Raw genomic sequence first — 142,477 nt, 5'->3', positions numbered from 1 at the left:
GAGAGTGTTTTGATGGGACAGTGTAGATGGGCTTTTTTTTAATTTTTTACCCCATGTTCAAATAGAGGACTGAAACTCTTAGCCAGGACTGGCAGAGAATAAAGGATTAGGGAATCAATGTTGGCTGAAAGTGAGGTGAGGCCTTGATGGGAGCAGCCTGGTCCTGAGTTACGGCTGTAAGTGAACTGGAGAGACTCGGTGTGTTTCAGGCCATGCAGGAAGAAGTCTCTGATTTGAAACGGCAGCTCCAGCGTGCTGAGACCGAGGCGCTCACTTTCCGCGAAGAGTTGACCAAACTACAGGCCTCTGGGGGAGCGCTGGACATGAATTGGCTTCAAGAGAAAGTAGAACTTCAACAGCAAGTAAGAAACTGATTGAGGTGTTGTATGTGAGCCGGTGACAGCCCCGTGTGGTGCACAGTTCCCAGTGCAGGGACTAGGTTCAGCGTAGAAGGGCGGGGGGGGGGGGGGGGGAAGGAAATTATTTTTTAAAATATATTTATTCTTTCTCTGGATGTGGGCGTCACTAGTAAGGCTGGCATTTCTGGTCGAACCCTAGTCAGACAACTGAGTGTCTTGCTGGGCCACTTCAGGGGGCAGCTAAGAGTCACCACATTGCTGTGAGTCTGGAGTCACACGTTGGCCCAGACTGGGTAAAGACGGCAGGTATCCTTCCCGAAAGGACAATTAGTGAACCAGATGGATTTTTACGACAATCCAACAACTTCGTGCTCACTTTTACTGACGCCAGCTTTTTATTTCCAGATTTTATTAAACTGAATTCCAAATTCTCAAATGGCTCGGACTGGTTGGGCCGAATGGCCTGTTTGTGCCGTATATCCTATGTAATGTTCCCTTTAATTTTTTGGGGGTTAGTTGGCCCCTTTTAAGGGGCTGCGTAGCCCATTCAAAATTACACGCAGACGCGGTTTTGACCATTTAAAAAGCCGGCTGCGCGGGTGCTCCAGAGCGCTGCATGACTGCGCAGTTTAAAGGGAACATTGGCCATGGTGGGATTTGAACTCGCATTCTCTGGATATCTATCCAGTAATGTAACCACTGCACCCCATTGAATCCTCTGCAGTCACTGTGACTGTTGCTCCTTTGGGTCAGTGATGTGGAGAAGCCACTGCCGGTGTTTTATAGTTTAGCCCGGCTGTGTCATACCAGCCAAGCCGGCTCACTGTTAGACCCTGTCTGCCGCGACCCACCAGCAAGTGAAACGTGGCCTGTATATACGTCCCTCGCCAGGTTAGCGTGGCGTGTGTCTGCACCCAACACGGAGCGGTGGGTCTGTAGAGTCTCCTCAAGACTGGAACTTGATCATTGTGCCAGGAATTGGTACTTGCTAGAGCACAGAAGGATCCAATTTGGATTAATGGAGGGTTTAATCTGTTCTGCTTTGTACCCTGATCGCCCAGCCCCGTCCTATTTTCTGAATGAGGTACTGTCCCACAATGGCCAGTGCCCGTCACTCATCGTAAGAGTTTCAGAGGGCGGCTGGGCCAGCTGACTAAAAACCACCGTGTGGGGGAGCAGGACCTCCGAACCCCAGTGCAGACAGCACCGTCTCTGCTGGTCTCAGGCAGCCCCTTCACTTCATCATTAGAAGCAGGGTAGTGAGTGAGCTCACTGAGGTTTATTTCTGTAATTTAAGGTGAGGAAGCTGCGTGAGGCTGATTTACAGAAGGGGAATGACATCCAGGAACTGAAGGTGAAAATGATCAGACACGTGAGTAACCGCTTGCTGAATTATGTGGCTCACCAGGTGCAGCCTGCGTCTCGGACTCCCACTGACTCTCTCTCACTTCCTGTCTCTCTCTCTCTTTCTCTCATCCATACTACTATGGTCAGTGCTCCTGCGTTTTCTCCTTGTGTTCCTCCCAAGTTCTAAATATTCCATCCTACCCCATTCCACCTCCCTGTACCCTTTGTATTCAAATCCAGCCCCAGTGCACCAGCACCTTCTCTGAACTCCTCCTTTCCCGCGACCTTCAAACTGGAACTCCTTTGGTCTTCGCCATCTCCCAAAGCCTTTTAAACCCCAAGCTTGGGGTCAGCAGTTCCCAGTTTATCTCCCCTCTCTCCTGTTCTCTTCAGCTTGGCAATGTCCTGCATTCTGAACCCTACTCCTTTCCCCAGGTTTCTCAATCGTTCTAATATATTACATTTGCCATGGTTGTCTCCCCCACCTCCTTTTTTGGGTATCACTGTGTGTGACACATGGTCACACCTGCAGTCGCACACTTCTACCAGTAGATGGAGCTCCACGGGCTCCTGGAGGTGCTGATCCCCATTCGCCCCCAGCATCACTAGCCCGCTCTGAGGGGGCTTTGATTCGTCCTGTCTGTCTGTGGAAGATCTACCAGTGCTGATAAGAATCTGTAATGCCTCTTGAGCATCCCCGGTTCCCATCGTTCCACCATTGGTGGCCGTGTCTTCTGCTGCCTGGGTCCTGAGCTCTGGAATTCCCTCCCAAAACCTCTCCGCCTCTCTCCTCCTTTAACACACTCCTTAAAACTGACCTCTTTGACCAAGCTCCTGTCCTAATATCTCCTTATACGGCTCGGTGTCAAACTTTTTTTTATTCATTGATGGGATGTGGGCGTCGCTGGCTAGGCCTGCATTTAGTGCCCATCCCTAATTGCCCTTGAGAAGATGGTGGTGAGCCGCCGCCTTGAACCGCTGCAGTCCATATGGTGTAGGTACACCCACAATGCTGTTAGGAAGGGAGTTCCAGGATTTTGGCCCAGCGACAGTGAAGGAACGGCGATACAGGTCCAAGTCAGGATGGTGTGTGGCTTGGAGGGGAACTTGTAGGTGGTGATGTTCCCATGCGTCTGCTGCCCTTGTCCTTCTAAGTGGTAGAGGTCGCGGGTTTGGAAGGTGCTGTTGAAGGAGCTTTGGCGAGTTGCTGCAGTGCATCTTGTAGATGGTACACAGTGCGCCGGTGGTGGAGGGAGTGAATGTTGAAGGTGGTGGATGGAGTGCCAATCAAGCGGGCTGCTTTATCCTGAATGGTGTCGAGCTTCTTGAGTGTTGTTGGAGCTGCGCTCATCCAGGCAAGTGGAGAGTATTCCATCACACTCCTGACTTGTGCCTTGTAGATGGTGGAAAGGCTTTGGGGAGTCAGGAGGTGAGACACTCGCCGCAGAATTCCCAGCCTCTGGCCTGCTCTTGTAGCCACAGTATTTATATGGCTGGTCCAGTTCAGTTTCTGATCAATGGTAACCCCCAGGATGTTGATAGTGGGGGATTCAGCGATGGTAATGCCATTGAATGTCAAGGGGAGATGGTTAGAGTCTCGCTTGTTGGAGATGGTCATTGCCTGGCACTTGTGTGGTGCGAATGTTACTTGCCACTTGTCAGCCCAAGTCTGAATGTTGTCCAGGTCTTGCTGCATATGGACACGGACTGCGTCAGTATCTGACGAGTCTCGAATGGTGCTGAATAGTGTGCAATCATCAGCGAACATCCCCACTTCTGACCTTCTGATGGAGGGAAGGTCATTGATGAAACAGCTGAAGATGGTTGGGCCTAGGACACTGCCCTGAGGAACTCCTGCAGTGATGTCATGTGATTGAGATGAATGACCTCCAACAACCACAGCCAACTTCCTTTGTGCTAGGTATGATTCCAACCAATGGAGAGTTTTCCCCTTGATTCCCATTGACTTCAGTTTTGCTAGGGCTCCTTGATGCCACACTCGATCAAATGCTGCCTTGATGTCAAGGGCAGTCACTCTCACCTCACCTCTTGAGTTCAGCTCTTTTGTCCATGTTTGGACCAAGGCTGTAATGAGGTCAGGAGCTGAGTGGCCCTGGCGGAACCCAAACTGGGCGTCAGTTAGCAGGTTATTGCTGAGTAAGTGCCGCTTGATAGCACTGTCGACGACACCTTCCATCACTTTGCTGATGATTGAGAGTAGACTGATGGGACGGTAATTGGCCGGGTCGGATTTGTCCTGCTTTTTGTAGACAGGACATATTTGGGCAATTTTCCGCATTGCCGGGTAGATGCCAGTGTTGTAGCTGTACTGGAACAGCTTGGCTAGGGGCACAGCTAGTTCTGGAGCACAAGTCTTCAGTACTATTGCCGGAATGTTTTCAGGGCCCATAGCCTTTGCAGTATCCAGTGTCTTCAGCCGTTTCTTGACATCACGTGGAGTGAATTGAATGGGCTGAAGACTGGCATCTGTGATGCTGGGGACCTCAGGAGGAGGCCGAGATGGATCATCCACTCGGCACTTCTGGCTGAAGATAGTTGCAAATGCTTCAGCCTTGTCTTTTGCACTCACGTGCTGGGCTCCACCATCATTGAGGATGGGGATATTTTTGGAGCCTCCTCCTCCTGTTAGCTGTTTAATTGTCCACCACCACTCACGACTGGATGTGGCAGGACTGCAGAGCTTTGATTTGATCCGATGGCTGTGAGATCGCTTAGCTCTGTCTATCGCATGTTGCTTCCGTTGTTTGGCATGCAAGTAGTCCTGTGTTGTAGCCTCACCAGGTTGACACCTCATTTTTCGGTATGCCTGGTGCTGTTCCCGGCATGCTCTCCTGCACTCTTCGTTAAACCAGGGTTGATCTCCCGGCTTGATGGTAATGGTAGAGTGAGGGATATGCCGGGCCATGAGGTTACAGATTGTGGTTGAATACAATGCTGCTGCTGATGGCCCACAGCGCCTCATGGATGCCCAGTGATCGCTCCTGTGAAACGCCTTGGGGCGTTTTACTATGTTAAAGGTGCTATATAAATGCAAGTTGTTGTTGTAACTTGTTCCTTAGCCCAGACTGGGCAGGTGGAAGAATTTAACGTTTTAACAGTTCCTGACTGGGAGTGATGATTGGTTTGGTGATCCTACCACTGAGGGAGCTGTTTTCCTGACCTGCCGGGCAGTATAATTCGCTGTGCTGGAGATGGTCATTAACCCAGAGGCCTTCACCGTGGTTCCTCAATTTAACCGGATCTGTACATTGTTCAAAATCAGACAGATGGATGTATGCGATGTCAGTAACATCTCCTCCCTTTCTCCCCATTTCTAGAGAGTCATCCTGGACCAGAATAATCAGAAAGCGGAGGCAGAGCTGGCCAAACTCGACAACCTGATTGAGCATGTCCGAATAGTAAGTCTTTGCGGGGAGGGTGGGGGGGAATCGATGGCGGCTATGCTCAGTTTTGAAGGAGGTGGGCGTGTGCAGCGGTCAAGAGGGTTAAGGGGCCTTTCGATCCATCGTCGGTCCCAAAAAATACCCCAGCCAAGTGATTTATCTCTCTCCGCGTCTCCGGTCATGTTTGCTGACGGGACCCATCTTGTGCTGGAAGCATTCACTGTGGTTAAGGAGGAGCCTGTAGCTGATGCATAGATGCGGAGGTTTCAACTAGTCCAGAAGATGAAAGAACTTAAGGTTATACAGCGCCCTCGGGACATCCGACAGCGCTTCGCAGCCAATGACATTACTTTTGAAATGAAGTCGCTGTTGTAGGCTAGTGTAGCAGCCACCCTGCGCACAGCTAGATCCCACAAACATCAATGAGGTAAACGACCAGTTAATCTGATTTATGATTAGGAATATCGCAGAGATATGTAAATCTCCTCTGCACCCTCTCCAGGGCCTTCACATCCTTCCTATAAAGTATGGGATCTTGGGCTTCATATATAGAGGTATTGAGTACAAAAGTAGAGAAGTTATGCTGAACCTTTATAAAGCGCTGGTTAGGCCACAACTGGAGTATTGCATCCAGTTCTGGTCACCACACTTTAGGAAGGATGTGAAGGCCCTTGAGAGGGTGCAGAGGAGATTTACCAGAACGGTTCCGGGGATGGGGGATCTTAGCTACAAGGACAGGTTGGAGAAGCTGGATTTGTTTTCATTAGAGCAAAGGAGGTTGAGGGGTGATTTGATCGAGGTGTACAAGATTATGACGGGTTTGGATAGGCTAGACGGGGAAAGGCTGTTCCCACTAGTTGATGGTACAAGGACCAGGGGACACAGATTTAAGGTGTTGGGCAAGAGATACAGGAGGTATATGAAGATAAATCTTTTTTACGCAGCGAGTGGTGATGACCTGGAATTCGCTGCCGACGGAAGTGGTGGAAGCGGAGACACTCAATGTTTTCAAGGGGAGACTGGATAGGCACTTGAGGGAAATAAACTTGCAGGGCTACGGGGATAGAGTGGGGGAACGGGACTGACTGGATTGCTCTACAGAGAGACGGCACAGACTCGATGGGTTGAATGGCCTCCTTCTGTGCCATTATGACTCTGATTAGGGACCAAAAAGGAGACCTATGCATGGAGACAGAGGGTATGGCTGAGGCACTAAACGAGTACTTTGCATCTGTCTTCACCAAGGAAGAGGATGCTGCCATAGACATAGTGAAGGAGGAGATAGTAGAGACACTTAATAGGATTAAAAATTGATAGAGGTATTCGAAAGGCTGGCTGTACTTAAAGTAGATAAATCACCAGGAGTGGATGGGATGCACCCTAGGATGCGGAGGGAATTGAGGGCGGAAATTGTGGAGGTACTGGCCATAATATTCCAATCCTCCATTGATACGGGGGTGGTGCCAGAGGACTGGAGAATTGCAAATGTTACACCATTGTTCAAAAAAGGGTGTAAAGATAAACCCAGCAACTTCAGGCCAGTCAGTTTAACCTCAGTAGTGGGGAAGCTTTTAGAAACAGTAATCAGGGACAAAATCAACAGTCACTTGATTAAGGGGTGGATTAATTAAGGAAAGCCAGCATGGATTTGTTAAAGGCAAATCGTGTTTAACCAACTTGATCGAGGTTTTTTAATGAGGTAGCAGAGAGAGTTGATGAGAGCAATGCGGTTGATGTGGTGTACATGAATTTCCAAAAGGCATTCGACAAAGTGCCACATAATAGGCTTGCCAACAAAATTGAAGCCCATTTAATAAAAGGGACAGTGGCAGCATGGATACGAAATTGGCTAAGTGACAGGAAACAGAGTAGTGGTGAACGGTTCCCCAGGCCCGAATGAAATGTATCCCAGGCTGTTAAGCGAAGCAAAAGAGGAAATAGCAGAGGCCCTGACCATAATTTTTCAATCCTTTCTGTCTTCAGGTGTGGTGCTGGAGGACTGCTAATGTGGTACCCTTGTTTAAAAAGGGAGAAAAAGATAGACCGTGTAATTACAGGCCAGTCAGCCTAACCTTGGTGGTGGGAAAATTATTGGAAAGAATTCTGAAGGACAGGATAAATCTTCATTTAGAAAGACACGGACACAACATTCAAGAAGCATTTAGATGAGCACTTGAAACGCCATAGCATACAAGGCTACGGGCCAAGTGCTGGAAAATGGGATTAGAATAGATGGGGCTTGATGGCTGGTGCAGACACGATGGGCCGAAGGGCCTCTTTCTGTGCTGTATAACTCTATAATCAAGGATAGTTAGCACGGATTTGTTAAGGGATGGTCGTGTCTGACATACTTGATTGAATTTTTTGAGGAGGTAACAAGGAGGGTAGATGAGGGTAGTGCATTTGATGTAGTGTATATGGACTTTAGCAAGGCTTTTGATAAGGTTCCACATGGCAGACTGGTCACGAAGTTAAAAGCCCATGGGATCCAGGGCAAAGTGTCAAGTTGGATTCAAAACTGGCTCGGAGACAGGAAGCAGAGGGTAATGGTTGATGGGTGTTTTTGTGACTGGAAGGCTGTTTCCAGTGGGGTTCTGCAGGGCTCAGTACTAGGTCCCTTGCTTTTTGGGGTATATATCAACGATCTTGACTTGAATATAGGGGGTATGATTAAGAAGTTTGCAGATGACACTAAAATCGGCTGTGTGGTTGATACTGAAGAAGGAAGCTGTAGACTGCAGGAAGATATCAATAAATTGGTCAGGTGGGCAGAACAGTGGCAAATGGAATTCAATCCGGAGAAGTGTGAGGTAATGCATTTGGGGAGGGCTAAAAAGGAAAGGGAATACACATTAAATGGTAGGACACTGAGTAGTGTAGAGGAACAAAGGGACCTTGGAGTACACGTCTACAGATCCCTAAAGGTAGCAGGCCAGGTAGATAAGGTGGTTAAGAAGGCATAAGGAATGCTTGCCTTTATTAGCCGTGGCATAGAATACAAGAGCAGGGGGGTTATGCTTCAACTGTATAAAACGCTAGTTAGGCCTCAGCTAGAGTACTGCGTGCAGTTCTGGTCACCACATTACAGGAAAGATGTGATTGCACTAGAGAGGGTACAGAGGAGATTTACAAGGATGTTGCCAGGAGTAGAGAATCTTGGCTATGAGGAAAGACTGGATAGGCTGGGTCTGTTTTCCTTGGAACAGAGGAGGCTGAGGGGAGACCTTATTGAGGTGTATAAAACATAGAAGATAGGAGCAGGAGTAGGCCATTCGACCCCTCGAGCCTGCTCCGCCATTCAATGAGATATTGGCTGATCATCCAAATTCGGTACCCGGTCCCTGCTTTCTTTCCATACCCCTTGATCCCTTTAGCCAAATATATCCAACTCCTTCTTGAATATATTTAATGAATTGGCCTCTACTGCCTTCTGTGGTAGAGAATTCCACAGGTTCACCACTCTCTGGGTGAAGAAATTCCTCCTCATTTCTGTCCTAAATGGCCTACCCCTTATCCTTAGACTGTGACCCCTGGTTCTGGACTCCCTGACCATCGGGAACATCCTTCCTGCATCTCATCTGTCCAGTCCTGTCAGAATTTTATAAGTTTCAATGAGATCACCTCTCATTCTTCTAAACTCCAGCGAGTACAAGCCCAATCGACCCAATCTCTCCTCATACGTCATTCCTGCCATCCCAGGCATCAGCCTCATGAATTTTCACTGAACTCCTTCCATGGCAAGAGCATCCTTCCTCAGATAAGGCGACCAAAACTGCACACAATACTCAAGATGTGGTCTCACCAAGGCCCTGTACAACTGCAGCAAGACATCCTTGTTCCTGTACTCAAACCTTCTCACTACAAAGGCCAACATACCATTTGCCTTCTTAACCGCCTGCTGCACTTGCATGCTTACCTTCAGCGACTGGTGCACAAGGACGCCCAGGTCTCGTTGCATTTCCCCTTCTCCCAATCTATTGCCATTCAGATAATCTGCCTTCCTGTTTTTGCCACCAAAGTGGATAACCTCACATTTATCCACGTTATATTGCATCTGCCATGCTTCTGCCCAATCACCCAACCTGTCCAAATCATCCTGGAGTTTCTCAGCATCCTCCTCACCGCACACACGCCCACCCAGCTTTGTGTCGTCTGCAAATTTGGAGATATTACATCTAGTTCCCTTGTCTAGATCATTAATATATATTGTGAATAGCTGGGGTCCAAGGACCGATCCCTGTGGTACCCCACTAGTCACTGCCTGCCACTCGGAAAAAGACCCATTTATTCCAACTCTTTGCTTTCTGTCTGCCAACCAGTTCTCTATCCAAGTCAATACCTTGCCCCCAATCCCATGTGCCTTAACTTTACACGCTAATCTCTTATGCGGGACCTTATCGAAAGCCTTCTGAAAGTCCAAATACACCACATCGACTGGTTCTCCCTTATCTATTTTACCAGTTACATCCTCAAAAAAAATTCCAGTAGATTAGTCAAGCACAATTTACCTTTTGTAAATCCATGTTGACTTTGTCCGATCCTGTCACTGTTTGTTTTCCAAGTGCTCTGCTATTACATCTTTTATAATGGACTCTAGCATTTTCCCCACTACCGATGTCAGGCTTACCGGTCTGTCATAGAGTTATACAGCACAGAAAGAGGCCCTTCGGCCCATCGCGTCCGCGCCGGCCATCAAGCCCTGTCTAATCTAATCCCATTTTCCAGCATTTGGTCCGTAGCCTTGTATGCTATGGCATTTCAAGTGCTCATCCAAATGCTTCTTGAATGTTGTGAGGGTTCCTGCCTCTACCACCCTTTCAGGCAGTGAGTTCCAGACTCCAACCACCCTCTGGGTGAAAAAGTTTTTCTTCAAATCCCCTCTAAACCTCCTGCCCCTTACCTTGAATCTATGCCCCCTTGTTATTGACCCCTCTACTAAGGGGAAAAGTTCCTTACTATCTACCCTATCTATGCCCCTCATAATTTTGTACACCTCAATCAGGTCCCCCCTCAGCCTTCTCTGCTCCAAGGAAAACAACCCCAGCCTGTCCAGTCTTTCTTCATAGCTGAAGCGCTCCAGCCCAGGTAACATCCTGGTAAATCTCCTCTGCACCCTCTCCAAAGCAATCACATCCTTCCTATAGTGTGGCGACCAGAACTGCACACAGTACTCCAGCTGTGGCCTTACCAGCGTTTTGTACAGCTCCATCATAACCTCCCTGCTCTTGCCTTCATTAGCCGAGGCATAGAATATAAGTATCCCATATGCCTTTTTAACTACCTTATCCACCTGTTCTGCTGCCTTCAGGGATCTATGTACATGCACACCAAGGTCCCTCTGATCCTCTGTCTTTCCTAGGGTCTTACCATTCATTGTGTATTCCCTTGCCTTGTTAGTCCGTCCAAAATGCATCACCTCACACTTTTCAGGGTTAAATTCTATTTGCCACTGTTCCGCCCATCTGACCAACCCATCTATTTCGTCCTGTAGCCTGAGGCTTCCCTCCTCGCTATTTACCACCCCACCAATTTTCATGTCATCTGCAAACTTACTGATCATACCCTTTACATTCACATCCAAACCACAAACAGCAAGGGACCCAGCACCGATCCCTGTGGTACCCCACTGGACACAGGCTTCCAGTCACAGAAACAACCTTCCGCCATCACCACCTGCCACTAAGCCAATTTTGGATCCAATGTGCCAAGGCACCCTGGATCCCATGGGCTCTTAACCTTCCTGACCAGTCTCCTATGCAGGACTTTATCAAAAGCCTTACTGAAATCCATGTAAACCACATCCACTGCACTACCCTCATCCACACACCTAGTCACCCCCTCGAAAAATTCAATCAAATTGGTTAGACATGATCTCCCCCTGACACAGCCATGCTGACTATCCTTGATTAATCCTTGCCTCTCCAAGCGGAGACTAATTCTGTCCCTCAGAATTTTTTCCAATAATTTCCCTACCACTGATGTTAGGCTCACTGGCCTGTAATTCCCTGGTTTATCCCTACTACCCTTCTTGAATAATGGTACTACATTAGCTGTTCTCCAGTCCTCTGGCACATCCCCTGTGGCCAGAGAGGTTCTGAAAATTTGTGTCAGAGCCCCTGCAATCTCCTCCTTTGCCTCACATAGTAGCCTGGGATACATCTCGTCCGGGCCTGGGGATTTATCCACTTTTCAGCCCGCTAAAACCGCTAGTACCTCCTCCCCCTCGATGCTAATATGTTCAAGTATATCACAGTCCCCCTGCCCGATTTCTATGTCTACATCGTCCTTCTCCATAATGAACACAGATGCAAAAAATTCCCCGTTTTCTCTCTACCACCTTTTTTTGAATAGTGGGGTAACATTAGCTACCCTCCAATCCATGGGTACTGTTCCAGATTCCATCGAATGTTGGAAGATGATCAGCAAAGCATCAACTATTTCTAGGGCCACTTCCTTAAGTACCCTAGGATGTAGATTATCAGGCCCTGGGGATTTATCGGCCTTCAATCCCATCAATTTCCCTGACACCATTTCCCTACAAATACTGATTTCTTTCAGTTCCTCTCTTTCATCAGACCCTATGTTCCCTGACATCTGTGGGAGGTTATTTGTGTCCTCCTTTGTGAAGACAGAACCAAAATATGTATTTAATTGGTCTGCCATTTCTTTGTTCCCCATTATAAATTCCCCTGATTCTGACCACAAGGGACCTACGCTTGACTTCACCAATCTTTTTCTCTTCACATATCTATAAAAGCTTTTACAGTCAGTTTTTATGTTCCCTGTAAGCTTACACTCGTATTCTATTTTCCCCTTCTTAATTAATCCCTTTGTCCTCCTTTGTTGAATCCTAAACTGCTCCCAATCCTCAAGTTTACTGCTTTTTCTGGCCAATTTATATGTCATGCCCTTGGATCTTATGCTATCCCTAATTTCCCTTGTTAGCCACGGTTGAGTCACCTTTTTTGTTTTATTTTGATGCCAAACTGGGATGAACAAATTCTGTAGTTCATCCATGCGGTCTTTGAATGTTTGCCATTGCCTATCCACCGTCAACCCTTTGAGTGACATTCCCCAATCAATCCTACCCAACTCGCGCCTCAGACCATCGTAGTTTCCTTTATTTAAATTCAGGACCCTAGTCTCTGAGTCAACAACTTCATTCTCCATCTTAATGAAGAATTCGATCATATTATGATCACTCTGACCCAAGGGGCCTCGTACAACAAGATTGCTAATTAATCCTTTCTCATTACATAATACTCAGTCTAAGATGACCTGATCTCTGGTTGGTTCCTTGACATATTGGTCCAGGAAAATTATGAGGGGCATAAAGTGGATAGAAAAAATCTATTTCCCTTAGCAGAGGGGTCAAAAACCAGGGGGCACAGATTTAAAGTAATTGGTGGAAGGTTTAGAGGGGATTTGAGGGGAAATTTCTTCACCGAGAGTTGTGGTGGTCTGGAACTCGCTGCCTGAAAGGGTGGTAGAGGCAGGAACCCTAACCACATTTTAAAAAGTACAGGAAACTTTCTGATATCCGGCACTGATGGGACCGAGCTGGTGCCGTAACATCAAAAGTGCCGGACATACCAGAGTTGATGTTTAAACATACAGAACTGAGAAGCTCCGTGTGAATCAACAAACCCTGTTGCTTAGCAACAGCTTCAAAACAGGCAGCTGCAAGTGTCTGTAGCTGAAGCTGTTGCTATAGCTACAGACCTTGCAGTGCTTGACTGGGGGGGGAAAAAAAGCAACGAGAACTAAAAAAACATAGAAAACGGCTCCTGATTTTTGCCGTTAGATCGAGTATTCCGGACATATAACCTCCGGATAAACCAGTTTCCTGTACTTGGATGTGCACTTGGGATGCTCTAACCTGCAGGGCTACGGACCAAGAGCTGGGAAGTGGGATTAGGCTGGATAGCTCTTTGTTGGCCGGCGCGGACACAATGGACCAAAATGGCCTCCTTCCGCGCTGTAACTTTCTATGATTCTATGGTTGTTTTTTGGACTGGAGGAAGTTCTACAGTGGTGTTCCCCAGGGGTCGGTTCTAGGACCACTGCTTTTCTTGATATATATTAATGACTTGGATGTGGTGTACAGGGCACAATTTCAAAATTTGCAGATGACACAAAACTTGGAAGTATAGTGAGCAGTGAGAAGGAGAGTGATAGACTTCAGGAAGACGTAGACAGTCTGGTGAAATGGGCAGACACGTGGCAGATGAAATTTAACGCAGAAAAATGTGATGTGATATATTTTGGTAGAAAGAACGAGAGGAAATATAAACTAAAGGGTAGAATCCTAAAGGGGGTGCACGAACAGAGAGACCTGGGGGTATGTGTGCATAAATCGTTGAAGGTGGCAGGGCAGGTTGAGAAAGCAGTTAAAAAGGCTTACGGGATCCTGGGCTTCATAAATAGAGGCATAGAGTACAAAAGTGTGGAAATTATGATGAACCTTTATAAAACACTGGTTCGGCCCCAACTGGAGTATTGCGTCCAATTCTGGGCACCACACTTTAGGAAGGATGTGAAGGCCTTGGAGAAGGTGCAGAAAAGATTTACGAGAATGATTCCAGGAATGAGGGACTTCAGTTACGTTGATAGACTGGAGAAGCTGGGGTTGTTCTCCTTGGAGCAGAGAAGATTGAGAGGAGATTTGATCGAGGTGTTCAAAATCATGAGGGGTCTGGACAGAGTAGATAGAGAGAAACTGTTCCCATTGGCGGAAGGGTTGAGAACCAGAGAACACAGATTTAAGGCAATTGGCAAAAGAACCAAAGGTGACATAAAAAACTTTTTTACACAGCGAGTGGTTAAGACCTGGAATGCACTGCCTGAAAGGGTGGTGGAGGCAGACTCAATCGTGGCTTTCAAAAGGGAGTTGGATAAATATCTGAAGGGGAAAAAAATTGCAGGGCTGCGGGGAGTGGGACGAACTGAGAGTCGGCACAGGCTCGACAGGCCGCCTTCCGTGCTGTAACCATTCTATGAACTGGGGGCATTGCCTCAGGATAAGGGGTCAGCCATTTAGGACTGAGATGAGGAGAAATTTCTTCACTCAGGGTGGTGAATCTTTAGCATTCTCTACCCCAGGTGGCTGTGGATGCTCAGTTCTGGAGTATATTCAGAGATAAATAGATTTTTGGACTCTAGGGGAATCAGGGAATTGGACGAGAAAGTGGAGTGAGATAGAAGTTCAGCCATGATCTTATTGAATGGCGGAGCAGGCTCGAGGGGCCATATGGCCGACGACTCCTAATTCATATGTTCTCCCTAACGTAAGCCCACTGCCCAAAACAGGCAAAAAAGATTTCATATCTTTTAACTTTGAGTATATTCAAGACTGAGATCGATAGATTGTTGGACACTTGAATCAAGGGATACGAGGATCGGGCAGCAAAGTGGAGTTGAGGTCGATGATCAGCCATGATCTTATTGAATGGTGGAGCAGGCTTGAGGGGCTGTGTGGCCAACTCCTGCTCCTATTTCTTATGTAACACAGCTTAGATTATATGCTCAGCTCTCGGGAGTGGGGCTTAAACCCACGATCTCCTGACTTCAAGGGGAATCCAGCTGTTAGCTGCAACCAGCTCAGCCCCAGTGCTGATACAGGTGAGTAAGGCTGGGCCGGAGAGAGGGGCTGAAAGCCTTTAATCTCTCTGTCCTGTTGGGGTTTGGTGACCTAGTGAAATTTACAAGATATTATAAAGCACGGTGGGTCATGAGGAGCCAGGGAGAATTGGGAGTTCCCAGGATAATGATCTGATTACCTACTTTACAGAGAAAAAGCCTGAAATTAGAATTCAATTAAAATGGTAACTTCTGCAGGCAGACAGTCTGAGATTCCTGTCCCAACGGGGCCAGAGGTTGTCAAGTCTCCTCCCAGCACTAAAATCAAAAGGATGCGAAGGGATCTAATGCCAGGGTTCCGCCTGAAATCCAAACCTCTAGTTTTTTCTCCAAGACACTAATTAACCTGCTCTGGCATTTTGTGTTCATTTGCTTTCCAGCATTTGTGCAGGTTTTGCTTATTTTATTTTGCTTTTGCTTTCTGTGTTTCAGGTTCTCCTGTCAGTGCCGGATGTCGTCGTGAGCTCGACGGAGCTGAGGGGTCTCCTGCACTATCTTGGAGAAGATGCAGGAGAATAGAGCATGTCTCTCGGTGGCTGCTGTTTCACCCACTGTTCACTGGGGTGTGAGTCACTGTGTGCAGGGCAGGGAAGGAACAAACAACGGTTGTAGCCAGGAGTGAGGGGTGGGGCGAAATGGCAGCTCCACTTTCCCATTCCTTCTCCCGTTTGTGATTTGATTCAGCGACAATTCCCTGCCCTGAAATTTTAAAAGCCTAGCCTTTATCTGGGCCCAGGGTTTTCATTCTTTTTTTTTTTTAAACTTGAAAATGATGGAATGAGTCCATCTGATGCTCTTTATTCAGAGGTGGTCGGCCCTTGATGCTGGAGTGACTATTGGTCTTCATTGTGTATCCCTGACCCAGTTCATGCTGCGCTGAGACCCGCAAACTGTAAATGTTGTGCAAAGTACTTATATTTATAAATATATATACACCTATAAAATTTGTACTTCTGCTTGATGTGTTTAATTACTGTTTATACTTCATACTATTTTGCTACAATTCACCATCCAGCACCTCCGGTTCGGATTAGGTCTCCTCTTTTCCTCACCTCCCCGGTAATCTCTCCCTGCGGCTTTCTGTCTCTCGGTTGGAGGAGCATTTTGTTTTTCAGCATAAAATAAAACGAATTCACAAATCCACATGCTTAACGTGTTATTTATTGCGCTCGTTAATGATTGAGGGGAGTGCGCCGTACAATATCGGCTGTGATGGACCGAATGGCCTTTTCTTACTGCAGTTCTTCTACCAGATTCACATTTAAATTGGAAGTGTGTGTTTATCCTGATGCAGCCTGTCCCTTTCTGAGGGATTGCTGATGGGAAATTACTGTATTAACGGTCCCTGCTTCATTTCCCCATGTCCTGCTGGTGACATTGGTGAGAGTTGAGCAATATCCACATATTTAAAGAATCATTCTTCTGACATCATTCTCTCTGGGGTACGGGTTCCACAGACACTGACTCTCACTGGGGTACGGGTTCCACAGACACTGGCTCTCACTGGGGTACGGGTTCCACAGACACTGGCTCTCACTGGGGTACGGGTTCCACAGACACTGACTCTCTCTGGGGTACGGGTTCCACAGACACTGACTCTCTGGGGTACGGGTTCCACAGACACTGACTCTCACTGGGGTACGGGTTCCACAGACACTGACTCTCACTGGGGTACGGGTTCCACAGACACTGACTCTCACTGGGGTACGGGTTCCACAGACACTGACTCTCTCTGGGGTACGGGTTCCACAGACACTGACTCTCTCTGGGGTACGGGTTCCACAGACACTGACTCTCACTGGGGTACGGGTTCCACAGACACTGACTCTCACTGGGGTACGGGTTCCACAGACATTGACTCTCTCTGGGGTACGGGTTCCACAGACACTGACTCTCTCTGGGGTACGGGTTCCACAGACACTGACTCTCTCTGGGGTACGGGTTCCACAGACACTGACTCTCACTGGGGTACGGGTTCCACAGACACTGACTCTCACTGGGGTACGGGTTCCACAGACATTGACTCTCTCTGGGGTACGGGTTCCACAGACACTGACTCTCACTGGGGTACGGGTTCCACAGACACTGACTCCCACTGGGGTACGGGTTCCACAGACACTGACTCTCACTGGGGTACGGGTTCCACACACACTGAATCTCACTGGGGTACGGGTTCCACAGACACTGACTCTCACTGGGGTACGGGTTCCACAGACACTGACTCTCACTGGGGTACGGGTTCCACAGACACTGACCCTCACTGTTCCCACAAGGTGCCTTTACATACTGAGCCAGCTGAGTTTCTCTCCCCACTTTACCAACATTAATCTAGGCTGAATTTGGGCCTCGTCTGTCACTCTCGAAGATTTCTGTTTCCACTTGACACCAGCGAAATCCACTGTAATCTTTAATGGCTGAAAGTGACAGGAAAATGATACTCTAAGCCGCTACAAATGACTGCGGCCCAGATTGTAAGAACATAAAGTCCAGTGTCAGTATAGGCCCATCACCCCCAGTCGTTCCAGAGGCCAAATCCCTTTATTCCATTGTGGATTCCTTCTGCTGATCTCTGACTTTAAAGTGTTTTTACCCTGATCTGCACTGGGGGGTGAAGGGAAGTCGAGCAGTGCTGTTAATCTCTTGTCAGCCTCAATCCGACTTGTTCAAACGTCAATCTGACTCTTCACAAAGCTACAATTGACCCCAATTCATCAATAATCAGACCAGTGTGATGTGATGATGAGCTGCAGACGATGGACCATCTAATCCGCTGCTAGCTCCTGGCCGAGTCCTTGCCAAATACAATAATACCAAGCGTAGCCTTGTGACGGACACGCGTGGAGGTAGCAAAAGAACTTGCATTTATATAGCGCCTTTCACGTTCTCAGGATGTCCCAAAGCGCTTTACAGCCAATGAAATACTTTTTGAAGTGTAGTCACTGTTGTAATGTAGGAAATGCAGCAGCCAATTTGCGCACAGCAAGCTCCCACAACAGCAATGTGATAATGACCAGATAATCTGTTTTAGTGATGTTGGTTGAGAGATAAATATTGTCCAGGACACCGGGGAGAACTCCCCTGCTCTTCTTCGAAATAGTGGCCACGGGATCTTTTACGTCCACCTGAGAGAGCAGACAAAGTCTCGATTTAACCCCACCCCACCCTGTTGCCATTACGTCAATACTTTCTAAGTTTAAACTCTGGAATTCCCTCCCTGAACCTCTAACTCTCGCTCTTCCTTTAAGATGCTCCTTAAAATCTACCTCTTTGACCAAGCTGTCCTAATATGTCCTTAGGTGGCTTGGTGTCAAATTTTATCTGATAATCACTCCTGTGAAGCACCTTGGACATTTTCTATGTTAAAGGCGCTATATAAATACAAATTGATGTTACGGAGCTGCTGTTAACTCCAAGGGGGAAAAATTCGGTTCGTTAGCGCCTCCGCGGAGGCACTAACCAACCTCCAGGGGGCGCTAGGAACTTAGTGGGCGCTTCCTGCCTTTTCTTGTCAGCAAAATTTTTGGTTTTAACGCTGTTCTAAGGAGTTTTGGCCCTCGGCACCACTTTTGAGGTTCCTAAGCGCCGAGCTCTTTCCCTGGGCCTATCCATTAGTGCTTCCAACACAATTGCGTTTGAGGTCTCTCCAGGCCCAGATTCAAAGGCTGCAATGAGCAGGGAGTGGCTGGCCAGCAAGATGGCCCCTCCCCTTTAAGAACTGGACGGCGCCAGTCTGGCTTCCATGGTAACGGACATCGCCTGAGCTTCGGTAGTGTTCTGAGGTAGCGCCTCGCTCCCTGAAGTTAGCGCCTTGAGAGAGGTCTGTCTTGCCTAATTTAGCACTCAAATCATCTCCAGGGGTGATAGAGGCGAATTTTGCAGTCGGAGGCGATAATTAGAGCCAGGCGCTAAACTTTGCGCCCGGCCAATGTTAGCGCCCCAAAATGGGCAATACCAAATTTCACCCCCCCCCAAACTTCCAGACTTTGAAACGATTGTTAATGTATGATCACCGCTCAGCATTGTCTTGGTACACTTTCAAGATGAAACATTGCATGTGAACAAGGTGGTTAACGCTGTGAAGTCCCCATATTTTAGAAGAGTGAAAGAACTTCCATTAATACAGCACCTTTCAAGGCCTCAGGATGTCCCTAAGCACTTCCCTGCCACCCATTTCGGAGACTTCTGGCAGATCAGCAAACTAGCAACTGCAGCCCGAGCTGTGATTTGTGCCATGGACTGTCTCTCATATTACAACCATTTCTTTTCAAATAATCAGACAGAGTTAAATAGGTTTTACACCAGTTGTGAGGCAAGGTATTAATCTCTGGATATTGCTATTTCCCTTAAATGGAGTTTTGCCCCCTATAATAAGCTCCCTTAAGGGCTCCATGTTGTGAGAGAATAGTGTCATCTACACCACTGACAATCTACAGACATCAACATTTTGAATAAGCAGTGGCAGCCACCAAAGGAACTTTGACTTAATTGGTTTCTGAACACAGGCATTCACTCATTTCCCAGACATATTGCCACCTGTGCCCTCTATTTTAAAATGTGCTGACAAAGGACATGTTCCATTTAACTCGAACTATTTTAAAAACTATATCAAATGAAAACAGAAATGTCACTATATCACACTCCTTACCTCCCACAGTTTCTCTTCCTCCTGTTTTTAAAACCCAGGTTGCTCTGCCCACTAACTTGTCGTCTCTCCTGGGTGCACCATCGGCAGCCTCTGCTTCCCACTTGAGTTTCTCAAAAATATGAAGGAAAGAACTTACAATTCTACAGCACCTTTCACAACGTCCCAGAGTGCTGTACAGCCAATGAAATACTTTTGAACTGTAGTCGTTGCTGTAATGTGGCAGCCAATTTGCGCACAGCAAGCTCCCACAAACAGCAATATGATAATGACCAGATCATCTGTTTTTAGTGATTTTGGTTGAGGGATAAATATTGGCCAGGACACCAGGGAGAACTCTCCTGCTCTTCTTCAAAATAGTGCCGGGGATCTTTTACAGCAACCTGAGAGAACAGACAGGACCTTGATTTAATGTCTCATCTGAAAGACGGCACCTCTGACAGTGCAGCGCTCCCTCAGTACCGCCTCTCCGACAGTGCGGCACTCCCTCAGTACTGCCCCTCCGACAGTGCAGCGATCCCTCAGTACTGCTCCTCTGACAGTGCGGCGCTCCCTCAGTACTGCCCCTCCAACAGTGCAGCGCTGCCTCAGTACTGCCCCTCCGACAGTGCGGTGCTCTCTCAGTACTGCCCCTCTGACAGTACAGCGATCCCTCAGTACTGCTCCTCTGACAGTGCGGCGCTCCCTCAGTACTGCCCCTCCAACAGTGCAGCGCTGCCTCAGTACTGCCCCTCCGACAGTGCAGCGCTCCCTCAGTACTGCCCCTCTGACAGTGCACCCTCAGTACTGTCCCTCCAACAGTGCAGCGCTGCCTCAGTACTGCCCCTCCGACAGTGCAGCGCTCCCTCAGTACTGCCCCTCCGATAGTGCAGCGCTTCCCTCAGTACTGCCCCTCCGACAGTGCGGCACTCCCTCAGTACTGGCCCTCCGACAGTGCGGCACTCCCTCAGTACTGCCCCTCCGACAGTGCGGCGCTCCCTCAGTACTGCCCCTCCGACAGTGCGGCGCTCCCTCAGTACTGGCCCTCCGACAGTGCGGCGTTCCTCAGTACTGCCCCTCCGACAGTGCGGCGCTCCCTCAGTACTGCCCCTCCGACAGTGCGGCGCTCCCTCAGTACTGCCCCTCCGACAGTGCGGCGCTCCCTCAGTACTGCCCCTCCGACAGTGCGGCGCTCCCTCAGTACTTCCCCTCCGACAGTGCGGCGCTCCCTCAGTACTGCCCCTCCGACAGTGCGGCGCTCCCTCAGTACTGGCCCTCCGACAGTGCGGCGCTCCCTCAGTACTGCCCCTCCGACAGTGCGGCGCTCCCTCAGTACTGTACTGGGAATGTCAGCCTGGACTTTGTGCTCAAATCTCTGGAGTGGGGCTTGAACCCACAACCTTCTGATTCAGAGGCGAGGGTGATACACAATGAAGGGCAGTACTGAGGGAGCGCTGCACTGTCAGAGGTGCCGTCTTTCAGATGAGACATTAAATCAAGGTCCTGTCTGTTCTCTCAGGTTGATGTAAAAGATCCCTGGCACTATTTTGAAGAAGAGCCAATAAAACCTTTAGTGTATACAGGAATATCATATGAACACAAGAAGTTATCACCCACCATTATCACCGCAATAATTTCTAGCCTTCAGTTTCTTATGAGGAGTGGAGAGTCTTGAGTCACTCCCCTCTCCTCCTCGCCGTGCCCTCTCCATCCCCATTCCCCCAATCTCACCCGCCCCATCTTGCCCCGCCAGGCTGTTCCAGTGGTGTCTGACCCCAAGAACTCGCACTATCCTGAATATGTTACTGACAGGACCGTGTCACAGTGACTGGTGGACTGTTCCACTGCGAACCTTTAGCTCAAGCCTCTGGGGATTTGGCACTACAGTAGATCTCTAATCCGGGAGCTCTCTTCACCCTATTGGCTGCAGAGGGGTCAGGGTGAGTGGGGGGTATACCCCCATTTAAAAATCAATCTACGCACTTCTGCCTGGTGAAATTAATATATTTTTAAATTGTGTCGTAAGATTTTTCTTTTTTGCTGCAGAATATCGGGGGCTCCATTTAATACTGTACCTTTCTTCTCCAATCACATTTACTATTTTTAGCACCAATATGTGTTATCTTGAATAGCTCAATAAGAAATTCCACTTACAATTCACCCGCCCACTTACTAAGTCTCTGTAGGTATCTCGCAAGTTCATCCGTCTCCCTGAACATCCCACTCCCCCATCTAATTTGGTTTAATCCACAAGCTCAATCTAATTGAATACTTTAATAAACATTGGGAACAGTAGACAGCCCTGGGGCAGTGCGTTGAATCACAAGTTATAGAATAAGTTGGGACAAAATATGTGAGTGGGCAGGACAATGGCCGATGGAACATAATGCAGCCAAACGTAAAGTACTGCATGCGGGAAGAAAAAGTAGTTCAACACAAGGACTCCATGAGTGATGTGGAAATAGCAAAGGATAAGTTTGAAAGAGACCTAGGAGTCTTAGTAGAGTCAACACTCGACATGCCCAACCAATGCTGAGCAGCGATCGACAAAGCCAATAGGATGTTCAACGCCAAAGTCAAAACAGTAGAGTACAAGTCAGACCCACCTTGAGCACTGTGTCCAGTTCTGGTCAGACCCACCTTGAGCACTGTGTCCAGTTCTGGTCAGACCCACCTTGAGCACAGTGTCCAGTTCTGGTCAGACCCACCTTGGGCTCTGTGTCCAGTTCTGGTCAAACCCACCTTGAGCACTGTGTCCAGTTCTGGTCAGACCCACCTTGAGCACAGTGTCCAGTTCTGGTCAGACCTACCTTGAGTACTCTGTATCTAACCCGTGCTGTACCTGCCCTGGGAGTGTTTGATGGGACAGTGTCGAGGGAGCTATACTCTGTATCTAACCCGTGCTGTACCTGCCCTGGGAGTGTTTGATGGGACAGTGTCAAGGGAGCTTTACTCTGTGTCTAACCCGCGCTGTACCTGCCCTGGGTGTGTTTGATGGGACAGTGTCGAGGGAGCTTTACTCTGTATCTAACGCGTGCTGTACCTGCCCTGGTAGTGTTTGATGGGACAGTGTCGAGGGAGCTTTACTCTGTATCTAACCCGTGCTGTACCTGCCCTGGGAGTGTTTGATGGGATCGTGTCGAGGAAGCTTTACTCTGTATCTAACCCGCGCTGTACCTGCCCTGGGAGTGTTTGATGGGACAGTGTAGAGTGAGCTTTACTCTGTATCTAACTCGTGCTGTACCTGCCCTGGGAGTGTTTGATGGGACAGTGTCGAGGGAGCTTTACTCTGTATCTAACCCGTGCTGTACCTGCCCTGGGAGTGTTTGATGGGACAGTGTAGAGGGAGCTTTACTCTGTATCTAACCCGTGCTGTACCTGCCCTGGGAGTGTTTGATGGGACAGTGTAGAGGGAGCTTTACTCTGTAGATTGTTTGGGGTGTAGAGTTTATCCTCTTCAAGTATTGGATAGTTTGGGGGGGGGGGGTTATGCCTGTATTGGATGGTCCCCTTCCAAGTCCTGTTCACCCATCACCCCTGTGCTCGCTGACCTACATTGGCTCCCGGTCCGGCAACTCCTCAATTTTAAAATTCTCATCCTTGTGTTCAAATGCCTCCATGGCCTCACCCCTCCCTATCTCTGTAACCTCCTCCAGCCCTACAACCCTCCAAGATCTCTGTGCTCCTCCAATTCTGGCCTCATGAGCATCCACAATTTTAATTGCTCCACCACTGGCGGCCGTGCCTTCAGCTGCCGAGGCCCTAAGCTCTGGACTTCCCTCCCTAAACCACACCACCTCTCTCTGCTCCTTTAAGATGTTCCTTAAAATCTACCTCTTTGACCAAGCAGTTGGTCATCTGCCCTAATATCTCCTTATGTGGCTCGGTGTCAATTTTTTTAATGATGCCCCTATGAAGCGCCTTTTATGTTTTACTACATTAAAGGCGCTATATAAATGCAAGTTGTTGTTGGGGTGTAGAGTTTATCCTCTTCAACTGTTGGGTGGTTTGGGGTGGGTTTATTGAGGTGTGAATCGAGGGTTTAACTGTGTGTGTTGGGTGGTCTGGGGGTGGGTGTCTGGGTGTTGGGGGGTCTGGGGGTGGGTGTTGGGGTGTCTGGGGGTGGGTGTCTGGGTGTTGGGGGGTCTGGAGGTGGGTGATGGGGGTGTCTGGGGGTGGGTTTATGAGTGTTGGGGGGTCTAGGGGTGGATGTTGGGGGTCTGGGGTGGGTATATGGGTGGTCTGGGGGTGGGTGTCTGGGTGTTGGGGGTGGGTGTCTGGGTTTATGGGGGGTGGGTGTCTGGGTGTGGGTTTATGGGTGTTGGGGTGGGTTTCTGGGTGTTGGAGTGGGTTTCTGGGGTGGGTTAATGGGGGTGTGTGTCTGGGTGTGGGTGTTGGGGGCTGCCTGGGGGTGGGTTTATGGGTGTTGGGGGGTCTAGGGGTGGATGTTGGGGGTCTGGGGTGGGTTTATGGGTGGTCTGGGGGTGGGTGTCTGGGTGTTGGGGGTGGGTGTCTGGGTGTGGGTTTATGGGTGTTGGGGTGGGTTTCTGGGTGTTGGGGGCTGTCTGGGGTGGGTTAATGGGGGTGTGTGTCTGGGTGTGGGTTTATGGGGGGCTGTCTGGGGGTGGGTTTATGGGTGTTGGGGGTGTGGGTTTATGGGGGTGGGTGTCTGGGTGTTGGGGGCTGTCTGGGGGTGGGTTTATGGGTGTTGGGGGTGTGGGTTTATGGGTGTGGGTTTATGGGGGTGGGTTTATGGGTGCTGGGGGCTGTCTGGGGGTGGGTTTATGGGTGTTGGGGGTGTGGGTTTATGGGGGTGGGTTTATGGGTGCTGGGGGCTGTCTGGGTGTGGGTTTATGGGTGTTGGGGGTGTGGGTTTATGGGGGTGGGTGTCTAGGGGGTGGGTTTATGGGTGCTGTCTGGGTGTGGGTTTATGGGGGTGTCTGGGGTGGGTTTATGGGGGAGGGGTGTCTGGGTGTGGGTTTATGGGTGTGTCTGGGTGTGGGTTTATGGGTGTTGGGGTGGGTTTATGGGGGTGGGTGTCTGGGGGGTGGGTTTATGGGTGCTGGGGGTGTCTGGGGGGTGGGTTTATGGGTGATGGGGGTGTCTGGGTGTGGGTTTATGGGTGTTGGGGGTGGGTGTCTGGGGTGGGTTTATGGGTGTTGGGGGTGTCTGGGTGTGGGTATATGGGTGTTGGGGGTGGGTTTATGGGGGTGGGTTTATGGGTGCTGTCTGGGTGTGGGTTTATGGGTGGGTGTCTGGGGTGGGTTTATGGGGGGGTTGTCTAGGTGTGGGTTTATGGGGAGGGGCGTCTGGGTTTATGGGGGGTTGTCTAGGTGTGGGTTTATGTGGCGGGGTGTCTGGGTTTATGGGGGGGTTGTCTGGGTGTGGGTTTATGGGGGAGGGGTGTCTGGGGGTGGGTTTATGGGGAGGGGTGTCTGGGTGTGGGTTTATGGGGGAGGGGTGTCTGGGTTTATGGGGGGATTGTCTAGGTGTGGGTTTATGGGGAGGGGTGTCTGGGTTTATGGGGGGGTTGTCTGGGTGTGGGTTTATGGGGAGGCGTGTCTGGGTGTGGGTTTATGGGGGAGGGGTGTCTGGGGGTGGGTTTATGGGGGGTTGTCTGGGTGTGGGTTTATGGGGGTGGGTTTGTGGGGGTGTCTGGGTTTATGGGGGGGTTGTCTGGGTGTGGGTTTATGGGGGAGGGGTGTCTGGGTGTGGGTTTATGGGGGGGTTGTCTGGGTGTGTTTATGGGGGGTGTCTGGGTTTAGGGGGGGGTTGTCTGGGGTGGGTTTATGGGGGGGGTGTGTCTTGTCTCCCTCTCCTCTCCGCCGCGGCTCTGGGCGGAGTTAGCCACAGTCACGTATCTCTGCGGCATCACAATGGCTTTATTAAAGCAGGGGCGGAGCGTAGAAAACCGCATTCAGGGCTAATCCGGCTGGGGACTCGGAGCAGACCCGGAGCGAGCGAGAGAGAGAGAGACGGAGCAGCGTGTGGTGAGAGGGGAGGGCCGGGGGATGGAGCCGGGAGGGAGAGACTGGATCGGGGCTCCTGTTCCAGGGCGTTTGTTGTTGAATTAATACTGGCTTCAGTCCGGAGTGCTTTCGATGGTTGTTTAATTTATTGTTGGTGCAGGAGGGGTGACTTTAAATTCGGTAATCTCTGGTTAGTGGTTTAATGCAATGTAATACTTAATTAACGTATTAATTTATTGCTTGCGAATCCTGGCTTTAAAGAATAAGGGTGAAACAGTCAGCCATCAGAGAGAGACAGACTGCTGAGCACATCACCCACACTGAAATCTCCACTCCTGCAGAACACTCTCCAGACCTTCCCGCAACATCCTCATTAGAAACTAGCAGTCAATCGAACACAATAAACAGTAATGCTGAGTATTTCCAGCATTCTCTGTTTTTACTTCAGATTCCAGCATCCGTAGTATTTTGCTATTACAATAAACTCAGGCCATTGCACAGGCTACTGGTGGCCCATTGATGCGTGTGATGTCCCTGTACTGGAGCCAGATCATTCTCACGTACAGAGTCTTGGTAGGGACATGATTAAGAAGTTTGCAGATGATACAAAAATTGGCTGTGTGGTTGATAGTGAGGCAGAAAGCTGTTCGACTGCACTGGTCTGGTGGGCAGAAAAGTGGCAAATGGAATTCAATCCAGAGAAGTGAGGTAATGCATTTGGGGAGGGCTAACAAGGCAAGGGAATACACATTAAATGGTAAGACACTGAGAAGTGCAGAGGGACCTTGGAGTGCATGTCTCACAGATCCCTGAAGGTAGCAGGACAAGTAGATAAGATGGTAAAGGAAAGTAAGGACCTATTTCCCTTAGCAGAGAGGTCAATAACTAGGGGGCATAGATTTAAAGTAATTGGTAGAAGGATTAGAGGGGATTTGAGGAGAAATGTTTTCACCCAGAGGGTGGTGGGGGTCTGGAACCCACTGCCTGAAAGGGCGGTAGAGGCAGAAATTCACATCGCATTTAAGAAGTACTTTGATATGCACTTGAAGTGCCGTAACCTACAGAACTATGGACCAAGAGCTGGAAAGTGGGATTAGGCTGGATAGCTCTTTATCGGCTGGCGGGGGCATGATGTGCCAAATGACCTCCTTCTGTGCCATAAATTTCTATGATCACACACTCCTGAGGCAGGTACAGCACGGGTTAGATACAGAGTAAAGCTCCCTCTACACTGCCCCATCAAACACTCCCAGGGCAGGTACAGCACGGGGTAGATACAGAGTAAAGCTCCCTCTACAGTGTCTCGTATTAGTTGTATTACCCCCAACCCCAGAGTGTGCCCCCTACTGCCCCAGACTGACGGTTCAATTTCCCAAGCTGTATGTCCTTGTGCCTGCCTGAGCGTGATTAGACTGTGGATTGAGGGATTGTTAATGTTTCATCGTCTATATTGGATGTGGAGAGGACCTGAATGAGAATCTTGTGCAAATCTATTCTGTAGTCCTCAGTAACTATTATCTTTGCCCTTACTTTGTTGATGGGCACAAGTTCCAAACGCCCAGACAGAATGTTGCTGATTTCACTCCATGACCTTGAGAGTCAGTGAAAGTGACGTGCATGAGGAGGACATCAGCAGTGGTTAAGTCGCGCGTCAGCACTTCTGGCATCTGAGCCACAAGGATATCTGCAGTCAATACAAAAGCAAAATACTGCGACTGCTGGAAATCTAAAATAAAAACAGAAAATGCTGCAAATACTCAGCACGTCAGACAGCATCTGTAGAGAGTGAGAGTGTTAAAATGTTTCAAGTCGATGATCTTTCATCAGAACTGGAAAAAGTTAAGAGATGTAACAGGTTTTAAGCAAATGCAGAGTCAGGGAAAGGGGGGGGAGGAAAAGTGGAGAGAACAAAGGTCTGAGATTCCACCCTTTCGCAGACCTTCCCTTTTGTTCTGTCCTCCCCACCCCCACCCACCATTTTCCCTGTCTCCACTCAAATATCTGCAGTCACCTGAGGTGGGGGAGGGGAGGGAGAGGCGAGGTTCTGGCAGATGAGACAAGTTTAATGCAGTCATAGGATCTCTGAAGTTGAATAGTTTTGAGGTATTTGCACTGTGTACTTTGCCCACATTCCTGTGTGATAACAGGCCATGTACAAGAAAGAGACCATCACAGGCTGTCTGGCCCGTCCTGCAGTTGTTAAAATACCATACACTATCACTCACTCCTCAATTGTTTTCACTGCCAAATATCCATCCCGTTACCTCGCGAGTTTGTCAGCACGATCAATTTGGCGGCATGGATAATCTGTCCCATTTGCTCGCCACCCACTGTGTAAAGTGGTTAAATATAATTGGTCTTTCCATGGCTGCCTCGTAGAGATTATGTCCAACCTATTCTTGCACTTCAGGTTATCTGGACGCAGTAGAATCTCAAATACCTTGAAGTCTTGGATATTCGTACGGTAGTAGGGTAACAAACTGTCCATAGTCCTTCAGGAGGAACTGGACCAGGCCTTGTACAGGCGTAGGCTCTCTCCCTCTGGCTACCCAAATAACAAAAGAAATAGGAGCAGGAATAGGCCACTTGGCCCCTCGAGCCTGCTCCGCCATTCAATAAGATCATGGCTGATCTTGGGCTCAAAGCCTCTTCCCCGCCTGCTCCCCATAACCCTTCACTCCCTTATCTTGCAAAAATCTGTCTATCTCCACCTTATTTATTTAATGACCCAGCCTCCACGGCTCTCTGGGGCAGAGAATTCCACAAATTTACGACCCTCTGAGAAGAAATTCCTCCTCATCTCAATTCTAAAAGGGCGACCCTTTATTCTGAGACTGTGCCCCCGAGTTCTAGATTTCCCCATGAAGGGAAACATCCTCTCTGCATCTACCCTGTCGAGCCCGCTCAGGAACTTATATGTTTCGATAAGATCGCCTCTCATTCTTCTAAATTCCAATGAGTATAGGCCTAGCCTGCTTGCTTGCCCCTTTGCTACTGCTGCACATTGTGCGGATGGTTTTAGTGAGTTATCCAGTAGTACTAGCTGGTCCCTGGGCTGTATTGATGTCAGCTGTGGCTCAATGGGTAGCAGGCTCACTGCTGAGTCAGAAGGTTGTGGGTTCAAGATCCACTCCAGAGACTTGAGCACAAAATCTAGGCTGACACTCCCTGTGCAGTACTGAGGGAGTGCTGCACTGTCGGAGGGGCAGTGCTGAGGGAGCGCCGCACTGTCGGAGGGGCAGTGCTGAGGGAGCGCCGCACTGTTGGAGGGGCAATGCTGAGGGAGCGCCGCACTGTCGGAGGGGCAGCGCTGAGGGAGCGCTGCACTGTTGGAGGGGCAGTACTGAGGGAGTGCCGCACTGTTGGAGGGGCAGTGCTGAGGGAGCGCCGCACTGTCGGAGGGGCAATGCTGAGGGAGCGCTGCACTGTTGGAGGGGCAGTACTGAGGGAGTGCCACACTGTTGGAGGGGCAGTGCTGAGGGAGCGCCGCACTGTCGGAGGGGCCATCCTACAGATGAGATGTTAAACCAAGGTGGACGTAAAAGATCACTATTCAAAGAGCAGTGTCGTTCTCCCCAGTATCCTGGCCAATATTTATATCTCAACCAACGGCTAAAACAGATTATCTGGTCAATATTGTATTGCTGATTGTGGGATCAATTGGCTGCTGCGTTTCCTACATTACAATAGTGATTACACTTCAGAAGTACGTCATTGGTTATAAACACTGAGATGTCCTGAGGTCGTGAAGGGCACTATAGAAGGGCAAGTCTTTTTCTGCACCCTGTGATGTTTAGCTTATATTTCCGTTGGTTATTTCCCTGTCACATCAGTTTGTAATTATTTGTTTAAACAATGTCTGCCATTTGTCAGACCCAACTTCTTAATCCCATAGTATTTTGTCTAGTTGTTCCATGGTATTTGCAATACTCCTTCCCTTCCCCTCCACAGGTTCGGTTTTGGCAAACTCAGCCAATTTTCCAAGCACTTATGTACACTAAATAACAATGGACAAGAGCTGATTTTCCCTGAGGGTCCCCATGCCCACTAGCCACCTCACTGCATGCTGATACAGCTCCCTGTACACATGCCCCTCGGCTCATCTAATTCATTCTTTCTCTCAGTCCCTATTTTTTTCCTTTCCCACCCACCCCCACCCCTACCCCTCCTGACTTTGTAGAACGATGTGGCTTTGCTCAAATCTAACGTTGGGTTTGGAGAGCGTTCTGAGCTGTGTAACCCTGGGGTGAATTCCTGGTGGGTACAGATCTATTGCCGGTGGTGAGGCTGAATTGAGGGAATGATTGCTGGGATTGGTTAACTCGATCTGAGCTGTTAGATGCTCTCAGCCAGTGTTACAATTGGCATGTTGTCCTAGGCTAACGAAGGGGACAAACACCAGTCACTGTTTCTGCTTCTGGTGGGCTCAGCTGTGATGTTCTCTTTTTTCCCCCCCCCCGCCCCAGTCAAATAGCCTGCTGATACTCACTGTTTTGACTCTCCAGTACTTTGGCCACTGGGCTAGGTACAAGGGGACACTTGGATTGTATCTCAGAAAAGCCTTTGGAAAAAGAAAATTAGGAGGGGTGCAGAAAAGAGGAAATGCAAACTGTCTCTGTTTACTTGGTGTCTTCTTTCTTTCCCTAATGTTCCCTCCTGCCCTAGCCCTGAACTCTCATCTTTCTCCAGTTTCTCTCCCATCTCCCCTCATGCCCTCTCTGAGCTCATCTTGTCCACGAGACCCACCTCCTGCTCCCTCTACCCTATTCCCACCAAGCTGCTGACCACCCAACTTGCTTTCTGGCCCCATGTTGGCTGATATTGTTAATGGTTCTCTCTCCTTGGGTACGGTCCCCCTCCCCTTTAAATCTGCCATCATCACCTCGCTCCTCAAAAACCCACCCTTGACCCCTCTGTCCTTGCAAACTATCGCCCCATCTTCAACTTCCCTTTCGTCTCAAGTCCTTGAACGTGTTGTCGCCTCCCAAATCCATGCCCATTTTCCCTGCAACTCCATGATTGAATCCCTCCAATCAGGTTTCTGTCCCTGCCACAGTACTAAAATGGCCTTTATCAAAGTCACAAATGACGTCCTATGTGACTGTGACCATGGTAAACTATCCCTCGACCAGTCTGCAGCCTTTGACACAGCTGACCACACCATCCTCCTCCAATGCCTCTCCTCCGTCATCTGACTGGGTGGTTCCATTCTTATCTATTCAGTCATAGCCAGAGAATCACCTGCAATGGCTTCTCTTCCTGCTCAGACACCATTACCTCTGGCGTCTCCCAAGGATCTATCCTCGGCCCCCTCCTATTTCTCATCTACATGCTGCCTCTTGGCGACATCATCTGAAAACATGTCAGGTTCCACATGTACGCTGCTGACACCCAGCTCTATCTCACCACCACCACCTCTCTCGACCTCTCCACTGTCTCTAATTTGTCATACTGCTTGTCCGACATCCAGTTCTGGATGAGCTGAAATTTCTTCCAACTAAATATTGGGAAGACCGAAGCCATTGTCTTCAGTCCCCACCACAAACTCCATTCCCTAGCCACCGACTCCATCCCTCTCCCTGGCAACTGTCTGAGGCTTAATCAGACCGTTCACAACCTTGGTGTCACATTTGACGCCGAGATGAGCTTCCAACCGCATATCTGCTCCATCACCAAGACCGTACTTCCACCTCCATAACATTGCCCGAGTCCATCCCTGCCTCGGCTCACCTGCTGCTAAAACCCTCGTCCATACCTTTTTTACCTCTAGACTTGACTATTCCAACACTGTCCTCGCTGGCTTCCCACATTCCACCCTCCATAAACTTGAGCTCATCCAAAACCCTGTGCTCGCTGCCCGTGTCCTAACTCGCACCAAGTCCCGTTCACCCATCACCCCTGTGCTCGCTGACCCGTGTCCTAACTCGCACCAAGTCCCGTTCACCCATCACCCCTGTGCCCACTGACCTACACTGGCTCCCGGTCCGACAAAGCCTCAATTTAAAAGTTCTCATCCTTGTTTTTAAATCCCTCCATGGCCTCGCCCCTCCCTATCTCTCTAACCTCCTCCAGCTCTACAGTCCTTGGATCTCTGCGCTCCTCCAATTCTGGCCTCCTGTGCATCCCCGATTTTAATCGCTTCACCATTGGTGGCCGTGCCTTCAGCTGCCTGGGCCCTAAGCTCTGGAATTCATTCTTAAACCTCTCCACTTCTCTCTCCTGCTTCAAGACACTTCTTAAAACCTCCCTTCTTTGACCAAGCTTTTGGTCATTAGTCCTAATATCACCTTATGTGTCTCACTGTCAAATTTTGTTTGATAATGCTCATGTGAAATGCCTTGATGTTTTACTACATTGCAAGGTGTTGTTGAGCTGTTAGTGTCGTGACTTGTGGCAACTCACACTTGACCCTGGTAGATCCCCTTTTACTCTCCTCCCTCTCCCGCCCCCCCCCCACCACGGACTATTTTGCCCTGCGGTTTCCCCTAGGCTGTTGGGTCACTTCACTTCTATCTGCTTGTGAGACTGAGCGCTGTGGTTCAGGAGAGTTTTGCTGATCAGAGGAGATCGGTACAACATTACTCCTCTTCGCTTCAGTAAACACAGCAGAATTCCAGAAACAGCGGCAAACCTAATTCATACTGGAGAAAGGTAAAATGTCTGCCTGTGCATCTGAGAGAAAATGGTGGACTGTGCATGCTGGCTGCTTGCTGGGAGTGGGTAATCCTTTATTAATGAGGGAGATTTTGGTTACACAGTTTAATGCCAAGATTGCGGTGACTGGGAGGGGGAAGGGAACCAGAGACAATAAATTTAAACAACGGTGATGGGTACAGAGAAAATACCATTGTCCAGGGGCTGTGAGAATTGCAACAGCATTCAAGCCCCACAGCCAGGATATAAATAAATTAGAACCTGCGCTAACATCAGCACCTTCCAGATCCTTGTACTCTATTTTAATTTAGGGCTGAGACAATCTTTTTTTGTGTTTAAACACTCGGGTGGAGGGGAGGAAAGGAAGCTTTTTAATTTTCTCTATTTTTAAATTAACTTTCTCCTCTCCATTTTTCTGGAGGATGGTGAAAGGAAGCTTTTAATTTTCTCTTTTTTAAAAAAAAATGAATTTTCTCCTCTCCATCTCTCCGGAGGATGGTGATTCTATATTGGGCCACGGTTCCACGGGCACCGGCTGCCCCCTGGGACCCAGGCCACGGCTGCCCTCTGTTACATTGTCTAACCAGGGTAGGTGATACTTCAAAAACAAAATCAGAAAACTGGAAACATTCAGCAGGTCAGGCAGAATCCATTGAGAAATTATAAGTCGACAATTTGGGTGTGGAACCCTTATTCAGAACGGAAAAATATTACAGATGAGCAGCACGTAAAAAGGAATGGAACAAGGGGAGGGTGAGACAAAAGAGGGTGAGAACAGGAAATGGTTAAATGGTCAGTGATAAGAATGTGAGAATAGCTAAAGGAGGATAGGTAATCCCTCCATGACCTCGCCCCTCCCTATCTCCGTAACCTCCTCCAGCCCTACAACCCTCCGAGATCTCTGCGTTCCTCTAAATCTGACCTCTTGCATATCTCCGATTTTAATCACTCCACCATTGGTGACCTTCAGCTGCCTAGGTCCTATGTTCTGGAACCTCTCTGCCTTGCTACACCTCTCTCTCCTCCTTTTAAGGTGCTCCTTAAAACCTACCTCTGACCAAGCTTTTGGTCATCTGTCCTAATATCTCCTTTTGTGGCTCGGTGTCAAATTTTGTTAGCTAACACTCCTGTGAAGCGCCTTGTGACATTTTTCTACGTTAAAGGCGCTATATAAATGCAAGTTGTTACAAGTAGAATGGGAAGCATGAAAAACTGGCAAAATGGAGCAGGCTCCAGTGGTTTGAGTCTGGAAGGAAGAAAAGGTCACAATGATTGTTTATGGATGATTGCAGAGTGGTAGCAGGTTATTGATCCATGGAGGACATCACAACCGAGCCTGATCCTGTCGTCGACCAATATTCACATGCATGCAATTTCCAATGAACATTCCTGAATAGTGATCAGGAGCATAGCATCAGGAGGAGGCCGTTCAGCCCCTCGAGCCTGTTCCGCCATTTAATTAGATCATGGCTGATCTTTACCTTAACTCCATTTACCTGCCTTGATCCATATCCTTCAATACCTTTTACCTAATAAAAATCTGTCAATCTCCATCTTGAAAATTTCAACTGACCCCCAGCATCCGGTCTTTTGGCGGGAGAGAGTTCCAGATTTTCACTACCCTTTGTGTGAAGTGGTGCTTTCTGATTTCACTCCTGCCGTTTTGTCCTGAATTCCCCGTCAGAGGAAATAGTTTCTCTGTATCTACTCTACCGAATCCTTTTTATCATTTTAAACACCTGGGTTAGATCACCCCTCAAACTTTTAAATGCTGGAATACAACCCACGTTTATGCAACCTGGCCTCATAATTTAAACCTCTAAGCCGTGGTATCGTTCTGGTGAATCTGCGCTGCCCCCTCTCCAAGGTCAATATCTCCTTCCTGCGGTGCGGTGCCCAGGACTGAACGCAGTTACTGCAGGTGGGGTCTGACCAAGGCTCTGTGCAACTGAAGCATCACTTCCTGCACTTTGTATTCCAGCCCCCTCGAGATAAAGGCTAACATTCCATTAACCTTTTGATTTCTGTTTGTACCTGTGCAAAAAGGTAAATTTACCAGGAAACGCACTTGTGAATTTGTAAGCTTGGGAATCTATTTCACTGCAGTGGAGGGAATAAATCAGCACTCTGAGCCCCATCACCCCCCCCAACTCCAACTGCAAATACCAGTCTAAACTGCCTGCATTCCTGCTGGCAGCATTAGAATAGGTTTTGGTTGTCATGAGAACGTTAAATGTCTCCCAGCAGTTGCAGTAAATGTATAAGTGCCAAGTGGGCTAAATTCAGTTTGTTTTTAAAGTTATGCAATGGTGCTGTTTGGGATGGGGTGTGTGGAGAATGCTGAGGACTGTGTCGATTTACCAATATGCTGATTTGGGAGTGACCTGTGGTTTTAACATTTCTTTCTTGCAGCTTTGGCCACACACACACACACCGTTAGAAGATGACGCACCAATTTCCTGCACTCGCCCCAGACCAGAAGAAGGAGCTGTCTGATATTGCCCTGCAGATCATCTCCCCTGGCAAGGGCATCCTAGCTGCAGATGAGTCTGTGGGTTAGTGTCTGCTGCCTTTCGGTTTCCTGCTCATGAGTTATTGGTGGGGGAGGGGGTAAGAGGAGCACAATGCAACAGAATTGGCCTCGAGTTCCCATCTCTTTTACAGGTGCACTGATGCCTGCTTCAATGCCAGCTTCAGTGAGTGTGTAAGCAGGCTGCACATTTAAACCGATTGCCCACTGAATCCAGGCGCCTGAGAAAACAAGGCTGGCAAATTTAGTGGATGGAGCTACCGAGTAGAGCAGCGATGCGAAAGCCACCCTCATCAGTCGCAATCTCATAGTATAAAACAAAGACCACCCCACCCCATAGTCTCTGTCTGGTATCAAGGAAGTCCCTCCCTCATGATCCATAAGTATGTTAAGCAGTGTGTATCTAAAGTGCCAGTCCAGACAAAACATTCAACAACATGCACCCCTTCGCCAGCACTGAATCCAGACGCCTGGGCCTCATGTCCTTGGCTGAGCTGTCACTTGGGTTTAGCAACACATCACTGCATTGATGAAGTGCAGTTTTTGAGTTAAAAGATATGACTTTTTCTGCCTGTTTTTGGGCAGTGGGCTGACTTAAGGGAGAACATGAGACTTAGGAGGAGTAGGCCGTACGACCCCTCGAGCCTGCTCCGCCATTCAATAAGATCATGGCTGAACTTCTATCTCAACTCCACTTTCCCACCCTAACCCTTGATTCCCCCAGAGTCTCAAAATCTATCTATCTCAGCCTTCAATATACTCAATGACTGAGCATCCACAGCCCTCTGGGGTAGAGAATCCGAAGATTCACAACCTACTGAGTGAAGAAATTCCTCATCTCAGTCCTAAATGGCTGACCCCTTATTCTGAGGCAATGCCCCCTAGTTCCAGACTCTCCAGCCAGGGGAAACAACCTCTCCGCATCTACCCTGTCAACCCCCCTCAGAATCTTATGTTTCAATGAGATCACCTCTCATTCTTCTAAACTCCAGAGAATATAGGCTCAATCTCTCCTCATAGGACAACCCTCTCATCCCAGGAATCAATCTAGTGAACCTTTGTTGCACTTCCTCTAAGGCAAGTATGTCCTTCCTCAGATAAGGAGGCCAAAAGAGTCGTGAAGCCATTGGAACCTGTGAAGATCTGCGCAGTTAATGGGGATGTGCTTTTAATCCAAATATTCTCCAGTACTTTGACCTGATGGCTGTTGGTTTGGGGAGATTGGCTGTGTACCCTGCTCACCTGTGTAAATTCTCACCCAGTGCCGTTCTCCACCAGGGGAATGTAGAAGTGGAACCAGTGTATCTAGCGATAGTTCACAAAACCCACGATAATGTGGGTTTCTGCTCCTCCTCGAACACCGTAAGTCAGGAGTTTGCATTTCTAACTGCAGCTAAAGGCGAGAGAGCCCTCCATTGACCATTGGCTTAAGTTTTGAAACATAAAAACTTAACATTCAATTAATGGCAGAGGAATCGTGGTTCTGGAAAAGTGTACATTCAACTGGGGTGTGCATTTCCAATCGATAGAACCAAGCCATTATTTGGTACCTACAATTGTGTCTGTGCTCTTGAGCATTTGAGATGGAGGGTATCTGTATTTGTTGTTTCTCATCTCTTGCTCTCCCTGCTTCTCCTGAAACTGTTGCCTCATTGCTGGGCTATGGCCCCACGTTGATACCTTGTCCATTTGTCATTTGTGAGCCTAGACGGTGAGTTTTGGCAGGCAATTTAACTATGGGAGGTATTGTAGCAGAGCCCTCACCTGATGTGCACTTACCAGTGGAGGATATAATTGTGGATGGGAGCCTCTTTTCCTCTCTCTTTCTTTATATCAGGGTACTGAGGCCAATTGGCTCTCACCATTGCTCTGGTTGAGATCAGCCAACTCTGCACAGGCCAGGAATGGACCGCAGACCCGTGTGTGTGTGTATAGCCTAGTACTACAGCACACTGCATGTGTCCACCATACCATCACAGAGCCTGTACATTTATTTTTTTAATAAGTAGCTTTGTGTTCCTTTTCCTAGGGAGCATGGCCAAGCGTCTGAACCAGATTGGTGTGGAGAACACTGAGGAAAACCGACGTATCTACCGGCAGATACTGTTAACCGCTGATGACCGGGTCAAAAATTTTATCGGAGGCGTCATCTTCTTCCACGAGACTCTGTACCAGAGCACCGACGATGGGACGCCCTTTGTAAACCTAGTCAAAGACAGGAACATTGTCGTGGGGATCAAGGTAAACAGTCAGGATTTGTGTTCATCCCCTTGAACACTTCAAAGGACCGGGGCGGTACCAGACCACTCACTGGGGAGTGGCAAAAGTGAACAGCCCCTTCCCTGGAGGGAGGGGCTGGGGTGGGGCGGGGCAAGGGGGACCTGGACTCGCAACTAGCGAGTGCTGCCCAAGTGGCTTTCAAATTGCTGCTTACGGCTGATGCTAAAGATTTTCAAACATTCCTCTTCTCCCGAAGCATTTGGTGGACTCTCTGTCTCACCACAGAGAAGTAGCGGCAAACCAGCATGACTTCCACTGGGAATGTTTGTGAAGTCGGACTTTAAATGTTCTCTTTGGCCAAGGTGCAACGAGCCCTGAGCCTACTGTCCTGAAGTCTGCTGGGACACTGATTTCTCTTCGATTCTGAGAGTAACACTGGAGAAGGTTATAGAATCTTGCAGCACAGGAGGCCACTCCTGCAGAGTTGTGCCAGGCGCTTCTCCGTGTGAAAGGACAGAAAATCAAAGGGTGAGCCATACTTGGCTGCACTCGTATTGATGAGCAGTCCTAATTTTGTTTGGAGCAAACTGATTTTTTCCCCAGCCCAAGCCCGCCTTCGCCTGTGCTTCATGTGTGCAGAATTTTTATATTTTGATCTGACTTGTGCTGAAGTCTCTAAACCGAACTACTGAGAGATATCTCTGCATTGTGTTTGCCTGATCTGGAATGCAGTGTGTCCTGTAGGGATACTTAAACCCAGAGAATGTAGATGTAGCTTTGCAGAACCAAGACTTGGGAATCTTCAAGTGTTCACAGGATTACTGCTGGAGGTTAAGCAGCTAAAATGGCGTACTTTACCAGCAGAGCATTGGTAAGCTTTCTGCTACTTGTCCAAGTAGGGCCAGTACTCGTGGGTACTGGGGTGTCAAATAATTCAAATTTGAAGTGCATTTTCTCTCTCTCTCTCTCCCCCGTCTACTTCGATGTGCATATATCTCTCTCGTGAAAGGTAAGCAGTTAGTTGCCACTGTCTTATCTGTCCCTGCAGTTACCCCTACCTGTCCACATATCTATCTACTGCTCCTGGTGTTTACACTAAATGCAGCTCCCTTATCTCGAAGTTAAACTCCTAGAACCAGTTTTTAATGTGTCTGTAATTCTGCTGCTGAGATACGTGAGACAGATTTAGTGGTGTAAACACTGGAAGCCAGTTCACTGATCCAATCGTCCTGAATCCGAACGAAAACGGGTGATCTGAAAGTGGTTTACATGTGGACTTGCCTAAGGAACAGGAGCAGGCCATTCAGGCCCTCGGGCCTGTTCTGCCATTCTGTTAGATCATGGTTGACTGGTACATCAACTCACATTCTTGCCTTTGCTCAATATCCCTTGATACCCATGCCCAACAAAAATCTATCAATCTAAGATTCTGGTTCATGAGCTGCAGTCTTTGTTGTAGTTTAGGGATGAGGGTGATCCCTTCTGCGGGTTCTATGTATCTGAGAAAATATATAGTCCTGTGTCACACAAGCAATAATCTACCATTCACCCGTCCTGAGGTTTGGCTAGTAAAAGATCTTTGAACGAGGTATGTGCAAGTCAAAGGGAGGAATACTTTTTTAAATAAGAGCTGAAATATCTCCATCAAAATGGTGTACTCAATCAAACAATGCAGCGGGGCACAGAATCCTTCCAAATAAAACTAGCAAACATCTTGTGTTAAGTGATTCAGATGTTTCTTTGAATGTTTTATACAAATTATAAAATGTCAATATTGTATTTGAATCCCAAGACTTATCTGACTAAGAGCTGTCCTGTATTTCCAGGTTGATAAAGGTGTTGTCCCCTTGGCTGGAACCAATGGAGAAACCACCACTCAAGGTAGAGGATCTGAGCGATGTGATCAGGGAGGGTAGAGGATTTGTGCGGTGTGGTTAGAGAGGCGCAGGATCTGTAAAGTGCGTTGGGGGGAAAGAGTAGGATAAGTGTTGCATGGGGTGGTCATTAGAGTGTCTGCAGTGTGGATGCACTGCAGGGATGGATGGTTGTGTTATGTTCAAGCAGTTACTGTTCTTTTGTGAATGAACAGTTTGGAATTCTAGCTATTGATCACTGTTTTCAAATAGACTCCCACCCTTTCCCATTCACTTGTAAACTCTGGGATCCTAATCAAGCCCAGTACCAATCCTGATCAAAGTCTCCTCTGTCCCGTTGAAATTCTCAATTCACAGGTTTGCCTCCCAGTACCATTCCTGGCTGCACTTTCCCTGAAACATTGAAAAACACATTCTGCATGCCAGTAACTCTAATCCGTGCGCTGCCAGTCTGATAGAGGAGTTGATTGTGGCCTTGTTTTGTTCTCCGTGGGTTGGTGTGGATCTAAATGGGCTGCTCCCAAACTCTTTCTTTCCCATGCTCAAATGGAGCAACCATGAGGTGGGGGAAGAGTTCTGACTCCTGAAGGTCTTCAGTTCTCATCCCAACACATCGCTAAGCGTGACTTACTGTCAGCTGGAAGCAATGGCTTCCCTTTTGGCTCACAAGAAATGCCCCACCCAGTGTGGCCCAGGTCCACAGCGACTAGGAGAGTCTCTGAATTCCGATCTGGGCTGAATTAGCTGAACTCAACCAGGGTGAAGCTACGTTGGTCTCGGAGCCTCGGGTCTAGGAAGTGTTTGGGGGGAAGAGAACAACCACGATTCCTGCTGTGGGTCACTATTTGCTTGTTTGAGGTACCACAGGGCATATGGTGCCCACAGAGCTGTATGTAAACATGTGCCAGCACCTTCAGAGCCTGGGGCTGGAGGGAAAATTAAGTGGGAGGGGAGGGTCAACTCTGGACCCAGTGCTGGAATGAGTTTTCATAGCTGTGTCCAGTGGTATGTCTCACTCGAGGTGGCAGATGTTGCAGTTCAGGTTTTTCCAACACTTTTGCCTTGTTTTCATGGTAAAAGGGCAGTTTGCATCAGTACACTGAGTCTATGAACTGAAAGCTGTGTCCTTGTACATGCTATATATGGGTTAGTGCATTTCCGTCAAAGAATGAACCCCTAATTGTGGAATATTGTTCTCTGGGTGTAAATACATAGAAGCTAAATGACACAGCATGATATTTTATCAGAATAATACTTAAACACTAGAATCTGTCTACAAAGGGTTCTATGACCACCTGACTGAGAATGCAAGCACCTGAGCCAAGCTGACTGTTTAATGAATGGTCAGACTTGTCCTCTTGGTGGCACTTTCAGAGGTGATGCTTCAGCCAGCTGTGAATCCCAGTTCATGAACTCCGGCTAGAGCTGTAAACTTTTTCATTTAAATCTTTCCCTTGACATAAACAGACTGAGGGTTTAACCTTTTGCTACCTGCTGAGGTGTTAATAGTTCAGTGTTAACCATTTCCTCCATATATTTCCCTTAGTGGCTCTGCAATTTAGGAGGTTCCAATTTTCTCTTCCACTGTCAATCCACATGTTAACATTACTAAATAAAGCACTCCAGCCACCATTTATAGCTTCAATGGAATTTCTTATTTCACTTCAACACACTTGTTCAGAAACAAATGAAGACAGATAAATAAAAAGATTCGCATTTCTATAGCGCCGCTCACGACCTCCGGACATCCCAAAGTACTTCACAGCCAATGAAGTACATATGAATTCCAGTTATTGTTGCCATATAGGGATCCCACAAACAGCAATGAAATAATGACCAGATAATGTGTTTTAGTGATGTTGGTTTGAGGGATAAATATTGGCCAGGACACTGGGGAGAACTCCCCTGCTCTTCTTCGGAATAGTGCCCTGGGATCTTTTATGTCCACCTGAGAGAGCAGACGGGGCCTCGGTTTAACGTCTCGTCCAAAGGACAGCACCTCTGACAGTGCAGCGGAGCTCCCTCAGTACTGGATTATGTGCTCCAGTTTCTGGAGTGGGACTTGAACCCACAACCTTCTGACTCCGAGACGAGAGTGCTACCCACTGTGCCACGGCTGACGCGTAATAAAGTATTCCAGCCACCTAGCAACATTTTTATTGCTTAAATAGATTTTATTTCATTTCAATGCCCTTGTTCAGAAACTAATGAATGTCTCCGTTGAAATATGCTGAAGTCTGATTTTGTATTAGTCGCTGTTGGAACAGAAGAATGGGTTCCTTCCAGAGACACAGCTGGCTGAAGCCAATTTCTAATATCCAAATTATCCGGTTCTGCATTACAGAATTAAAATACAGAACACTCCTATTTTTAAAAGAAATACTTGTGTTTATATTTTTGTTGCTGCGGGTATCTGTGCCTGAAGTGGGCAGTGCTTAATGGCTGAAGGTGGTGTGTGTTGGCTTTGTAGGCCTGGACGGACTGGCAGAACGCTGTGCTCAGTACAAGAAGGATGGAGCAGACTTCGCAAAGTGGCGCTGTGTCCTGAAGATCAGTGACACAACCCCATCCTCCCTCGCTATCGTGGAGAACGCCAATGTCCTGGCGCGTTACGCCAGCATCTGCCAGCAGGTAAAGTGGAACAAAATCAAGTGTGCCAGTGTGTTAATGCAGCTGATGGTTATAGAATCAGTTTCCAGTTGCCATTACAGCAGCCTCATGGGACGTTTTAGTCTCTCTCAACATGCAGGCTGCCGCAGTAAATAATAAAGACCAGCATAGGTTCCCCACAGGCTTTGTTGTAAGTGTACACCCAGTGTGGAAACAACCCTACAGATTAGGAAGAGCCCCTGCTCTGTCCTGAATGAGCTGATCTCAGCCAGAGCAGTTCTGGATTAGGAATGGGGAAAATCAGCACTCCCGATCACTATCCAGTGATGCTGTTGGAAAGTCTGCCTGTGTCCGGTTGTCGTGCGAGGACGTAATCGGGTTTGGCCTATGATTTCTCCCCCATGACCAAATAGCCTGCCAAATTCCTGTCTAGGCTCCCGTGTGACGATTGGCCACTTGGGCAGCTGTTTGTACCTCCAAGAATTGATGCCTTCAGGAGAGATGGGGATAAACCAGGGAGGGGGGGGTGGATTGCCCTGGATTTTGGATGTGCCTCCAATGTTGTAATGCGAAGAAGGCTGTGAAAACAAAGACAATCCTGCAGTGTCCATCAAGGTGTTGGGAGGCAAGATGGTCATTGGGAAAGCTCCAATGATGAGCAGATTGGAGGTTGATTCCTATAGAGTGGTGGGGTTCTGGGTCTCCATGTCTTCACCATTTTTCCTCCTTGTGTTCCAGAATGGCATTGTTCCCATTGTGGAGCCGGAGATCCTTCCTGATGGGGATCATGATCTGAAGCGATGCCAGTATGTCACAGAAAAGGTTGGTTGAAGAAAAGAAAGACTTGTATTTATAGAGCGCTTTTCATGACCTCGATGTCCCAAAGCTGTTTCTAGCCAATGAAGTGCAGTCACTGTTGTAATGTAGCCTGTCAACCAAAATCCGAGATTGACCCTAAAATGGGGCGAGCTGTTAAACTGAGGATGCAAATTGGAAGACGAATGAGGTGCGAAACTGCTGACTGTAAAGTGATGGAGAAAAAGATTGAAGATAAAGAATACAGGGGGGGCAAAAATGACCAATTTCGCAGGTTTATGCCCTGCGCCCCAAGGAAGCCTGAAAAACGGCCAATGCCATATTGGCTTCGGACATTAAGTCACTTGCATATGTTAATGAGGCCTATCACGTGTTTTAGTCTCTTTTGGGTCCCCTCAAGAAATTGGCCTGCATGAGTGGAGCAGCTGTTGTGCTTTTCCAGCTGTGGATGCAACTTAGGAATCGGCTATTTATGTAAGTTAACTTTTTTTTTAAATTCAGGTGGACCAGGAGTGCTCCTCTCGGCTCCACAGCACTTCTGCCGGCTGTGAGTGCAGCCCTCCCCCATCTCACCTGAGGGCCACTGCCGGCGAGCCAAGCTGCCTGAAATTCATGTGCTGAAGGGGGCGAGCTGCCTGTACAGGTGCCAGCAACTCGCCTGAACTATTGTAACAAGACACGCGACCCAATTTCAGGCCAGTCTCTGGCCTCCTGGTTGGGGCACGCATTGTGTGCGCAGCTCCAATTCACAACCCGAAAACGGGGCCAGACAACATTTCTACCGCTACACCATAAAGAAAACTATAAAAGGGGGTGGGGGGAAAGAACAGAGGCATTTCTCTGGCATGGACCTTGGTGAATTATAAAATGTTCCCTTTTTGTGTTTCAGGTGTTGGGGGCTGTCTATAAGGCCCTAAGTGATCACCACATTTACCTGGAGGGTACCTTGCTGAAGCCAAACATGGTGACTGCCGGCCATAGCTGCCCCACTAAGTACAGCCCCGAGGAGGTTGCCATTGCAACAGTTACTGCGCTGCGGCGCACTGTCCCACCTGCCGTCCCAGGTACATGGTCCTGGTTGAGGGGCTTGCTGCAGGGAGTTTGGTACTCGTTCGTGCGCTGTCTAGGGCACAGAGAAAGTTTGTGTAGTTTCCATGAGTGATCTTGGGGGTATAAATTGTTTTTCTTTCTCCACAACCCCATCCGGGTGTAGTAATGTTATAATGTGGAGAGCAGTGATGTCTAAATGCTTGAGGACATGATGCCAATCAGAGGCTCAGTATTTATCCTTGGAAGCATGGAAGATGTCAGTTTGGATCTTGCTGTGTGCCCGGCAGCCAGCTGACACCCATGGTACCAGAAGGTGGCTGGAGGGGTCAGCGCCTTCAGGATAGAAAGTTAGCAGAAAAATAATACCCGTTTTTCCCCCCCACCAGAGGTGTCACAGAGTCTGCTGCATAATTAAATTATGCATTTTAAAGATGTACAGACTGGTAGAAACCTCTGGGATTTATGAATGTGTGATGTTCTGAATGTATTAGAGCCTCGTATTGCACCACACTCGCCCCTCGTACAAAGTCACCTTGTTTTAAGTTGATGCTCAGAGCTCCTTCAGCCGAGTAGCCGTAATGCAAGTCAAACATAGCATCTACACACTGCAGTTTCTGACTGTCTCATCATCTACTTTTACTCAGGAGTCACCTTCTTGTCCGGAGGGCAGAGTGAGGAGGAAGCCACCATCAACCTCCACGCCATCAATAAATGCCCGCTGCCAAAACCGTGGGCGCTGACCTTCTCGTATGGCCGCGCTCTGCAGGCCTCTGCACTGAATGCCTGGCGCGGGGAGACGGAGAACTTGCAGGCAGCACAGGACGAGTTCATGAAGCGTGCCGAGGTAATGATGAATCCTGTCTGATCGGCAAGCCTACACAGCAGGAGGAGTGGTTATAAAGCTATGCCAATGGGTCAGTGGGTACACAGACCAGATGGTTCCTGGTTTGATCCCTCGTCTGTGCTGAAGAAGCTGCTCAATGCATGTAGTGGCCTCAGCACCCCTGGGATATGGGTTTTGGGGGTGGGTGGGGTGGAGAAAGCAGCCGGGGATTCCACCCCAGATCACTATCCAGTCACCACATGTGCGTGAACATTTGGTAATGACCGGATCAGACTCTGGTCTGATGCCCTACTGAATTGGTTGATCTTTTCGATGAAGAGCCTTTTACCCTCCTAGTCGTCCTCCAGTGAGGGCAGCACCTGGATCTGCTTTACAACATTAACTTGCACTTATGTAGTGCCTTTAACATAGTAAAATGTCCCACGGCACTTCACAGGAGAGTTATCAAACAAAATCTGACATTGAGCCACATAAGGAGATATTGGGACAGATCACAGAATCACAACAGTGCAGATAGAGGCCATTTCGGCCCATCGAGCCTGCACCGACACATATCTCACCCGATCCCCGTAACCCCACGTATTTAATCCCCCTAACACTAAGGGTCAATTTATCATAGCCAATCAACCTAACCTGCACATCTTTTTGACTGTGGGAGGAAACCGGAGCACCCGGAAGAAACCCATGCAAACACGGGGAGAATGTCTGTGTGGAGTTTGCACAGTCACCCGAGGCCGGATTCGAACCTGGGTCCCTGGCGCTGTGAGGCAACAGTGCTAACCACTATGCCACCGTGCTTGGTCAAAGAGAGGTTTTAAGGAGCCTCTTAAAGGAGGAGAGAGGCTTAGGGAGGCGGAGAGGTTGAGAGAGAGAATTCTCAAGCTTGGGGCCTAAGCAGCTGAAGACACCGCAGTCAGTGGTGGGGTGTTTAAAATCAGGATGCACAAGAAGTCAGAATTGGAGGAGTGCAGAGATCTTGGAGGGTTGTGGGGCTGGGGGAGGTTAGAGATAGGGAGGGGCGAGGGCCATGGAGGGATTTGAAAACGGGGATGAGAATTTTAAGGTCGAGGCGTTGCCGGACTGGGAGCCAATGTAGGTCAGTGAGCACTGGGTGATGGGCGAACGGGACTTAGTGCGAGTAGGGACAAGAGCCTTGTTTCAGTAGCCAAGAGGACAGTAATGTTATCTGGGCTCTTGCTTTTTTCAGTGCTTTATAGTTACAATTTTTTATTTGGCTTATGTTTTGTGCTTCAAACACAATTTTCTCTTTTTTAGGTTAATAGTTTGGCTTCACTCGGGCAGTACGAGTCGAGTAATGAGGGTGAAGGTGCAGCTGGCCAGTCTCTCTACATAGAAAATCATGCCTACTGAAAGGAAACCACAGGAACGTACAAATAATAAAATTTTAAAAAATGAAAAAAGTTTTAAATTCTCTTTCAGCTTCTCGTGATTAGCTGATCCACAGCCTCTGCTACCTTGTATATCGTGCCCTCACTGCCTGCATTGTGTAGCTGAGATTTAACCCTAGGAGTGCTGGCAGCAACACTACTCGCTCTGTACCCTCTCCCTCCCCCGGGTTTGTGTAGTTTCACTTTACGATATCCTCGACCGCATGTACTGCGACCTCCAATATAACGCACGGTGTTTTATTGCTTCCCTGAAAGATTTAAAACCTTGTTTTAGTGTTAGCTGCCTTGCCCCTTAATCACCTGGGCTCGTGGTGAACTAATCTGTCTGAATAATCACTTAGATCAGAGCTTCACTGCACTTTGCCTCTTCACAGTGTGAGTGTGTTGCTGTGGTGTCCAAAGTGAGCATTACAACATAGGAGGTGACTGTACACAAGAACATAGAACAGTAATTAGAACTACCACACGCAAATCTCAATTGGTTTCAAACAGTGCTCACCGTGTTCTCTCCCTGCCCCGGAAGCAGAGAAACCCACTGTTTGTATATTTTTGTGTGTATTCAGAATACTTGACTGTAGATGCGATTACATGGGAGCATTGAGTGTTGTGTTCAAAAGTATTTTGTGATATATAGTTCTATTGTACTCACTCCACATCTGCTGGTAAATAATTACAATAAAGATGGGGAACAAACCCTAGGGTTACTGTCTCTTACTCATTTAAAAAAGTTATGATTCATATTTCTTCATAATTCAGGTAGAAAATTCCATCTCTTTTAAAGCGGCTGTCATTACCACAAAAAAAAACCTCCCGTTCTCTGTCTCGAGTCCTTTTTCAAATCCAGTCAATGTCCTGCTCACAGCACTGAGACAGCCCTGGGCAAAGCCCCAAATGTGTCCTGACTGTGGTGTACTATCCCTCCTTGACCTTTTTGCAGTGTGTGATACGGTGACCCTTGCCACTCTCCTTGGTTGGTGGTCCTCCTATCTATTCAAATGCAGCCAGCCCATCTCCAGCAATAGCTTCTCTTTCCACTTTGTCATTCTGCCTGACCTCTACCTTGCCTGTATGTTGCCCCTGGGTGACATTATCTTCAGGTAAGCGATCATTTCCACATAACTCCCAGCTCTACATCTTGTCTGTCTGGTATCAAGGGATGAATGAGGCACAACTTCTACTAACTCACCATCAGGTAGACTGAAGCCACCACTTTCAATGTCTGTCACAAACTACCTTGCCATTGTTTCCATTTCTTTACCCCCTCACTCACTGGACTGAACAAGGTTGTCTGAAAGCATGGTAGCCCCCTTGGTCCTGAGCTGAGCTTTAAGCCGCATGTTCTATCCCTCAGCAATCTACCTGTGCAACATTACCAACCTCAGATCTTGCAAAGGTCAGAAGTGGGGATGTCTGCTAATGCTTGCACTGTGCTCAGTTCCATTCACGACTCAAGATCATGAAGCAGTCTATGCCCAAATGCAGCAAGACGACATTCAGGCTTGGAATGATAAGTGGCAAGTAACATTCGTGCCACACAAGTGTCAGCAATGAGCAAGAGTCTAACCACCTCCCCGTGACATTCAACAGCATTACCGTCACCGAATCCCTCACCATCCTGGGCGTCACCGTTGACCAGAAATTTAACAGGACCAGCCACGTAAATACTGTGGCTACAAGAGCAGGTCAGAGGCTGAATATTCTGCGGTGAGTGTCTCACCTACTGACTCCCTAAAGCCTTTCCACCATCTACAAAGCACAAGTCAGGAGTGTGATGGAATACTCTCCACTTGCCTGGATAAGTGCAGCTCCAACAACACTCAAGAAGCTCGACACCATCCAGGACAAAGCAGCCTGCTTGATTGGCACCCCATCCACCACCTTAAACATTCACTCCCTGCACCACCGGCGCACCGTGGCTGCAGTGTGTACCATCTACAAGATGCACCTCCAAGTTCCACACCATCCTGACTTTGAAATATATCGGTTTCTTCATCATCGCTGGGTCAAAATCCTGGAACTCCCTCCTTAACAACACTGTGGGAGCACACGGACTGCAGCGATTCAAGGTGGCTCACCACCACCTTCTCAAGGGCAATTAGGGATGGTCAATAAATGCTGGCCTTGCCCGTGACGCCCACATCCCAGGAATGAATAAACAAAAAAAAAGTTTCCTACATTATTAGTGACTATACTTCAGAAGTACTTCATTGGTTATAAAGCACTTTGGGACGTCCTGAGGTGGTGAAAGGTGCTATATAAATGAAAGTCTTCCTTTTTTTTTTTAAGGGCAGCAGGTGTATGGGAATGCCATCACCTCTTAGTTCCCCTCCGAGTTACACTGCATCCTTGGTCATATATTGTCATTCCTCCATCGTTGTTTCTCTTTTTTTTGCGCTGTGCTAGCTGAGCCGCCATCTTGATTTTCTTCAGAATGATTTTTATCTTCAGGTAACTGAGTTTAAAACACAATTTTAAGATTTTCCTATTGCACCTTGCTTTTCACTTGTAATGGAGCCCAGGTCAGGACTTCGTTCTCTCGCTTTCTTTAAACTCAACCTGCCGGTAGACCCGATCTCAGCCACTGTTACGAGTTGAAAGAATCCGATAGTCTAAACCTCTCACTCGATTACCTCTCGGGCATTGCCTCCAAATGCAAAGACAGAACTGAAACATTATGATGTGCTGATAATGAAATGGGAGAAGGCAGAAAGGGCAGGTTTTGTAACAATATTGCTCATGAATATTTTGTTCCATCGAATTGTTAGTTAAAGGTTTGGATGTACGTTCGGTGAAGTATGGCAATGCTTATATAGTCATATAGAGTTATACAGCACAGAAAGAGGCCCTTCGGCCCATCGTGTCTGCGCCGACCATCAAGCCCTATCCATTCTAATCCCATTTTCCAGCACTTGGTCCGTAGCCTTGTATGCTATGGCGTTTCAAGTGCTCATCTAAATGCTTCTTGAATGTTGTGAGGGTTCCTGCCTCTACCATCAGGCAGTGAGTTCCAGATTCCAACACCCTCTGGGTGAAAAAGTTTTTCCTCAAATCCCCTCTAAACCTCCTGCCCCTTACCATGAAACTATGCCCCCTGGTTATTGACCCCTCGACTAAGGGGAAAAGTTCATTTCCATCTATCCTATCTATGCCCCTCATAATTTTGTACACCTCAATCAGGTCCCCCCTCAGCCTTCTCTGCTCTAAGGAAAACAACCCCAGCCTGTCCAGTCTCTCTTCATAGCTGAAACGCTCCAGCCCAGGTAACATCCTGGTGAATCTCCTCTGCACCCTCTCCAATGCAATCACATCCTTCCTATAGTGTGGCGACCAGAACTGCACACAGTATTCCAGCTGTGGCCTAACTAGCGTCTTGTACAGCTCCATCATAACCTCCCCATATGCCTCAGCTAATGAAGGCAAGTATCCCATATGCCTTCTTAACCACCTTATCCACCTGTTCTGCTGCCTTCAGGGATCTATGTACATGCACATCAAGGTCCCTCTGATCCTCTGTCCTTCCTAGGGTCCTACCATTCATTGTATATTCCCTTGCCTTCCCAAAATGCATCACCTCACACTTTTCAGGGTTAAATTCCATTTGCCACTGTTCTGCCCATCTGACCAACCCGTCTATATTGTCCTGTAGCCTGAGGCTTCCCTCCTCGCTATTTACCACTCCACCAATTTTCGGGTCCTCTGCAAACTTACTGATCATACCTCCTACAATCATATCTAAATCATTAATGTACACTACAAACAGCAAGGGACCCAGCACCGATCCCTGCGGTACACCACTGGACACAGGCTTCCAGTCACAAAAACAACCTTCGACCATCACCCTCTGCCTCCTGCCACTAAGCCAATTTTGGATCCAATGTGCCAAATTGCCCTGGATCCCATGGGCTCTTACCTTCTTGACCAGTCTCCCTTGCGGGACTTTGTCAAAAGCCTTACTGAAGTCCATGTAGACTACATCAACTGCACTACCCTCATCCACACACCTAGTCACCCCCTTGAAAAATTCAATCAAATTGGTGAGACATGATCTCCCCCTGACAAAGCCATGCTGACTATCCTTGATTAATCCTTGCCTCTCCAAGTGGAGGTTAATTCTGTCCCTCAGAATTTTTTCCAATAATTTCCCTACCACTGATGTTAGGCTCACTGGCCTGTAATTCCCTGGTTTATCCCTACTACCCTTCTTGAATAATGGTACTACGTTAGCTGTCCTCCAGTCCTCTGGCACCTCCCCTGTGGCCAGAGAGGTTCTGAAAATTTGTGTCAGAGCCTCTGCAATCTCCTCCCTTGCCTCACACAGCAGGCTGGGATACATCTCGTCTGGGCCTGGGGATTTATCCACTTTTAAGCCCGCTAAAGCCGCTAGTACCTCCTCCCTCTCAATGCTAATTTGTTCAAGTATATCACAATCCCCCTGCCTGATTTCTATGCCTACATCATCCTTCTCCATAGTGAACACAGATGCAAAATATTCATTTAAAACCTCACCTACAATATCTGGCTCTACACACAGATTGCCACTTTGGTCCCTAATGGGCTCTACTCTTTCCCTGGTTATCCTCTTGCCCTTAATATACTTATAAAACACCTTGGGATTTTCCTTTATTTTGTCCACCAGTGTTTTTTCATGCCCCCTCTTTGCTCTCCTAATTTCTTTTTTAAGTACCCCCCTGCACTTTCTATACTCCTCTAGGGCTTCCACTATTTTTAGTCCTTTGTATCTGCCAAAAGCCTCCCTTTTTTTCTAATCCATTCTTGTATATCCCTTGACATCCAGGGTTCCCTGGACTTGTTGGTCCCACCCTTGACCTTTACGGGAACATGTTGGTGCTGTACTCTCTCTATTTCCTTTCTGAATGACTCCCAATGCTCTGATGTGGATTTTCCTACAAGTAGCTGATCCCAGTCCATTTTGGCCAGATCCTGCCTTATCATATTAAAATCGGCCTTCCCCCAATTTAGAACCTTTATTTCCGGTCCATCTTTGTCCTTTTCCATGACTACCTTAAATCTCACCGAATTATGGTCAGCGTCACCAAAATGCTCTCCTACTGACACTTCTACCACTTGCCCGGCTACATTCCCTAGAATTAGGTCCAGTACCACCCCCTCTCTTGTAGGACTTTCTACATGCTGGCTCAAAAAGCTCTCCTGGATGCACTTTAAGAATTCCACACCCTCCAAGCCTTTCACACTCTGACTATCCCAGTTAATATTGGGGAAGTTGAAATCCCCTACTATTATTACCCTATTATTATTTCTACACTTGAGATTTGCCTACATATCTGTTCCTCTATCTCCCCCTGACTGTTTGGGGGCCTATAGTACACTCCCAGCAAAGTGCTTGCCCCCTTTTTGTTTTTAATCTCTACCCATATGGCCTCATTAGAGGAACTTGCTCAGATATCATCCCTCCTTACAGCAGTAATTGACTCCTTGATTAATATTGCGACACCCCCTCCTCTTTTACACCCCCCTCTGTCTCGCCTGAAGATTCTATACCCCGGAATATTGAGCTGCCAGTCCTGCACCTCCCTCAACCATATCTCTGTGATATCATACTCCCATGTGTTCATCAACACCTTCAATTCATCTGCCTTACTCGCAAGACTCCTTGCATTAAAATAAATGCCATACTCCCTTGTGCCGTTACATATTTGCTCTACTTTCTGGACTGACTTGTTTTTTCCTCTATATTTGGCTGTGCATCACCCCCTACTATAGCTCCACTCCGTATCCCATCCCCCTGCCAAGTTAATTTAACCCCCCCCCCAACAGCACTAGCAAACCTAACCGCAAGGATGTTGGTCCCGTTCCGGTTCAGGTGCAACCCGTCTGACTTGTACAGGTCCCACCTTCCCCAGAAACAGACCCAGCGATCCAGGAAACTAAAGCCCTCCCTCTTGCACCAACTCTTTAGCCACGCATTCATCTGCTCTATCCTCCTATTTCTATACTCACTAGCACGTGGCACCGAGAGTAATCCAGAGATTACAACCTTTGAGGTCCTGCTTTTTAATCTGCTACCTAGCTCCCTAAATTCTTGTTGCAGGGCCTCATCCCTCTTTCTACCCATGTCATTGGTACCAATGTGAACCACGACCTCTGACTGTTCGCCCTCCCGCCGTTCAGTGACATCCTTGACCCTGGCACCGCGGAGGCAACATATCATGCTGGAGTCACGTCTGCGGCCGCAGAAACGCCTGTCTGCACCCCTCACTATTGAGTCTCCTACCACTATTGCCCTTCCACTCTTACTCCTCCCCCCTTGTGCAGCTGAGCCACCCACAGTGTCGTGAACTTGGCTCTGGCTGCACTCCCCAGAGGAACCGTCACTTTCACCGTTTTCCAACACAGAAAAACGGTTGTTGAGTGAGAGGCACTCTGGGGCTTTCCTGACTACCTGCCTGCCCCCCTTCTTCTGACTGGTGGTCTCCCATTCCCTCTCTGACTGCACTTTCTTAAGCTGCGGGGTGACCACATCTAAAAGCGTGCTATCCACGTAACTCTCAGCCTCGCGGGTACACCGCAGTGCCTCCAGTTGACGCTCGAGCTCCGAAAACCGGATCTCAAGTTGGCCAAACCGTTGGCACTTACTGCACATGTGGTCATCCTGACTGCAAGAAGCGTCTAGGAATTCCCACATGCTGCAGGCCGTGCAACACACGGGACTGAGGTCCCCCGCCATAATTTTAATTTAAAAATTCTTACATCAAATTTAAACTCTCGGATGCTCACTCTCCCGAACTACTTTAACTATGAACTACCTTAAAAGAAATAATCTTAAAATTGAAGAAAAGAAAAGCACTCACCCATTACTCACCAATCAGCTTCTTCCCCTGCGCCGGCGTCACTTTCTGTACTGTGATGTCACTCTCGAATTCTGTCGCCGCTCCCACTGCTCAACTAGCCCTGAAAATCACCGACCTTTATTTTCTCCCACAGCCGTTGCTCCCTCGCAGATCCGCCGCTCCCGCTGCTCTGTTTACTCTCAGAATCTCCCGCCCTGTTTACTCACAGAATCTCCCGCCCTGTTTACTCACAGAATCTCCCTGTTTACTCACAGAATCTCCCACTCTGTTTACTCACAGAATCTCCCGCTGTTTACTCACAGAATCTCCCGCTGTGCGGCATCGGGTGGAGGCGGAGCAGCGCGGCAGAGCGACTACAAGAGGCCCCAGAGGTTCAGGTAGGCCTCAGTGCGGCATCGGCAGCGGGTGGAGGCAGAGAGCGCGGCAGAGCGACTACAAGAGGCCCCAGAGGCTCAGGTAGGTCTCAGTGCGGCATCGGCAGCGGGTGGAGGCGGAGCAGCGCGGCAGAGCGACTACAAGAGGCCCCAGAGGCTCAGGTAGGCCTCAGTGCGGCATCGGCAGCGGGTGGAGGCGGAGCAGCGTGGCAGAGCGACTACAAGAGGCCCCAGAGGCTCAGGTAGGCCTCAGTGCGGCATTGGCAGCGGGTGGAGGCGGAGCAGCGCGGCAGAGCGACTACAAGAGGCCCCAGAGGCTCAGGTAGGCCTCACCAATCTCCAATCTCAGGCAAGGAGAGAGGTAAAAAGTATTCAAGGTGTGACGTCACCACAAAACAAGTAGGTGATTGGTTGGATTATTTCTCTCATTTTAAAACTTTAAGTCTGTGGTTTATAGTTTTTAAGGTTGCTGTGGTGTACCAAGGACTTTCTGGTGCAGAGTGACTGTTGGTAAACCATTTAACTGGTGTAACTAGAGGGATTGATTTAATTTAAATCCAATTAATTAAAGGGGATACTAGCATCTAAAATCGGGCAGAGGGTGTCCATAACTAACAATAAAAAATTTAATTAATTACATAGAATGGAGCAGGTGATGTGTTGCTGTTGCGAGATGTGGGAGCCGGTGAACCCCATTGAGGCTCACGGTGATTACGTCTGTGACAAGTGTCTGCTGCTACAGGAACTCCAGTTCCGTGTTGATGAGCTGGAGTCTGAGCTTCAGACACTGCGACACATCAGGGAGGGGGAGAAGTACCTGGACTCTGTGTATCAGGAGGTGGTCACACCTACGAAGTTAAGTAATTCAGATGTAGCCCATGGTCAAGGACAGGACGGTGTGACTACGAGTGAGGCAGGTACGGGGATCCAGGAGGTAGAGCTGGAGGAGCCGCAGCCCTTGCTCTTGACCAACAGGTTCGAGGTTCTTACTCCCTGTGGGGACAGGAGCAGGGACTGCAGGGAGGATGAGCAACCTGGCCACAGCACCGTGGAATGGGGGGCCATTCAAGAGGGGGGAGTAAATAGAAATGTTGTAGTGGTAGGGGATAGTATTATTAGGGGGATAGATAGAGTTCTCTGCAGCCGAGAGCGAGAGTCCCGAAGGCTGTGTTGCCTACCAGGGTTAAGGACATCTCCTCTGGGCTGGAAAGAAACTTGCAGTGGGAGGGGGTGGATCCAGTTGTGGTCCATGTTGGTACAAACGACGTAGATAGGACTAGGAAGCCGGTTCTGTTAAAGGAGTATGAGCAGCTAGGGGTCAAATTAAAAAACAGAACCTCAAGGGTAATAATCTCTGGATTATTACCTGAGCCACGAGCGAATTTGGCTAGGACAAATAAAATTAGAGAGTTAAATGCGTGGCTCAAAGACTGGTGTGGGAGAAATGGGTTTTGCTTCCTGGGACACTGGCACCAGTACTGGGGCAGGAGGGAGCTGTTCCGTTGGGACGGGCTTCACTTGGCCAGTGCTGGGACTAGAGTCCTGGCGGATCATATAACTAGGGCTGTAGAGAGGGCTTTAAACTAACTAGTGGGGGGGAGGTTCCTAGAGAGCAAATAATAAAAATGACAACAGAGAAGGTAATAGACTTAGGTAGCAGTGGGGAAATTAAAAACCAGAGCGTGTCAGGAAGGGGCAGAAGGTATGGAGTAAAAGGTAAAGTAATAAAAAGGGCAAAAGCAGGAACTAAGTGTCACAAAACATCTTTGAAAGTTCTCTATCTGAATGCACGTAGCATTCGTAACAAAATAGACGAGTTAATGGCATAAATAACTACATATGGGTATGATCTTGTGGCCATTACAGAAACATGGCTGCAGGGTGACAATGCCTGGGAATTAAACATACCAGGTTATTTAACGATCAGGAAGGACAGGCAGGAAGGAAGGGGAGGTGGGGTGGCTATGTTAATAAAGGAAGGAATCACTGTAATACAGAGAAATGATATTGGGTCAAAAGATCAGGATAATCAAACAGTTTGGGTGGAGATAAGGAATAATAAGGGGGAAAAAACACTAGTGGGCGTAGTCTATAGGCCTCCGAACAGTTGCAACTCTGTTGGACGGAGTATCAATCAGGAAATAGTTGAGACTTGTAATAAGGGAGCATCTATAATTATGGGGGATTTTAACTATCATAGTAATTGGACAAATCAAATTGGGCAGGGCTGCCTTGAGGATGAGTTCATTGAGTGTATTAGGGATGGGTTTCTTGAGCAGTATGTAACTGAACCGACCAGGGGGCAAGCAACCTTAGATCTGGTCCTGTGTAACGAGACAGGATTAATTAAAAATGTCCTAGTAAAGGATCCCCTTGGAATGAGTGACCATAACATGGTTGAATTCCATATTCAATTAGAGGGTGAGAAGGTTGGATCTCAAACAAGCGTGCTAAGCTTGAATAAAGGAGACTATGAAGGTATGAGAGCGGAATTGAGTAGAGTGGATTGGGAAAATAGATTAAAGGGTAAGACGATACATGATCAGTGGTGTACATTTAAGGAGTTATTTTACAACTTCCAAAAAATATATATTCCACTGAAAAGAAAAGGGTGTAAAAGAAAAGACAGCCATCCGTGGCTAAGTAAAGAAATTAAGGATAGTATTCGACTAAAAACAAGGGCATATAAGGTAGCCAAATCTAGTGGGAGGATAGAGGATTGGGAAAACTTTAAAAGACAGCAAAAAATAACAAAAAGATTGATTAAGAAAGGGAAGATAGATTATGAAATTAAATTAGCAAAAAATATAAAAACAGATAGTAAAAGTTTTTATAGTTATATAAAAGAAAAAGGGTGGCTAAAGTAAATGTTGGTCCCTTAGAGGATGAGACCGGGAAATTAATGGTGGGAAATATGGAGATGGCAAAAACACTGAATGAATATTTTGTATATCCCAACACTGGACAAACAGGGGGCTATAGGGGGGGGAGGAGCTAAACACGATCAAAATCACTAAGGAAGTGGTACTCGGTAAAATAATGGGACTCAAGGCGGATAAATCACCTGGACCTGATGACTTACATCCTAGGGTCTTGAGGGAAGTGGCGGTAGGGATTGTGGATGCATTGGTAATAATTTTCCAAAACTCCCTGGACTCAGCAAAGGTCCCAGCAGACTGGAAAACTGCTAATGTAACACCCTTATTTAAAAAGGGCAGTAGACAGAAGGCTGGAAACTATAGACCGGTTAGCCTAACATCTGTGGTAGATAAAATATTGGAGTCCATTATTAAGGAGACAGTAACAGGACATTTGGATAATCATAATTTAATAGGACAAAGTCAGCATGGTTTTATGAAGGGGAAGTCATGTTTGACAAATTTGCTGGAGTTCTTTGAGGAAGTAACATATAGGGTGGATAAAGGGGAACCAGTGGACGTAGTGTATTTAGACTTCCAAAAGGCATTTGACAAGGTGCCACACAAAAGATTATTGCTTAAGATAAAAAATCATGGGATTGGGGGTAATATTCTGGCATGGATAGAGGATTGGCTATCTAACAGAAGGCAGAGAGTTGGGATAAATGGTTCATTCTCGGACTGGCAATCAGTAACTAGTGGTGTTCCACAGGGGTCAGTGCTGGGTCCCCAACTCTTTACAATCTATATTAACGATTTGGAGGAGGGGACCGAGTGTAACATATCAAAGTTTGCAGATGATACTAAGATGGGAGGGAAAGTAGTGAGTGAGGAGGACATAAAAAACCTGCAAGGGGACATAGACAGGCTAAGTAAGTGGGCAGAGATTTGACAGATGGAATACAATACTGGAAAGTGTGAGGTTATGCACTTTGGCAGGAAAAATCGTAGAGCAAGTTATTATCTTAATGGCAAGAAACTGGAAAGTACTGAAGTACAAAGGGATCTGGGGGTCCTGGTGCACGAAACTCAAAAGGTTAGTATGCAGGTGCAGCAAGTGATTAAGAAGGCCAATGGAATGTTGGCTTTCATTGCTAGGGGGATAGAATATAAAAATAGGGAGGTATTGCTTCAGTTGTACAAGGTATTGGTGAGACCGCACCTGGAATACTGCATACAGTTTTGGTGTCCATACTTAAGAAAAGACATACTTGCTCTCGAGTCAGTACAAAGAAGGTTCACTCGGTTAATCCCGGGGATGGACATATGAGGAGAGGTTGAATAGATTGGGACTCTACTCATTGGAGTTCAGAAGAATGAGAGGCGATCTTATTGAAACATATAAGATTGTGAAGGGGTTGGATCGGGTGGATGCGGGGAGGATGTTCCCGATGATGGGTGAAACTAGAACTAGGGGGCATAGTCTTAGAATAAGGGGCTGCTCTTTCAAAACTGAGATGAGGAGGAACTACTTCACTCAGAGGGTGGTAGGTCCATGGAATATGCTGCCCCAAAAAGCTGTAGAAGCTACATCATTACATAAATTTAAAACAGAAATAGACAGTTTCCTAGAAGTAAAGGGAATAAAGGGTTATGGGGAACGGGCAGGAATTTGGACATGAGTCTAGGTTCGGATCGGTCATGGCCCTGTGTGTAGCGGAGCGGGCCCAGGGGCCGTGTAGCCTGATCCTGCTCCTATTTCGTGTGTCTAATTTTGTTAGATTCAGGAGATGGTTCTGTGATAGTAGATTGGCGGTTAGGATCAGATCAGCCATGATCTTATTGAATGGCGGAGCAGGCTCGAGGGGCCGATTGGCCTACTCCTGCTCCTATTTCTTATGTTATGTTCTTATGTTCTTACTCACAGAATCTCCCGCCCTGTTTACTCACAGAATCTCCTGCCCTGTTTACTCACAGAATCTCCCTGTTTACTCACAGAATCTCCTGCTGTTTACTCACAGAATCTCCCGCTCTGTTTACTCACAGAATCTCCCGCTCTGTTTACTCACAGAATCTCCCGCTCTGTTTACTCACAGAATCTCCCGCTGTTTACACAGAATCTCCCGCTCTGTTTACTCACAGAATCTCCCGCTCTGTTTACTCACAGAATCTCCCGCTCTGTTTACTCACAGAATCTCCCGCTCTGTTTACTCACAGAATCTCCCGCTCTGTTTACTCACAGAATCTCCCGCTCTGTTTACTCACAGAATCTCCCGCTCTGTTTACTCACAGAATCTCCCGCTCTGTTTACTCACAGAATCTCCCGCTCTGTTTACTCACAGAATCTCCCGCTCTGTTTACTCACAGAATCTCCCGCTCTGTTTACTCACAGAATCTCCCGCTCTGTTTACTCACAGAATCTCCCGCTCTGTTTACTCACAGAATCTCCCGCCCTGTTTACTCTCAGAATCTCCCGCTCTTTATACTCACAGAATCTCCCGCTCTTTATACTCACAGAATCTCCCGCTCTGTTTACACAGAATCTCCCGCCCTGTTTACTCTCAGAATCTCCTGCTGTTTACTCACAGAATCTCCCGCTGTGTTTACTCACAGAATCTCCCTGATGCGCCTCAATAACTTCAAGGCTCAAAGTTAACTGGATAAAACTAGGCTTTTATTAGCAAAGAAAGATGCCTGTGTCTTCACCTAGCATTCTGCTGTTCTGCTGCAAGACAAGCCTGGGCTTGTCTTAAGTAGGGCCAGGTATGGGCGAAGCAGACACACCCAATGGGGAGAAAGGGGGCGGTGCACTATATACAATACAAGGTAAGAACACAGGAGCAGGCAATACAATATATGTAGTTAAATACAGAGTCTGATGAATGACATATTTCATCACATTCACCCCTTCTACAGATTTAGTCTGTCCGGGGGTGTGATAGTCCTCTGTGACCGACGTAACGGTTGCGGTGCCGCGGGTGCCGGCTGGGTGTCCCGGGTGGTTTCCTGGGTCTCTGCCGGGGGCGCCACCGGGGTTGTTGAAGGAGTAGGTGGTGGAGGTACCGTTGGCTGGTGTTCTTCCGGGGGTGATGAAAGAATAGTGGGTGGAGTGGGTGGGTAATAGTTGTTGTGGTTGTTGTCGTTGTTGCTGTTGTTGTTGTAGTCGTTGTCGCTGTTGTTACTGGCTGGGGCGAGGTCTTTTATGGACACAGTGTCCTCCCGTCCGTCGGCGTGCCGGACATACGCATATTGTGGGTTGGCGTGGAGCAGGTGCACTGGCTCCACGAGAGGGTCCGTCTTGTGGCCCCTCACATGCTTCCGCAAAAGTACCGGACCTGGGGTGGAGAGCCATGACGGTATGGATACGCCTGAGGTGGATTTCCGGGGAAACACAAACATTAGCTCATGAGGCGTGGCATTAGTGGCGGTACACAATCGTGACCGTATTGAGTGGAGCACATCTGGGAGGACTTCCTGCCAGCGGGAGATAGGGAAGCCCTTGGTCCTTAGAGTTAGAGTGACTGCCCTCCATACTGTCCCGTTCTCTCGCTCCACCTGACCGTTACCCCGGGGGTTGTAGCTGGTGGTACGGCTCGTGGCAATCCCCTTGGACAGCATGTACTGGCGTAGCTCTTCACTCATGAAGGACGCCCCCCTATCCGTGTGGATATAGCTTGGCATACCGAACAGGCTGTTGAGGCATTTGATGACCATGGCGCTGGTCATGTCTGGGCAGGGGAAGGCGAATGGGAAACGGGAGTATTCGTCCACAATGTTCAGGAAGTAAACATTGCGGTCGACGGACGGGAGGGGGCCCTTGAAATCTAAGCTAAGCCGCTCAAAGGGCCGTGTAGCTTTGATTAGGTGGGCTCTATCAGGGCGGTAGAACCGAGGCTTGCACTCAGCGCAAGTGCGGCAGTTCCTGGTCAGAGACCGAACTTCCTCAATCGAGTAGGGTAAGTTGCGGGACTTTATGAAGTGGAACAGCCGTGTGACCCCTGGGTGGCAGAGGTCGTTGTGGAGGGTCTGTAGCCGATCCCCGGTGGCGTTGGCACACATCCCTCGTGAGGGGGCGTCGGGGGATTCGTTAAGGGCCCCCGGCCGGTATATGATCCGCCACCTAAGAATCTTATTATTTTTAATCTTCCCTGTATTATTGAACATAAACGCTACCGATCGTTGGTCGGTAAGTAGGGTGAAGCGTTTGCCGGCTAGGTAGTGCCGCCAGTGGCGCACTGCCTCCACGATGGCTTGGGCCTCCTTTTCCACGGAGGAGTGTCTGATCTCGGGCCCCTGGAGGGTCCTCGAGAAGAAAGCTACGGGCCGCCCCGCCTGGTTGAGGGTGGCCGCCAAGGCAAAGTCAGACGCATCACTTTCCACTTGAGAGGGAGTGTTCTCGTCCACTGCCTGTAGCGTGGCCCGCTCAATATCCTGCTTAATGCTTTTGAAGGCAGCATGGGCCTCAGCAGAGAGCGGGAAAGAGGATGCTTTCAAGAGGGGGCGGGCTTTATCGGAGTAGTTAGGGACCCATTGGGCATAATACGAGAATAACCCCAGGCACCTTTTCAGGGCTTTGGGAGTGTTGGGCAGGGGCAGCTCCCGTAGGGGGCGCAATCGGTCGGGGTCTGGTCCGATTTCCCCATTCTCCACCACGCTGCCTAGTATGCAGAGGCGCGTGGTGTTGACAACGCACTTGTCCTCGTTGTAAGTGAGGTTGAGTTTTTGTGCGGTTTTCAGAAACCTCACGAGGTTTGAGTCGTGGTCCTGTTGGTTGTGGCCGCAGATGGTGACGTTGTCGAGATAGGGGAAGGTTGCCTGCAAGTGGTGGTCATCGACCATGCGGTCTATCTCCCTCTGAAAGACCGAGACCCCATTCGTCACCCCAAAGGGGACTCTGAGGAACTGGTAGAGGCGTCCGTTTGCCTCGAAGGCGGGGTACGAACGGTCCTCTGGTCTGATAGGGAGCTGGTGGTATGCTGACTTGAGGTCGATAGTGGAGAACACCCGGTATTGGGCAATTTGGTTCACCATCTCGGATATGCGGGGTAGCGGGTAGGCGTCTAGTTGGGTATAGATGTTGACTGTTTGACTATAGTCAATCACCATCCGCTTCTTCTCATTACCCCTCACCACCACCACTTGGGCGAGGCACGGGCTGTTGCTGTGTTCCATAATGCGCTCCCTCAGGAGCCTGTCTACCTCGGTTGTGATAAACCGCCTGTCCTCCCAGCTGTACCTCCTGCTTTTGGTCGCTATTGGCCGGCAGTTAGGGGTAAGGTTCACGAATAGCGAAGGCGGCTTTACCTTCAGGGTAGCCAGACCGCACACTGTGAGGGGCGGCTGGGTCCCACCGAAATTGAGCGTGATGCTTTGGTGGTGGCACTGAAAATCCAGGCCCAAGATCACGCTCACACATAAATCCTTCATAATTAACAGTTTAAAATTATTATATACAGTGCCTTTAACGGACAATCATACCGCGCAGTAACCCGCAATAGTCGATATCTGGGTTTTGTCGGCCATAGAGATCATGCCGAGTAGGGACTATAGTTAGAGAGTCGTTGTACCAGACCAGGGTGAATGAAGCTCTCCGTGCTCCCGCTGTCAATTAAACATTTAACCTTGCACCCGTTTACCTCGATGTCCACCATCGATTTGGATAGTGGGTGCGGTCTGGACTGGTCCACTGTGATCGACGCCACTGTAGGGCCCTGATCGGTGCAAGATGGTGGGCCACACGAGGCCGGGTAAGATGGCGTCCACGATGTCTGCTCGCGAGATGGCGGACCCCACGAGGTCGGACAAGATGGCGTCCAAGATGGCCGCTCCCACGGCGCGCACGCGGCGGTGACGGGTTTGCCTGCGGGGTTCCCTCTGCACACCTTCCCAAAGTGCCCCTTCTTACCGCACTTACAGCAGGTGGTGCCTTTCGCCGGGCACAGGTTCCTGGTGTGCTTCGGCTGCCCGCAGAAGTAGCATTTGGGGCCCCGATGCGTCGCGGCGGTCGTAGGGCTTCTGGGGGGAGAGCAGGGCCCCGACGGTGTTGGGCTACCGGGCGGGGAAGATGTCTTCCAACATGGCAGCGCCCTTGGTGCGTACGAGGCGGCGTGGGCCGCGCGGCCTGAAGTGTAGGAGTCAGAGTTCTTCTGAGCCACATCCAGCGATCGCGCTGTGTCCACAGTCTGTGTCAGATCTAGGCCTGTTTTCTCTAGCAGTCTCTGCCGGATGTAATTAGAGCTAAGGCCTGCGATAAAGGAATCCCGAATAAGCTCGTCTGTGTATACCGTGGCTTTCACGTCTTTGCATTTGCAGTCTTTGCCAAGCACTTTTAGGGTGACTAGAAAGTCCTCTAGCAACTCTCCGGGTCGCTGTGTGCAGGTAGCAAGCAGATGCCTGGCGTACACCTCGTTGGTAGGCCGCTGATAGTGGGCCTTTAGGGTGTTGCAGGCATCCAGGTAGGTGGCGGCGTCTTGGATGAGTGGAAAAACCCGGTGGCTTACCCGATTCTGCAGGATCCCGGGTTTCACATCCCCGGTGGCTCTAGAGGCTGTGACGGCTTCGGAGTTGGCCATAAAAAATTCCAAGCACTGGAACCAGTGTCCAAACCGTGCCGATGCATCCGAAGCATGCGGGTTCAGATCCAAGCGTTCCGGTTTCAAAAGTTGATCCATCGTTGAAAGTTTGCTAATAAAATTGATGCGCCTCAATAACTTCAAGGCTCAAAGTTAACTGGATAAAACTAGGCTTTTATTAGCAAAGAAAGATGCCTGTGTCTTCACCTAGCATTCTGCTGCAAGACAAGCCTGGGCTTATCTTAAGTAGGGCCAGGTATGGGCGGAGCCGACACACCCAATGGGGAGAAAGGGGGCGGTGCACTATATACAATACAAGGTAAGAACACAGGAGCAGGCAATACAATATATGTAGTTAAATACAGAGTCTGATGAATGACATATTTCATCACACTCCCGCTCTTTATACTCACAGAATCTCCTGCTCTTTATACTCACAGAATCTCCCGCCCTGTTTACTCTCAGAATCTCCCGGTTTACTCACAGAATCTCACTGTTTACTCTCAGAATCTCCCGCTCTTCATACTCACAGAATCTCCCGCTCTGTTTACTCACAGAATCTCCCGCTCTGTTTACTCACAGAATCTCCCGCTGTTTACTCACAGAATCTCCCGCTCTGTTTACTCACAGAATCTCCCGCCCTGTTTACTGACAGAATCTCCCGCTGTTTACTCACAGAATCTCTCGCTCTGTTTATTCACAGAATCTCCCGCTCTTGACCGTGTAACCGGTGCTACTCTACCTGTGGCCGTATAACCGTGGCTCCTGTACCTGTGGCCGTGTAACAGTGGTTCGTGCAATTTTGGCCGTGTAACCAGGACCCCTCTATCTGTGGCCCTGTAACCAGGGCCCTACTATCTGTGGCCGTGTAACCATGGCCCCTCTATCTGTGGCCGTGCAACCAGGGCCCCTCTATCTGTGGCCGTGTAACCAGGGCCCTACTATCTGTGGCCGTGCAACCAGGGCCCCTCTATCTGTGGCCGTGCAACCAGGGCCCCTCTATCTGTGGCCGTGCAACTGGAGCTCCTGCACCTCTGGCCTCTGGCTTAGTCCTGTACAGCATGTTCAATAGATGTCAGGAGTGACTGCTGCTAAAACTTAAACTCCAGATCATTTTCTTCATAGCTTTAAAAAAAAATTTTCACCCTCCACCACCGGTGCACCGTGGCTGCAGTGTGTACTATCCACAGGATGCGCTGCAGCGACTCACCAAGGCTTCTTCGGCAGCAACTCCCAAAACCGTGACCTCCACCGTGGACAAGGGCATTCGAAGCTTTCAAAAGAAGAGCAGGGGAGTTCTCCCTGGTGTCCTGGCCAATATTTATCTCTCAACCTACAGCACTAAAACAGACTATCTGGTCATTATCACATTGCTATTTGTGGGAGCTTGCTGTGCACAAATTGGCTGCTGCATTTCCTACAACAGTGACTACACTTCAAAAGTATTTATTTGGCTGTAAAGCACTTTGAGACGTCCTGAAGTCATGAAAGGCGCTATATAAATGAAAGTCTTCCTTTTTTTTAAAAAGGGCAGCAGGTGCATGGGAATGCCACCACCTCCTAGTTCCCCTCCGAGTTACACTGCATCCTTGGTTATATATTGTCATTCCTTCATCATCGCTGGGCCAAAATCCTGGAACTCCCTACCTAACAGCACTGTGGGAGCACCTTCACCACACGGACTGCAGCGGTTCAAGAAGGCCACCCACCGCCACCGGTTGGCCAATATGGTTGAGAAGCCAGAGATAGTTGAACGGCTAAAAACCAATTAAACAGCTTGTGGGATTCACTCCTGCTACTTGATGAGAACACCTTACCTCAACCAAGACAGTACAGCATACCAGTACCACTGGTAGGAGAGTGTAATCACAGCATGACACATTTACATAGGCAGTTTCTAACTTGTACCAAGGCCCATTTACCCATCACCCCCCTGTGCTCGCTGACCTACATTGGCTCCCAGTCTAGCAATGCCTCAAATTTAAAATTCTCATTCTGGTTTTCAAATCCCTCCATGGTCTCACCCCCCTCTCTATCTTGGCAGCCAGAGGTCGTGCCTTCAGCTGCCTGGGCCCTAAGCTCTGGAATTCCCTCCCTAAACCTCTCCGCCTCTCAGTCTCGTTCTTTCCTTTAAGACGCTCCTTAAAACCTCTTTCACCCATCCTAATATCTCCTAATGTGGCTCGGTGTCAAATCTTGCCTGATTACGCTCCTGTGAAGCACCTTGGGACATTTTACTACGTTAAAGGCGCTATATAAATGCAAATTATTGTTCCATTATAAATGAAAATATAGGAATTTATAATATGGCAGTATAAAAATGAAGACAGAACTTATAACTTAAAATGGAGGCTGAATTTAATTGTCCTGATCCAATTACTCCCTGACGCCAAATCCTCTAACCCCAGCCCCCCCCCCCCCAACACTTCCTCTCCCCCATCCCAAACCCCCAATCTCAACACCCAAATACCCAACCCCCCAATCCCTCTCCCCCAATCCCAACTCCCAAATACCCAACTCCCCCCTCTCCAACACCCCCAATCTCAACACCTCGCCCCCATGAGCAGTGCCAGAGGGGGTCATCCAGTGCGAGCATTAATTCACCTCGTTTACCTGAGAAACGGCCCTAGCCGCCTCCCGGGGCCCGAGCATGGAGCGGGGGAGCGCTGAGCCAGGCTGTGGGCGGCTTTACCGCCCCGGCCTCCCGCCCGGCGCATGCACGGGGTGGCGGAGGCGGTGCGCTCCTACTAGCCCCGCCCTCGCCCGAATACGATTGGCGGAGAGGGGCGCCGCGGGAGACAAGCTGATTGGTGGACGGGGCTGTCAGTCAAGGAGGCAGGAGGGAAGATGGCGACTGCTGGGGCGGTGGAAGGTGCGAGTCTGTGTGAAAGAGAGGGAAGGGACAGGGACAGGGACACGGCTCTGCTGCCAAGGCTGGAGCGTAGGCTTCGCTCCGGTTGTGGTAGGGGCTCCGGAACATGAGCCGGTCCCGCGGGGACAAGGCCCAGCAGCACCTGGCCCGAGTGGCGGTGAAGACATTCCATTCCCGGCCCGGGCAGCGCCTCACAAACCGGCAGTGTCAACCCAACCCCAGTGATCCCAGTAATAAACCTTCTCCCACCCAGGACCATCAATATTCCACTACCAGATGCCCACAGTAACCCTCAGTGGGCAGCTCCCCCCTCTCTCTCGCTTCTGAGTCAGAGGTCGTGAGTTCAAGTCCCCACTCCAGAGACTGGAGCACACAAAGCCAGGCTGACCCTACAATGCAGTACTGAGGGAGCGCTGCACTGTCGGAGGGGCAGTACTGAGGGAGCGCCGCACTGTCGGAGGGGCAGGACTGAGGGAGCGCCGCACTGTCGGAGGGGCAGGACTGAGGGAGCGCCGCACTGTCGGAGGGGCAGTACTGAGGGAGCGCCGCACTGTCGGAGGGGCAGTACTGAGGGAGCGCTGCACTGTCGGAGGGGCAGTACTGAGGGAGCGCTGCATTGTCGGAGGGGAAGTACTGAGGGAGCGCCGCACTGTCGGAGGGGCAGGACTGAGGGAGCGCCGCACTGTCGGAGGGGCAGTACTGAGGGAGCGCCGCACTGTCGGAGGGGCAGGACTGAGGGAGCGCCGCACTGTCGGAGGGGCAGGACTGAGGGAGCGCCGCACTGTCGGAGGGGCAGTACTGAGGGAGCGCCGCACTGTCGGAGGGGCAGTACTGAGGGAGCGCCGCACTGTCGGAGGGGCAGTACTGAGGGAGAGCTGCACTGTCGGAGGGGCAGTACTGAGGGAGCGCTGCACTGTCTGAGGGGCAGTACTGAGGGAGAGCTGCACTGTCGGAGGGGCAGTACTGAGGGAGCGCTGCACTGTTAGAGGTGCCATCTTTCGGATGAGACGTTAAACTGACGTCTGCCCCCTTGTGGATGTAAAAGATGCTATGGCACTATTCGAAGAAGAGCAGGGGAGTTCTCCCCGGTGTCCTGAGGCCAATATTTATCCCTCAACCAACATCACTAAAACAGATTATCTGGTCGTTATCACATTGCTGTTTGTGGGAGCTTGCTGTGTGCAAATAGCTGCCATGTTTCCTACATTACAACAGTGACCACAATTCAAAAGTACTTCATTGGCTGTAAAGCACTTTGGGATGTCTGGTGGTCATGAAAGGCGCTGTATAAATGCAAGTTTTTTCTTCACTCCCCCCCTCGCCCCTTCAATAACCCTGTACAGCTCCCTTAAAATTATCCACCCCTATCAAACGCCTTCAGTAAATCCCCAGCCGTGTGGCCTCAATATCTCTTCTCCTTACCAGTCTTTTCAGATTCCCTCCTTTGCCCAGCACCCTCAATTACCCCTCCATTCCCTCCCTTTACACCAAGCAGTCACCCCCCAAAGCCAGCCAGTGCCCTGTGTTATTGACTATTTCTGCTGATGTTAATCCAGCTCGCTCTCACTGTCACTCAGTAACTCCTCCCCCCAGCGCCCTGTGTTATTGACTGTATCTTGACTGATGTTAATCCAGCTCCTACACACTGTCATAAGAAATACGTGCAGGAGTCGGCCATTTGGCCCTTTGAGCCTGCTCCGCCATTCAATAAGATCATGGCTGATCTTCTACCTCATCTCCACTTTCCTGCACTGTCCCCGTATCCCTTGATTCCCTTAATATCCAAAAATCTATCGATCTCTCTCTTGAATATACTCAACAACTGAACATCCATAGCACTTTGGGATAGAGAATTTCAAAGATTCACCGCCCTCTGAGTGAAGAAATTTTTCCTCATCTCAGTCCTAAATGGCTGACCCCTTATTCTGAGACTGACCCCTGGTTCTAGACTCCCCAGCCAGGGGAAACATCCTCCCTGCATCTACCCTGTCAAGCCCTGTAAGAATTTTGTATGTTTCAATGAGATCACCTCATTCTTCTAAACTCTAGAGATTATAGGCCTAGTCTACTCAATCTGTCCTCATAAGACAATCCCCCCATCCCAGGAACCAGTCTGGTGAACCTTTGTTGCACTCCCTCTATGGCAAGTATATCCTTGCTTAGGTAAGGAGACCAAAACTGTACACAATACTCCAGGTGTGGTCTCACCAAGGCCCTATATAATTGCAGTAAGACGTCTTTACTCTTAAACTCAAATCCTCTTGTAATAAAGGCCAACATACCATTTGCTTTCCTAACTGCTTGCTGTACCTGCATGTTAACTTTCAGTGATTAGCGTACAAGGACACCCAGGTCCCTCTGAACACCAGCATTTCCCAATCTCTCTCCATTTAAAAAATAATCTGCTTTTCTATTTTTCCTACCAAAGTGGATAACTTCACATTTCTCCTCATTGTATTCCATGTTCTTGCCCACTCACTTAGCCTGCCTATATCCCCTTGAAGCCTCCTTGCACAACTTACATTCCCACACATCTTTGTATCATCAGCAAACTTGGATATATTACATTTGGTCACCTTATTCGAATCATTGATGTAGATTGTGAATAGCTGAGGCCCAAGCACTAATCCTTGCGGTACCCCACTAGTTACAGCCTGCCAACCCGAAAATGACCCGTTTATTCCAACTCTGTTTTCTGCCTGTTAACCAATCCTCAATCCATGCTAATATATTACCCCCAATTCCATGAGCCCTAATTTTGTTTAATAACCTCTTGTGTGGCACCTAATCGAATGTCTTCTGAAAATCCAAATACAGGTACACCACATTCACTGGCCCCCCTTATCTATTCTGCTAATTACAACCTCAAAAAACTCTTAACAGATTTGTACAGGGCCTTGGTGAGACCACACCTTGAGTATTGTGTGCAGTTTTGGTTGCCTTATCTGAGGAAGGATGTTCTTGCCATGGAGGGAGTGCAGTGAAGATTCACCAGACTGATACCTGGGACGGCAGGAATGACGTATGAGGAGAGATTGGGTCGATTGGGCTTATACGCGCTGGAGTTTAGAAGAATGAGAGGGGATCTCATTGAAACTTATAAAATTCTAACAGGACTAGACAGACTAGATGCAGGAAGGATGTTCCCGATGGCAGGGGAGTCCAGAACCAGGGGTCACAGTCGAAGGATAAGGGGTAAGCCATTTAGGACAGAGATGAGGAGGAATTTCTTCACCCAGAGAGTGGTGAACCTGTGAAATTCTCTACCACAGAAGGCAGTTGAGGCCAATTCATTAAATATATTCAAGAAGGAGTTAGATATATTTCTTAAGGCTAAAGGGATCAAGGGATATGGGGAGAAGGCAGGAACGGGGTACTGAGTTTGGATGATCAGCCATGATCTCATTGAATGGCGGAGCAGGCTCGAGGGGCCGAATGGCCTACTCCTGCTCCTATCTTCTATGTTTGTCAAACACGATTTCCCTTTCATAAATCCGTTATGACTCTGTCCCATCCTATTATTATTTTCTAAGCACCCTGTTACTATGTCCTTAATAATAGATTCTAGCATTTTCCCTACTACTGATGTCAGGCTAACTGGTCTGTAGTTCCCCGTTTTCTCTCTCCCTCCTTTCTTAAGTAGTAGGGTTACATTTACTATCTTCCAATCCGTGAGAACCGTTCTAGAATCTATGGAATTTTGGAAAATGGCAACCAATGCATCCACTATATAGCCACCTCTTTCAAAACCCTAGGATGTAGGCAATCAGGTCCAGTCGATTAATTGACTTTCAGTCCTGTTAATTTCTCCAGTACTACTTTATTACTAATACTAATTTCTTTCAGTTCCTCATTCTCGCCAGACCCTTGGTTGTCCACTATTTCCGGGAAGTTTTTTGCATCATCTTCCATGAAGATAGACACAAAGTATTTATTTAATTTCTCTGCCGTTTCCTTATTCCCCATTGTAATTCCTCCTGTCTCAGCCAGTAAGGGACCCACATTTACTTTTGCTAATCTTTTCCTTTTTACATACCTATAGAAGCTTTTACAGTCTGTTTTTTTGTCTCTCGCTAGTTTACTCTCATTTTATTTTCCCTTTCTTTATCAATTTCTTGGTCCTCCTTTGCTGAATTCTAAAATCCTCCCAATCCTCGGGTTTACTATTTTTGGCAACATTATAAGCCTCTCCTTTTGATCTAATACTATCTGTAACTTCAGTAACTCCTCCCCCAGCGCCCTGTGTTATTGGCTGTATCTCTACTGATGTTAATCCAGCTCCCTCACACTGTCACTCAGTATCTCCTCTCCCCCAGCGCCCTGTATCACTGACTGTATCTCTACTGATGTTAATCCAGCTCCCTCACACTGTCCGTCAGTAACTCCTCCCCCAGCGCCCTGTATCACTGACTGTATCTCTACTGATGTTAATCCAGCTCCCTCACACTGTCCGTCAGTAACCCCTCTCCCAGCGCCCTGTGTCACTGTCTGTATCTCTACTGATGTTAACCCAGCTCTCTCACACTGTCACTCAGTAACCCCTCTCCGCCAGCGCCCTGTGTTACTGACTGTATCTCTACTGATGTTAATCCAGCTCCCCCTCCCCCCCAGCGCCCTGTGTTACTGACTGTATCTCTACTGATGTTAATCCAGCTCCCTCACACTGTCCGTCAGTAACCCCTCTCCCAGCGCCCTGTGTCACTGACTGTATCTCTACTGATGTTAATCCAGCTCCCTCTCACTCACTCAGTAACCCCTCTCCCCCAGCGCCCTGTGTCACTGTCTGTATCTCTACTGATGTTAATCCAGCTCTCTCACACTGTCACTCAGTAACCCCTCTCCGCCAGCGCCCTGTGTTACTGACTGTATCTCTACTGATGTTAATCCAGCTCCCTCTCACTCACTCAGTAACCCCTCCCCCCCCAGCGCCCTGTGTTACTGACTGTATCTCTACTGATGTTAATCCAGCTCCCTCACACGGTCACTCAGTAACCCCTCTCCCCCAGCGCCCTGTGTTACTGACTGTATCTCTACTGATGTTAATCCTGCTCCCTCGCACTCACTCAGTAACCCCTCTCCCCCAGCACCCTGTGTCACTGACTGTATCTCTACTGATGCTAATCCTGCTCCCTCGCACTCACTCAGTAACCCCTCTCCCCCAGCACCCTGTGTCACTGACTGTATCTCTACTGATGTTAATCCTGCTCCCTCGCACTCACTCAGTAACCCCTCTCCCCCTGTGTCACTGACTGTATCTCTACTGATGTTAATCCTGCTCCCTCGCACTCACTCAGTAACCCCTCTCCCCGTGTCACTGACTGTATCTCTACTGATGTTAATCCAGCACCCTCACACTTATCAGTAACCCCTCTCCGCCAGCGCCCTGTGTTACTGACTGTATCTCTACTGATGTTAATCCTGCTCTCTCGCACTCACTCAGTAACCCCTCTCCCCCAGCGCCCTGTGTCACTGACTGTATCTCTACTGATGTTAATCCAGCACCCTCACACTTATCAGTAACCCCTCTCCGCCAGCGCCCTGTGTTACTGACTGTATCTCTACTGATGTTAATCCTGTTCTCTCGCACTCACTCAGTAACCCCTCTCCCCCAGCGCCCTGTGTCACTGACTGTATCTCTACTGATGTTAATCCAGCTCCCTCGCACTCACTCAGTAACCCCTCTCCCCCAGCGCCCTGTGTTACTGACTGTATCTCTACTGATGTTAATCCTGCTCCCTCTCCCCCTGTGTCACTGACTGTATCTCTACTGATGTTAATCCAGCTCCCTCGCACGCACTCAGTAACCCCTCTCCCCCAGCGCCCTGTGTCACTGACTATTGATAATCCAGCTCCCTGTGAACCTGAGCAACCCCACCCAGCAAGGGTCCCAAAAGAATATATTAGTCACTGGAAATGGATAGCAAGAACAAATCAAGCCAATGTATTTGCTTTAGTTGGCTGTTTTCTTGGTCACCCTGTGAAGCTCCTTCCCTGCTGGAGAGGTCAGGGCCCCTGATCCTGGGCTGCTACTAAAACTGCTCTGTGGCTTTATTCACATTTTCATCCTATGAGGTAGCATTTGTCCTTTGCTCAGTGGATCCTCATGACAACAAGGCTGACATCACCGGATACACTGTGCGGAGTTGCAGGTTACCGTTCGGTGCTGCTCCAACCGTAGATTCTAGATTAATTTTTAAATGGCAGTGAGGGACATTGGAAGGACAGAGATTTTGTGTTCCGTTATCAAGGTCAGGTGCGGAGACAAGGCCAAACGTGTCTTCACAGGGATGGGGAAAATCCCCAGTCACTGGCACAACCGTAGGATCAGGCGGGGAGGGGGTGGGTGTTGGGGAATATTAAATAGTTTACAGAAAATACGTTTTTTATTTTGATAAGACTGCCTCCAAAAAATCTTGGTACTTTGTAGTTGATGTTTTCTGACTCAAATGGCGAGTTTAACAGCCCCTAAATCTTTCTGTTTCCTCAGAAAAGTCGCGAGGAAAGTACTCTGCCAGCTGCATCACCGTGATGGTGATACTGGCCGGGCTGCCCCTCTGGTGGAAGACGACGGAGACGTATCGTGCCTCGCTGCCTTATACCCAGATCAGCGAGCTGGACTTTCTCTTGGTAAGAGTTGGTTCCGATGGCAGTGCGTTGGGTTTGTTTTGAATGTGCAGTTTCTTCTCCGAGGCACTCTGGTTAACGGCGAGTGCCTGAACCGTGCGGGGCAGGGGATGTGTGCCTCCGTGCGAGGAGCCGGGGATGTGTGCCCCCGTGCGCGGGGCAGGGGATGTGTGCCCCCATGCGCGGGGCAGGGGATGTGTGCCCCCATGCGCGGGACAGGGCATGTGCCCCCGTGTGCGGGGCAGGGGATGTGTGTCCCCGTGCGAGGGGCAGGGGATGTGCCACCTTGCGGGGCAGGGGATGTGCCCCCGTGCGGGGCAGGGGATGTGCGCCTCCGTGCGGGGCAGGGGATGTGCCCCCGTGCGGGGCAGGGGATGTGCGCCTCCGTGCGAGGCAGGGGATGTGCGCCTCCGTGCGAGGCAGGGGATGTGTGCCCCCGTGCGGGGCAGGGGATGTGCCCTTTGCGCAGGGCAGGGGATGTGTGTCCCCGTGCGGGGCAGGGGATGTGTGTCCCCGTGCGGGGCAGGGGATGTGTGTCCCCGTGCGGGGCAGGGGATGTGTGTCCCCGTGCGGGGCAGGGGATGTGTGTCCCCGTGCGGGGCAGGGGATGTGTGTCCCCGTGCGGGGCAGGGGATGTGTGTCCCCGTGCGGGGCAGGGGATGTGTGTCCCCGTGCGGGGCAGGGGATGTGTGTCCCCGTGCGGGGCAGGGGATGTGTGTCCCCGTGCGGGGCAGGGGATGTGTGTCCCCGTGCGGGGCAGGGGATGTGTGTCCCCGTGCGGGGCAGGGGATGTGTGTCCCCGTGCGGGGCAGGGGATGTGTGTCCCCGTGCGGGGCAGGGGATGTGCGTCCCCGTGCGGGGCAGGGGATGTGCGTCCCCGTGCGGGGCAGGGGATGTGCGTCCCCGTGCGGGGCAGGGGATGTGCGTCCCCGTGCGGGGCAGGGGATGTGTGTCCCCGTGCGGGGCAGGGGATGTGTGTCCCCGTGCGGGGCAGGGGATGTGCGTCCCCGTGCGGGGCAGGGGATGTGCGCCTCCGTGCGGGGCAGGGGATGTGCGTCCCCGTGCGGGGCAGGGGATGTGCGTCCCCGTGCGGGGCAGCGGATGTGCGGGGCAGGGGATATGCCCCCGTGCAAGGCAGGGGATGGCCCCTTTGCACGGGGCAGGGGATGTGCCCCCATGTGGGGCAGGGGATGTGTGCCCCTGTACGGGGCAGGGGATGTGCCCCCGTGCGGGGCAGGGGATGTGCCCCCACGTGTGGGGCAGGGGATGTGCCCCCATGCACTGTGCCGTGAATTGATAGCGAGGTCTTTTGTGCACAGGCACTGACCTCCTGACTATCGGGTGAAACACAGAATGGAGGGAGAGCTATGCCTCCTGCGATTCCGCTTACCTCAGGGCAGGCCTGCCAGAGTGGCATCTGGGTTATGAATGGGAGGCAGCCATCAGGATGAATGGAGAGAGTTTGAACTGGAGTGGAGGATGTCACTGGCACTGTGGCCAGAATTGATTACAACACCACTTTAGACCTATTGTCCCTGCTGTCACCTTAGGTGGGCAAATGAAACCGGATTTCCCACCATTGAGAGGAGTTTTAGTTTATGGAACTGAGTGTGTGCGGTAGACGAGAGAATTCCTCGACCTCTGCGACCTGGGTCGGAGGGGCAGTGCTAAAGGAGCGCTGCACTTTCGGAAGGGCAGTACTGAGGGAGTGCCGCACTGTCGGAGGGGCAGTACTGAGGCCGCACTGTCGGAGGGGCAGTACTGAGGCCGCACTGTCGGAGGGGCAGTGTTAAAGGAGCGCTGCACTTTTGGAAGGCCAGTACTGAGGGAGTGCCGCACTGTTGGAGGGGCAGTACTGAGGGAGCGCTGCACTGTCGGAGGGGCAGTACTGAGGGAGCGCTGCACTGTCGTAAGAACATAAGAAATAGGAGCAGGACTAGGCCACTTGGCCCTTCGAGCCTGCTCCGCCATTCAATAAGATCATGGCTGATCTTGGGCTCAAAGTCACTTCCCTGCCTGCTCCCCGTACCCTTCACTCCCTTATCTTGCAAAAATCTGTCTATCTCCAAGTTAAATGCATTTAATGACCCAGCCTCCACAGCTATCTGGGGCAGAGAACTCCACATATTTACGACCCTCTGAGAGTAGAAATTCCTCCTCATCTCAGTTCTAAATGGGTGACCCTTTATTCTAAAACTGTGCCCCCGCATTCCAGATTTCCCCACGAGGGGAAACATCCTCTCTGCATCTACCTTGTCGAGCCCCCTCATATCTTATATGTTTCAATAAGATCACCTCTCATTCTTCTAAATTCCAATGAGTATAGTCCCAGCCTGCTCAACCTTTCCCATAATTCAACCCCCTCATCTCTGGAGGGACATTATTGAGGGAGCGCCGCACTGTCGGAGGGGCAGTACTGAGGGAGTGCCGCACTGTCGGAGGAGCAGTACTGAGGGAGCGCCGCACTGTCGGAGGGGCAGTGCTAAGGGAGCGCTGCACTTTCCGAAAAGCAGTACTGAGGGAGCGCTGCACTGTCGGAGGGGCAGTACTGAAGGAGCGCCGCATTGTCGGAGGAGCAGTACTGAGGGAACGCCGCACTGACGGAGGGGCAATACTGAGGGAGCGCCGCACTGACGGAGGAACAATACTGAGGGAGCGCCGCACTGTCGGAGGTGCCGTCTTTCAGATAAGATGGTAAACCAAGGCCCCATTTCTACTTGTTCAGGTGGATGTAAACGATCCTATGGTACCATTCGAAGAAGAGCAGGGGATGAGAATGGGAAATTAATAATGGGGAACGGGGAAATGGCAGAGACTCTGAATAAATATTTTGTATCTGTCTTCACGGTAGAAGATACTAACAACATCCCAATAATGGATAATCAAGGGGCCACAGGGAGGGGGGATCTAAAGACAATCACTATCACTAAAGAAAAAGTACTTGGTAAAATAATGGGACTAAAAGACAACAAGTCTCCTGGACCAGATGGCCTGCATCCCAGGATCTTAAAAGAACTGGCTGCAGAGATAGTGGATGCATTGGTTGCAATATACCAAAATTCCCTGGACTCTGGAGAGGTCCCAACGTATTGGAAAACCGCAAATGTAATACCCCTATTTAAGAAAGGAGGGAGACAGAAAGCAGGAAACTATAGACCAGTTAGCCTAACATCTGTCGTTGGTAAAATGCTGGAGTCATTCATTAAGGAAGTGGTAGCAGGGCATTTGGAAAATCATAATGCAGTCAAGCAGAGTCAGCATGGTTTTATGAAAGGGAAATCATGTTTAACAAATTTGCTGGAGTTCTTTGAGGATGTAACGAGCAGGGTGGATAAAGGGGAACCAGTAAATGTCGTGTATTTGGATTTCCAGAAGGCATTCGATAAGGTACCACATAAAAGGTTGCTGCATAAGATAAGAGCTCATGGAGTTGGGGGTAATATATTAGCATGGATAGAGAATTGGCTAACTAACAGAAAGCAGAGAGTCGGGATAAATGGGTCATTTTCCGGTTGGCAAACGGTAACTAGTTGGGTGCCACAGGGATCGGTGCTGGGGCCTCAACTATTTACAATCTACATTAATGACTTGCATGAAGGGACCGAGTGTAATGTAGCCAAGTTTGCGGATAATACAAAGATGGGTGGGAAAGCAAGTTGTGCAGAGGACTCAAAGAATCTGCAAAGGGATATAGACAGGCTAAGTGAGTGGGCAAACATTTGGCAGATGGAGTATAATGTGGGAAAGTGCGAGGTTATCCACTTTGGCAGGAAAAATAAAAAAGCAAATTATTATTTAAATGGAGAGAAATTACAAAATGCTACAGTTCAGAGGGACCTGGGGGTCCTTGTGCATGAAACACAAAAAGTTAGCATGCAGGTACAGCAAGTAATCAAAAAGGCAAATGGAATGTTGGCCTTTATTGCAAGGGAGTTGGAGTATAAAAGCAGGGAAGTCCTGCTACAACTGTACAGGGTATTGGTGAGACCACACCTTGAGTACTGCGTACAGTTTTGGTCTCCTTATTTAAGGAAGAATATACTTGCATTGGAGGCAGTTCAGAGATGATTCACTAGGTTAATTCCAGAAACGAGGAAAGGTTGAGCAGGTTGGGCCTATACTCATTGGAATTTAGAAGAATGAGAGGTGATCTTATTGAAACATATAAGATACTGAGGGGGCTCGACAAGGTAGATGCAGAGAGGATGTTTCCTCTCGTGGGGAAATCTAGAACTGGGGGGCATAGTTTCAGAATAAAGGGTCGCCCACTTAGAACTGAGATGAGGAGGAATTTCTTCTCTCAGTGGGTCGTAAATCTGTGGAATTCTCTGCCCCAGAGAGCTGTGGAGGCTGGGTCATTAAATACATTTAAGGTGGAGATAGACAGATTGTTGCAAGATAAGGGAGTGAAGGGTTATGGGGAGCGGACGGGGAAGTGGCTTTGAGCCCAAGATCGGCCATGATTTTATTGAATGGCGGAGCAGGCTCGAGGGGCCGTGTGGTGGAGCGGGCTCGAGGGGCCGTGTGGTGGAGCGGGCTCGAGGGGCTGTGTGGCGGAACGGGCTCGAGGGGCCGTGTGGCGGAGCGGGCTCGAGGGGCCGTGTGGCGGAGCGGGCTCGAGGGGCCGTGTGGCGGAGCGGGCTCGAGGGGCCGTGTGGCGGAGCGGGCTCGAGGGGCCGTGTGGCGGAGCGGGCTCGAGGGGCCAAGTGGCCGACTCCTGCTCCTATTTCTTATGTTCTTATGAGTTCTCCCAGGTGTCCTATCCAATGTTTATCTGGTAATTTATCCGATTGCTATTTGTGGGATCTTGCTGTGCTCAAATTGACTGCTGCGATTCCTACATTACAATAGTGACTACACTTCAACAATACTTCATTGGCTGTAAAGAACTTTGAAATGTCCTGCAGTAGTAAAAAACGCTACTTAATGGGAGATCGTCCTTTCACCCGCAGGCTGTCAACTTAAATGTTAGAAAGAAAGAATGACTTGCATTTGTATAGCGCCTTTCACAACCACCGGACATCCCAAAGCGCTTTGCAGCCAATGAAGTACTTTTTGAAGTGTAGGAAACGTGGCAGACAATTTACACACAGCAATGTGATAATGAGCAGATAATCTGTTTTTAATAATGTTGATTGAGGGAAAAGTACTGTCCAGGACACCAGGGAGAACCACCCCCTGCTCTTCTTCGAAATAGTTGCATGGGATCTTTTACATGCAACTGAGACGGGGCCTCAGTTTAATGTCTCATCCGAAAGATGGCACCTCAGATAGTGCAGCACTCCCTCAGTACTGCACTGGGAGTGTCAGCCTGGATTTTTGTGCTCAAGTCTCTGGAGTGGGACTTGAACCCACAACCTTCTGGCGAGGGTGCTACCAACTGAGCCACTGGCTGAGAATCTTGGAAGTTGTACACATGAACGTGATTCACGGTGTGTTGTGATCCCTCTTGCAGCTTGACATAAGTGTGCCAGTGGAGGTGGTCTTCGCGAGAGGCACGCTGACAGCAGAACAGCAGAAAAGGCTGCTGCCGCAGACCCAGTTTAGCCAGAAGGTGAATCAGCTGGACGGTGAGTAAATAGCAGCAGAAAACTGAAAGTTGCTGCAGGACTTCATGAAGTACCGGGTTTCTCAGTTTCTGTGTTGGTCACAATAGTGCTAATGTTTGAACAAAAAAATAAACTTTGTCCCCACCATCACTGACCCATCTTCCCCCACGCAATAGTGGGCCGTGCGAACCAGGACTGTGCCACTTTTGATCCTCTGTTTTGTGCTGAGTCAGATGACAGTCACAGCACAGCAGTTGGCCTCAGTGCCATGGGCCAGGGTTCCTGCTCCTGATCTCCATCCAGTGACCCCCAGCTGGGGAGAAGGGCAGGTGTCTGCTCTTTGGGTGACAACAGGAGCAGACTCGGCCATGATACCCCTGCTGACACTCAGCTCACAGCTGAGACTGGCCGGCAACTGTGTCAGCCGTGGCTCAGTGGGCAGCACTCTCGCCTCTGAGTCAGAAGGTGATGGGTTCAAGTCCCAGTGCTGAGGGAGCGCTGCACTGTCGGAGCCGCTGTCTTTCGGATGAGTCGTTAAACCGAGGCTCCATCTGCTCTCTCAGGTGGATGTAAAAGATCCCAGGGGACTATTTCGAAGAAGAGCTGGGGAGTTCTCCCTGGTGTCCTGGGGCCAATATTTATCCCTCAATTAACATCACAAAAAAACACATTATCTGGTCATTATCACATTGCTATTTGTGGGAGCTTGCTGTGCGCAATTGGCTGCTGCGTTTCCTACATTACAACAGTGACTACACTCCAGACAAGTATTTAATTGGCTGTGAAGAGCTTTGGGAGGTCTGGAGGTGGTGAAAGGCGCTATAGAAATGCAAGTCTTTCTTTCCAGTAAGACTAAAAGTACTTTGTTCCCTCTTGTTGTCCTTCCTTTCCTCTCCCTCTGTGGCCGACTCTCGCTGGGGTGCAGTTCCACTGGTTACCACACCCAAGCGCCCGTTCTTCATGCGTTTCCTACATTACAACAGTGACTACACTCCAAAAAAAAGTACTTAATTGGCTGTAAATTGCTTTGGGACGTCCGGTTGGTGATGAAAGGTGCCGTAGAAATGCAAGTCTGTCTTTTTTTCTTTTCACTGAGAGTTGGTGCCTTCAGGAATTGCAGGGAGAAGACACACATAACATAACTGTACATAAAAGCTGCTCTGTAACACTTGTAATCCCCTTTAACTGTCCTCCCAAATGTTTCAGAGTACAGAGCTCCATGTGGGGCACTGAACTCCCGGTATAACCGGGATTGGGAATTGTGTGTCTGAATCACTATCTAGTCGCGTTTGCTTCTTGTACAAATTACGTTTCACATTGTGTTGCTTTGTAAATTTTAATCCCTGTTCTGTCTCTATCACAGATAAAACGGGGTTCAAGTACAGGTATGAGAAGACGTACAGAGCTGCTACCGGGATAGAACAAGATGCCTTAACGGGTGAAAATGTGGAAGGTATAGAATTTCTGCCGCACATCTTTATGCTGATTTTACTTCCATCTCTGTGTGTTTCGTTTATCTAGAAGGCAGGAGGCCGCTCTTGTTTATGTGGATACTGAAAGGAGTTGGACACCAAAGGTCTGAGTTACTACTCTGAATGGCCAGCTCCAACCAGTCACTGGGAGACCTTTGGGATTGGTGTGGGGTGATGGCTGCACCCTCTGTGAGCAACCCCCTCCCACCGAGACTGAGAGCTGATGGCATGGGATCCATTGATTGAGCAGGGACTTTAACAACTCTGTCCACTATCCTGTGGGGCCCATCATAAAACCTGAGAAACAGTGTCAGGCCCCACTTTCGGGGCCTGCCTTGATAGTTGTCGTTCTGCTCCACAGCAAGCTTCTAACCTCCCAGAGCTTGCCTTAGAGAGCTGTGGAGGCTGAGTCAGTGAATATATTCAAGGTGGAGATAGACAGATATTTGAGTTACAGGGGAGTCAAGGGTTATGGGGAAAAGGCAGGAAAGTGGAGTTGAGGCCAAGATCAGATCAGCCATGATCTTATTGAATGGCGGAGCAGGCTGGAGGGGCCGAATGGCCGCCTCCTGCTCCTATTTCTTATGTTTGGGCACCAGTGTGACAAGTGCATCGCCCCAGTGAAACTTCCCACCTGCCTGAACACGATGCAGCAATTATCCCCGGACGTGTTCCTCTTATAGGACAGAATAATGTGGCAGATCAAAATAAAATATCCTCTCGTGTCACAAGACCGTCTACTTCCACCGCCATCGCATCGCCCTTCTCCACCCTATCTCAGCCCATCTGCTGCTGAAACTTTCATCCACGCCTTTGCACCTCCAGACTGCACTATTCCAATGTTCTCCTGGCCAACCTCTTATCCTCCACCCTCCATAAACTTCATCCAAAACTCTGCTGCCTGTATTCTATCTCTCGCCAAGTCCTGCTCGCCCATCACCCCTCTCCACGCTGACCTACATTGGCTTCCAGTCCCCACAGCCTCAGATTTAAAATTCTCATCCTGTGAAGCACCTTGGGACTTTTTACCATGTTAAAGGGGCTCTATAAATGCAAGTTGTTGTTAAAATTCCTTCCTGGCCTCAGCCCTCCCTATCACTGTAACCTCGACAGCTCTACAAACTCCCAAACCCTCCAGTCCCCTGACTCTAGCTCTTTGCATCCCCATTCCCATTGCCCCACCATTGGCGGCCATGCCTTCAGCCACCTAGGCCCCACGCTCTAGACCCTAAACCTCTCCTTGAAGACCCTCATTAAAACTCACCTCTGACCAAGCTTTTAGCCACTCCTCCTAATATCTCCTCATTTGGCTTAGTGGCGATTTTCGTTGTTGCCTGATGACGCACCTGTGAAGCGCCTTGGATGCTCTACTGTGTTAAAGGTGCTATACTAATGCAAGTTGTTTTGTTTCTGTTGCATGTATGTGAGCATCTGAAAAGAGAAAAGATAGGGAACAGTTCGGGGAGGGACTGACAAAGGGTTCCACCTGAAACCTTAATGCACCTTTTACCTGATGGATCTGCGGTGTATCTTCCGCTTTGGTTTCAGATCGAAAGTTTTTGCATATTTTTATTTCAGTCTCTGATACTGTGGTCGGTAGCAGTGTAAGCCTTCAAGTAACTCCACTTCCTAATTCATTAAAAATAATTCATTCTCGGGATGTAGCCATCACTGGCAAGGCCGGCATTTATTGCCCATCCCTACTTGTCCTGGAAAGGTGGTGGTGGGCCGCCTTCTTGGACCGTTGGTAGAGGTTTATTACAACTGAGGGGCTTCCCAGACCACTTCAGAGGCCTGTTGAGAGTCAACCACGTTGATGTGGGACTGGAGTCACATATAGGCCCAGACCGGGTAAGGACGGCAGGTTTCCTTCTCTAAAGGACTTTAGTGAACCGGTTGGGTTTTTAAGACAATCCGACAGCTTCGTGCTCACTTTTACTGGTCCCGGCTTTTTACTTCCAGATTTATTTTGAACTGAATTCAAATTCACAAACTGCCGTGGTGGGACTTGAACTCGTCCTCTGGATTGCTCGTCCAGTAACATAACCACTGATGCGCTATCAATTACTCATAAAAGACTGAGAGTTGGAAGAGTAACTAAAGGCTTTTATTAACAACAGAATGGAGGTCTGCCTCGAGTGGTCGACCGGTCCAGGATACAAAGGGCTGGGGAGCAGTCACCTTTATACTAGGACCTGTGGGAGGAGTCAGCCGAGGCATGTCCAGGCATGTACACAGTGGAATACAAACAGGACAAACAGGAATACAAACAGTGGTTTACCACATTCACCCCTTGTTTAAAATTGAGTCCGGCAGGGTGAAGTGTATTAAAAGTTAGTGTATTGGAGTCTCTCCGGAGGTCTTGTCTGCCGCTGTGATCGGCGTGGCGACGGCAGGGGTAGTGAAGCTTCCGGCGTCGAGTCCAGCGTAGGCTGTGGCACAGGCGTGTCGTCCTCGTAGATGTCGAGCGGGTCGCGGGGCCCAGGCCTGCCGTCTGCTGGGGCTGGATATCGGATCGTGGGGGGGGGGTGGTAGTGGGTAGTGGGTTACTGTGGTCCCCGAGGGTGCAAGGTCTCTTATGGAGACTGTGTCCTCCCGCCCGTCCGGGTATGCGATGTAAGCATACTGGGGGTTGGCGTGGAGGAGGTCGACCCTCTCGACCAGGGGGTCCGTTTTATGGGTCCTCACGTGTCTTCTCAGTAGGACCGGCCCTGGGGACGTCAGCCATGGCGGTAGCGATGTCCCTGATGTGGACTTCCTTGGGAAGACAAACATTTTCTCATGAGGGGTGGCGTTAGTGGCAGTGCAGAGCAGTGACCGAATAGAGTGGAGCGCATCGGGGAGCACATCCTGCCAGCGGGAGGTTGGAAGGCCCCTAGACTTTAAGGCTAGCAGGACGGCCTTCCAAACTGTCGCATTTTCTCTTTCCACCTGTCCGTTCCCCCGGGGGTTGTAACTGGTGGTCCTGCTTGTGGCAATACCCCTAGTTAGCAGGTACTGACGGAGTTCGTCGCTCATAAACGATGAGCCCCGGTCGCTATGGATATAGCTGGGGAAGCCGAACAGGGTGAAGAGGTTGTTCAGACATTTAATGACCGTGGCACTGGTCATGTCCGGGCAGGGGAAGGCGAACGGGAAACGGGAGTACTCATCAATAATATTGAGGAAGTACACATTGCGGTCGGAGGAGGGGAGAGGCCCTTTAAAATCAACGCTCAGGCGCTCGAAGGGGCGAGTGGCTTTTATCAGGTGGGCCCTGTCTGGTCTATAAAAGTGTGGTTTGCACTCAGCGCAGACTTGGCAGTTCCTGGTCATGGTCCTGACCTCCTCAATAGAGTAAGGCAAGTTGCGGGCCTTGATGAGGTGGAAGAACCTGGTGACCCCCGGGTGGCAGAGGTCATTGTGGAGGACCCGTAGTCTATCGATCTGCGCGCTGGCGCAGGTGCCACGCGATAGCGCATCCGGGGGTTCATTTAGCTTCCCGGGCCGGTACAAGATCTCGTAGTTGTTGGTGGAAAGTTCGATTCTCCACCTCAAGATCTTGTCATTTTTGATTTTGCCCCTCTGCTTGTTGTTAAACATAAAAGCAACTGAACGCTGGTCAGTGAGCAGGGTAAATCGTTTTCCGGCCAGGTAGTGCCTCCAATGACGCACAGCCTCCACAATCGCCTGGGCCTCCTTCTCAACAGCGGAGTGTCTGGTCTCCGGGCCTTGGAGGGTTCGTGAAAAGAAGGCCACGGGTCTCCCCGCCTGATTGAGGGTAGCGGCCAGGGCAAAGTCGGACGCGTCGCTTTCCACCTGGAAGGGGATGGATTCGTCCACTGCGTGCATGGTGGCTTTGGCAATGTCCTCCTTGATACGGTGGAAGGCTAAGCGGGCCTCTGCCGTCAAGGGAAAAGAGGTGGACTTGATCAGCGGACGGGCCTTGTCCGCATAGTAGGGGACCCACTGGGCGTAATAGGAGAAAAACCCTAGGCACCTCTTCAGGGCCTTGAGGCAGTGGGGCAGTGGAAGTTCCATAAGGGGACGCATCCGGTCGGGGTCGGGGCCGATGACTCCGTGTTCCACAACACAGCCAAGGATGGCGAGGCGGTTTGTGCGGAATATGCACTTCTCCTTGTTATATGTCAGGTTTAGGAGTTGGGCGGTGCGGAGGAATTTTTCGAGGTTTGCGTCATGGTCCTGCAAGTCACGGCCGCAGATGGTCACATTGTCCAGATATGGGAAAGTGGCCTGCAACGCATTTTGATCTACCATCCGGTCCATCTCCCTTTGGAAGATGGAGACCCCGTTGGTGACGCCAAAGGGAACCCTAAGGAAGTGATAGAGGCGGCCGTTTGCCTCAAAGGCAGTGTACTGGCGGTCCTCAGGGCGGATGGGGAGCTGGTGGTACGCTGATTTCAGGTCAATGGTCGAGAAGACGCGGTACTGCGCGATCTGGTTGACCATATCAGCTATACGGGGGAGTGGGTAGGCGTCCAGCAGGGTGTAGCGATTTATTGTCTGGCTGTAGTCGATGACCAGGCGCTGCTTCTCGCTGGTCTTAACGACCACAACCTGGGCTCGCCAGGGGCTGGTGCTGCCCTCAATAATCCCTTCTTTCAGGAGCCGCTCCACTTCGGTTTTAATGAAAACCCTGTCCCCGGCACTGTATCGCCTGCTCTTTGTGGCGATGGGCTTACAGTCGGGGGTGAGGTTAGCAAACAGTGGTGGGGGGGTGAGTCTGAGTGTGGAGAGGTTGCACCTGGTGCGCGGCGGGCAATTTGGAAGCTGCTGGCTGCGGACTGTGAGTGGGGGTAGGGGTCCACCGTACGCCATCGTAACACTTTTAAGGTGGCACTGAAAATCTAACCCCAGCAGGACGGCAGCGCAGAGGTCAGGCAGGACCAGAAGTTTAAAATGATCGTACACGGTCCCGTCTACTACGAGTGTCACCACGCAGTAGCCGCCGATGTCCGCCGACTGGGACTCGGAGGCCATAGAAATCCGCTGTTGCGCAGGCAGGACTGGGAGAGAGCAACGCCGCACCGTGTCGGGGTGGATGAAGCTCTCCGTGCTCCCAGAGTCAAAAAGGCAGATTGTATCGTGACCATTTACCTTAATGTCCATTGTGGAACTGGCCAGTTGGTGCGGTCTCGCTTGGTCCAGTGTAACGGATGCCAGCGTAGGGGTCGGTGTGTCGCTGCGGGTATCAGATGAGGCGGTGTCGGGGGCCTGCTGCGTCCCGGCTGTCATCCAAGATGGCGGCGTCCATGATCCCCATGTGGCTGGAGGCGTCCAAAATGGCTGCTGTACCGGTGATTCGCACACGGCCGGGGAGGTCTAAAATGGCGGCCCGCATGGCCCACACGCGGCGCTGCTGGGGTTCGGGGTGGCTTTGGCCCTGCAGACGCTAGCGTAGTGTCCCTTCTTCCCGCAGCCCGAGCAGATCGCGTTTTTCGCCGGGCAGTGCGCTCTGGGGTGTTTTGCCTGGCCACAGAAGTAGCATTTCTGGCCTTGGGGCACTGCTGTCTGGCCTTGGGACACTGCTGCGGTAGTTGGGCCATTGTTGGGGTGTGGCTGGGGTGGCACGGCGCTATGAGGCGGTCCTACCGTGTCCCAGGCTGTCATTCCCCGCGGCGTCCACGGTGCAGAGGAGTAGGCATCCATGCCCTGGTAGGCTGCATCCAACGATAGTGCGAGTTCAGAGGCCTTGTTGAGGTCGAGGTTACTCTGCTCCAACAGTCGCTGTCGTGTGTAATTGGATCTGTGGCCCGCTACAAAAGCGTCCCGGATAAGTTCCTCTGTGTACACGGCGGCCTTTACATCCTTACAACCACAGGCCCGGCCAAGCACAGACAGTGCCTGAAGGTATTCCACGGTCGATTCCCCAGGTTGTTGTTTACGACTCCCCAGGAGGTGCCTGGCGTACACTTCGTTCACTGGGCGCGTGTACTGGTCCTTGAGGAGCTTGATAGTATCCGCGTACGAGGTCGCGTCTTGGATGACCGAGTACACTCGGTGGTTCACTTTGGAGGTCAGGACATCCAGTTTGTCCTCGTCCGATTTGATTGCTTCGGAGGCGGTCAGGAATTTTTCGAAACACTTAAGCCAGTGAGTAAACTTGGTGGATGAGTCCGCCTCCCGATGATCTAAGTCCAGGCATGCTGGTGTGAGGATCTTCTCCATTATAAAAATGTTGTTAATAAAATTGATGCGCTATCAATTACTCATAAAAGACTGAGAGTTGGAAGAGTAACTAAAGGCTTTTATTAACAACAGAATGGAGGTCTGCCTCGAGTGGTCGACCGGTCCAGGATACAAAGGGCTGGGGAGCAGTCACCTTTATACTAGGACCTGTGGGAGGAGTCAGCCGAGGCATGTCCAGGCATGTACACAGTGGAATACAAACAGGACAAACAGGAATACAAACAGTGGTTTACCACAACCACTTACACTACCGTACCCACTTCAACCCCAGAAGATCTGTCTGCGACCTGGGAGTCGCAGATTGCCCACCCGTGCTCCAGCTTCTGCCCAGCACTAATCACATACTCCGCCCCGGACAGCTCAGCTGACAGGTCGCAAATGTTTAATTTAGTGTATAAGTTGTGAAATGATTGTGGAAGACACTCTGTTCTTGAACAGGATGAGTTTTTGTTTTATCATCCACCCCCCCCTTCCAGTTTTCTCCTTGCCTGGAGGATTTGTTTTTTGCTGAGGTACGGTCCTGCGGGCATCGGCAATTCTCCAGTAACTCGCCAAGTGCCCATTATTCACCCGTGAGCTGAGAACAGGCAATGTGACCGTGGGGGCGTCGCAGACCAGCCCACTGACACTGACACCTTCCAGCAGATGTCACTGGAGAATGATCCGCAATGGGTACCCTGGCTGGTTTGTCTCTGTCTCTCTCTCTCTCAGTATTTCAGGATGCTGAGGGTAATTCTATTACCCTTTCTACTGACCCAGCTACATAAGAAATAGGAGCAGGAGTCGGCCATTTGGCCCCTCGAGCCTGCTCCGCCATTCAATAAGATCATGGCTGATCATCTACCTCATCTCCACTTTCCTGCACTTTCCCCATATCATAGAATCATAGAAATTTGCAGCACAGAAACAGGCCATTCGGCCCAACTTGTCTGTGCCGGCCACCAAAGAGCTATCCCTTCATTCCCTTAATATTCAAAAATCTATCAATCTCTGTCTTGAATATACTCAACTCTGGGGCAGAGAATTCCAAAGATTTACAATCCTTTGAGTGAAGAAATTTCTCCTCATCTCAGTCATAAATGGCCGACCCCTTATTCTGAGACTGTGACCCCTGGTTCTAGACTCCCCAGCCAGGGGAAACATCCTCCCTGCATCTATCCTGTCAAGCCCTGTAAGAATTTTGTATGTTTCAATGAGATCACCTCTCATTCTTCTAAACTCTAGAGAATATAGGCCTAGTCTACTCAATCTGTCCTCATAGGACAATCCCCCCATCCCAGGAACCAGTCTGGTGAACCTTCGTTGCACTCCCTCTATGGCAAGTATATCCTTCCTTAGGTAAGGAGACGAAAACTGTGCACAATACTCCAGGTGTGGTCTCACCAGGGCCCTATATAATTACAGTTGAATCTGCTGACTCGGAGCAGCAGAGCAGAGATTGAACCCGACACCTCCCTTGTCTGAATGGCTCCGTTTCAAACTGCCTTTTGCCAACTGAGCCACTCGTTTCTAAAGGAGTGATTGCCAATGTAGTCTAACCCCCCCGTCTTGTATTTTCAGGGGCGGTTATCACTCTATCGCGGGTTTACGAGAGCTCGGCAGGTTCAGTGGTGATATACGTTGTGGCTGCCGATTCCCAGCTTCTGCCGCAGGAGGTGACTGTTTACATTGGGAAGCACCGGGCCGCCTTCCTGCGCTCTCCCGTGACTGGGTCGCACAGCGCCGAGGACGTGCTTCGGGACATTGACGACAGCGCGGAGGAGATCCTGCAGACCATGTCCTTCACCGATGACATGGTGGTTGCAGCATTGTCCAGTCGTGTTCCTTCGGGAATGTTTGGCACCGACAGCTTCACAGACAGCGTGACAGCTTTTAAATCCAGTCTTGGTAAGCACTTCTTCCCTCTTTCCACCATTTGTTGCTCCAGTTTTCTCCCCATCTATCCTGAAGGTGTGGACTGTCACTGGCCTAACTTGCGGGGTGGGATAACCATGGGATCGGGTGGAGCGCTGGATTTGCACCCTGCCCAATATTACTCTTCACTGATTTCAATGGTGAGTAAATTCAGGCTGATTGTAAAACCAGTGTTGCCCCGATCTCGTTTATCGATGGGCGCGTTAGGTTAAAATTGCCCCCAACGTCTTCGCCAGCACTTAGACTGGGGAGTATCAGAGCCGAGCCCCGTCCTCTCCTCGCCCAACATCCACACACACACTTTGCAGCAGGGGTAACTGGGTAGCGAGCAGGAGCCCAGGTTGATATTTCCCCTTCCTAGTCCAGGGAGCTCTGGGCAGTTGTAGCCCTCCTACAGCTGCCTCGGCTGAGATCAGCTATCTCAGCCACCACCAACCCCCATCCCAATTTCTAATACAACCCAAAGAACACCAAAGACTGGAGGAATTGGGCACCTGCTCTTAGAGATCATGAAGGGTCTGGGCTGCTATCTCTGCCTCTACCACTATCCTTTGTGTTACGGATCAGCAGAATGCTCGGTTCTGTGGGGCAGATGCTGTAATCCTCAGTTTAATGCAGTGTTTATGCAACCCTCACTAACAATCACCCGTGTGCGCACTGGAACTCTGCACGATATGTCCTGCACCCCTCACGCTGTGACTTTGTCTTACTGTCTCTAACGACATGATCAACAACCCAAAGCTGATGGTAGGGAGCATTGCAGATCTCTTGCAGTTTAAATATTTTAGTATTTATGTTAAACGTGGACGTAGAGCGACATTCGGAAATAGCAACACCCCCACGTGTGTGTTCACCTTATTTGGGGAGCTACTCCCTTCCCATCTGCTAGATATTTGCCTGGCTGTGATGACATGTTCAATAACCAGTACATGAACCAGCATTAATAACTAGTATATAAAGCAGGATTAAATTATAACCATCACCAGGATCAGTGATTGCTTTGCTGATGCTCAATGGTTTGTCTGGGTGAGTGTTGACTTTGGACCACCTGAATTTCTGTTCTTTTCTCCCCCGGCTCCCCGCGCAGGGTATGAAATCACCTTCAGCTTGTTGAATCCTGATCCCAAGTCCCACGACGTTTGCTGGGATATCGAACGAGCCGTCAGTAATTACGTGCAACCCTTCCTGGACAAGCTGTCGTTTGTCGCCAACTTCTCTGTGGACTCTCAGGTAGGATTGAGTTGACACGATTGCCTTTTAAACTGTGAAAGCCGGTCAGAGGGAGGTGTCCCCGCTGCAGGACAGCATCTAAGGTGAAAGGAGTAAGGGAGGAGACGGGGTAAATCAACAGGAAAGAAAGACTTTCATTTATATAGTGCCTTTCACAACCTCAGAATGTCTCAAAACGCTTTACAACCAATGAAATACTTATGAAGTGTAGTCACTTCCAGTGTAGGAAACGCAGCAGGCAATCTGCGCACAGCAAGCTCCCACAGACAGCAGTGAAATAAATAACCAGATAATCTGTTTTTAGTCATTGAGGAATAAAAATTCACCTGGTCATGTGAGGAACTCCCCTGCTCTTCTTTGAAATAGTGCCATGGGATCTTTTACATCCACCCGAGAGGGCAGACAGGGCCTCGGTTTGACGTCTCATCAGAAAGACGGCACCTCCGATAGTGCAGCCCTCCGACAGTGCGACGCTCCCTCAGTACTGCCCCTCCGACAGTGCAGCACTCCCTCAGTACTGCCCCTCCGACAATGCGGCACTCCCTCAGTACTGCCCCTCCGACAGTGCGGCGCTCCCTCAGTACTGCCCCTCTGACAATGCAGCTCTCCCTCAGTACTGCCCCTCCGACAGTGCGGCGCTCCCTCAGTACTGCCCCTCCGACAGTGCGGCGTTCCCTCAGTACTGCCCCTCCGTCAGTGCGGCGCTCCCTCAGTACTGCCCCTCCGACAGTGCGGCGTTCCCTCAGTACTGCCCCTCCGTCAGTGCGGCACTCCCTCAGTACTGCCCCTCCGTCAGTGTGGCGCTCCCTCAGTACTGCCCCTCCGACAGTGCGGCGTTCCCTCAGTACTGCCCCTCCGTCAGTGCGGTGCTCCCTCAGTACTGCCCCTCCGACAGTGTGGCGTTCCCTCAGTACTGCCCCTCCGTCAGTGCGGCACTCCCTCAGTACTGCCCCTCCGACAGAGCGGCGCTCCCTCAGTACTGCCCCTCCAACAGAGTGGCGCTCCCTCAGTACTGCCCCTCCGTCAGTGTGGCGCTCCCTCAGTACTGCCCCTCCGACAGTGCGGCGTTCCCTCAGTACTGCCCCCCCGTCAGTGCGGCGCTCCCTCAGTACTGCCCCTCCGACAGTGTGGCGTTCCCTCAGTACTGCCCCTCCGTCAGTGCGGCACTCCCTCAGTACTGCCCCTCCGACAGAGCGGCGCTCCCTCAGTACTGCCCCTCCGACAGAGTGGCGCTCCCTCAGTACTGCCCCTCCGTCAGTGCGGCGCTCCCTCAGTACTGCCCCTCCGACAGTGCGGCGTTCCCTCAGTACTGCCCCTCCGTCAGTGCGGCACTCCCTCAGTACTGCCCCTCCGTCAGTGCGGCGCTCCCTCAGTACTGCCCCTCCGACAGTGCGGCGTTCCCTCAGTACTACCCCTCCGTCAGTGCGGCGCTCCCTCAGTACTGCTCCTCCGACAGTACGGCGTTCCCTCAGTACTGCCCCTCCGATAGAGCGGCGCTCCCTCAGTACAGCCCCTCTGACAGTGCGGCGCTCCCTCAGTACTGCCCCTCCGTCAGTGCGGCGCTCCCTCAGTACAGCCCCTCTGACAGTGCGGCGCTCCCTCAGTACTGCCCCTCCGTCAGTGCGGCGCTCCCTCAGTATTGGATTATGTGCTTGAGTCTCTGGGCAACGCGCAGCCTCTGCTTACCACCTTCCTACTCAAATGGGTCAGGTTGTGGAACAGGACTTCCTCCTGCATCCACCCCTGCTCCTTGGACCAGCACACCCGGCCGCCCCTGTTTTATTTTGAATATTTATCGCAGTATATTTGGTGAAAGTGCTGAGTTCTTAGTGCCCCTGCCAAGGAAGGACTGCAACCCAGTCCCAAGTAGGACTTGAACCTGCAGGGAGACCAGGAAGATTGTCCGGATGGTGACTGTATCTCGTAACGGTGTTGGAACTTTGTCGCGATGATTTTTCAGCCTCGATCAGACTGTCAAGCGGAAGCCAGCTCCTTCCACACGAGGAGGGGAGAGCTCAGAGTCCTTTTCTGACCTGGGTGCTGATGGAGAGAGACTCTGGTGCGGAATGTTCAGCTGGGTGTACTTTGGGTGTTTATCGGCTCTGCTTCAGGTCTGATAACCGATTCACTGCTAGCTCCGGCCTCTGTCTGGTGGGGTTTGGAGTTTGTTCTGTGCTAAGGGGACTGTCACTCTGAGTGACGCTGGCTCTCTCTTTACAGATACTGTATTACGCGGTTCTGGGAGTAACACCGCGCTTTGACAAGACCTCATCAAGCTTTTCTTTACATGAGGACAGCTTGCCCCATGTGATCAATCCAGTCGAAGCCAAACTCGGTAAGAACTTCACTCTGTCCCACTGAAGAGTTTAACTCTCTACATGAACCTGTCTTCCCTCGTTTTATATGTTGATTGAAATGTGCTGCCTGGAAGGGCAGTGGAAGCAGTTTCAGTCGTAACTTTCAAAAGGGGAATTGGATAAATACTTGAAAAGGAAGATTCGCAGGGCTATGGGGAAAGAGCAGGGGAGTGGGACTAATTGGAGAGCTCCGAACGGCCTCCTGTGCTGTGTGATTCTGTTTTACCTGCTGAGAATATCCAGCATTTGTTGTTTTTATTCCAAGTTTCCAGCAATTGCTGTTTTTCCATTTTTCTATATTGTCTGAAAACCATTTTAAAAGCCAATATTGTAGCATGTTTGAGATCAGTTCAGTCCAACACTGAGGTTTTATCCAAACCAAAGGTCAGTCCCTGAAGGGTTAATTAATGACTGTGCCTGGTCCCAGTGCTGATGAAACCTCACTGAACAAGCTGGTCACAAAGCAGGGGCAGTGTTTTTGCCGGTTAACCACCAGGTGGAGGAACTCACCATGAGAATAGCTGACAGCCAGCTGTGTCTACGCTGAGTGTCGCGAGCCTCCTGCAGCCCAGCGTGTGGGACATCACACACACCGAGAGTCTGGAAACAAATCCTCGGCAGCCTGGGCGCTGTCGTGTTACAGCGTCAGCATCACGGCCGAAACACAAACTGCAGCCCCAGTAATAGCTTGCTGAGGTTCTCCCTTCAGCATCGCTGGGTTGGTTGTAGTGGAGGCGAGGTGTCTGGTTAGGGAGGAATTCACCATCGAAGTGCTTGAGTCAGAGGCTCAGTAGTAGTTAGCGTTGTGGCAGGTGTGTCTATTGTTGAGGGGGGTGTGCCAGAGTGGGGTGTGCTGGTGGATTGATAGTCGAGAGGAACACTGGAATTTATGGCTGCAGAATTCTCACTGCAGCCTTCAAACTACCACTGTCACGCCTTCCAGAGCCCTTCAGTCCCTAATCTTGTACTGGGCATGGTTTTAGGTTGCTAGATTTATACTTGGCGCAGCCAGCTCTCTCTACTCTGGTACAGGGCACTGCCTGCTCTCCCTACTCTGGTACAGGGCACTGCCTGCTCTCCCTACTCTGGTACAGGGCACTGCCTGCTCGCTCTACTAAGGTACAGGGCACTGCCTGCTCTCTCTACACTGGTACAGGGCACTGCCTGCTCTCCCTACTCTGGTACAGGGCACTGCCTGCTCTCTCTACTCCGGTACAGGGCACTGCCTGCTCTCTCTACTCTGGTACAGGGCACTGCCTGCTCTCCCTACTCTGGTACAGGGCACTGCCTGCTCTCTCTACTCCGGTACAGGGCACTGCCTGCTCTCTCTACTCTGGTACAGGGCACTGCCTGCTCTCTCTACTCCGGTACAGGGCGCAGCCAGCTCTCTCTACTCTGGTACAGGGCACTGCCTGCTCTCTCTACTCCGGTACAGGGCACTGCCTGCTCTCTCTACTCTGGTACAGGGCACTGCCTGCTCTCCCTACTCTGGTACAGGGCACTGCCTGCTCTCCCTACTCTGGTACAGGGCACTGCCTGCTCGCTCTACTAAGGTACAGGGCACTGCCTGCTCTCTCTACACTGGTACAGGGCACTGCCTGCTCTCCCTACTCTGGTACAAGCCACTGCCTGCTCTCTCTACTCTGGCATAGGGCACTGCCTGCTCTCTCTACTCTGGTACAGGGCACTGCCTGCTCTCCCTACTCCGGTACAGGGCACTGCCTGCTCTCCCTACTCTGGTACAGGGCACTGCCTGCTCTCTCTACTCTGGTACAGGGCACTGCCTGCTCTCTCTACTCTGGTACAGGGCACTGCCTGCTCTCCCTACTCTGGTACAGGGCACTGCCTGCTCTCTCTACTCTGGTACAGGGCACTGCCTGCTCTCTCTACTCTGGTACAGGGCACTGCCTGCTCTCCCTACTCCGGTACAGGGCACTGCCTGCTCTCTCTACTCCGGTACAGGGCACTGCCTGCTCTCCCTACTCTGGTACAGGGCACTGCCTGCTCTCTCTACTCCGGTACAGGGCACTGCCTGCTCTCTCTGCTCCGGTACAGGGCACTGCCTGCTCTCCCTACTCTGGTACAGGGCACTGCCTGCTCTCCCTACTCTGGTACAGGGCACTGCCTGCTCTCTCTACTCTGGTACAGGGCACTGCCTGCTCTCTCTACTCCGGTACAGGGCACTGCCTGCTCTCCCTACTCTGGTACAGGGCACTGCCTGCTCTCTCTACTCTGGTACAGGGCACTGCCTGCTCTCCCTACTCTGGTACAGGGCACTGCCTGCTCTCTCTACTCTGGTACAGGGCACTGCCTGCTCTCTCTACTCTGGTACAGGGCACTGCCTGCTCTCTCTACTCTGGTACAGGGCACTGCCTGCTCTCCCTACTCTGGTACAGGGCACTGCCTGCTCTCTCTACTCCGGTACAGGGCACTGCCTGCTCTCTCTACTCTGGTACAGGGCACTGCCAGCTCTCTCTACTCTGGTACAGGGCACTGCCTGCTCTCCCTACTCTGTTACAGGGCACTGCCTGCTCTCTCTACTCTGGTACAGGGCACTGCCTGCTCTCCCTACTCTGGTACAGGGCACTGCCTGCTCTCTCTACTCTGGTACAGGGCACTGCCTGCTCTCCCTTCTCCGGTACAGGGCACTGCCTGCTCTCCCTACTCTGGTACAGGGCACTGCCTGCTCTCTCTACTCCGGTACAGGGCACTGCCTGCTCTCTCTACTCTGGTACAGGGCACTGCCTGCTCTCCCTACTCTGGTACAGGGCACTGCCTGCTCTCTCTACTCCGGTACAGGGCACTGCCTGCTCTCTCTACTCTGGTACTGGGCACTGCCTGCTCTCCCTACTCCGGTACAGGGCACTGCCTGCTCGCTCTACTCTGGTACAGGGCACTGCCTGCTCTCTCTACTCTGGTACAGGGCACTGCCTGCTCTCTCTACTCCGGTACAGGGCACTGCCTGCTCTCCCTACTCTGGTACAGGGCACTGCCTGCTCGCTCTACTCTGGTACAGGGCACTGCCTGCTCTCTCTACTCCGGTACAGGGCACTGCCTGCTCTCCCTACTCTGGTACAGGGCACTGCCTGCTCTCTCTACTCCGGTACAGGGCACTGCCTGCTCGCTCTACTCCGGTACTGGGCACTGCCTGCTCTCCCTACTCCGGTACAGGGCACTGCCTGCTCTCCCTACTCTGGTACAGGGCACTGCCTGCTCTCTCTACTCCGGTACAGGGCACTGCCTGCTCTCTCTACTCCGGTACAGGGCACTGCCTGCTCTCCCTACTCTGGTACAGGGCACTGCCTGCTCTCTCTACTCCGGTACAGGGCACTGCCTGCTCTCTCTACTCCGGTACAGGGCACTGCCTGCTCTCTCTACTCTGGTACAGGGCACTGCCTGCTCTCTCTACTCTGGTACAGGGCACTGCCTGCTCTCCCTACTCCGGTACAGGGCACTGCCTGCTCTCCCTACTCCGGTACAGGGCACTGCCTGCTCTCTCTACTCTGGTACAGGGCACTGCCTACTCTCCCTGCTCTGGTACAGGGCACTGCCTGCTCTCCCTACTCCGGTACAGGGCACTGCCTGCTCTCCCTACTCTGGTACAGGGCACTGCCTGCTCTCTCTACTCTGGTACAGGGCACTGCCTGCTCTCCCTACTCCGGTACAGGGCACTGCCTGCTCTCTCTACTCCGGTACAGGGCACTGCCTGCTCTCTCTACTCCGGTACAGGGCACTGCCTGCTCTCTCTGCTCCGGTACAGGGCACTGCCTGCTCTCCCTACTCTGGTACAGGGCACTGCCTGCTCTCTCTACTCCGGTACAGGGCACTGCCTGCTCTCCCTACTCTGGTACAGGGCACTGCCTGCTCTCTCTACTCTGGTACAGGGCACTGCCTGCTCTCTCTACTCCGGTACAGGGCACTGCCTGCTCTCCCTACTCTGGTACAGGGCACTGCCTGCTCTCTCTACTCTGGTACAGGGCACTGCCTGCTCTCCCTACTCTGGTACAGGGCACTGCCTGCTCTCCCTACTCCGGTACAGGACACTGCCTGCTCTCTCTACTCCGGTACAGGGCACTGCCTGCTCTCTCTACTCTGGTACAGGGCACTGCCTGCACTCTCTGCTCTGGTACAGGGCACTGCCTGCTCTCTCTACTCCAGTACAGGGCACTGCCTGCTCTCTCTACTCTGGTACAGGGCACTGCCTGCTCTCCCTACTCCGGTACAGGGCACTGCCTGCACTCTCTACTCTGGTACAGGGCACTGCCTGCTCTCTCTACTCTGGTACAGGGCACTGCCTGCTCTCTCTACTCCGGTACAGGGCACTGCCTGCTCTCCCTACTCTGGTACAGGGCACTGCCTGCTCTCCCTACTCTGGTACAGGGCACTGCCTGCTCTCCCTACTCTGGTACAGGGCACCTCCTGCTCTCTCTACTCCGGTACAGGGCACTGCCTGCTCTCCCTACTCTGGTACAGGGCACTGCCTGCTCTCTCTACTCCGGTACAGGGCACTGCCTGCTCTCTCTACTCCGGTACAGGGCACTGCCTGCTCTCCCTACTCTGGTACAGGGCACTGCCTGCTCTCTCTACTCCGGTACAGGGCACTGCCTGCTCTCTCTACTCTGGTACAGGGCACTGCCTGCTCTCCCTACTCTGGTACAGGGCACTGCCTGCTCTCTCTACTCTGGTACAGGGCACTGCCTGCTCTCCCTACTCTGGTACAGGGCACTGCTTGCTCTCTCTACTCTGGTACTGGGCACTGCCTGCTCTCTCTACTCTGGTACAGGGCACTGCCTGCTCTCCCTACTCTGGTACAGGGCACTGCCTGCTCTCCCTACTCTGGTACTGGGCACTGCCTGCTCTCCCTACTCTGGTACAGGGCACTGCCTGCTCTCCCTTCTCCGGTACAGGGCACTGCCTGCTCTCCCTACTCTGGTACAGGGCACTGCCTGCTCTCCCTACTCCGGTACAGGGCACTGCCTGCTCTCCCTACTCTGGTACAGGGCACTGCCTGCTCTCTCTACTCCGGTACAGGGCACTGCCTGCTCTCTCTACTCCGGTACAGGGCACTGCCTGCTCTCTCTACTCTGGTACAGGGCACTGCCTGCTCTCCCTACTCCGGTACAGGGCACTGCCTGCTCTCTCTACTCTGGTACAGGGCACTGCCTGCTCTCCCTACTCCGGTACAGGGCACTGCCTGCTCTCCCTACTCTGGTACAGGGCACTGCCTGCTCTCTCTACTCTGGTACAGGGCACTGCCTGCTCGCTCTACTCTGGTACAGGGCACTGCCTGCTCTCTCTACTCTGGTACAGGGCACTGCCTGCTCTCTCTACTCTGGTACAGGGCACTGCCTGCTCTCCCTACTCTGGTACAGGGCACTGCCTGCTATCTCTGCTCTGGTACAGGGCACTGCCTGCTCTCTCTACTCTGGTACAGGGCACTGCCTGCTCTCTCTACTCTGGTACAGGGCACTGCCTGCTCTCCCTACTCTGGTACAGGGCACTGCCTGCGCTCTCTACTCCGGTACAGGGCACTGCCTGCTCTCTCTACTCCGGTACAGGGCACTGCCTGCTCTCTCTACTCCGGTACAGGGCACTGCCTGCTCTCCCTACTCCGGTACAGGGCACTGCCTGCTCTCTCTACTCCGGTACAGGGCACTGCCTGCTCTCCCTACTCCGGTACAGGGCACTGCCTGCTCTCTCTACTCCGGTACAGGGCACTGCCTGCTCTCTCTACTCCGGTACAGGGCACTGCCTGCTCTCTCTACTCTGGTACAGGGCACTGCCTGCTCTCCCTACTCTGGTACAGGGCACTGCCTGCTCTCTCTACTCTGGTACAGGGCACTGCCTGCTCTCCCTACTCTGGTACAGGGCACTGCCTGCTCTCCCTACTCTGGTACAGGGCACTGCCTGCTCTCTCTACTCTGGTACAGGGCACTGCCTGCTCTCTCTACTCCGGTACAGGGCACTGCCTGCTCTCCCTTCTCCGGTACAGGGCACTGCCTGCTCTCTCTACTCCGGTACAGGGCACTGACTGCTCTCTCTACTCCGGTACAGGGCACTGCCTGCTCTCCCTACTCCGGTACAGGGCACTGCCTGCTCTCCCTACTCCGGTACAGGGCACTGCCTGCTCTCCCTACTCTGGTACAGGGCACTGCCTGCTCTCTCTACTCCGGTACAGGGCACTGCCTGCTCTCCCTACTCTGGTACAGGGCACTGCCTGCTCTCTCTACTCTGGTACAGGGCACTGCCTGCTCTCTCTACTCCGGTACAGGGCACTGCCTGCTCTCTCTACTCTGGTACAGGGCACTGCCTGCTCTCTCTACTCCGGTACAGGGCACTGCCTGCTCTCTCTACTCCGGTACAGGGCACTGCCAGCTCTCCCTACTCTGGTACAGGGCACTGCCTGCTCTCTCTACTCTGGTACAGGGCACTGCCTGCTCTCCCTACTCTGGTACAGGGCACTGCCTGCTCTCTCTACCCCGGTACAGGGCACTGCCTGCTCTCCCTACTCCGGTACAGGGCACTGCCTGCTCTCTCTGCTCTGGTACAGGGCACTGCCTGCTCTCCCTACTCTGGTACAGGGCACTGCCTGCTCTCTCTACCCCGGTACAGGGCACAGCCTGCTCTCCCTACTCCGGTACAGGGCACTGCCTGCTCTCTCTGCTCTGGTACAGGGCACTGCCTGCTCTCTCTGCTCTGGTACAGGGCACTGCCTGCTCTCCCTACTCCGGTACAGGGCACTGCCTGCTCTCTCTACTCTGGTACAGGGCACAGCCTGCTCTCCCTACTCCGGTACAGGGCACTGCCTGCTCTCTCTACTCTGGTACAGGGCACTGCCTGCTCTCTCTACTCTGGTACAGGGCACTGCCTGCTCTCTCTACTCTGGTACAGGGCACAGCCAGCCCTCTCTACTCTGGTACAGGGCACTGCCAGCTCTCCCTACTCTGGTACAGGGCACTGCCTGCTCTCTCTACTCTGGTACAGGGCACTGCCTGCTCTCTCTACTCTGGTACAGGGCACTGCCTGCTCTCTCTACTCTGGTACAGGGCACTGCCTGCTCTCTCTACTCTGGTACAGGGCACTGCCTGCTCTCCCTACTCTGGTACAGGGCACTGCCTGCTCTCTCTACTCTGGTACAGGGCACTGCCTGCTCTCTCTCTACTCCAGTACAGGGCACTGCCTGCTCTCTCTACTCCGGTACAGGGCACTGCCTGCTCTCTCTACTCCGGTACAGGGCACTGCCTGCTCTCTCTCTACTCCGGTACAGGGCACTGCCTGCTCTCTCTACTCTGGTACAGGGCACTGCCTGCTCTCCCTACTCTGGTACAGGGCACAGCCTGCTCTCCCTACTCTGGTACAGGGCACTGCCTGCTCTCTCTACTCTGGTACAGGGCACTGCCTGCTCTCCCTTCTCCGGTACAGGGCACTGCCTGCTCTCCCTTCTCCGGTACAGGGCACTGCCTGCTCTCCCTACTCTGGTACAGGGCACTGCCTGCTCTCTCTCTTCTGGTACGGGGCACAGCCTGCTCTCTCTACTCCGGTACAGGGCACTGCCTGCTCTCCCTACTCATTTCCCCCCCTATCTAACTGTGCCGAGTTCTGGTGCTGAGCCGTGCTGTTGTGGAGAGGCACCAGGCAGAGAGCCTGGCACTGCAGAGACACGGCTTCATTCCGATAGCTGACTCCTCACAGCGATGGTTGCGGTCTGGGGTGCAGCTCAGTTACAGTCGATGTGTGGCCCAGGGAGGTGGGGAGGAGGGATAACTGGGGTGGAAACACATGCACCTCACGCACGTATACAGAGAAATATGGCTGGAACACAGACCCAATTAGGTGGCTGAATTAACAAAGAAAGTGGGTTAGTAAAGTCAGAAATTTAGTATCATTGAATTCGATGGAGGTGAATAGCCTGTATGGAATAAACAGGCTCACATCTCTCACACACTTGTGTAAAGTCTGCTTGCTGCCTGGACACGTGTCCAGCATTTTAATTTTAAGCAAGTGCTGTTTTAAAACAAAAGGAAAATCTTGAGCTACATGTTGTGCATAATTCCAGCTCCTGTTTGAATCTGCTCACTGATGCGTGTGACGTTTGCTGTGACTGCCCCTGGGAGCTAGGCTGGGAGCAGCAGGCATGCGCATGCTCCTGCTCACGTCTCTGATCCTGAAAATACTTGGGAACATAGGAACAGGAGGAGGCCGCTCAACCCCTCCTGCTGCTTCTCCATGTTTTAGCACCTCACTCTTTGCCCCCCCAGCCCTTCTGTCTCTCTTTCAAGGTCCTCACTGTCTACTGCCCTCCAGAGTCCCCTGGTGACTTCCTCACTGAAATTTCCTCCCTATTTTCCTCACAGTCTTTACACAGAGCAATGACTCATCGCTGGTTATTTCAGCCTGCACCTAAATTTATCCTGCTCCCCAACTTCTCTGATTTTTCTATCCTCGTAATCATCACCCTACATGTCCGCCTTCCCACCCATTGCTACCTCTCGACTTCTCCATTACATCTGGCCTCCACATCCCTCATGCATTTATCATTGCCCAAACCATAGTTGGCCATGTCTCGATTTCCCTCGTTACCCACATCCCTATGTTTGCCCCCAATTCCTCCCCCATCATCCTCCAGCTTTGAACTCTTTCCCCCCCCACCCCACACGCACCCCTGGTTTCTCCATCTGCTGCCTCCATCTACCTACTAAATGGCTAACTTGCCTCCACGTTCAATGCCTTGAACCCTGCCAAAGCCCTCATGATGTCCCACCCCCGCCATTTCTCCTGGGTGTGTGTTGTACCAGGTGAAGTGGCGAGGGTGAGAAATCATGAGGGCTTTGGCAGGGATCAAGCCACTGAACGTGGAGGTGAATGGCAAGAACCGTAAGTACATCAGTATTGCCCCTATCCCTCCCCCCTCCCCCCCCCCCCCCCTCCCCCCAGCTCGCTGTTGCTGAAACCCCCATCCATGCCTTTGTCACTTCTGGATTAGACTTTTCCAACATTCTCCTCTTCTACATCCTGAGCTTGGATCAATTCCAATTCATCCAGAACTCTGCTGCCTGCATCCTGTTCCACACTACGTTCTACTCAAAAATCGTCCCAATCCCTGCTGAGCACAAAAGCAAATACTGCGGATGCTGGAAATCTGAAGTAAAAACAGGAAATGCTGGAAATACTCAGCAGGTCAGGCAGCATCTGTGGAGCGAGAGAGAAACAGAGTTAATGTTTCTGGCCGATTACCTTTCTGAAACGTTAACTCCATTTCTCTCTCCACTGAGCTGAGCACTATTGGCTCCCCATCCCTCGGCTCACTAATTTCAAATTCCTTGCCCTTCAATTCCCTCCATAGTCTTGTTTATCCCAACCTCTGCAACAGCCTCCATCTCTATATTTGCAGCCTTCATCCTGCACTCTTACAAGTCTGGTCTACTGCATGTTCCTCTCCCTCTGCTCTAACATCGATAGCACGGCCTTCAGCTGCCTTGCCCCAACTCTGGACTTCCCTCCTCAAACTCCCTACAGCGCAAAAGCCTCCTTAAGACCTATTTCGCAGACAGTGCTTTTGATTGCCTCCTGTAATCCTACCTCCTGTTCCACTAGGGTCTGAACCCTAATTGTGAAGCACTTTGGGGGGCTGTTTTGCTATGTTAAAATGCTGTATAAATGGGAATTATGTGGCATGGGATATATGTATATCCCAGAAATAGAGAAGAGCCTGGTGGGTGAAGCTGTTGATGCTGCAGCCACCTCCAGATAAGCTTGCTCATTGGCACAGAACCTACTCTGTGCAGCATTTGCTATCTGGTTACTGCACATTGCTGGTGGCTTTGTGGATATAAATCCTCTGAATTCTAGATATTAGCTCATGAATAAATAGATTGGAGTTGGGAATGAGTGGGTTTGTGTGTAAGACGGTATCATTGGAATCTGGAGTCCGCATCAACGTTGCTGAAAGAAACCGACCGCTGGGAATTTGCGGTTTATTTTACGAACGAGAGAACTTGCATTTCTATAGCCCCTTTCACAGCCTCAGGACGTCCCAAAACACTTTACAACCAATGAGGTACTTTTCACATGTGGTCACTGTTGTAATGTAGGGAAATGTTTAATTCCTGAAGCTTGTGTTTCAGTGTTTGTTGTGTAAGTACAGAGATGCCAGCTCCTAAGTGCATTGTACTCTGTTCGCATCCTGTTCTCTTGAAGTTGGAGCTTACGTATTTTTCCATACAGTGAGCCGTGGCTCACAGCCGTGAGTTGTGGTATTGATGGGACGTGAGGGCCGAGGCTATAGGAAGATGGGGAATGATTCACACTGGACTGGATCCTCTCAGTCCAGTTTTTAGTGGGCATGGGCCACAAAACTGAGAGTAGTTGTCACTGAAATAACAACAGAAAACGCTGGAAAAACTCAGCAGGCCAGGCAACATCTGTGGAGAGAGAAATAGAGTCAACGTTTCAGGTCGAAACCCTTCGTCAGGACTGAGGAAAATAAAGCAGGAATAGAAACAGATTAAGAAGCAAGTTCGGGGGAGGGGATGAAAGAACAAAAGGGAAGGTCTGAGAGGTGAAGAGACATTAAGAGATATTCAAGGCGAGACGAGATGGTAATAGGACAGGTAAAGAGACAAAGGATGGCTCTAGATGAGGTGTGAAATGCGCTGGCAGAATGAGAGACAGCTGCCATGTGGGAGAGAAAAAAAAAGGAAAAGGCACAAACCAAAGGTATGGATAAAAAATATATAAAAATATAATAGGGGCAGAGGTTATGATCTGAAATTGTTGAACTCGATATTGAGTCCGGAAGGCTGTAAAGTGCCTAATCGGAAGATGAGGTGCTGTTCCTCGAGCTTACGCTGAGCTTCCGTGGAACAATGCAAGAGGCCAAGGATGGTGAGGTCTGAGTGGGCATGGGGCGGTGAATTGAAATGACAGGCGTCACTGACTTGGTAAACTGGCAGACTTACAAACGTCACAGGATGGCAGATGTGGGAATACTGGTGCCGTAGGGGTTGGTGCTGAGGCATCTTAAGAGGAAATGCAGAGGGAGCTTTACTCTGTATCTAACCCGTGCTGTACCTGCCCTGGGAGTGTTTGATGGGACAGTGTAGAGGGAGCTTTACTCTGTATCTATCCCATGCTGTACCTGCCCTGGGAGTGTTTGATGGGACAGTGTAGAGGGAGCTTTACTCTGTATCTAACCCGTGCTGTACCTGCCCTGGGAGTGTTTGATGGGACAGTGTAGAGGGAGCTTTACTCTGTATCTAACCTGACTTGGTATTTGATGGGCTAGTATAGAGGGATTTTGGTACAAATGGCACCCTGACACAATGTGCGTTCTACCCATCAACGAGCGAGAATAGGAGGCTGGTTTGTACTCAGACGGGACAGTAATTGGAGCACTGTGATGGTTCTTTGATTTTGATAGTTTATTTAAATGTTCCTGGAAATCTCAGTTTTCATGTATTTAATTTCAGGTGAAAATTGCTGTTGTATATTCCTGAGGTGGATTTGAACCCAAATCTTGAAGGTGAAAAGCCAGTGTCTAACCTCCTGTCACCCAGTACTCCTAAATATCACTTTTTAGTACATTTCGTTCTAAAATTATTAACGGTATAACTAGACTTGGCAAAACGGTAGCACTCTCGTGTCTGAGTCAGAAGGTTGTGGTTTCAAGTCCCCACTCCAGAGACTTGAGCACAAAATCTAGGCTGACCCTACAATGCAGTACTGAGGGAGTGCTGCACTGTCAGAGGTGATGTCTTTCCAATGTGACGTTAAACTGAGGCCCGGTCTGCCCTCTCAGGTGGATGTAAAAGATCCCATGGCACTATTTCGAAGATGATCAGGGGAGTCCTGGCCAATATTTATCCCTCAACCAACACCTAAATAACTGATGATCTGGTAATTTATTTCATTGCTGTTTGCGGGCTCTTGCTGTGCGCAAATTGGCTGCCGCGTTTTCTACATTAAACAGTGTCTACACTTCCAAAGTACCACATTGGCTGTAAAGCGCTTTGAGGCGGCCTGAGGTCATGAAAGGTGGGATATAAATGCAAGTTCTTTCTTTTCTTTTCCGTCTTTCTTTCCTTCTTACTTTCTTTCCTTCTCTATTTCTCTCTCTTTCCATGCGTCCTTCCTTCCCTTTTGTTCCTTTCCTCCCTTTTGATTGTGTACTAGATGGGAGATGAAGAAATACAACTGACTGCAGTAGACGCCAGCTTTCTTTACGAGAGGTGCATTGAACCAAATCCCACAGGACTCTCAAAGTGTCCCCTGAATGTTAAAATTCAGGCGTTTATCAGGGGAAAAGAACTGCAAATGATGAGCATAAAAGGCTCTGTGCCTGGGATGCACGCTATACTTCTAGAGGAGGCTGGAGTTGTTGGTGCGGGCGGGGAAGCTGCCAAGCGCAAATGAAGCTCGACTTAACTCTTCTTTCTGTTCGTTGCCAGGGTCCAGTGTTGCTTCAAGCTACCCAGTTTTAAATTTCCTTCTCTACGTTCCTGAATATTCTCACTCTCCTCTGTACATCCGTGACCGCAATGGATCGCCCGTTGAATCCAATGCCTTTCACAGCTCCCGATGGGGAGGAATCATGGTAAGGTCAGAGCAATAACCTTTAAAGAAAGAAATTCTCCTGCGTATAGAGCTCTTCTCCAACAGGCTCATGGTGTTTCACATACTCGGAATTATTCTAAAGTGCAATAACCGTTCCTATGTAGGCGAATGCAGCACCCATTCTGCACACAGCATTGAGATGAATGAGCTGTTTTTGATGGTGTTCATTGAGGGAGGAATGTTGGTTAGTGCCACAGGACTTTAACATTCACTGACTTGCCAAAACAGTCAGACTGATCTGAGTCAAAGGTCTCATCTGATGGATGGCACCTCTGGGAATGCTGCTCACCCTCAGTGCTGCAATGGGTATCAGCCTAGATTATGTGCTCACATCCTGGGTGACCAGGTAAGTTTGCTCCTGGTTCCCCATTCCATATAACTCCCTGATCTTAGCTGGACCCGTCATTAAGCGGAGGTGAGGTGCAGCGGGAGGGAGAACTACGAAACATACAAAAAGACAGACAGGAAAAGACCGGCTGATCCATCGACACAGAAAAACATTGTGAGCCCCAGTGCCTCTTCCACTGGTAGTCATGTAACCTCCTGGGAGAGGTAAAAGCCAGATAGAAACCCCTCGGTCAATTCAGTGGAAAAAAATCAGGGAAATTCCTTTCTGACCCACTAAGGCGATCAAAACTAGTGGTGGCAGTGACCATGGGATACTAACCAAAGTCCCACCTACCTTCTGTAGGCAGTGATATTAGCCACAGCAAGACACTTGTCCACTCCCTATTTGAACTGTCACAGCAAATCCACACTTGCCACTCAACCCAGCCTCTGTGTAAAGTAATATACTCACAGGCTGAACTCCAAATTGTGGAGCATAGTGTATGGGGGCATATCTAAGAGGGAGCTGTTTTTACAAAATAAATAAATAAATAAATAAATTCTCCACCTTCTCTTTCTCTCCCCGCCCCCCCCCCCAACTCTACTTCCTTTTTATCTGTTTCTCCTCCCTTCATGTCCCTCCCCATCCCCCTTCACCTCCCCCACGCCTAAATGTACCGTGAAATCATAGGGCGATCCTTTTGACACTTTACAGCACTGACTGAATTACCAGCCAAGGAGGTGGCACTGTATGTTGGTATGGCCACGTACTGAGATCGGATATCGGGCATCCTGCTAGTGAGGGACGGTTTGGACAATAAGTTGCCATGGCCTGTTGTCTCACACTCGTACACTCACTAGATGCTGAATCATTGATGGAGGCCTGGGAGCAGGACACCCACTACCCCATCCCCCGGGGGGCTAGTGACGAGTGTGTGGGATCTAAACTCTGTTTTCTCTCCTCCTCGCTTGAGGGAACAAAATCTTTCTGGGGGCGGGGGGCAGCTGGCCTCTGGTACTGGCTGTTCTTCACGCACCTCGAGTCTTAATGTCAGCAGGTTATTTGACCTTGAAGGTCATCACAGCCGAGCCCAAATTCAGTCCTCGCCTGATGTCCACAGCGACACATTGCAGCTGGCAGCAGTGAATAATGAGCTGAGTCTCTTCCCCCGCCTTCTTCCTAGCTCAGCAGAGCAACGACCAAATGTGGCTTCCCCACCTCTCGTTACTGCAGTTGAGGCCGGTTAACTTGGCACAGACCAGAGATTGATCCTGGGAAGTTCTGGTGTGTGGTTGGTGCCTTTACTAACTGGACCATCCTTTGCCAATGTTTTCTGAGAAATTTGGAGTTGAATGAGTTAGCTGTTCACACAGCTTCCTCCGCGAGCAGCAGTATCCCTTTGCAGGGCTACCGCCTTCCCGAGCGACCTCTTTCCCGTAGCTGCAGCATTTTTTAGCAATGGTCTCCATAGCATTGCCACTGAAGGTGACAGCAAATGTTGCTAATGAGCATGTGCGTGACTGCAGCTGCACCTCCAGAGGAATGCATTCGTCGCAAGAGCTCCACCGCAGCCCTGGCTTCCCAGATTGCAACCTCGGGGCAGCATCCATAGCAACACCTGTTGCCAGTCGTGCTAGCAACAGTATCCATGGCAACAGTGTTCCTCAGCCACTCCCCTGTGCCAGTCTCTCTCTGCATCACTGCTGAAAATAGCACAAGGTTTAATTTCCTGTTTTTCTGAAGAGGATTCCACATAGGCAGGTTTCATAACAACCATATCCAGCGTTTCACTCACTGCATTTGTAACAAATTGAATATTACTGAATTTATAACAAAGTTGTTTTATACATTTCATGCTGTAATATCACAAGGCACACCAAAATAAACAATAGAAAAAATTGTTCCCTTATTTTGTTTTTTTGAAATAACTGGGGTGGAAGAACATTACTGTAAAGTGCGCACTCTCTGTCGGGTCCATTCTCCGTCACTCTGCCTGTGTCTCTCTCTCTCTGCCTGTGTCTCTCTCTCTCTGCCTGTGTCTCTCTCTCTCTGCCTGTGTGTCTCTCTCTCTGCCTGTGTGTCTCTCTCTCTGCCTGTGTCTCTCTCTCTCTCTGCCTGTGTCTCTCTCTCTCTGCCTGTGTCTCTCTCTCTCTCTGCCTGTGTCTCTCTCTCTCTGCCTGTGTCTCTCTCTCTCTGCCTGTGTCTCTCTCTCTCTGCCTGTGTCTCTCTCTCTCTGCCTGTGTCTCTCTCTCTCTGCCTGTGTCTCTCTCTCTCTGCCTGTGTCTCTCTCTCTGCCTGTGTCTCTCTCTCTCTGCCTGTGTCTCTCTCTCTCTGCCTGTGTGTCTCTCTCTCTGCCTGTGTCTCTCTCTCTCTGCCTGTGTCTCTCTCTCTCTGCCTGTGTCTCTCTCTCTCTGCCTGTGTCTCTCTCTGCCTGTGTCTCTCTCTCTCTGCCTGTGTCTTTCTCTCTCTCTCTCTCTCTCTCTGCCTGTGTCTGTCTCTCTGTCTGTGTCTCTCTCTCTCTGCCTGTCTCTCTCTCTCTGCCTGTCTCTCTCTCTCTCTCTCTCTCTGCCTGTCTCTCTCTGCCTGTGTCTGTCTCTCTCTCTCTCTGCCTGTCTCTCTCTCTCTCTGCCTGTCTCTCTCTCTCTCTGCCTGTCTCTCTCTCTCTCTCTGCCTGTGTCTCTCTCTGCCTGTGTCTCTCTCTCTCTGCCTGTGTCTTTCTCTCTCTCTCTCTCTCTCTCTGCCTGTGTCTGTCTCTCTGTCTGTGTCTCTCTCTCTCTGCCTGTCTCTCTCTCTCTGCCTGTCTCTCTCTCTCTCTCTCTCTCTGCCTGTGTCTGTCTCTCTCTCTCTCTCTCTCTGCCTGTCTCTCTCTCTCTCTGCCTGTCTCTCTCTCTCTCTGCCTGTCTCTCTCTCTCTCTCTGCCTGTCTCTCTCTCTCTCTGCCTGTCTCTCTCTCTCTGCCTGTCTCTCTCTCTCTCTCTCTCTGCCTGTGTCTCTCTCTCTGCCTGTGTCTGTCTCTCTCTGCCTGTGTGTCTCTCTCTCTGCCTGTGTGTCTCTCTCTCTGCCTGTGTGTGTCTCTCTCTGCCTGTGTCTCTCTCTCTGCCTGTGTCTCTCTCTCTCTCTCTCTGCCTGTGTGTCTCTCTCTCTGCCTGTGTCTCTCTCTGCCTGTGTGTGTCTCTCTCTCTGCCTGTGTCTCTCTCTCTCTGCCTGTGTCTCTCTCTCTCTGCCTGTCTCTCTCTCTCTCTATCTCTGCCTATGTGTCTCTTTCTCTGCCTGTTTCTGTCTTTATTTGTATTGCTTCTTTGACCTTTCCTTTCTAGTTTCTCCTGCGCTGCAAATACACTGCCCTACTTTAATTTCAATGCCGTGAGAGTGGGGGTGCAGCAAGAAGGACTCCTCACTGCGTTGAAAACAGCGTCGCCACAATATGTCTTTCTGCGACTCACAGCTTGCCAGGACGTCAAAACTGTAGAACCCGTTACTGTTAACATTGGATATTTTCCTTGGGTTAGACCGCTCCTATGAGTGGCCTCTTGTTCCTTACAAACCGGAGTGAACCTTTACTTACCCAATAGCTAGGTAATCGTGGCAGGCCTAGGGGGTGGGACAGAAAACCATTGTGACTGTATTTCGGCTTACTGAGTATATCACGTGGCACCTTCACAGAAATCACAGAAACCCCACAGTGCAGATAGAGGCCATTTCGGCCCATCGAGCCTGCACCGACACATATCCCACCCGATCCTCGTAACCCCTACACCAACACATATCCCACCCTATCCCCGTAACCCCACGTATTTAATCCCCCTAACACTAAGGGTCAATTTATCATAGCTAATCAACCTAACCCGCACATCTCTGGACTGTGGGAGGAAACCGGAGCACCCGGAGGAAACCCACGCAAACACGGGGAGAATGTGTAAACTCCACACAGACGGTCACCCGAGACCGGATTCGAACCCAGGTCCCTGGCGCTGTGAGGCAACAGTGCTAACCACTATGCCACCGTGCTGCCCAGAAAAAAGTATTAGCTGCTCTAGGTGAGGCTCGAACTCATAACCTCAGCATTTCCCCGAGCCATGGACTGTTATATAAGTACCGCGCGCTAACCTTGTGGTTTCCTTGTCTTTGGAAGGGGGAAGAACAAATACCATCAGACTGTGGCTTAGCACACAAGCCACTATTCCCACCAAGCAGACATTCACAGCAATTATAACGCCTCGTGGATATGGAAAAATGCAAAATCACTTCTCTTGTGCTAATGCTCCTAGAAACTGGCCCTGAAACAAGGTCCCTGAATAGTCTCAATTTCTCTGCTCCCCTCACTCACTCCAACCTACCTCCCTCTGAACTTGCAGCACTCCATTCTCTCAGATCCAACCCCAACATTGTCATTAAACCTGCTGACAAGGGTGGTGCTGTTGTTGTTTGGCGAACTGACCTCTACCTGAACGCCAACTCTCCGACACCTCCTCCTACCTCCACCTGGACCATGACCCCACTACCGAACATCAAGCCACCGTTTCCAAGACCGTCACTGACCTCATCTCCTCTGGAGATCTTCCCTCCACGGCCGCCAACCTCATAATTCCCCAACCCCGCACAGCCCGCTTCTACCTCCTTCCCAAGATCCACAAACAGGACTGCCCTGGTAGACCCATCGTTTCAGCCTGTTCTTGCCCCACGGAATGTATCTCTTCCTATCTCAACTCTTTTTTTCTCCCCTTGTCCAGTCTCTTCCCACCTACATCCGCGACTCTTCCGACGCCCTCCGTCACTTTAACAGTTTCCTGGCCCCAACCGTCTCCTTTTCACTATGGACGTCCAATCCCTCTACAATTCCATCCCCCACGAGGATGGCCTGAGGGCGCTCTGCTTCTTCCTTGAACAGAGGCCCAACCAGTCCCCATCCACCACCACCCTCCTCCGCCTGGCTGAACTTGTTCTCACATTGAACAACTTCTCCTTTGACTCCACTCACTTCCTCCAAATTAAAGGTGTTGCTATGGGAACCCGCATGGGTCCCATCTATGCCTGCCTTTTCGTGGGCTATGTGGAACATTCCTTGTTCCAGTCCTACTCAGGTACCCTCCCTCATCTCTTTTTCCGGTACATTGATGACTGTATTGGTGCCGTTTCCTGCTCTCGCCCTGAACTAGAAAATTTCATTCACTTTGCTTCCAATTTCCACCTTTCCCTCACCTTCACATGGTCCATCTCCGACTCTTCCCTTCCCTTCCTCGACTTCTCTGTCTCCATCTCTGGGAATAGGCTATTGACAAACATTCACTACAAGCCCACTGACTCCCACAGCTGCCTGGACTACACTTCCTCCCACCCCGGTTCCTGTAAGGACTCTATTCCATTCTCCCAGTTTCTCCGTCTCCGCCGCACCTGCTCCGACGATGCCACCTTCCTTACCAGCTTCCGACATGTCTTCCTTTTTCCTCAACCGTGGTTGACACGGCCCTTGACCGTGCCCATTCTATTTCCCTCACTTCTGCTCTCACCCCTTCCCCTCCCTCCTGGAACCACGATAGGGTTCCCCTTGTCCTCACCTTTCACCCCACCAGCCTCCATATTCAACGGATCATCCTCCGCCATTTCCGCCACCTCCAGTGTGATCCCACCACCAAACACATCTTCCTCTCACCTCCCCTTTCAGCATTCCGAAGGGACCGCTCCCTCCGCAACACCCTGGTCCACTCCTCTATCACCCCCAACACCCCTTCCCCTTCGCCCGGCACCTTCCCGTGCAAGCGCAGGAGATGCAACACATGCCCTTTTACCTCCACCCTTCCCACTGTCCAGGGCCCCAAACACCCCTTCCAGGTGAAACAGCGATTTACTTGTACTTCTTGCAATCTAGTATACTGTATTCGCTGCTCACAATGCGGTCTCCTCTACATTGGGGAGACCAAACGCAGATTGGGTGACCGCTTTGCGGAACACCTCCGTTCAGTCCGTAAGGGTGACCCCGAGCTTCCGGTCGCCTGTCACTTTAATTCTCCGCTTCACTCCCACTCAGACTTCACTGTCCTCGGCCTCTTACACTGTTCCAATGAAGCTCAGCGTAAACTCGAGGAACAGCACCTCATCTTTCGATTAGGCACTTTACAGCCTTCTGGACTCAACATAGAGTTCAACAACTTCAGACCATAACCTCGGCCCCTATTTTTTTCCATTTATTTTATTTATTATATATTTTTTTCTTCTCTCTCCCACATGGCAGCTGTCTTTCTTCTGCCATTTACACTTCATCTAGAGCCATCTTTTGTTTCTTAACTTGTCCCATTACCATCTCCTTTTGCCTCGCACCATCTCTTAATCTCTCCTGCCTTCCAGCCTATCACAGACCTTCCCTTTTGTTTTTCCTCCCCTCCCCCCTCTCCCGGCCCCTGCACTCGCTTAAAAACCTGTTCCATCTCCAGCTTTTTCCAGTTCTGACGAAGGGTCATCGACCTGAAACGTTAACTCTGTTTCTCTCTCCACAGAGGCTGCCTGACCTGCTGAGTATTTCCAGCATTTTCTGTTTTTATTTCAGATTTCCAGCACCCGCAGTATTTTGCTTTTGTATCCCTGATTAATCTGATGTGGTGGCGAGCTGCTGACCGGCCACACGGCCTGTGCCCCACCCCCAACTCCAGTGACCGCTGACTTAAGACCAAGCTATCTTGAGATACTTTCAAAAATCCTTTGAAGATAAACTGGAACAAAGGAAATTAAAAATGTATCTCTCCTTCTGTAATATATTACAAACCTTGAGACATCCGCTTTGTGCCAAACTTCCTTCCTTGTTGCGATAACATTGTTACCCAATTGTCGGTTTTAAGCTGTAAAAAGCATACGAACTTACAACAACAATAACTTGCATTTATATAGTGCCTTTAACGTAGTAAAACGTCCCAAGAGACTAAGCCACACAACGAGGTATTAGGGCAGAAATGAGGTCGGTTTTAAGGAGCATCTTAAAGGAGGAAAGAGAGGTGGAGAGATTCAGGGAGGGAATTCCAGAGCTTTGGGCCCTGACAGCTGAAGGCACGGCTGCCAATGGTGGAGCGATTAAAATCGGGGGATGCTCAAGAGGCCAGAATTAGAGGAGCGCAGAGATCTCGGGGGGGTTGTGGGGCTGAAGGAGGTTACAGAGATAGGGAGGGGCGAGGCCGTGGAGAGATTTGAAAATTAAATTAAAATGACAGGCAGGAAAAGACCAGCTGGTCTACACTCATGATGGCCGGAGCATCGTGACTAAACACTCACAACCCCCACCGCCCCCCGCCTTGTAATCTCCTGGGAGAGGCAAAAAAAAAGGAGAAAAGTCCCAGGGCCAGCAAGGAAAAAATACTCTGGAAAATTCCTCTTCGACCCCCTCAGGCGATTGTAACCAGCCCAGGAAATCAGACGGACCCAGTGTTATCTGTTACTTATAATATCTTTTAGTCCTCTGGACGCTGGTGATGCAGCGACAGTGCCCCATAGTCCCACCCACTTCCCTTTGCCTTTACTGTGCCTCCATGGCCAGATGGGAGTGACGGGTGGGCTGGACTTAGCACGGGGCGGGATACAGGCAGCGGAGTTTTGAACACAGGAGTTTATGGAGGGATGAGGATCAGAGGCCAGCAAGGAAGGTGTTGGAGAAATGGAATCTAGAGGTGGCAAAAGTGTGGCTAAAGGTTTCACTGTTGATGGGGTTGGGCATGGGGCAGAGGCAGGCAATGGTGCAGAATGAGCGGTCCTGCTGACGGCTAGGATGTAGTGTTTGAAGCTCAGCTCTGGGATGAAGAGGATGCTGAGGTTTGGCACCGTATGGTTCAGCCTGAGCAAATGGCTGGGTAAAAAGAAGAAAGACTTGCCTTTCTACAGCACCTTTCACGACCTCAGGACGTCCCAAAGCTCTTTACAGCCAATGAAGCACTTTTTCTTTTGAAGTGCGGTCACGGTTGTCAAGTAGGAAACACGGCAGCCAATAAGCGCACAATAAAGTCCCACAGACTGCAATGAGATAATGACCCAACAATCTATTTTAGTGATGTTGGTTGAGGGACGATTTTGAAGAAGAGCAGGGGAGTTCTCCCCAGTGTCCTGAGGCCAATATTTATCCCTCAACCAGCGTCATTAAAACAGATTATCTGGTCATTATCTCATCGCTGTTTGTGGGACCTTGCTGTGCACAAATTGGCTGCTGCGTTTCCTACATTACAACAGTGACTGCACTTCAAAAAGTACTTCACTGGCTGTAGAGGTAGTGAAAGGCGTTATATAAACGCAAGTTCTTTAATTCTTTATACACAGTATGCAATTATATTAGCTACATTATATAAATTTACAAAGGTCGCTGCTGTAATTTAGGGGGTAATCAACAGTAATTCCATTTCTCGGGACGTTAATCAGAAGGTTCTGAAGTGTTTATCTCTCATTAACACGTTGACCTTGTGTCCTGATCAGATTTACAACGTGGATCACCAGCAGCTGAACGAGACCCTGCTCCCAGTCTCGGTCACGGTGAACATGGCTCGAGTGATGGAGGTGTTCCTGGCTCAACTGCGGTAAGAGAAAAGAAAGAACTTGCCTTTCTGTAGCGCCTTTCACAACCTCAGGATGTCCCAAAGTGCTTTTCACACAATTAAGTACTTTTGAAGTGTAGTCACTGTTGTAATATAGGAAAGGCGGCAGCCAATTTGCGCACAGCAAGCTCCCACAAACAGCATTGTGATAATGACCAGATAATCTGTTTTAGTGATTTGGGTTGAGGGATAAATATTGGCCAGGACACCGGGGAGAACTCCCCTGCTCTTCTTCGAATAGTGGCCGTGGGATCTTTTACATCCATCTGAGGGAGCAGACGGGGCCTCGGTTTAAAGTCTCATCCGACAGATGGCACCTCCGACAATGCGGCGCTCCCTCAGTACTGCCCCTCCGACGGTGCAGCATTCCCTCAGTACTGCCCCTCCGACAGTGCGGCGCTCCCTCAGTACTGCCCCTCCGACGGTGCAGCATTCCCTCAGTACTGCTCCTCCGACAGTGCGGCGCTCCCTCAGTACTGCCCCTCCGACAGTGCGGCGCTCCCTCAGTCCTGCCCCTCCGACAGTGCAGCGCTCCCTCAGTACTGCCCCTCCGACAGTGCAGCGCTCCCTCAGTACTGACCCTCCGACAGTGCGGCGCTCCCTCAGTACTGACCCTCCGACAGTGCGGCGCTCCCTCAGTACTGACCCTCCGACAGTGCGGCGCTCCCTCAGTACTGACCCTCCGACAGTGCGGCGCTCCCTCAGTACTGACCCTCCGACAGTGCGGCGCTCCCTCAGTACTGCACTGGGAGTGTCAGCCTAGATTTTGTGCTGAAGTCCCTGGAGTGGGACTTGAACCCACAACCATCTGACTCAGAGGCAAGTGTGCTGCCCACTGAGCCACAGCTGACACCTAAAACTCCTCAAACTGTTGCTGCAGGATGAGCTTGATGGTAAGTGGACTGATGTTATGACAGAGAGGAGCCATGAGAGTAGTGCGCCACAGGAGAGCCACTAGCCTAGATTATTTACTGAAAATACAAATTGGAATGTTATTTTTCCAGAAGCACGCAGTCTTGGTGTTCTTCTACAACCCAGGTGCAGAATGGTTAACCTGTCTCACTTGTCCCGTGGACTGCCTGTTTAACCAAGTCCGGCTGGATCACCTGGCCACAGCCTGCTTGCTCCGTCCACTTTAAAAATGCTGGCAGCTGATTGCTATTTGCTCATAGTCAGTGGTAGGTTCACTATATCAGCAGTTTTGCTGCCAACTGGATTTTAAGTGCCGATATAATCGTGAATATTCCAGATCCACAACCAGCAGCAGCTTGTTAAAAGGAGTGGCTACATCAAGCAAGGAGACAGCGCTGTGTCTCCAGCAGGGGGAAGGAGATTCACTGGGGGAGTCGGTAGTGCCTCTGACAGTTAGAGCAGTATGGCCCTTGTGCCTGCTCCCTCAGCTCCGGGCGTGAGGCCAGGCAGACAAACGACAAGGATGAGCAGTCCTGGTGACAGATAGGGTTTGAAGCTCAGCTCTGGGACAAATAGGACGTAATGAGAATGTAACTAGCAGGGTAGATAAAGGGGAACCAGTGGATGTAGTATATTTGGATTTCCAAAAGGCATTTGATAAGGTGCCACATAAGGTTGTTACACAAGATTAGGGCTCATGGAGTTGGGGGTAATATAGTAGCATGGATAGAGGATTGGTTAACGGACAGAAAACAGAGAGTAGGAATAAATGGATCTTTTTCAGGTTGGCAGGCTGTAACTAGTGGGACTCTAGGGGAATCAAGGGATATGGAGATCGGGCGGGAAAGTGGAGTTGAGGTCGATGATCAGCCATGATCTTATTGAATGGCGGAGCAGGCTCGAGGAGCCGTATGGCCGACTCCTGCTCCTAATTTTTATGTTCTTAGGACGCTGGGGCTTTGCACTGTACAGTTCAGCTTAAGCAAATTTGTCATAAATATAAGATAGTCACTAATAAATCCAATCGGGAATTCAGGAGAAACTTCTTTACCCAGAGAGTGGTGAGAATGTGGAACTCGCTACCACAGGGAGTGGTTGAAGTGAATAGTATAGATACATTTAAGGGGAAGCTAGATAAACACAGGAGGGAGAAAGGAATAGAAGGACATGGAGATGGGGCGAGATGAAGAGGGGTGGGAGGAGGCTAGTGTGGAGCATAAACACCAGCACGGAGCAGTTGGCCTTCGTAGCAAGAGGGTTCGAGTACAAGAACAAGGATGTCTTGCTGCAGTTGTACAGGGCCTTGGTGAGACCGCACCTTGAGTATTGTGTGCAGTTTTGGTCACCTTACCTGAGGAAGAACGTTCTTGCCATGGAGGGAGTGCAGCGAAGATTCACCAGGCTGATACCTGGGATGGCAGGAATGACGTACGAGGAGAGATTGTGTCAATTGGGCTTATACTCACTGGAGTTTAGAAGATTGAGAGGGGATCTCATCGAAACCTATAAAATTCTGTCAGGTCTGGACAGACTAGATGCAGAAAGGATGTTTCTGATGGCCGGGGAGTCCAGAACCAGGGGTCATAGTCTAAGGATAAGGGGTAAGCCATTTAGGACTGAAATGAGGAGGAATTTCTTCACCCAGAGAGTGGTGAACCTGTGGAATTCTCTGCCACAGAGGGCGGTGGAGGCCAGTTCATTAAATATATTCAAGAAAGAGTTGGATATATTTCTTGAGTCTAAAGGGATCAAGGGGTATGGGGAGAAGGCAGGGACCGGGTACTGAATTTGGATGATCAGCCATGATCTCATTGAATGGCGGAGCAGGCTTGAAGGGCCGAATGGCCTACTCCTGCTCCTATCTTCTATGTTTCTATGAATGGCCTGTTTCTGAGTACATTGTATGTAAGGGGGTAAAAATATAAAATTAAAAAAGGGAAACTTGCCCAATATCCCACCAGTAAAATAAAGTAACACACAAGCACTCATTCTGGGTGAGTTATTAAAACAGGGACTGCCTCTCCCCCACCCCCGGGTAACCTGGCAGTCTCACCACCAGGGGCAGAGGCTGAGGCTGTGCGAGTGTCCGTGAGGTCTGGGTTTGAACCTGGTGCACGACTGTCTGAACTGCAGGGTTTCCAGACCTGCTGCACAGAGATGACTAATTTGATTTGTTTGCTCTCTCTCTCTCCTCCCCCTCTCTCTCTCCCCCCTCTCTCTCTCCCTCTCTCTCCCCCCTTTCTCTACCTCTCTCTCTCTCTCTCTCTCTCCCCCCCCCCCCTCTCTCTCTCTCCCCCCACCCCCCTCTCTCTCCCCCCACCCCCCCGGGCAGGTTGCTGCTGGGTATACAGAAGGTGCAGCCCCCTCCTGAGTCTCTTGTCCAAAGTCCCGGGAACATGATTGTCACTGACTGGGAGACTGACCGCCTGCTCTGGGTGAGGACGGTGGAGAACATCGCCACGGCAACAAACACACTGACCTCCCTGGCCCAGCTCCTCGACGAAATTGGAAACATCGTGATTAACGACAACATCGCCTCAGAGGTGGGCCTGGTGGAAGCTAAACAAATTTCCTTTTTTTTAAGATCCTTTGCAGAAGTGCAGTTCCACAGGTGCCTATCACCCTGCGGTACCATGCCCGAGTATCGACTGTTCCTGTGGCAGTAAATAAGTTGGAACAGCTGAGGGATCTCGGAGTACAAATACACAACTCACTAAAAGTTGCGACACAGGTTAACAAGGCCATTAGAAAAGCAAACCAAGCACTAGGGTTTATTTCTAGAGGGATAGAATTGAAAAGTAGGGAAGTTACGCTAAACCTGTATCGAACCTTGGTTAGACCACACTTGGAGTACTGCGTACAGTTCTGGTCGCCATATTATAAAAAGGATATAGAGGCACTGGAGAGGGTGCAGAGAAGATTTACAAGGATGATACCAGAAATGCGAAGGTATACATATCAGGAAAGGATGAACAGGCTGGGTCTCTTTTCTCTTGAAAAAAGAAGGCTGAGGGGTGACCTAATAGAGGTCTTTAAAATTATGAAAGGTTTTGATAGAGTAGATACAGAGAGAATGTTTCCACTTGTGGGGAAGAGCAGAACTAGAGGCCATCAATATAAGATAGTCACCAAGAAATCCAATAGGGAATTCAGAAGAAACTTCTTTACCCAAAGAGTGGTGAGAATGTGGAACTCGCTACCACAGGGAGTGGTTGAAGCGAATAGTATAGATACATTTAAGGGGAGGCTAGACAGGCATATGCGGGAGAAGGGAAAAGAGGGTTATGCTGATGGAGTTAGATGAGGAAAGATGGGAGGAGGCTCGAGTGGAGCATAAACGCCGGCATGGACTGGTTGGGCCGAGTGGCCTGTTTCTGTGCCGTATATCCTGTGTAATCCTAGGTAAAACTTACCGCGGAGGGGCTTTGCACTCTCGCCTGCGTCCACATTTTGAGCAGGGCTTTGCCGAATGTCGATGGGGGCAGAAGCCATGCCATGGAGATTGGCCCCTTGGGCAGGGCGCTGGAGAGCTGGGAACCCTTCGGAACAGTATCCCAGCTCGAGTCAGGAGAGATGGGGATAGAAACAGGAGCTGATTTTTCATACCCGAGTGTTACCGATCCTGTTTCAGCCAGGGGTCAGCATAACCCCGGGGGGAGAATAGAGTCAATAAGGAGAAACTGTTTCCAGTGGCAGGAGGGTCGGTAACCAGAGGACACAGATTGAAGGTAATTGGCAAAAGAACCAGAGGGGAGATGAGAATTTTTTTGATGTAGCGAGTTGTTGTGAACTGGAACGCGCTGCCTGAAAGGGCGGTGGAAGCAGATTCAATGGTAACTTTCAAAAGGGAATTAGATAAATACTTGAAAAGGAAAAATTTGCAGGGCTATAGTGAAAGGCAGGAGAGTGGGACTAATTGGATAGATCTTTCAAAGAGCCGGCACAGGCACGATGGGCCAAATGGCCTCCTTCTGTGCTGTATGGTAATGAGAGTAGTTTGTGTTAGCACCTCTTTTTCCTCTCCTATTAACACGGTCTCTAGTTTGCTTGTCTTTCCGTTCCTTTAACCAAGACGCTCTCTCCCCTCGCAGGTATACAGTGCTGTGGCTTCTGTTCAGCAATCACTCGATGAGCTGGAGGCCGGGAGGCTGCTGCCGGCGTTCCAGGCCAGCAAGGAGGCCATCACCTCATCCGAGAGAGCTTTCTTCGATCCGTCGCTCCTCCACCTCCTGTATTTCCCGGACGATCAGAAGTTTGCCATTTACATCCCCTTGTTCCTCCCGATGTGTGTCCCCATTGTGCTCTCCTTGCTGAAGGCTGCCAAGAACCTCCGGTGGAGAAGGAAGGCGGATTGAGGAGGAGGCGCTGAGGAACTAATCCTCACGGACTCGCGACATCTCAATTATGAAAGGATGTTGGATGATGGGGCTCAAAGGTTTATAAATGTTTTAGATTTTGTTCGATTTAATTTATTGGGAGGCGTTGTCCCCTCTCCTGAATGCAATAGAATCATGGTAGGATAGAGTTCTACAGGTGCTTGCAGCCCTCTGTAACCTCAGACATTCTTAATGTACGATTCTGGTGGGCTACACAGCTACAGGAAGTGTCACAGCCAAATCGTATCCTGTACACTCATAATGTCTACAAATCTCTCTTCCCCCAAACCCCCGGCCAAAGCTCAGGGTGTTGGTGCCAGTCATAGCTGGTACCGAGGGAGAGATCGACCAAATCAGCACAGAACAGGGATAGCTCCTTCTGATTTCCATGTCTTGTTACACGGGACGCTTCTGTGCCCACAGACCATCAGGGACCTGAACCCTTATGCTCACTGTGGTGTCTGCGCTATGCGTGTTCTGTTTCTCGGGCAGTGCTCGTGCCTGCGTTGTATGCACGCCGGACACAGTGGCCCCACCTTCATAAAGCAAGTGCAAGAGGGTACTAGACGCGGAGGTATGTCAGAACTCATGTGTTTCTACTGCTTTTCCTTCTGTCCCTTGTGTAAAATTATTTCTTGGTGAAGCCTCCTACATCGTTTCTGTATCTTTTCACCCATTTGCTGAAATGTTCACAAACCAATTAAAAAAAGGGCAGGATATTGGAGATTAAATTGTTTCCTCCTATCTGGTTATTCTGGTGGTCTCTCTCCCCCTCTCTCTCTTCTTGCGGTATCGGTCTTTTCTCTTCCCCATTGCCCCCTGCCCCCCAAGCCATATCTGTCTCTCCACCCCTCCCATCTCACTACGTGTCTGTGGCTGTTTCGTCTTGCCGTGTGTCACTCATCACTTCCTCTGCCTTGCTGTACCTCTCTGTCTCTCTTCCTTCCCTACCTCGCTGTGTTTCAGTCTCTCTATTTGCCCCTTTCTTTCCCCCTGACCACCTCTCCCCAACTCCCTGATGCGAGCTCTTTAATTAAGTGGGGCTGCTCCATAGTAAATGTTGGGTTCTTTCTTGTAAGTACTGCTTTGTATTACTGTATTTAATCAACTCATTACTAATGAATTCCTGCTGCACGATGAGTAGAATTGTAGGATATGAACACAGTAATTAGGTTAGAATGGCAGAAGTGTTAATTAGGATTTGTAAAACAGAGCATGCCATTTTGCCCTTGTACAAGTCCTTGGTTAGGCCCGAGTTAGAATACTGTGTTCAGTTTTGGTGGTCTCACATGGTGGGTGATATTGAGGCTTTTGAAATGGTGCAGAGAAGGGCCACTAGACTAATTCCCAGTCTAAAGCATCTTAGTTACCCAGATAGGCTCAGAGAGTTGGGTCTGTATACTGTAGAGAAGCGTAGACTCGAGCGATTTAATTGTGATTTATAAAATAATGAAGGGATTAGACTGTGTTTATTTAGACCAATTACTTCAACTGGATAGGTTAGAGAGAACCAGGAGTCACGCTTACAAGTTAAGGGCTGGACTAGGTTAGATGTCAGGAGGTGGTTCTTTTCCCAGAGAATAGTGGACCTGTGGAAACAGGCTGCCGGCTGGTATGGTGAACGCTGATTCGCTGAATTCCTTCACGCAAGAGCTGGAGCTGCTACTGGCTGGGGCGAAGATCACCTCGTACAAGAGGTCGGTACTCTGCAATATAAATCGGGGTCTACGTGATCTGGACTAGCTTCGATTGCCTAAAGGGGGTGCAATGGAATTTTCCAGATTGTTTTCCGTAATTAGCCCTGGGTTTCTGACTCTTTTCACCTCTCCCAGGAGATTAGGTGCCTGCGGGTGGTGTGGGGAGTGTCTGTATCATGGTACATAAAACCATATGGGACAGGCTGGATGGACCAGTGAGTCTTTTCCTGTCCGTCATCTTTCATATGTTTGTGTGTTTCTTTATTTGAGGCAGTCCCATGTCACCAGTAGGAGGGTTTGCAGAGGCCCGTTTAAAGTTTTGAGTATGAGGAGATTAGAAAACGGTAATTGTAGCTCCAACTATTGGGCTAATTTCACTGCCCTTCCCCAGTGAACCCAAGCTCTCTTCGCCAGCTCCTGTCCTAATGTATTACAATCCATTTGCCAAGGCTTCTTCAGCAGCACCTCCCAAACCCACGACCTCCACCACCTAGAAGGACAAGGACAGCAGGTGCATGGGAACACCACCACCTCCAGGTTCCCCTCTCAAGTCACACACCATCCTGGCTTGGAATATATCACCGTTCCTTCATCGTCGCTGTTCATCCATTCCTATATATTATAATACACTGCATTTTACCTGGGATAGCCCTTTCCTGGAGCGTGTTTTACCTGGGATAGCTACTAGATTTTGGATAAGGCGTTAAACCGAGGCCACATCTGCCCCCCAAGGTGGACGTGAAAGATCCCATGACACTATTATGAAGAAGAGCGTTGGCATTCTCCTCATTTATACATTAACCAACATCACTGAAACAGATTATCTGGTCATTATCACATTGCTGTTTGTGGGAGCTTGCTGTGTGCAAATGGCTGCCACATTTCCTACATTACAACAGTGACTACACTTCAAAAGTACTTCATTGGCTGTAAAAAGTGCTGTGGGACGTCAGGTGGTCGTGAACGGCGCTATAGAAATGCGAGTCTTTATATAAAGGACAGCAGCTAACCTGGGTAAAAGACAGTGTCTCAATGTATAATTGTATATAATTACTGGCCTTAAACAGTCATCTTTCCCCAAGTCAGTATTCTTGCCATATGAGTCTGAAGCTGGCCAGCAGTGGGCACTGAAATGTGCCACGGTGGGAGCAGCGGGTCGTCTTTCTGCAGTGGATTCTGGATAAAGACGGACTCAGTCCAAGGACAGAATTACAATGGAACACTACTTCCCAGCTCCTGCTGTAGTATCATTTTCACAGGTGCAGCTTCCTGTTGTATTTTTTCAGGGAGTCTTGTGTGGGCGTGTAAATAAAATGCTGTTTTCCTACTCCACAAAGTGGAACACACCAATCCCAACTGCACGCAGAGTGACGACTGGGCTTCCCACATAGGGAGGGTCAGCGGAGGGACGAGGCACAGAATGTCCCTCAGCACTTTGCACGGGGAGCGTGAGTTAGCGGAAGAGGACGGATGAGACAGAGTGGCACTTTGCGCTTCCCACAAGGAGGGAGGAACTCATTTACTTCCCGGTAGCCTGTTTCCCTGCAACATTGATGGAGACTTGTAAGCAGGCTCCTCTGCTTTTGGCTCGGGCCTGTGCATACATGGCCAAAGATGAGAGGAGAATGTGCCATTAATTAAGAGGTATGTTAAATTCCCTGATGGGTCAGTGGGCAAATACCCCAATAGATGTGGTACTGAGGAACACAGAAAAGGCTATTCGCATTAGGCTCAGTTCCCTGGGCTAGAGAAAGATATTTAGCTGTACGGTAACGTCTGGTGATCAGGCGAGAATTGATTTGGTTTCGGAAGCAATATGGAGCAGGACACCATGCTCTTTGAATAGTGCAATGGGATCTTTAATGTCCATCGGAACAGCCACACGGGACTTCGGTTTAACATCTTATCCAAATCACAGCATCTCTGACAATGCAGCACTCCCTCAGAGCTGTACTGCCTCAAGACAGGTCGACAGATTTTTGTTGGGTAAGAGTATCAAGGGATATGGATCAAAGGCGGGTAAATATGGTTGAGATACAGATTGACCATGATCTGATTGAATGGCAGTACAGGCTCGAGGGGCTGAATGGCCTATTCCTGTTCCTAAAGGCTGAGCTATTTAACCAGATGTCTGCCTTTTGCCACTAGACCTTTCCCAGTGCCTATTATAGAGACAAGGCGCACACCATAGCTAACCATTGTCACACCTGACCGGCACACTGACAAATCTGATGTGAATTCTGCTGGCTATTGTAAATGAGAAGTATCGGTCCGGACACACTGGGCTGAATGGCCTCCTTCTGTGCTGTAAATTTCTATGATTCTAAGTGTGATTTTTGGGATCATTAGCCCTGGGTTCCAGTCTGAGGCCCCTCGTGACTCACTGTACCTCCGGTCTCAGACCTTTATTTGCTGACACGTGGGTGACATCCCCTTCGGCATGTTCAGAAAAAGTAAACAAACGTGAGTCGTAAGGGGCAAATTTCACCGTATGGGGGAGTATGACGGGCACACTGCCTGGAACAGCTCGAAGATTCTCACCCTATAAACGCCATCAAAACTCCAACACATTGGTTGCTGGGCAGATACATGGCAGCTAAAAAAATACTTGCATTTCTTGTGCAAATTGCCGCGTTTCCTGCATTAGGACAGTGACTGCACTCAAAAATACTTCACTGGCTGTGAAGCGCTTTGGGACGTCCAGTAGTCGTGAAAGGCGCTATAGAAAGGCAAGTCTTTTTTCTACAGCGCCTTTCACAACCTCAACCTCCCAACACGCTTCACAGCCAATGAAGTACTTTTTGAAGTGTAGTCACTGTTCTAATGCAGGAAACATGGCAGCCAATTTGTGCACAGCAAGATCCCACAAACAGCAATGGGATCATCTCTTTTTAGTGATGTTGGTTGAAGGATAAATATTGACCAGGACACCAGTGAGAACTCCCCTGCTCTTCTTTGAAATAGTGCCATGGGATCTTTTACATCCACTTGAGAGAGCATACGGGGCCTCTTTAACATCTCATCCAACAGACAGCACCTCCGACAGTGCAGCGCTCCCTTGGTACTGCCCCTCCGACAGTGCAGCGCTCCCTCAGTACTGCCCCTCTGACACTGCAGCGCTCCCTCGGTACTGCCCCTCCGACAGTGCAGCGCTCCCTCGGTACTGCCCCTCCGACAATGCAGCGCTCCCTCGGTACTGCCCCTCCGACAATGCAGCGCTCCCTCAGTACTGCCCCTCCGACACTGCGGCGCTCCCTCAGTACTGCCCCTCCGACAGTGCGGCGCTCCCTCAGTACCGCCCCTCCGACAGTGCAGCGCTCCCTCGGTACTGCCCCTCCGACACTGCGGCGCTTCCTCAGTACTGCACTGGAGTGTCAGCCTGGATTATGGGCTCCAATCCCTAGAGTGGGACTGGAACCCAGGACCTTCTGACTTGAGGGGAGAGTGCTATCCAATGAGCCACAACTGCAATTGCGCATTGACTGCATTGTGAACTTTTTCAATTTTTTTCCCCCCAGGTCATGTTTTTCTTTCTAATTTTCAAGTGTTACAGGAGTACAAGCCTTGTGTAAGTCCCTTCTTGGTGTGAGCCGAGACAGCGAGTTATTAGTAATGAAGCAAAATACTACGGAGCTAGAAATTTGAAATAAAATGCTGGAAATACTCAGCAGGTCAGGCAGCATCTGTGGAGAGAGAAACAGTTAACGGTTCAGCTCGATGACCTGTTAGTAATGCTAGGCTATTGAACCAATGCTGGACCTAAACCTGTCCTCAACAACGTGTATTTATACAGCGACTTTAACGCCCCAAGGCGCTTCACAGGAGCGATTATCAAACAAAATTTGACACCGAGCCACACAAGGATAAATTAGGACAGGTGACCAAAAGCTTGGCCAAAAAGGTAGGTTTTAAGGAGTGACTTAAAGGAGGAGAGGGGGAGGGAATTCCAGAGCTGTAGGGCCTCGACAGCTGAAGGCATGGCCGACAATGGTGGAGCAATGGAAATCGGGGAGGCGCGAGGGCAGAATTGGAGGAGAGCAGAGATCTCCGGGGGATGCAGATGCTGTGGGGCTGGAGGGGGTTACAGAGATAGGGAGGGGCGAGGCCATGGAGGGATTTGAAAACAAGGTTGAGAATTTTAAAATCGAGGTGTTGTTGGACTGGGAGCCAATGTAGGTCAGCGAGCACAGGGGGTGATGGGTGAACGGGACTTGGTGCGAGTTAGGACAGGGGCAGCAGAGTTTTGGATGAGCTGAAGTTTACGGAGGGTGGAAGATGGGAGGCCGGCCAGGACATCCACTTCCCAGCAGGGACCACAGGAGAATAACTAGCGGTGGGAGCTCGGATTTCACGGGGACAGTCGCTCAACCGCCGGAGACAGCGGTGCCCCTTTAAGACAGCTCTGCACTTGCAGCGTATTCTACAGAAATTAAATACTTGCAATCCTTGCAACAGGCTGCATTTTATTTATTATATAATTCAGACATATAGCTGCCATCATTAACTTCCCAGCATTAAAATAATGCCATCAGCTGTGAATTGAACCCGGTTTGTGTTGGAATTAATTTGCTGCAAACGGATTGTACCATTCCCTCACACCGGGGGGGGGGCGATGGCATTCCGCGGGGTAAAAATGTGAGGCTTTCTGCTGGGAGGGGTAAATCCTCCCTGTCTGGTGAATAGGCGGAGCGTGGCGTTTTGTGAATGGGATGGTTGTGGGGGGAGGATGAGTCCATGTGGAGTGGTGGGGGAGTGTGATTTCCCCCCCGGGTGGCAGTGGTGCGGCCCGCCTTGGATACAGTGTAACGGTTTGAGCAGGTGAGAGCCGGCAAACCCGGAGCTGGAGCAGAGCCAACCCGGAGCTGGACTGGAGCCGGAGCTGAGCCGCGACCCGGGACAGGATCGGAGCCGGAGCGGAACAAACGCGCATTAGAGCCGGAGCGGAACAAACGCGCATTAGAACCGGAGCAGGCGGGTGGCGGGAGCAGAGCCTGGGCTCCGGGAAGGCGGCGGCCGCACAGACATGAGCTTTTCTGGCACCACAGCCCTGAGCAGCGCTAGCGCCCCGCAGCAGCAGCCGGAGCCGGCCGGCATGAAGGTGAAGAAGGCGCCGCCGGCCGACGGGCTCCCGGCCACCACCGAGGAGCAGCTGCTGCAGAAGGACAGCGTGTCTCCCGAGGACGTGCTGGGGCTGCAGAAGATCACCCAGAGTGAGTGAGGGGAGAGAGACTGGGTGGGGGGGAGAGAGAGGGGTCCAGAGCCCCAGAACCAGGCACCTGTGGGGAGAGGGGGCAGAGACCCAAGTGCCAGGCCCCCAGGTCTGGGGGTGGGAGAGGGGGCAGAGACCCCAGTGCCAGGCCTCTGGGGGTGGGGAGAGGGGGCAGAGACCCCAGTGCCAGGCCCCCAGGTCTGGGGGTGGGGAGAGGGGGCAGAGACCCCAGTGCCAGGCCCCCAGGGGTGGGGGTGGGGAGAGGGGGCAGAGACCCCAGTGCCAGGCCCCCAGGGGGTACAGGGTTTCAGGAGCCCCGATTCTGAGACTGGCAGGCGGGGAGGGATGGAGGCACAAAGCCCTGGAGCGCCCCCCCCCCGTACCCCAAAATCACTAGTCTTGGGGGCGGGCGGGCTGTGTGCAGGGCCAGGGCCACGGTGTCAGGAGCCAGCGGATACCCCAAATCCAGATTCCCGGGGCTGGGGGGGCGAGAGAGGGCACAGGACCCCCAATACCCCAAATCCAGGCTCCCGGGGCTGGGGGGTGAAAGAAGGCACAGGAACCCCATTGCTCTAAATCCAGACTCCCGGGGCTGGGGGGGTGAGAGAGGGCACAAGAACCCTATTACTCTAAATCCAGGCTCCCGGGGCTGTGGAGGGGTGATGGGGGAAGAAGGGCAGGATTTGCCCCCTTGTGAAACGAGCCCCCTCTGTCTGGACAGTCAGCTCATGCAGCTGCCAACAATGAATATCCAGCGAGCAATAGTGAAAGGAGCGAGATTGAGAATCTGAGCGTCTTTAGACATATCGGGGTGGCATGGAGCTGATCTGCCTTCAAAACCGGTCCGATTTTTAAACCCAAACTGAGTGTGCCTCTCCCAGTGACTGGCATTTGCTGAATCTGTTTGTTCCTGCTCCAACTGCCAGTGAGAATGCTGCAGCAAGACTGGCCTGTCTGCTCTGTGATGTCACCTGGGGAACATTATTTTTCAAAACATTACAATTTTCAGTGTGTTGGCACTAGCCTGATGTCATTCACACTTTCCCTTGAACTGTACAGGCGTAAAAAAAAATTTGAAAGAAACCCAGTGCCCTGGGTTAGATAAAGTTACAGAGAAGGACATCAGCAGCAAAATCTGGGGCAAAGAGCGGGTGTAAACCATGCTACTATCCGGGGGGATCCGAGTTCATCCCCTTCCCACCCAGCGGTTGCCTGTATGGAGTGAGATGTTGGGTTCTCCCCAGCTGTCAGGGACGCCAAGGGACTGAATATTTGTGTCCAGAACTGTGCTCCGTGGGTGACATCACAGGGTCCGACACACCGATTTTCATCATTGTTTTAATCCTTAAAGTTGCTATTTAATCAGAAGTTGTTGATCTCTGTGTGGATCCATGTTTCATTTACACTTTCATAAGAACATAAGAAATAGGAGCAGTTTGGCCCCTCAAGCCTGCTCCGCCACACGGCCCCTCGAGCCTGCTCTGCCATTCAATGAGATCATGGCTGATCTTCTACCTCAGCTCCACTTTCCTGCACTATCCCCATATCCCTTGATTTCCCCCCTCCCCATTGTACACTGTGGTTTGTAACTCGAGATTACCCCTGGGAGTTCTTATACCCTGGAGTTATTGCCCCACCGAGTGCGGCCACTGGCAACATCTGCAACTAGAAGTGCCCAAAAACAAAACTTAAAGTGGGAATGTTTACTTCTATAGTCGGGAGTTTATTTATCATGTCGTATGGACTCGGCGCTGAGCATGCTTACTGAGTTGAGGATATCTTGTGTGGTTAGGCGAGGGATGTTAGTGCTGGATTAAGACTCTGCCTGAACTACATCCCTCACCCGCCCCCACCCCCCCCACCCTACAGAGTCTCACTCACTGCCCACCTAGACGGGAAAGGCTTGCAGGGATTTACATGGTAGATGCAGGGAAGATGTTCCCCCTGGCTGGGGAGTCTAGAATCAGGGGTCACAGTCTCCGAATAAGGAGTCGGCCATTTAGGACTGAGATGAGGAGGAATTTCTTCACTCCGAGAGTGGTGAATCTTTGGAATTCTCTACTCCAGAGGGCTGTGGAGGCTCAGTCGTTGAGTATATTCAAGACAGAGATCGATAGAATTTTGAATATTAAGGGAATCAAGGGATATAGGGATCGGGCAGGAAAGTGGAGATGAGGTAGAAGATCAGCCACGATCTTATTGAATGGCGGAGCAGGCTTGAGGGGTCGAATGGCCGACTCCTGCTCCTAATTCTTATGTTCTTAAAGGCCAGTGTCTAACTCGCTGTCCACCCAGACAATTTTACTAAAGCAAAATAAGAACATAAGAACATAAGAAATAGGAGCAGGAGTAGGCCAATCGGCCCCTCGAGCCTGCTCCGCCATTTAATATGATCATGGCTGATCTGATCCTAACTGCCAATCTGCTATCACAGAACCATCTCCTGAATCTATCAGAATTAGACACAAGAAATAGGAGCAGGATCAGGCTACACGGCCCCTGGGCCCGCTCCGCTACCCACAGGGCCATGTCCGATCCGAACCTAGACTCATGTCCAAATTCCTGCCCGCTCCCCGTAACCCTTAATTCCCTTTACTTCTAGGAAACTGTCTATTTCTGTTTTAAATTTATGTAATGATGTAGCTTCTACAGCTTTTTGGGGCAGCATATTCCATGGATCTACCACCCTCTGAGTGAAGTAGTTCCTCCTCATCTCAGTTTTGAAAGAGCAGCCCCTTATTCTAAGACTATGCCCCCTAGTTCTAGTTTCACCCATCATCGGGAACATCCTCCCCGCATCCACCCGATCCAACCCCTTCACAATCTTATATGTTTCAATAAGATCGCCTCTCATTCTTCTGAACTCCAATGAGTAGAGTCCCAATCTACTCAACCTCTCCTCATATGTCCATCCCCTCATCCCCGGGATTAACTGAGTGAACCTTCTTTGTACTGACTCGAGCGCAAGTATGTCTTTTCTTAAGTATGGACACCAAAACTGTATGCAGTATTCCAGGTGCGGTCTCACCAATACCTTGTAAAACTGAAGCAATACCTCCCTATTTTTATATTCTATCCCCCTAGCAATGAAAGCCAACATTCCATTGGCCTTCTTAATCACTTGCTGCACCTGCATACTAACCTTTTGAGTTTCGTGCACCAGGACCCCCAGATCCCTTTGTACTTCAGTACTTTCCAGTTTCTTGCCATTAAGATAATAACTTGCTCTACAATTTTTCCTGCCAAAGTGCATAACCTCACACTTTCCAGTATTGTATTCCATCTGCCAAATCTCTGCCCACTTACTTAGCCTGTCTATGTCCCCTTGCAGGTTTTTTATGTCCTCCTCACTCACTACTTTCCCTCCCATCTTAGTATCATCTGCAAACTTTGATATGTTACACTCGGTCCCCTCCTCCAAATCATTAATATAGATTGTAAAGAGTTGGGGACCCAGCACTGACCCCTGCAGAACACCACTAGTTACTGATTGCCAGTCTGAGAATGAACCATTTATCCCAACTCTCTGCCTTCTGTTAGATAGCCAATCCTCTATCCATGCCAGAATATTACCCCCAATCCTGTGATTTTTTATTTTAAGCAATAATCTTTTGTGTGGCACCTTGTCAAATGCCTTTTGGAAGTCTAAATACACTACGTCCACTGGTTCCCCTTTATCCACCCTATATGTTACTTCCTCAAAGAACTCCAGCAAATACTGCAGATGCTGGAAATCTGAAATAAAAACAGAAATTGCTGGAAATACTCAGCAGGTCAGGCAGCATCTGTGGAGAGAGAAACAGAGTTAACGTTTCAGGTTGATGACCCTTCGTCAGAACTGGATAAAGTTAGAGCTGTAACAGGTTGTAAGCAAGTGTAGGGGCAGGGAAAGGGGGGAGGGAAGGAAAGAACAAAAGGGAAGGTCTGTGATAGGATGGAGGGCAGGAGAGATTAAAAGACAAAGGAGATGATGGTGCAAGGCATAAAATCATAGAATGGTTACAGCACAGAAGGAGGCCACTCGGCCCGTCAAGCCCGTGCCGGATTTCTGCAAGAGCACTTCAGCTAGTCTCACTCCCCCGCCCTTTCCCTGTAGCCCTGCAAAGTTCTTTCCTTCAGATACTTATTCAACTCCCTTTTGAAAGCCGTAATTGAGTCTGCCTCCACCACCCTTTCAGGCAGTGAATTCCAGATCCTCACCACTCGCTGAGTAAAAAAAGTTTTTTCTTATGTCGCCTTTGGTTCTTTTGCCAACCACCTTAAATCTGTGTCCTCTGGTTCTCGACCCTTCCGACAATGGGACCAGTTTCTCTCTATCTACTCTGTCCAGACCCCTCATGATTTTGAACACCTCTATCAAATCTCCTCTCAATCTGCTCTGCTCCAAGGAGAACAACCTCAGCTTCTCCAGTCTATCCACGTAACTGAAGTCCCTCATCCCTGGAATCATTCTCGTAAATCTTTTCTGCACCGTCTCTAAGGCCTTCACATCCTTCCTAAAGTGTGGTGCCCAGAATTGGACACAGTACTCCAGTTCAGGCCGAACCAGTGTTTTATACAGGTTCATCATCATTTCCACACTTTTGTACTCTATGCCTCTATTTATGAAGCCCAGGATCCCGTAAGCCTTTTTAACCGCTTTCTCAAGACAAAAGGAGATGGTAATGGGACAAGTTAAGAAACAAAAGATGACTCTAGATGAAGTGTAAATGGAAATGGCAGAATCATTAACAGCTGCCATGTGAGAAAAAAAATAGGGGCCGAGGTTATGGTCTGAAATTGTTGAACTCGATGTTGAGTCCAGAAGGCTGTAAAGTGCCTAATCGAAAGATGAGGTGCTGTTCCTCGAGCTTGCGTTCAGCTTCGTTGCAACAGTGTAAATGGCCAGGAACAGAGAGGTCAGAGTGGGAATGGAGCAGAGAATTAAAGTGACAGGCGACCCGGACTGAACGGAGGTGTTCCGCAAAGCAGTCACCCAATCTGCGTTTGGTCTCCCCCAATGTAGAGGAGACCGCACCGTGAGCAGCGAATACAGTATACTAGATTGCAAGAAGTACAAGTAAATCACTGTTTACTCTTGGATTAAAAACCATCCAACAAATACTATAAATGAGTCTAGTTAAAGGTGCATTCTCAATCTAGGTGGAAACAACAGTGTGTAGAGTGTCTAACTTCCAGTTAACTGTGTGTGGTGTATGTGACCTGTGGTTGGGGTGGGGCTACGCGACCCATGGGCCGGTGGATATTGTGGAGGGGGGAAGAAAACTGTTGGTATTGCAACGCCAGCCTTGTGATGTCAACACACCTTGTATTATCACCGTTGGATTGCAGTTACTGGCTGTCGTATTATGGACTCCCCAGCTAAGGGAAACATTCTCCCAGCATCTATCCTATCAAGCCCTGTAATAATTTTGTATGCTTTAATGAGATCTCCTCTCATTCTTCTGAATTCAAGAGGATACAGGCTTAGTTTACTCAATCTCTTCTCATACGACAGTCCCGCCATCCCAGGAATCAATCTCGTGAACCTTCGTTGCACTCCCTCTATGGCAAGTATATCCTTCCTTAGGTAAGGAGACCAGAATTGTACACAGTACTCCAGGTGTGGTCTCACCAAGGCCCTTTACTCCTGTACTCAAATCCTCTTGTAATGAAGGCCAGCATACCATTTGCCTTCCTAATGGCTTGCTGCACATTCACTTTCAGTGACTCATGTACAAGGACACCCAGGTCCCTTTGAGCATCTGCATTCCCCAATCTTTCACCATTTAGGAAATACTCTGCATTTCTGTTTTTTCTACCGAAGTGGATAACTTCACATTTATCCACATTATATTCCATCTGTCATGTTCTCGCCCACTCACAGACGAAAGCAGTTTATCAACCCAGCTCAGATCTCAACAAGTGTTTGCCTCTCTGCCTTTTGGAGAGTTTGACAAAGTCCCATGTGCAACAGACACAAACACCTGGCTCAGGTCACCTGGAGGTAATTAAGTTACAAGCCCAAGTTCTGCTACAAGTCGAGGTAGGGCAGTAAACGAAAGACTATTTATGGGAGTGAGTGATGACACCGAACCCGAGAAGGTTTCTGTGGCAGAGCCGGATTAGTAACACCGCGATTTTGCTACATTGTAACAGTGGGTGTGTATCCATGTCACACTGTATCCATTTGAAAAAAACAGCCAGAACCACAATTTTAGATTCTGTCCTTCAAATTTATGTTCTTTGTGCAGAGAATATTTTGAGCTGTATAACACTGGGGTACAGTACTGGTGGGTACAGGTCTGTCACTGTATAACACTGGGGTACAGTACTGGTGGGTACAGGTCTGTCACTGTATAACACTGGGGTACAGTACTGGTGGGTACAGGTCTGTCACTGTATAACACTGGGGTACAGTACTGGTGGGTACAGGTCTGTCACTGTATAACACTGGGGTACAGTACTGGTGGGTACAGTGGCAAAATACTGCAGATGCTGGAAATCCGAAATAACAACAGAAAATGCTGGAAAAACTCAGCAGGCCAGGCAACATCCGTGGAGAGAAAATAGAGTCAACGTTTTGGGTGAAAACCCTTTGTCAAGACTAAAGAAGCACAGGAAATGAAATAGATTAAGAGGCCAGGCTGGGAGAGAACAAAAGAGAAGAGACATTAAGAGGTATTCAAAACGAGACGAGATGGTGATAGGACTAATGGAGACAAAAGACAGCTCTAGATTAGGTGTGAAATGTTCTGGCAGAATGGGAGACAGCTGCCATGTGGGAGAGAGAAAAAAAAGAAAGTAAGTGGGGGGGAAAAGGCCAAAACAAAAGTGTGGATAAAAAATATAAGTAAAAATGTAATGGGGGCCGAGGTTATGATCTGAAATTGTTGAACTCGATATTGAGTCTGGAAGGCTGCAGAGTGCCTAATCGGAAGATGAGGTGCTGTTCCTCAGGTTTACGGTGAGCTTCCGTGGAACAATGCAAGAGGCCAAGGACGGTGAGGTCCGAGTGGGAATGGAGCGGTGAATTAAAATGACAGGCGACCGGAAGCTCGGGGTCACCCTTACGGACTGAACAGAGATGTTCCACAAAGCAGTCACCCAATCTGCGTTTGGTCTCCCCAATGTAGAGGAGACCGCAACGTGAGCAGCGAATACAGTATACTAGATTGCAAGAAGTACAAGTAAATCACTGTTTCACCTGGAAGGGGTGTTTGGGGCCCTGGACAGTGGGAAGGGGGGAGGTATAAGGGCAAGTGTTACATCTCCTGCGCTTGCACGGGAAGGTGCCAGGCGAACTGGTGGGTACAGGTTTGTCACGGCATAACACGGGTACGGTACTGGTGGATATAGGTCTCTCTGTGTAACACTGGGGTACAGTACTGGTCGGTACAGGTCTGTCACTGTAACACTGGGGTACAGTACGGGTGGGTACAGGTCTGTCGCTGTATAACATGGGTACAGTACTGGTGGGTACAGGTCTATCGCTGTATAACACTGGGGAACAGTGCTGGTGGGTACAGGTCTGTCACTGTATAACGGGTACAGGTCTGTCACTGTATAACACTGGTACAGTACTGGTGGGTACAGGTCTGTCACTAACACTTGGGTACAGTGCTGGTGGGTACAAGTCTGTCGCTGTATAACATGGGTACAGTGCTGGTGGGTACAGGTCTGTCACTGTATAACACTGGGTTACAGTACTGGTGGGTTCAGGTCTGTCACTATGACGGGTACAGTACTGGTGGGTACAGGTCTGTCACTGTATAACACTGGGATACAGTACTGGTGGGTACAGCTCGGCCATGTATAAAACTGGGGTACGGTACTGATGGGTACAGGTCTGACACTGGGGAACAGTGCTGGCGGGTACAGGTCTGTCACTGTATAAAATGGGTACAGTACTGGTGGGTACAGGTCTGTCACTAACACTGGGGTACAGTACTGGTCGGGACAGATCTGTCGCTGTATAACACGGGTACAGTACTGGTCGGGACAGATCTGTCGCTGTATAACACTGGGGTACAGTACTGGTGGGCACAGGTCTGTCGCTGTATAACGTGGGTACAGTACTGGTGGGTACAGGTCTGTCACACTATAACACTGGGGTACTGTACTGGTGGGTACAGGTCTGTCGCTGTAACACTGGGGTACAGTACTGGTGGGTACAGGTCTGTCAATGTATAACACGGGTACAGTACTGGTGGGTACAGTTCTGTCACTGTATAACACCGGGGTACAGTACTGGTGGGTACAGGTCTGTCACTATAACATGGGTACAGTACTGGTGGGTACAGGTTTGTCACGGTATAACACGGGTACAGTACTGGTGGGTACAGGTCTGTCACTGTATAATAGGGTTGCAAAGGGGTGGAAAGTTTCCGGTAAATTTCCGGAAATTTTCCACGGGAAGTTTAGCTTGGGAATTTTGCCCAAAAAAGCACATGTTAGCATAATATTGTTTTTTTTGTATTTCTTTCTTTTTTTTCCACAGGTCCTCTCTTAATAATTAAGATTCCATCTCTTAGTAATTTTAAGGAATTTCTTAATCAATATATGTTTATCTTCTTACTTGGCTTGTTTTAATAATTACAAGTTTTGTGTGTGACTGTGAACAAATGTGTCCTGATTGGGTGGATGAGCGATTAGCTCCCTCTATTTGTAATATTTGCATATCGAATTGTGATTGGCCTGCAGGCATCTGTAAGACTGCTATAGTTTTTTTAAGATCCAGGTTAGGGGTCCTGAGGGAAGTCATTTTGTTTTCAGCTGATGTTGTGATGATGCAGTAAGTAAATCAGACTTTATACCAAATAAACCAGTTACTTGTTGAACTCTGTTGTCCTTCAATTTAAAATATACAAAATAATACACTATTGGTGATGTAGCATCGTGTGTGTACAGGTCATGCTTCCATCACATGGAGCATCAGCAAAAATGTACTCACCCTGTTGCAATCGTGCTGATCGACCGCAGTTCGACACAGAGATGAATGCCCTTTATTTCTCTGCATGGAACAATGCCACGTTTACCGTCGGATGTGTGGAAGCATTTTACCCCAGGCATTAAAGATGGAAAGACTGTGTACATGTGCAAACACTGTAGAAAGCCATATGTAAAGAATGCCACAAAGATGCAGCAGCATTTATCCAAATGCAACAACTTCACTCAAAGCTCACAGCAGTCAGCCCAGAGTTCCTCTGCTTCCATTCAAGAAGATGATGGTTCTCATTCAGCATCAGGCTCCCTATCATCAGCAACTCCTGGCCCAGTTGGAAGGTTCTTTGATACAATGGATAACCATAGCCAGAAGAATGCAGATGAGTGCCTTGCTCGAGCTGTATATGCAACAGGCTCACCCCTCATGCTCACAGCCAATGTGTACTGGAAGAGATTTTTCAATGTTATTCGCCCTGCATACTGTCCTCCCACCAGACATACTTTGTCTACTTATTTGCTGGAGGCTGAGTATAATAGAGTCCAAGGAAAGCTCAAAGAAACGATAGCGATGGCAGACTGTGTTGCAGCGGTCATCAACGATCTTGGATCACAAAAGGTCTTTGCAGTAGTTACTGACAATGCTGCGAATATGAAGGCTGCTTGAGCTCAAGTGGAGGAGGCCTACCCTCGTATTACGTCTATTGGGTGCGCAGCTCATGGGCTTAACCTCCTCAAGGACATCATGGGTTTGAGAACCATGGAAGCACTGTACAAGAGAGCCAAGCAAGTTGTTAAGTATGTCAGGGGAAAACAGGTAGTTGCAGCAACCTACAACTCCAAGCAAATGACAAAGAACAAGAACACCACACTGAAGCTGCCCAACAACACTAGATGGGGTGGTGTTGTCATAATGTACAACAGCCTTCTGGAGGGTAAGGAGTCGCTGCAAGAAATGGCAATATCCCAGTCTGGGGATATGGAAACCACCATCAAGAAAATACTGCTGGATGATGTGTTTTGGGAGAGAGTGGTTAGCAGCCTTAAACTACTCTCACCAGTAGCATCTGCAATTGCTCAGATTGAAGGAGATGACGCTGTATTGTCAGATGTTCTCAGGCTTTTTACTGATTTTAAAAGAACAAATCAGCATTGCCCTACCCACATCCCTGCTGCTCAAAGCAGAGGAGAAGGCAATTGTTCAATTCATACAGACGCGTCAAGAATTTTGTGTCAAGCCGATTCATGCTGCAGCATACATGCTGGACCCAAAGCATGTTGGGAGACCAATACTTTCTGGAGAACAGATCAACAGCGCTTACAGTGTGATTTCTACCCTCTCACTCCATCTCAATCTGGATGTGGGCAAAGTTCTGGGAAGTCTACCAAGCAAGGGCTTTGGAATGGGGATGGGATATGGGAATCATGCAAGCATATCGGTGCACATACCTGGTGGAAGGGACTTTGTGCATCTGAGGCCCTGTCACCTATTGCATTGGTGATACTCCAAATCCCACCTTCATCAGCGGCCTCTGAACGAAACTGGTCACTTTTTGGGAATACGCATACAAAGGTGCGCAACAGGCTGACTAACGAGAGTGGAGAAACTGGTGGCTATCCGGGCGAACCTACAACTTATTGAGCCAGATACAGAAGTGTCCACCACACAGCTAGACACTGACACAGAGGAGGAAATGGACACGTCAGAGCCAGAGTCAGAGAATCAGGAGGAGCAATGAGGAGTAGAAGACTCAGAAGACGCATGAGTAGAAGACTCAAAGGGACAAAATAAGGACAAATTACAGGCTAAATAAGCTGACGCTCTTTTTATTTTATTTTAGATGGGGTTTTTTGTGGGGGTTCAATAAAGTTCAAAATTATAACCTAAATAAAGTTTTGAAAGCCTGTTTTTATTTGTATGGAACAGTATGTCTATTTTGACGACAAAGATAATATAAGGGTCAGAGACAAAAACCATCAGTGTGCAAAAAAACTCAAAATTCCCATGGAAAGTTTCCTCTTTTAAAAATTCCCAGAATTTTGCAACCCTACTGTATAACGGGTACAGTACTGGTGGGTACAGGTCTGTCACTATAAAACTGGGGTACAGGTCTGTCACTGCATAACACAGATACAGTACTGGTGGGTTCAGGTCTGTCACTATAAAACTGGGGTACAGGTCTGTCACTGCATAACACAGATACAGTACTGGTGGGTTCAGGTCTGTCACTGTATAAAACTGGGGTACAGTACTGATGTGTTCAGGTCTGTCACTGACACTGGGGTACAGTACTGGTGGGCACAGGTCTGTCACTGACACTGGGGTACAGTACTGGTGGGCACAGGTCTGTCACTAACACTGGGGTACAGTACTGGTGGGCACAGGTCTGTCGCTGTATAACGAGTACAGTACTGGTGGGTACAGGTCTGTCGCTGACACTGGGGTACAGTACTGGTGGGCACAGGTCTGTCGCTGTATAACACTGGGGTACAGTACTGGTGGGCACAGGTCTGTCGCTGTATAACGGGTACAGTACTGGTGGGCACAGGTCTGTCACTAACACTGGGGTACAGTACTGGTGGGCACAGGTCTGTCACTAACACTGGGGTACAGTACTGGTGGGTACAGGTCTGTCACTATAACACTGGGGTACAGTACTGGTGGGCACAGGTCTGTCGCTGTATAACGGGTACAGTACTGGTGGGTACAGGTCTGTCACTGTATAACACTGGGGTACAGTACTGGTGGGCACAGGTCTGTCGCTGTATAACGGGTACAGTACTGGTGGGCACAGGTCTGTCACTGTATAACACTGGGGTACAGTACTGGTGGGTACAGGTCTGTCACTGTATAACGAGTACAGTACTGGTGGGTACAGGTCTGTCACTGTATAACGAGTACAGTACTGGTGGGTACAGGTCTGTCACTGTATAACGAGTACAGTACTGGTGGGCACAGGTCTGTCACTGTATAACGAGTACAGTACTGGTGGGTACAGGTCTGTCACTGTATAACGAGTACAGTACTGGTGGGTACAGGTCTGTCACTGTATAACACTGGGGTACAGTACTGGTGGGCACAGGTCTGTCGCTGTATAACGGGTACAGTACTGGTGGGCACAGGTCTGTCACTGTATAACACGGGTACAGTACTGGTGGGTACAGGTCTGTCGCTGTATAACGAGTACAGTACTGGTGGGTACAGGTCTGTCACTGTATAACACTGGGTTCAGCACTGGTGGGTACAGGTCTGTCACTGTATAACACTGGGTTCAGCACTGGTGGGTACAGGTCTGTCACTGTATAACACTGGGTTCAGCACTGGTGGGTACAGGTCTGTCACTGTATAACACTGGGTTCAGCACTGGTGGGTACAGGTCTGTCACTGTATAACTGGGGTACAGTACTGGTGGGTACAGGTCTGTCACTAACACTGGGTTCAGCACTGGTGGGTACGGGTCTGTCACTGTATAACACTGGGTTCAGCACTGGTGGGTACAGGTCTGTCACTGTATAACAATGGGGTACAGTACTGGTGGGTACAGGTCTGTCTCTGTATAATACGGGTACAGTACTAGTGGGTACAGGTCTGTCACTAACACTGGGGTACAGTACTGGTGGGTACAGGTCTGTCATTGTATAAAACTGGGGTTCTTCTTAGGCAGTCCCTCGGAACCGAGGATGACTTGCTTCCACATTAAAAATGAGTTCTCAGGTGACTGATGAGTCCAATGCAGGACCTACAGTCTCTGTCACAGGTGGGGCAGACGGTGGTTGAAGGGGCGGGTGGGTGGGGTGCTTGGGTTGATGTGCACTCCTTGCGCTGCCTGCGCTTGGTTTCCGCTTGCTCCCGGCGAAGAGACTCGAGGTGTTCGGCGTCTTCCCGGATGCTTCTCCTCCACTTTGTGCGGTCTTGGGCCAGGGATTCCCAGGTGTCGGTGGGGATGTTACACTTTGAGAGTGTCCTTGAAGCGTTTCCTCTGCCCACCTGGGGCTCTCTTGCCGTGTCGGAGTTCCAAGTAGAGCGCTTGTTTTGGGAGTCTCGTATCGGGCGTGCGAACGATGTGACCCGTCCATCGGAGCTGATTGAGCGTGGTCAAAGCTTCGATGCTGGGGATGTTGGCCTGAGCAAGAACACTGACGTTGGTGCGCCTATCCTGCCAATGGATTTGCAGGATCTTGCGGAGGCAGCGTTGGTGGTACCTCTCCAGTGCTTTGAGGTGCCTGCTGTACATGATCCATGTCTCTGAGGCATACAGGAGGGCGGGTATCACTACTGCTCTGTAGACCATGAGCTTAGTGCCGGGTTTGAGGTCCTGGTCTTCAAACACTCTCTTCCTCAGGTGACCGAAGGCTGCACTGGCACACTGAAGGCGGTGTTGGACTTCGTCGTCGACATCTGCCCTTGTTGACAGTAGGCTCCCGAGGTATGGAAAGTGGTCCACGTTGTCCAAGGCCTTGTCGTGGATTTTGATAATCGGGGGGGCAGTATTGTGTGGCGGGGGCAGGTTGGTAGAGGACCTTTGTCTTATGGATGTTTAGTGTAAAGCCCATGCTCATACGCTTCGGTGAAGGTGTTGACGATGGTTTGGAGTTCGACCTCTGAGTGAGCGCAGACGCAAGCGTCATCTGCATACTGTAATTCGTCGACAGAGGATGGGACGACCTTGGATCTGGACTGGAGGCGACGGAGGTTGAACAGTTTCCCGTTTATTCTGTAAATTAGCTTAACTCCAGCGGTGAGCTTACTGAGGGTGAGATGGAGCATTGCAGCAAGGAAGATCGAGAAGGGCGTTGGTGCGATGACAGCCTTGTTTGACCCCGGTTCGTACGTGAATTGGGTCTGTGGTGGAACCATTGGTCAGGATCACGGCTTGCATGTCGTCGTGAAGCAGGCGGAGGATGGTGACAAACTTTTGAGGGCAGCCGAATTTGAGGAGGACACTCCATAATCCCTCACGGTTGACCGTGTCGAAGGCCTTTGTGAGATCAAAGAAGGCCATGTACAGCGGTTGGTGCTGTTCCCTTCATTTCTCTTGTAATTGACGTGCAGTGAAGATCATGTCCATTGTGCCCCTTAGTGGTCGGAATCCACATTGCGACTCTGGGAGGAGCTCTTCGGCCACTGGGAGAAGGCGATTGAGGAGGATTCTTGCGATGACTTTCCCTGTGGCGGACAGCAGGGAAACACTGGGGTACAGTATTGGTGGGTACAGGTCTGTCACTGTATAACACTGGGGTACAGTACTAGTGGGTATAGGTCTGTCACTGTATAACACGGGTACAGCACTGGTGGGTACAGGTCTGTCACTGTATAACACTGGGGTACAGTACTAGTGGGTACAGGTCTGTCACGGTATAACCCTGGGGTACAGTACTGGTGGGTACAGGTCTGTCACTGTATAACACTGGGATACAGTACTGGTGGGCACAGGTCTGCCACTATAACACTGGGGTACAGTACTAGTGGGTACAGGTCTGTCACTATAACGGATACAGTACTGGTGGGTACAGGTCTGTCACTATAACACTGGGGTACAGTACTGGTGGGTACAGGTCTGTCACTGCATAACACTGGGGTACAGTACTGGTGGGTACAGGTCTGTCGCTGTGTAACACTGGGGTACAGTACTAGTGGGTACAGGTCTGTCTCGGTATAACCCTGGGGTACAATACTGGTGGGTACAGGTCTGTCACTGTATAACAGTGTCGTTTCTTCAGTACATTGTTCTTTTACCCGTGTCCTATTTATACCAATATGACTTTAGCTCTGACTGGCATCTACTGTGATGGATGGATAATGGTTTAAATAAGAATATTCCAAAGCAGGTGGATCATACAAAGATTTATTTATACCTGGCAGTGGTTCAGTCTTTAGTCCCTCAAGTGCTTTATGATGTTAGAAGCAACAGATTGTTGCAGCATAATCACACTGCGAGCTGCCCGCTCTCCCACAACAGTGGGTTTCAATCCGTTCTGATGGGAGGGATAACTCCCTACAAGTGTTAACCCGCTGCCAGGCTCCAGCCCCTCCCACCCTTCGTTTGGACAAGTATCGTCAGCTGCTTAATGCCGCTTTATGGTTGGAGAAACTATCGGCATCAGTAACGACAGAACTAATATACTAAAAGTCTCTGCTCCACACGAGCCTCCTCTTCTTACCCCGTCAGTGTACCCTTCTATTCCTTTCTCCCTCGTGTGTTTCTCCAGCTTCCCCCTTAAATGTATCTATGCTATTCACCTCAACCACTCCCTGTGGTCGCGAGTTCCACATTCTCACCACTCTCTGGGTGAAGGTCGATGCGACGCACAGACTGGGCCTTGTAGCCGTTGGCTGGGCCTCTCTCTACTTTGCTTCCCTTTCCCACACCAGCAGTCTTTACTTTCAGTAAGCTTTGCCAATTTGTGCCCAGTTCTGGCCCGGTTTTTGCCGTGGGCTCCTGGGCTGAGCGTCTGATTTCCCCAGAGCTGAACGGGCGCTGCACCCCGATACGGTGAGGACTGAGTTCCCAGGTGATACGGAGCATCATTGAAAGAAAGCCTTGCATTTCTATAGCGCCTTGCATAACCTCTGGGCGTCCCAAAGCGCTTTATAGCTAATTATGTACTTTTTGGAAGTATAGTCACTGTTGTAATCCAGGAAAGCCACACAGCAAGCTCCCAGATAATCTGTTTTAGTGATGTTGGTTGAAACTGACCAGGACACCGGTGAGAACTCCCCTGCTCCTCTTCAAATAGTGGCCATGGGATCTTTTACATCCACGAGGGGGCAGACGGGGCCTCATTTAAGGTCTCCTCCGAAAGACTGCCCCCCCGACAGTGCGGCACTCCCTCAGTACTGCCCCTCCGACAGTGCAGCGCTCCCTCAGTACTGCCCCTCCGACAGTGCGGCGCTCCCTCAGTACTGCCCCTCCGACAGTGCGGCGCTCCCTCAGTACTGCCCCTCCGACAGTGCGGCGCTCCCTCAGTACTGCCCCTCCGACAGTGCGGCGCTCCCTCAGTACTACACTGGGAGTGTCAGCCTGGATTATGTGCTCAGGTGTCTGGAGTGGGACTCGAACCCACAACCTTCTGATTCTGAGGAGAGAGTGCTTCCCACTGAGGCACGGCTGACACATTGATCCGTCCCATGGCTGGTAATCTGTCTCCCTGCCAGTACATCCTCCTATTTCTGTCCTTGTTCGGTTTCTAAAGACTCTCACGGTGACTGGTCCGTGCCTCATCCATCCAGGTCACTCCTCCCATTGTATTAGAATCAGAATTTGAATCTTTAGCACCTCCGTGCATCACATTATATTCCCTTGCACCCAGTGCCAGGTGCTTGCCTGGGCATTAGGTCCCTGGTACATCCACTGGAATGATTTACAGTGCCTTTTATTGCATCTTAATGCTGGTTTATACAGTGTGTAAAAAGTAGGCAGGTCTGGGGAGCTGAGTCATTCCTCCCACTGCCTGGGTTCTGACCCTGGTCTGTTGTCAGTCAGGGCGGAGCGGGAGCAGGGACGTGGCAATTCCCAGCGTCTCCATCGGCTCGGGAGGGGGAAAGGCCACTACTCTTCCTCGAGACCCAATCCCGCTCGGGTGAGCGCGGGAGCAGGCTCAACTGTGGTGCCCCCGTAGTGGAATAGCATACTGCTCTCATCGCGCAGACTGGGGCATGATGTGTCACTGGGCTTGGGTACAGGAGAGGGTTGTGGGGAGCTCAGTCCCAGCGGGAGTCAGCGTCTTCAGAAAAGATGGGGGTGGGGGAATTTCTCCCCATGTGTCTTTGCTTCGATTTCCCCTTGACCTAGAATTACAGGTACACTAGTTACTGTGTATCATGTGACTGGTTCTGGGATGACATCCATACAGGTGAGTTCTGATGAGGAACAGGCCAATTTAATCGATCTGTTCAGGAACGTGTTTTTATTTTATTTTATCCCCAATCCTCTCCCTCTTGTCTGTTTATATTTATCACTTTGGTGTAAGCTGATGACCTGCTTAGGGTCAGGTGGGATCCAAGAGGCTGGGTGTGTTTGGGTAGTGTCTGGGTCTGGGTTTGAGGGGGCTGTTTTCGGGAGTGGCTGGGATCCGGGGGCTGGGTGTGTTTGGGTAGTGTCTGGGTTTGAGGGGGCTGGGTGACTTTGGGTAGTGTCTAGGTCTGGGTCTGGGACCCGGGGGCTGGGTGTGTTTGGGTACTGTCTGGGTTTGAGGGGGCTGGGTGAGTTTGGGTAGTGTCTGGGACCCGGGGGCTGGGTGTGTTTGGGTAGTGTCTGGGTTTGAGGGGACTGGGTGAGTTTGGGTAGTGTCTGGGTCTGGGACCCGGGGGCTGGGTGTGTTTGGGTAGTGTCTGGGTTTGAGGGGGTTAGGTAGTGTTTGGGTAGTGTCTGGGTGTGTTTGGGTAGGATCTGGGTCTGGGTTTGAGGGGGCTGGGTGTGTTTGGGTAGTGTCTGGGTTTGGGTAGGGTAGGGTCTGGGTTTGAGGGGGCTGGGTGAGTTTGGGTATTCTCTGGGTCTGGGTTTGAGGGGGCTGGGTGAGTTTGGGTATTGTCTGGGTTTGAGGGGGCTGGGTGAGTTTGGGTAGGGTCTGGGTGTGAGGGGGCTGGTTGTGTTTGGGTATTGTCTGGGTTTGAGGGGGCTGGGTGAGTTTGGGTATTCTCTGGGTCTGGGTTTGAGGGGGCTGGGCGAGTTTGTGGGAGAGCGATCAACAATTTGCATTTATATAGCACCTTTTAACACAGTGAAATGTCCCAAGGCGCATCACAGGAGTGTTATCAGACAGAAATTGACACCGTACCAAAGACGATATTGGGACAGGTGTTAAAAACCTGGTCAAAGAGGTCGGTTTTAAGGAGCGTCTTAAAGGAGGAGAGGGAGGCGGAGAGGTATAGGGAGGGAATTCCAGAGCTCGGGGCCCAGGCAGCTGAAGGCACGGCCGCCAGTGGTGGGGTGAAGGAATTGGGGGATGGACAAGAGGCCAGAATTGGAAGAGCCGCGGAGATCTCGGAGGGTTGTGGGGCTGGGGGAGATTACAGTGATAGAGAGGGGCGAGGGCATGGAGGGATTTGGAAACGAGGATAAGAATTTTTAAAATCGAGGCGTTGCCGGACTTGGTGCGAGTTAGGACACGGGCAGCAGAGCTTTGGATGAGCTGAAGGTTAAGGAGGGTGGAAGATGGCAGGCCTGCCAGGAGAGTGTTGGAATAGTGGAATGGAGCAACCTTCACAACTTACTTGGGATATTGTTGTTGGGTTACAAGCCAGTCGTATTGTTCAGAGGGTGAGCTGGTCTGTTTATTTTTATTTGTTTATGGGATGTGGGCGTCACTGGCAAGGCCAGCATTTATTGCCCATCCCTAGTTGCCCTTGAGAAGGTGGTTGTGAGCCTCCTTCTTGAACCGCTGCAGTCCGTGTGCTGAAGGTGCTCCCACAGTGCTGTTGGGGAGGGAGTTCCAGGACTTTGACCCAGCGACGATGAAGGATCGGTGATATATTTCCAAGTCAGGATGGTGTGTGACTTGGAGGGGAATTTGGAGGTGGTGGTGTTCCCATGCGCCTGCTGCTCTTGTCCTTCTAGGTGGTAGAGGTCGCGGGTCTGGGAGGTGCTGTCGAAGAAGCCTTGGCGAGTTGCTGCAGTGCATCTTGTAGATGGTACACACTGCAGCCACGGTACGCCGGTGGTGGAGGGAGTGAA

The 142,477-nt window shown here is 50.1% G+C and overlaps 4 protein-coding genes across 6 annotated transcripts in view; all 4 read left to right on the top strand.

Annotated features, from left to right (window-relative positions):
* LOC147102252 (uncharacterized) overlaps window positions 1-15,890 on the top strand; it is a 42,157-nt gene extending 26,267 nt beyond the window's left edge. Inside the window, exons 9-12 of the mRNA XM_085964615.1 lie at window positions 210-362; window positions 1,657-1,731; window positions 5,045-5,125; window positions 15,182-15,890. Of these exons, the coding sequence (XP_085820741.1) occupies window positions 210-362; window positions 1,657-1,731; window positions 5,045-5,125; window positions 15,182-15,268 (396 nt within the window). The 3' untranslated portion in view covers window positions 15,269-15,890. The remainder of the gene's footprint in view (window positions 1-209; window positions 363-1,656; window positions 1,732-5,044; window positions 5,126-15,181) is intronic.
* Window positions 15,891-25,251: 9,361 nt separating this feature from the next.
* Window positions 25,252-46,040, top strand: aldocb (aldolase C, fructose-bisphosphate, b). 2 transcript variants are annotated; one of them, XM_085964612.1, is made up of 9 exons: window positions 25,252-25,360; window positions 34,406-34,548; window positions 36,553-36,764; window positions 38,570-38,624; window positions 41,088-41,248; window positions 41,966-42,049; window positions 42,933-43,107; window positions 43,738-43,937; window positions 45,213-46,040. In XM_085964612.1, the coding sequence occupies exons 2-9, from the start codon at window positions 34,437-34,439 to the stop codon at window positions 45,306-45,308; spliced, it is 1,095 nt and encodes a 364-aa protein (XP_085820738.1). In that variant the 5' UTR covers window positions 25,252-25,360; window positions 34,406-34,436; the 3' UTR covers window positions 45,309-46,040. The 2 variants fall into 2 exon arrangements, with proteins under 2 accessions (XP_085820738.1, XP_085820740.1); XM_085964614.1 differs by lacking the exon at window positions 25,252-25,360 and adding an exon at window positions 25,429-25,529.
* An 18,729-nt stretch (window positions 46,041-64,769) lies between these two features.
* pigs (phosphatidylinositol glycan anchor biosynthesis, class S) lies at window positions 64,770-117,706 on the top strand. 2 transcript variants are annotated; one of them, XM_085964610.1, is made up of 11 exons: window positions 64,770-64,852; window positions 71,340-71,479; window positions 76,932-77,046; window positions 78,389-78,478; window positions 86,247-86,573; window positions 87,688-87,830; window positions 90,051-90,165; window positions 102,634-102,779; window positions 111,569-111,669; window positions 114,932-115,142; window positions 116,691-117,706. In XM_085964610.1, the coding sequence occupies exons 1-11, from the start codon at window positions 64,828-64,830 to the stop codon at window positions 116,952-116,954; spliced, it is 1,677 nt and encodes a 558-aa protein (XP_085820736.1). In that variant the 5' UTR covers window positions 64,770-64,827; the 3' UTR covers window positions 116,955-117,706. The 2 variants fall into 2 exon arrangements, with proteins under 2 accessions (XP_085820736.1, XP_085820737.1); XM_085964611.1 differs by lacking the exon at window positions 102,634-102,779 and having other exon boundaries at window positions 114,951-115,142.
* A 5,765-nt stretch (window positions 117,707-123,471) lies between these two features.
* The window catches only part of unc119a1 (unc-119 lipid binding chaperone a1), a 69,920-nt gene continuing 50,914 nt past the window's right edge, over window positions 123,472-142,477 (top strand). Inside the window, exon 1 of the mRNA XM_085964605.1 lies at window positions 123,472-123,882. Coding sequence (XP_085820731.1) covers window positions 123,696-123,882 — 187 coding nt within the window. The 5' untranslated portion in view covers window positions 123,472-123,695. The remainder of the gene's footprint in view (window positions 123,883-142,477) is intronic.

The sequence above is a fragment of the Somniosus microcephalus genome, chromosome 22, assembly GCF_052327205.1.
Source record: "Somniosus microcephalus isolate GS21.2 chromosome 22, FLI_Smic_1.0, whole genome shotgun sequence".
NCBI classification, from domain to species: domain Eukaryota; kingdom Metazoa; phylum Chordata; class Chondrichthyes; order Squaliformes; family Somniosidae; genus Somniosus; species Somniosus microcephalus.
Note: the sequence above shows the minus strand (reverse complement) of the source record. Positions and strands in the feature narration are given on the sequence as shown.

Excerpts from the sequence above, each read along its gene's own strand:
- pigs (XM_085964610.1), top strand. The coding sequence starts at position 64,828 with ATGGCGACTGCTGGGGCGGTGGAAG. Across the intron at positions 71,480-76,931 it reads GCGAGCTGGACTTTCTCTTG|CTTGACATAAGTGTGCCAGT; the intron begins GTAAGAGTTGGT and ends TCCCTCTTGCAG. Across the intron at positions 77,047-78,388 it reads GAAGGTGAATCAGCTGGACG|ATAAAACGGGGTTCAAGTAC; the intron begins GTGAGTAAATAG and ends TCTCTATCACAG.
- aldocb (XM_085964612.1), top strand. The coding sequence starts at position 34,437 with ATGACGCACCAATTTCCTGCACTCGCCCCAGACCAGAAGAAGGAGCTG. Across the intron at positions 36,765-38,569 it reads ACATTGTCGTGGGGATCAAG|GTTGATAAAGGTGTTGTCCC; the intron begins GTAAACAGTCAG and ends CTGTATTTCCAG. Across the intron at positions 43,938-45,212 it reads AGTTCATGAAGCGTGCCGAG|GTTAATAGTTTGGCTTCACT; the intron begins GTAATGATGAAT and ends TCTCTTTTTTAG.